The sequence below is a fragment of the Archocentrus centrarchus genome, chromosome 6 (assembly GCF_007364275.1).
Source record: "Archocentrus centrarchus isolate MPI-CPG fArcCen1 chromosome 6, fArcCen1, whole genome shotgun sequence".
NCBI lineage: Eukaryota > Metazoa > Chordata > Actinopteri > Cichliformes > Cichlidae > Archocentrus > Archocentrus centrarchus.
This window is the reverse complement of record NC_044351.1, coordinates 29465413-29587308: the sequence shown is the minus strand read 5'-3', so window position 1 is coordinate 29587308 and position 121896 is coordinate 29465413. Positions and strand designations below refer to the sequence as shown.

General features: G+C 39.4%; 4 protein-coding genes across 7 annotated transcripts; 2 read left to right on the top strand and 2 right to left on the bottom strand.

Moving 5' to 3' along the window:
- Window positions 1-1515: 1515 nt before the first annotated feature.
- mlycd (malonyl-CoA decarboxylase) lies at window positions 1516-17532 on the bottom strand. Its single transcript, XM_030732150.1, has 5 exons — window positions 16937-17532; window positions 10857-10969; window positions 9421-9577; window positions 8849-9001; window positions 1516-2624 (listed from the first exon to the last, which is right to left on the bottom strand). The coding sequence occupies exons 1-5, from the start codon at window positions 17480-17482 to the stop codon at window positions 2079-2081; spliced, it is 1515 nt and encodes a 504-aa protein (XP_030588010.1). The 5' UTR covers window positions 17483-17532; the 3' UTR covers window positions 1516-2078.
- Window positions 17466-52378, top strand: LOC115782122 (DNA topoisomerase I, mitochondrial). 2 transcript variants are annotated; one of them, XM_030732149.1, is made up of 20 exons: window positions 17466-17592; window positions 20548-20676; window positions 21792-21846; window positions 22302-22354; window positions 24978-25097; window positions 25215-25305; window positions 25464-25591; window positions 25729-25844; window positions 31834-31955; window positions 35522-35644; window positions 35753-35940; window positions 36979-37123; window positions 38776-38919; window positions 39620-39805; window positions 45450-45518; window positions 49048-49162; window positions 49865-49992; window positions 50222-50322; window positions 51306-51455; window positions 51640-52378. In XM_030732149.1, exons 2-20 carry the CDS (start codon window positions 20561-20563, stop codon window positions 51740-51742), a joined length of 2253 nt encoding a protein of 750 aa, XP_030588009.1. In that variant the 5' UTR covers window positions 17466-17592; window positions 20548-20560; the 3' UTR covers window positions 51743-52378. The 2 variants fall into 2 exon arrangements, with proteins under 2 accessions (XP_030588009.1, XP_030588007.1); XM_030732147.1 differs by lacking the exon at window positions 17466-17592 and adding an exon at window positions 20198-20308.
- Window positions 52379-54214: 1836 nt separating this feature from the next.
- Window positions 54215-56546, bottom strand: hsbp1b (heat shock factor binding protein 1b). The gene is made up of 4 exons (XM_030732155.1): window positions 56281-56546; window positions 55080-55146; window positions 54813-54939; window positions 54215-54690 (listed from the first exon to the last, which is right to left on the bottom strand). Exons 1-3 carry the CDS (start codon window positions 56323-56325, stop codon window positions 54818-54820), a joined length of 234 nt encoding a protein of 77 aa, XP_030588015.1. The 5' UTR covers window positions 56326-56546; the 3' UTR covers window positions 54215-54690; window positions 54813-54817.
- A 172-nt stretch (window positions 56547-56718) lies between these two features.
- On the top strand, window positions 56719-109056 carry LOC115782125 (solute carrier family 66 member 2). Of its 3 annotated transcripts, none has more exons than XM_030732152.1 (5): window positions 56719-56876; window positions 59480-59743; window positions 60205-60338; window positions 86921-87137; window positions 104712-109056. In XM_030732152.1, the coding sequence occupies exons 2-5, from the start codon at window positions 59535-59537 to the stop codon at window positions 104884-104886; spliced, it is 735 nt and encodes a 244-aa protein (XP_030588012.1). In that variant the 5' UTR covers window positions 56719-56876; window positions 59480-59534; the 3' UTR covers window positions 104887-109056. The 3 variants fall into 3 exon arrangements, with proteins under 3 accessions (XP_030588012.1, XP_030588011.1, XP_030588014.1); XM_030732151.1 differs by having other exon boundaries at window positions 56724-56876; window positions 59462-59743; XM_030732154.1 differs by lacking the exon at window positions 56719-56876 and adding an exon at window positions 57335-57428.
- The last annotated feature ends 12840 nt before the right edge of the window (window positions 109057-121896 follow it).

Below are 121896 nucleotides of genomic sequence, written 5' to 3'. Positions count from 1 at the left end.
TATATATATTTTTTTGGAGTAAGGCTGCTCCTGCTGTGACTCAAGGATTATCCACTAAACAGAAGGTCAGTGGTTTGAGCCTGGAATCCTCCCGGCTTTGAGTGGTTGAAAAGCACTATATAAACACCATAATCAGAATGTAAGCACAAACCCCATTACCTTAAAAAAGTATATCCAGAACCCCTTTGACTCTAATGTCGACAAGCTGGAACAACAATTTTCAGCCTGACTTTATTCAGTGTTCACCCAGAATTTCTGTTCTGGAAAAGCATGCAAATTAGTGCATATTTACAGTTATAATACCTCATATACATAATTAAATATAAACTGACAGAAAACTTAGAATCCAAAAAGAAATCTCCTAACGTAAGAAATAAGCTTCTGGGGTTTTATTGTGATATCTATTAGTTTCTTTTTTTTCTATTTACCTGTATTGTCTCCCCTTCAAACAATTAGAAGCCTTCAGATAGGCTCACAGCATTGATTGACTCGTCCTCTAAATATCCTCCACTGAGGAGGCTTGTATCATTTCATTTAGAGGCACCCAGCGTGTCCACAAATCAGGTTTCAGAGCTGTAGCTGCTCGCCATGTGAGCAATTTGTCTTCTTAGTCCAAGGGGAAATACCTGGCCGACTACTAAAAGTCACTTCTCTAAGATATCAAACAGCTCATAACTAAAAGCTAGTGGACTTGAAACCCAAACTCTTCCATGCACAGGACCGCTGGCCACTCCAGGGCAAAGGTGACTCAAAAAAAGCCTTAGCTTCCAGCATCAAGTATGTAGTATGTAACTCTTGTTTCCATGGCAACCACCACATCCATCTGCTTCTATTGTGAGACAGCGGGATAGTGCTGCTTCCCCACATCTGTGCAGAGACGTATGGGTCTTCTACTGCCACCAATACCTCCAGAGACACAGTCTCTCAAGGGCATCCTTTAAACAACTGTCCTTTTTATGCTTCCTTATCCGCCCACCCCCACCACCCCCCCCCTCAACCGAACACCATCAATCTAGCCATTTACTTTAACTTTATTTCTCACTTCATTAGTTTCTAGGACACAGAGCAGCACAAAGAGAGAAAAGGGGGGAGAGAGGAAGAGAGAGTGTGAAAAAAATGAAAAGAAAGTTTGGCTCCTTGGAGAGATAAAATGTAATTTCACAGTCAACTTGCTGTGATATATTATTTCACAACAATGGGGTGTGGGCTGATATGAGCCCTGCTTGGCACCTGTACAGAGCAGTTAGAACATCAGCGATGGCTCCCTCGAGAGGCTGGTCATATGTAATTGTGCGTGTGTGTGTGTGTGTGTGTGTGTGTCTGTGTGTGTGTGTGTGTGTGTGTGTGTGTGTTAAAAAAGAAAAAAAAAAAAAAAAATCATCTGAATGGAGGTATCAGCAGGGTCCAGCCCACTGGTTAAAGCGACTACAGTCAACTGTAAAATATAAGCAGTTACAACAAATGCACAAAAAAAATTCTATTTTGTTTAGAGTTATTTAATATGAAACAATATTTCCAGTCTGTGATTTCACATCTTTAGAGCTTTAGTGAGAATAAGCAGCAGGTGTAGATAAACCCAACTGCAGAAAGAATAAAAGACCAAATCCATTTCTCCCCCATTCTTTTGACATAGTTGCAACGAGACGGTTCATCCAAATGAAAGAATCCAAACATCATTTATTCTAGTAGCTGCACTCCCTCATTGCTCGTACTTTACACAGAGTGTTATCCAAGAACATGCTATGGCATTGATAGATGCCTCGTGCTTCATTAGCTGCAGTCTGTCCTGGGAATCACTTACACAGTATCAAACAGCTTTGGCCAGAAATCTAATGAGGCAAACAGCAGATGGGGAGAGTTACGTCATGTGAGAAATGTTCTAATTTCAATTCAAAACATAATATCAACTAACATCCACTCGGTGGTGCTTCTGAAGCTGCTGATTTTTGGATATTTAGTAAAGCATGCCAAACATCAAGGACAAATTTTAAAGTAATAGCTCTCAAATATATAATTAATGGCAGGTGCAATCTAACCAGCTGAGCAAAAGAATAAGTGAGTGTATCCCGATCTCTTAATCACAGTTTGCTGGCCTTCTGAAATTGGGACACAAACCCGAGCACCTGCTCGGACGCTGTGATGACCTTATTCTGAAGGTAAATAGCACTGTTTTTTGAGGTCTCGTTCAGGAAGTAACGATAGTTCACCATGATGCCACAGGAGTTTGCCACACCCCTGGGGCTGGTGTCGGCACGCCAGTTGAGCCGCCACATCGTAGCGCCATTCTGCAGGTGGAAGTTAGCCACTGGGTTGAGAGCATAGCCTCGCCGCTTCTCCCCGTACAGGTACCAGGCGCAGAGTCGCATCAGAACAGGTTCCAGGACACCGGACAGTCTCTCTGAACGCATCCACTCATTAGTGCTGATGAGCTTGCGAAGGGAGTCAACGGTTGGGGTCCCGGGGGTTGAATCAGTGGCATGTTCTATCTCCTTCCACTCCTCCTCAGAGAGGAGATCAAAGACCCGGCCCTCCTTCCTGTACTGGCTGAGCAGACCTTGTAGCCAAGCAGAGAAGCCTGGAATGGGTGACAGGCTGGAGAACTGGGCCAAGTGAGGAAACTCACTCTGGAAGACAGGAGAGAAGCACAGAGGTTATACCCAGGACCAATTTACATCCATCCTCCCCCATTTATCCTTTTCATGGGTTGGGGGGGGGGGGGGGGGGGGGGGGGTTGGAGCCTATCCCAGCTGTCATAGGGCAAGAGAGAGCATTACACTGACAAAAAAGATTTTAACAGAATCTGAAAGGAAAAATGACTATTTTATGCCAAGCTATTAGTCATATTTCAGAGGCAGAACTTGTACACATGGTTGGTTGGTTGGTTGGTAGGTCGATCGATCTAAGCATCTATCTATGCTAAGCATTCCTTAATTATACTGCAATAGGCCTAGGCTGCTGGGGGGGGGGGGGGGGGGGGGGGTTCCCATGACGCACTGAGTGTTTCTTTTCATTCAGCTCTTGTTACTCTGTTTATACACCACTCATTTAATCATTAGTTATTATTAATCTTTGGCTCTCTTCCACAGTGTGTCTTTTGTCCTGTCTCTCTCTCCCCTCACGGCAGATGACCCCCCCTCCCTGAGCCTGGTTCTGCTGGAGGTTGCTTCCTGTTAAAAGGGAGTTTTTCCTTCCCGCTGTCACCAAGTGCTTTTTCATAGGGGGTCATTTTGACTGTTGGGTTTTCTCTTTACCTTACACTATAAAGCACCTTGGGGCGACTGTTGTGATTTGGTGCTATATAAATAAAACTGAATTGAATACTGTGCAGAAATAAGAAAAAAAAATCATAATTAACTTGATCAAGATGTGCAGAAATGTATTTCTTAGGAAACCATAAAGACTAAAACCTTTTAGAAGAAATACAGCTCCATCTATGTTGAAACCAAAGTGTTTTCCAAGACCCTTGTTTGTGTGAATGTTTGGAAAAGGTCTGTGCATTTAAGGTTAAAAAAGTTATTTTATATTTCATCATCAATGCAGTGAAAGCTGCAAAACTGCCTCTACCTGTCCTGACCAGCAGGAAGAGCATAAGACACACAGAAAAAAGCCCAAACTAGGAACGCCAAGTATGAGAAAACAGAGTTAAGGTATAAAGAGACCACATGAGAGGCTGATCTTTACTAGAATGTAAAGGTCACCAGTTTGGCAGCAGTGGAAAAAAGGGTGATGAGCACTCACCTCAGCATCAAAACACCTACAAAAAAATTCTTGTTTGTTCCCAGGCTGCTGCCCGGGCCTTTAGTTCCTCAGAGAGGGACAGCACTACAAATCAGCTCCACTGCTTCATGATCCTGCCCTGCTGATGGAGATGGATGACCCTCTCTGTCCTTACCTCCCTCTTATTCTATCCACCTCCTCTGTCCCTTGCACCTTTTCCCTTTTTCTCAACAGCCTCCCCAATGTGTTTCTGTCTCATCTCGTCTGCCCACACACAAACCAGTCATCTTACAAGTTCTCCTCCACCCCTCTACCTCTCTACTTTCACAAAAATACTCCGCCTCCCCTCCCCGGCCCATCTTCGTACTTTGGCGTCTAGGTTGATAAGTGATGGAACAAATGTGGCAGGCAGAGAAGTGAAAGGCTGCCGATGAAAGTGGAAGTGTCAGACAAACCCTGGAGGGACACGTCGCTGTCTGTGTGCCTTGTTCTGCAACACTGCCCCCCCCCCTCATCTCAACCCCCTCAGCCCCTTTTATTTAAAAATCCAAACTTCTCACTTTCAACGTCCTGCTGGCTTTGCCTTTGTGCTTCTTCTCACTCCAGCATGCCATGATCTTGCCTTCCTTATTTCAACCTCTACTTTTAACTACTGTCTGTCAGGAGTGGGCAGTGTTTACAGAAAAAGAAGGTGGTCGAAATCAGGACACAAATGAGGTGGACACTGGGAGGACAGGTTACAGAAGAAAAGATGGAGTGGTGCCAGAACTGTGCTCAAGGGTCCAATCTACAAAGACAAGCAAGGCGTCCTCTTTACCTTAAATCACAACTGTGACCTTTTCTTTTCCCCTCTATCATCTATCCATCATCAAAGTGCTCCCTCTGTGCTGTTCTTCTCTTCACCTTTACAAAAGCTGAGGTCCTGTGAGAAACCTCTGCAAACTACAGTCTGGCTTTGTTTAGCCTCTGAAGGAAAGCACTGCAGTTACTCTGTCGGGGTCATGGGTACAATTCCCACTCGTGAAAAATGTGCATTCATTAGGTGCTTTCAATAAAACTGTCCAGAAAGTCGAACAGAAGAATATTTGATGCCTCCCTAAAAATTTCACTATATGCTAAAGCATAACCAGAATATAATAATTTAGTGAACAGATCTTGTTGGAAAGACTGACTCTGGTTAAATTTTGCAACACTGCTCAAATAAGTTGTCCAGTCCTCCCTACGTTGATAAAGAACCATCTCCAAAATTAAACCAGTGCTTTCACACTCTGCCCCGAACAGTCATTCATGCAATTATTATTTTTGATTTCTCTTTTCTGCTATAAACCAAAAATTCTGAACGCAGCACTAAGGTTTCTTACTAGTTTTAGGAGACAACATTACAAAACCTCACCCTGGCTTCTCTCTAATGGCCACTGTAAGTTGCAGAATTCATTTTGAGATTTTGCTTAGCACTTCTAAAACACATTTAGGTCTGGTCCCAGGCTATGTGGCAGAAATATTAACCCCATAATGGCCAGTGTGCAGCCTTCAGCTCCTCAGGTGGGGCTTTTCTGGCTATTTTAAGACAGAGGCTTAAATCCAGCTGTGCTTTTGCCAACAGGGCTACTGAGCTTTGGGACGATCTGCCTGAGGAGATAAGGATTGCCAAATCCACGCCTTCTTTTAAATCACTTATTAAATACCTTTTCATAGATTTAATTTATAAAGTCTTCAGTATATGAAGCAGTTGAAATTATCATGATTGAGGATAAAATCCCTAAAGCTAAGGCAGCTAAAGCTAAAAGCTTAAATTAGCTTAGGAGGGCAGCGCTGGCGATCCTCTCTGCTTTTGACTCAAGTGGAATTTATGAAAAATTAAGATACTTTGAGATTAAATACTTATCAGGTAATTAAATTAATTACTACTATATAGTTATTATTATAATAATATGGATGAATGGACAATTAGTAAACAGACAAGCTGATTTATGTGTTACACTCACAAATGCTACTACCATTACTATGGTGACAGAGATGAACTGAAAAGAGAAAAGGCAGAAGGGTTGTGCTGGTTACGCACAGTCGTAGAAAGTGGAAGAAATGAAATTTGTGGAAAATATGAAAATGATAGGTGGGCCAGGTGGAATGATTTTGAGTTGGGCTACTGAACCAAGCAGGAATTAAAGCCTCATTTTCTATTTAAATAAACAAATTCTATAATGTCTTGAATTTCTAAACAATTTACAATTTAGCAAAATACACAAATGTCTGATTGTGTAAAAATTGATTTTTGGACTAGTAAATAGAACCAGTACTAAGCTAGCAAGAGACGGAAAGAGGGAGAACCGTTTGTAAGGAGATTGCTCTGTCTTTAATAATCCCTGGTTGACATAAAGCTCAGAATATGTGAGCATGAGCTATAGTAAAGTGAGGTATTGCTCATGGCCTTTACTTCCTGTTAGAGCACTGAAAGAGCACAGGCAGAAAATTTATCTTAAGCCTGTGAAATATTGATGTTGCACAAGAGATAAAGATTCTTCACTGTCATTGGAAAATGTCATCTTATTTGCCAATAGGATGACAGCAATCAGCATGGTTAACGCCTGTGTTTGGCCATTACATCAGTGCATCCACGCATGTAACCATTACTTTAAGGAATAATAATGACTGTTCTTTTAAACGTAGCACATCATGGACAGTTTTCTTGGAGAAAAAAAAAGCCCCAGAAATTTGTGTTACATATGAGATAACTAGGGACGTGTTAGTCCCTATGTTTGTTTACAACAACCCATGTTTGTTTACATGAAATATGAATTTATAATAAAATATTTTGGAACATTAGTGATGCTTTTGAAGTTTTTTAAGCTACTTTTTTTGGTACTGAAATGCCATTTCATTTGGTTAAAATATCTGCATGAACTGAAGGGATTACACATCATGCCCACCTGCTAATATTCAATCCTTCTTTCCCATGGGGGTTCCCATAATGCACTGTTTCTTTTCATTCACCTTATTTACTTTGCTTATACTCCACTCTGCATTTAATCATTAATTGTTATTAATCTCTGGCTCTCTTTCACAGCAAGTCTTTTTTTCTCTCCTCTCAGCCCAACCGGTCACAGCAGATGACTGCCCCTCCCTGAGCCTGGTTCTGCTGGAGGTTTCTTCCTGTTTAAAGGGAGTTTTTCCTTCCCACTGTCGCCAAGTGCTGCTCATAGGGGGTTGTTTTGACTGTTGGGTTTTCTCTGTATTATTGTAGGGTCTTTACCCACAATACAAAGCGCCTTGAGGCGACTGTTTGTTGTGATTTGGCGCTATATAAATAAGATTGACTTGAACTGAATTGAACTAATATTCTTTGATTTCTTACTGTTCTGTATTTTTAAAGGAGAAAAAAGGGCATGAGAAGTAGCTGTTAATTCTGCATTACAAAAATGACAGGCAAAAATGCACATACATCAAACCCCATCTCAAAGCAGCTACAGTGGTGCACATCCATGTAGTCAGACCAGCACTTCCAGGTAGTAATCTATAACTAGCATCAGCAGCGGAAGAGGAGATGAAGGGTACCAAATATGAGACCGGTACGGTTTTGACTTTGAATTTGTTTCTCAATAACAGTTCAAAAATCCAGTGAACCCCAATCCCAAACTAAGGCTCTAAAGTCTACTTTACCTGTATTCATGTCTCGTGACTGTTAAGCTGCTTTCTCTTTGCCGATAAAAAGAAGACAAAGGCTACATTAGGAGGAAGAGCTGTAATGGTGCAAGTCATAGGAGGAGAATGAGAATGAGGTTCATGTCCTGTGTTATACCATTATTTTTTTTTGCTTCATTTTCAGTTGCTGCTTAGAACCTTTTCTTTTGTTCCTTTCCTCTTTTTTTTTAGATTTTATTAAAGTATCATTTTTGGAAAGCTGGAACGCTCTTACACCTCTTGATGAATACAGAATCTCCATCTTTAAGGCCTCTACAAAACAACGCAATATAACGTATTTTCTGACGTGCGACACAAAAAGCCTTATTGCAGAAGCAGAAAACACAAAGCCATATTTGCAGAGTTCACTCAGCCATATGCTTCCATTAATAACAATGACAATAAGTAAACCACTTGCAGACATCAAAACAGTCACGTTATATGAAATGGATAAATAAAATGGAAATACTTCAAACCGGATTTTTTATGAGACACTATCAAAAGCTATTTCCTATCCGTTGATGAGAGTGGCTTTTGATGTTCCATTCAGCGTTCCAATCATTTAACAAGTGCTAGCTAGAGTGTTCCAACATGAAGGACTCTTCTGTGCTTATTGAGAGGGATGGATGAGATTTTAGTACTGCCTGTCTGCTGAGCATTTCTCTGCTGATGTATACATGCATTCATGTGTTTTATAAGAAGACACTATAACAAGTGGGAGATTTATGACTCAGCACTAAGAATAAAAAAAGATGTAAACTTCAGATCACAGCTATATTCCTTACTTTAATAATAATTTGGCAGCCGGACAACACCTGAAGACAAAATCCATTTTTCTTATTTCAACATTGTGAAGAAGGGGAGGAGCTTGGTAGAAGTTAGCGACGGTATTATGTGTGCTGTCATGATAAGGCATTATTATCTAGCTATAATGGGATGGAATGGTTCAGAGGTTTCACTGATATGCCTGGCTACATTCTGGTTATTGTATTTAGAAAGCAGATGTTTACTTAACCTTGCTGCTTCTCTTTCATCAAGACATCGAGAATGCCGTCAGTATTTTACACTGACGCTGGTGTTTTAATTAGAAGAATAAAAAAAATGCCCTACTCTCAATCCCATCAATCGGGACACTGAGGCATTTTAAAATAATTCGATCATATCCTCAAAGACAATCTTAGTCATAGTAGTTGCATTGCTGTAAATACAGTTTTGTCCATGAAAACTAAGCCAAGGCTTTGTAAACACTGTGGTTCTGTAAATGTGCAGATGACAATTTGTTCAGCCTTGCCAGTAAATATAATGAATAAAAATAAATGTAAATGGTCTTTCCAGCTTGTTACCTGTAGCATTAATGGGCTTCCTTTCTGATGAGTTTCACATTCACAGTTCTTAGACCAATTTTTCCTTGACAAGGTTTGTACACTACCACCTGCAGCCCACTTTCACCCACCTGCAATTCTCGCACCACCCTCTTGATGAGGACGTTGCCCAGTTCCACCCCTTGCAGGCCAGCTTGTGTTGAAGAGATTGAGTAGAAGATGGCTGAATTTATCTTATTCACGTCTTCCTCTGAGTCCAGGGTGGCAAACTCACGAACAATACTCTGAAGAAAGAAAAAAGAAAAGAAAAAAACACGTTTTTTTTTGTGTGTGGGGGGGGGGGGGGTGGGGTCTGCACTACTGATCCAGCAGTAAACCCATTTTCAGTGTTCTTAGCTGCAGAGCTGCTGCCAAAGCAAGTTTTTGCTATAACTATTTGAGAGCTGCCGGGGCAGAACTGTGGAAATCATTGCACAATTTTACACTATGAAATATTTTCAGATTTCAGTGTTGTCAAAACCACCTTTACCCCACACAAAAACAAAAAGAAGTGAGCACTGACTGTAAAGGTTGCTCCCATAGGGATGTGCAGTTAAAAGGACTTGGAGGGCCAACACAGTAAATCCCACACAGTCTAACTAACTTCTACAGTGTAATAAAGTGACGCTAACCATTACAGCAGCCTGCACCTACTGCTTCTGACCTGTATGTTATCAGAGATGTCTTCAGTGAGGGCCACGTGAAGTACAACCAGGGGCTCCCCTGGCATGGCAGCATGGGTGAAGGCATAACAGCGTCGGTATGGTCCCACTCTACGCTTCAGGTCAGTCCAGTTCCTTACAGGGTGCACTGCCTCGTACCTGGTAGATGGCAGGTTCACAATTAGTCTGTGAGTTTTCAATTTTGCAAAGCTTCAAAGTCCTTGGTCACCGATATGTTATTAGTTCCACACCTGCAGTTTAAAATAATAATAGTGGCAGATTTGCAGCTCAAAATTCAGTGTCATTTTTGTAACACAGGATCCTTCAGTTCAAACAGAGGTAGACAAAAGCAGCACCTCATTTAGGTGACTCAAAGAACTGTCAGTGGTGGATTTGATTAGGAGCCAGTGTTGAGCCAGTTAGCTTTGAATCACATTTTCCCATTTTTCATTCAAAGACAAAGGTTAGATATATGGTACTGAATTTCAAATAGTGTGTTTTCACTTACAAAGGTTGAAGGGAAGTTTGGCAAAAGAACTTTTTCTGCTATTCTGACATGAAGTAGGTAAAATAATAAGAAGGTAAACACGGGTGTTACCTATGGCATTACTGACTATTTAGTTCCAAAGCGATTATTAACACCTGTGTTACCAAACTTTCATATCAAAACGGCTGCTGTAAAAGAGGTCCATAGCAAGTAACTTCAAAAAACTCATGTATCCCCACTCTCTGGACTTCCAGCTTCATATGGGATGCCCCTGAGACAGTCCCAAAATAAATGGGGCTCCATGGAGCTATGGCCCAGAAATGTAAATTTCAAAGGGAAAAATATTTTTGGTATACAGGGTTGAGCCACCAGATATGGTCTTATTTTATGTTTTATAAGCACAGCAACATTAATTACTTTACAGCATGTGCCATTTTGATTTAATGGGGGAAAAAAAAAAAAAAAAAACAACCAGCTCCTTCATTTGGAATGAAAAGAAATACAGGCTAGATGTGCTACATGCTAATATTGACATAATAACATTTTGCAAAACATGTAGCTGAATTTGTGAGGTAAAGAGAGTGGAGAGGAATGCACAGCTAGTTTGACTGCTTTATTGCCTTCTGTATAATCCCAAGAAGCCTCCATATTCAATACATTAACCAGATGTAACACCTGTCTGTATATTTTGCATTTTGCATGTGTATGTGTGTATCTAACTCCCTTTCCTATACTACACCAGGCCCGTGCACATGTTTAAATGCCCATGAAGTGCATTTAAACACGTGGAGAGGCCTGGTGTCCCTATGGTTACCGGGCTGTACCTGGACAGGAGAGGGGTTAAGTAAACAGCTTTTATTTTTGACAAGTCTTATAAAAAAACAGACTGCAAAGCAATTCTGCAGTTATAGATGAGGAATAACACCGTATGGGTTGTGGTAATGCCCTTACTGGCTGATCTTCTGCAGGATCTCGCAGGGGGACTGCCAGGTGATTCTCTCAAGTCGCAGCAGGCCTACAGAGAACCACTCAGACAGCAAGCTCTTCAGCGTACCATTCAGGTCCTGTGGGAGAAAAAGGTGAGAGTTTAGAAGTAAAATCCACATCCAGCTGATAATTGAAACATTCACCACATTCTCTCTCTTTTGGAGCAGACACTCTGTCAAGTAAATATAGTATAAGAAAAAGAAGGTCACTGTATCAGCAGTGGAAGTGGAAAATAAAATACCGTCTAGAAATTGCAGCTTTTATATTCCTATTAAGAACTGGATAAATGCAGACTTTACAACCTTGTGACCTCCTTTATTAAGAACTCACAAACTGTAACCGTGAAGCTGCTAAAGTTTGTTTGTAGTGATGAACAATTCATGGCCATATCTTAGACACTGCCTGGCCATGTGGTCCCTTGGGTGTCTGTATACAGCTTGAATGTTTTCACATTATGAATAGTGATTTGTTCGAGCTTGCAATGGGCGTGGAAGGGACACTTCAATAAGCAACTTGCCATTTCAAAGCAGGCCTATCCTCCAACAAAGGTCAGACTTCATTTAAAGCAAATCTCTTGCAAACACACAAACAAGCTCTGAAGGTGCACACACTCGAGCACATAAATACAGCTTATATTGGCTGTTTCATAGGATGGCTTCTCTTCAGGCTTACTTTAATGCCAGCTTGTCAATCATAATAAAAGCTAATACAAACAAGCACAACTACAGTCATGGTATAAAAGCCAGTGGCTGAAATTCTCCATGAACAGTAATCGAATCCAAAACTAACAGCATTTGAAATTCATTCCCACATATATGCATTAGGCCCTGCATTATTCAGCTCTATGGTTGAGAGGTTTCATACTAGAAAATTCTGTTGAGCAAAGAGCAAATCAAATGTAACCCTAAAATAAAATACTAAAAAAAAGTTCAGCAAAACTTCAGTCTCTGCTTATGTGACGGTGTATTTGAGTTCCTCAAACTTCACAAGCTGCCAGAAGTGGAATAATCTACGATAGCTGATAAGAACACCATTTCTGAGCAAAATGCAGCACATCAACAACACCGTGAGGGTATAGCAGCTGCTGCCTTGGGTAACCAATTCTCACCCACACAAAAGAGAGGTCAAACGGAAATGTGTATTCCATTGACCCAGCAGAAGATGGAGTCTTTAGAAATGGAAGGGTGTACCATTCAAGGCCTTGGGTTAGGAGAGCGAGAGAGAGATGGAGGAACGAAGGGGAAGGCGCAAAAAAGAAAATCCTGCACCCCATTAAAAAGAAAATGAAGCAACACTTTTTGACACTGGAGCTGTATCAATGCAGCTCGGCACCGATGCTGTGAGGTGATAGTGCCTCTGCTACAAGAACCCTCTCTACATTGAGCTGGAGTTATTTTGTATTTTGTAGTGATTGAGCCTGCAGTGCCTAGAAGGAATGATCTGTCTGCACAAGGCCAGATGACCACTGACTGCCCAAGTGTTTCAAAGGTCAGCGAGAGTCTGCCAGTACCTTTGCTCCAGTAGGGTGCATGCCATTTGTAAGCCTGTCTGTCTAAGGGGAAAAAATAGTCGCACTGATACGTGCAATCACAGGGAGCCAGCTAAAATGACATCCTTGACTTATCTCAACATCTTTCAGTTGCACAGTTTGTGAACAGATGAACACAAATGAAAAAGAGCCAAAAGTAAAAAGGTGAGAGGGAACATCAAAAGTCAATATGCAGAACCAAGAGAGACTAATCTAGCATAGAATTCAAAGTGATATCCTTATAAGAACTGCGGTGATTGCAGCCTTGGGTACATGTATAAAAAGTGTATAATTTTCCTCTCTTTTATGCTGTAGCTCTGCATTCATTATCATATTTTGATTGCAAGGTTTTCCCTCTCTTGGTATGCACACATACCTTCAATACAGGTACTAAAAGCTTCACATTGGCTGTGACCTTTTCTCTTTTTTAGCTCAATCAATGCAGGCAAAAACAACAAGCAAAGATTACTGGGAACCAGCAAGACCAAGGTGGACAGTGCTGAGTAGAAGTCAGTACTCTGTTGGCAGCTAAGACCTTTTTAAGCTACAAAAGCTCTCAGTAGGCCTCGGTTATTGAGATTAAATGCATCTGAACCACCTCACAGCAGGAACAGTGCAGTCAGGGTCTTCGAAAAACATATTAGCCAGTAGCACTTAACACTTGAAAACACATGATTGCAAGGTCAAAGGCTCGCACACTTTCAGTGCGTTTTCAAACCAAAACATAAAAGCTGAACACCAAGATGACTACAGCAAGCTTTCATTAAATAGCTGTTTCATAATGAATGAAATTTTAACTATAATAGCTTTTGATGGCAGTTTTCTAATCTTTATTAATGTATCTCAGCATAAGAATTTTACAGATCAGCAGCTTCCTTTTTATGAGAAAAGTGGGGAAAAAAAACAACTCAAACAGAGGACAGGTTTGCTTTTGATTAGACCACCACATAATAAAGTGCTTTTTTCAATAAATAAGGCTTTTTTTTTTTACTTTGATTCTGGCTGTATCAAATGTTCAGACTGAGTTTTATTTTAAGCATTTGCTCATTTTGAATTTGATGCCAGCAACACAAATTTAAAAGAACCTGTTGGGACAGAGAGAACAAAAGACTGAAAAGATGTTTAATGCTTAAAGAAAAAATAAAGAGAAAGAAAATACTGGCACCCTCGTCAGCACGATGGCTTTTTGCTGAACGGTATCTGTCATTTAGCCCTTTAATAAATATAGTGAAGTATTCTCACAAAGTTCCAGTACTTTCTTTCTCATTTAGATTTATGTAAAATGGCACCTTGTATGCCTTCAAAGATTTAAAGCTGAGCACATGGTTACCCTGTATCTTAAAGGAAAAAAAGCCACTGTTGGACCATTATTGGGTTAAAATAGCATCCAAGGGACCATTTTTCACAAGTAAAAATGGGGAGAATTCTAACACTCTGTGAATGTTCAGACAAACAGTTCAGATGTTTAAGAATAACCTTTCTCTGTGTAAAATTGCAAAGAATTTGTGGATTTCATCATGTATGGTACATAACAGCAGTGAACCTTTGAAAATAAGGGATAAAACCAGGGCCACAAACAACAACAAACTGTCATGATGGCTGACTACAAAAGCAAGTTCAAACTCTACTCGAGTCTGGACCAAAACTAGTTTAAGAGGGACTGAAGCAAAATGGGCATCTGTCCTACGGTCTGACATTTTAAATTCTTTTTGGAAATCATGGACTTTGCATCCTCCGGGCTAAAGACAAGAGTGATCAGCACACAGTTCATAAGCCAGCATGTAATGGAAGGGCACTGGTGCCCATGGTATGGATAATATACACATCTGTAAAGATATCCCATTACTGCTGAAAGATATATGCATGTTTTAGAGCAACAAAGGTGACATCAAGACAATATATTTCTTCAAATCATTTGGATTTCAAAACTACAACAATTAGTCTCCTCAGAAGAGGTGACGCAACACAAAATGAGCATATACGTTTCAAAATCCAGTTAATCCGAATTTGGACTAGGGTTTCAGCAATTTGGACATGATAACATGATTGTACAAACTAGTGCATGCTTATATAACACCAGTGGGTTATTTATAACTCTACTTTCACATCTAATCAGTACGGGTCCAACTTTAAGATACAGCAGGCATGCAGGTCAGAGTGACATGAAACCAAGAGGAAATTCATTCTGAAAATATACCAGTCAAAAGTTTGGACACACCTTCTCACTCAGTATTTTTTTTTTCCCTACATGGTAAATTAATACTGAAGTCATTCAGACTATGAAGGAACACATAAGGAACCATGTAGTAAACTTAAAAGTGTTAAACAAACCATAACATGTCTTAGATTTTAGATTCTTCAAAGTAGGTACTTTTTCTGTGATTACAGCTTTGCACAATCTTGGCTTCTCTTAATCAACTTCATGAGATAATCATATGTAGGAACTTCATGCATCTTACAAAGACATGGCGTTTGGAACCAAAAATCTCAAATTTGGACTCTTCAGACGAAAGGACAGATTTCCTTAGGGTCTAACGTCCATTCCTTGTGTTCCTTGGCACAAGCCATTCTCTTCTTCTTGTTGTTCTTTCTTAGAAGTGGCTTCTTTGCAGCAATTCGTCCATAAAGTCCAGATTCACGCAGTCTTCTCTGAACAGTTGATGTTGAGATGAGTGTGCTACTTGAACTCTGTGACGAATTTAGGTGGGCTCCTATCTGGGGTGCTGTTAACTTCTGAGGCTGGTAACTCTGATGAACTTATCTTGTGCAATAGAGGTAGCTCTTGGTCTTCCTTTCCTGGGGTGATCCTGATGAGAGCCAGTTTCATCATATCGTTTGATGGTCTTTGCGAATGCACTTGAGGATACTTTCAAAGTTCTTGAAATTTTTCAGCTTGACTGACCTTCATTTCTTAAAGTAATGATGGACTGTCGTTTTTCTTTTCTTAGTTGAGTAGTTCTTGCCATAATATGGATTAGAACATTACTCAAATAGGGATATTCACTGTATACCAACTCTACCTCTTCACAAAACACACAATGGTCTCAAACACATTAAGAGAGCAAGAAATTAAGTCATGACAAGGCACAGCTGTTAACTGAAAGCCATTCCAGGTGGCGACCTCATAAAGCTGACTGAGAAACTTCCAAGATGTGCAAAGCTGTCATCTAAGCAAGAGATGTCTACTTTGAAGAATCTAAACATATTCTGGTTTAACACTTTTTTGTTTACTAAATAATTCCATATATATTTCTTCAAAGTCTGGATGACTTTAGTATTAATCTACAATACAGACACTTTTTAAATAATAAAAAAAACACCGAATTAGAAGGTGTGTCCAAACCTTTGACAGGTACTGGATATTGCAGCTGCAAGAACTGCCACATAAACAATGAAATAAATAAATAAATGTAATTAGCAAATTTGGTAATTACCAAAATATTTTTTGTTTCTGTAATGGTTAATAAACTGGTAGGTGTGAGCTCTTTAATCTTTTTAATGCTAAAATAAAATGCTTTAATGCTAAAATATAATTAGTTATAGTTTGAAAGAAAAATTTAATTGTAAATGCCAAACATTCCCTAGTTTCAGCATCTTGGTTAACAAGAAAGAAAGGGGGATTTAGGGCTTTAGATAAAAAAATATCCCTATAGTGTTCATATGTATCTCAAACTAAGTGCATGGACTACACCCTACTGAGAACCTACCTGAATATTCCACTGTTACTCCACAGCGTGCACAAGCACTGCTGCACTCCAGTGTGAACTGAACAGTGTGATTATATTGATGACTGAATAATGAGGTATGAAAGACTTCCTTTACTGTTAGAGACACTGTCAGAAATGTGCCATTACAAGTGGGCAAAAAACACGAGATCCATGTAATGGGAACTTTAAGGGTTTCTTTCCACTGCCTTTTCTTTAAAGTCTATTTTCACTATGTCTTCAAAGGATTTGTTCAAAATATTCATTACATGCCTGATTAATATTCAGTTCTTTCCCTTTGTGGCTGCAGGAGACTAGCTCTTATTCATCTATAGAATTAAACAGTATTAAAGAGATTTTTTTTAACAAGTTTTCCAGCAACAGTGGAAGACAGCTCTGATCAGCACTACAAGCTGAGCTGCCCATGCAGAACACGCAGAAAGTATGAAGAAACCCCTGAAATTGAGCTTGACAGTATTTTGTCCAAAACAGTCTCTATCAAATCAATTTGCTAAACAATCATGCACTAAGAATTACCAATTAACTACATTTGGTTGGTAAGGGAAGTTAACTGGGGCAAAGGTTCATTGCATATAACTCGTGATGAAATGTGAACCGAGCGGCGGCGGGGGAGGGGGGGGGGTGTAGTTTATGTCTCTGTGTGAGGGGGAACTGTGCAAACGGCTATACTCAGCCTACTGATGACGCTCTTAAGTTATATCACATGCAGTATCAAACACACAAATGCGAAAGGCATTTCTTGAGCTTGAGTCACGCGAGCACCCGTAGAAAGTGTAAACAAAGTGTATTACCCTGATGTGCGGGCTCTCGCTAGCTTTGGATGATATTATTTCGAGCACATCCGCTCGGAGATCCACCAGAAACTTCACTCCCGCTTCGACTCTGCTTATATGACTGAACAGCTGTTTATAACGGGGAGTCAAGCTGTACCGGAGTCTGTCTTCAACTAGCAAAATGGTCGCCAAGTCCCGTATTTGAGTGTCCAGCAGCTTCAGTGCGAGCTCCGAAACACTTTTGTGGTCCACCCCGAAGTCTTGCGATAGCTTCGTAAGGAAATTAAGTTTGTCTTCCTTATCAAGACTTTTGTAGAAGTACATGAACTCCAAGCTGTTAATTTCGGGTGGAGGGGGGGATTTGTCTCTCGTTTCGTAGGAAGGTAAAGGTGCAACGACCCTCGCTAGTATCTCCTCCATACCCGAGACCCCGCCGCGAATATGTGTAGAGTACAGGCGCCTGCAGCGGATGTCCGAGGCCTCCAAAGCCACTCTGAGGAGAGCCCGGTGTCGCCAGCACCTTACGCTGCTCCGGAAAGCCAAAATCACGGGATGGGATGTCATTACCAAGGGGGAGGTTAAGCTGTCTGGAACCCGCAACCTGTGAAGACACAAAGGAAATCGTTTCCGGGTCTCTTAAAGAGACAGTACAACATGTAAACGTTACACTCGAGGTTCGTTACATTTATACTGCTACTATGTAAACCAAGTATTTATTTATTTTTTTATTCATAAACATGACAAGGTCTGTTTTCCTGAGAAACTCATCAGTTTTGTAAAAGCTTCCTTCCTACATATGTGACAAAAGTTGAACATTTCAATAAAGGACCACAGTGTGCAGCAGCTTTGACCCCAAAGGTAATTAAAGGGACAGAAAAGAACCCATCCTATATAGCCAAAGTATGATGAAGTATATATGTACATACTAATTACTACTTCATTTCGGACTTGATAATTGAGTTATTTCACGACATATAGAATTTGTTTATACATATGTATATACAGGTATGTGTGCTGATGTATATATTGGTTTGTTGTTTTATATGTCCGAAATAAAAAAGTTATCGTCATCATCAAAGTGAGAAAGTTCATTTTAAAACGATTTTCATCCATGACACATTCCTAAGCAAACAGGAATGTGATCTACACCTATATATTTGTTTTTTAAACTCTTTTTGTAAATGAAGTCATATGTTTTATCTTCTTATCTCTTAAAAAATACATACACACACATTGTTTTAGACATATCTATTCCAACCTGTACCAAAACAGTGTAAGACCATGTAAAACTACTACCTTTGCTAGGAAATCAGCATATTTATTAGTTTGCTTACTTGGTTGATTCATGATATATCAAAGTTGCTGAACTTACTGGGCACTTTTCCACCCGTCATGCAGACCTATTGTCACGTCAAATCATCATTCCCTATTGTCATTTTACAGAGTCAGCGACATCTTGCATCACACTTCACGTTTCATTTTGCCTTGCATTGGCTAAGCAGATCTATAGATTGTAACTTTTTTTTTTTTTTTTCACATGTTTCAGAAATCAGAATCATCCATCCCTGAAATAACTGCAGGGTCTTCAAAAGAATTAATCCACTATATTTTTAAAGGGTTTCATTCAGCTTTTTGTCAATGTAACATTTCACAGTTAAGCTGCATATTTCCATAGCATTCTGAAACCCCTTTATGTACTCATTTTTGACTGCTGTTGGAAGAGAAAGAGTTTATGTATTATTAACAGGAAAATGTTTTTGTTGATGTTGATAGCCATATGCTGAACATCACTTAGCAATTAAATGGATAAAGGGAAAAAGAGAAGGTTCACCTGTGTTAGACAAGCTGCAGTGGGAGGATAAATGTGTAAATTATTGAGCACCGCATTACGGTGATAATTTGCTGGTAGAATAGAGCACAGAGTCTTGCTTAATGAGTTTTTCAGATAGGTTTTTGAACCAGAAGCAGCTATTTATTCATTGCATATTTAATGCCCCCTGCTACATGTTAAGGCATCATTTCACATGAGCTGTGTTGTTCTGCAACTTGAGGTGTTTGTGTTTATGTAGTTCATGGTTCACTCCCATCATCTACAGCTAAGTGGAAATTATTCTGGAGACCATGTAATATTTTGTATTGGCATTTTTTGTGGGTGTATATATGTCTTGCACCTGACCATGAAACTACAGTTGGCCCTGTCAAGAAAGAGCACCGACAACCTTCAGCTGTCTACTTTCATGGATTTCTGTGGGTACATACCATTACTCCTTTTTTCTGAAACACTTCAGTCAAAGCTTCCCACTGTACTGGAATCCTTCATCTCAGTTGAAAACATCAGTGTTTTTTTAATAAATGAATAATTCAAATCTATGACTATCTACAAAAGTTGAGCACAGGCAAATTATATACTGTAGTAGTTTGCTTCTGGGTTAACTTAGTGATAAATTCTTGTGTCAATAAAGGATGGGCTGAGAAAACAAAGAAGACTGATTGGATAGAGTTGAAAAATAGACCCACAGTGGGTACATGATAGTACTCCAATGGAGTGACAAAAGCATGTGTCAAGGGGTCAGTTGGCATCCAAACTGCAGTTATTAATGTCAAGTCCCTTATGGTCCTTGCTCACCTACACCTTCTTAGGTGCAACCTTTACCTTCAATGAGTGTCAGTGAGTATTTCCTAATCATTTATTCAGGTGCAGTTATTATTCATATATGGTAGGCTTAGTGCATCGTGATTGTATTTTATTTACAAACAAATAATGCCCCACAATGCAAAGCAAAAATAATTTCATTACCAACATACCACATGCCAAGTAACATCAGGCTCTGTGTGAAGCTTTTAAAAACGTGACCTACTAATCTGTTTCTGATCTGCACACTTAACAGTTATTTCCATATTTATCACTATAACCCCAAACAGTGATGCTTCATTTCATTCATTCAAGAGTTGTCAGATAAAATGAAAAAGAAAAAAAAAAAACAATCAAGGGAAACTTTTTTTTCAACAACCTTTAAGTAACAAACAAAGGTAACAAAGACACCGGCATCACACATGTTACAGCATCACAGAAACGGTACATTGACTCAAACAGGAAAGGACAAGGGGATAAATGGGAGAGAATGGCGCTAAGTTCGCTCGTTCAAACTCTTGACGACTATTTTAGCTACAGGAAAACGTGCACGTCGTCAGCAGGGTAGCTAGGCTGCAAGGTAAATACGGGTACCAGGTATACCGCCACCCAACTTCATCACCCAATCAGAATTCAGCAGACACTGACGTAACGTACCGCAAAAAAATCGGCAGAGAGTCAAAATCTTCCGTCTGGACCGCGTAAAGAGTTTGTGGTTTACACGCAAAGCAAACCATTATTTGTCAAGACTACAAGTGGTGAGCAAGATGATCGACACTGCAGATTTTACTGGCTTGTCATATCACGTTATTTATTTTTTAAGTCAAGTCAAGTCAAGACGAGTTTACTGCGATTTTGAAGCTTGCTAGTTAAGTGACTAACATGGAAGGCCAAGGCTTTCCAAAACGATTAAAATCGTTATTGTAAACCTTTATTTTATTTTTTAGTTTATTTATTGCAAGTATATACTATTTAATGTATTCTGTGCTTTTTCAAGGAACTTGTGCGAGATGGGGCGAGAGAAGGACGCTAAAGGAGACCATAAGGCCAAGCACAAAGCGACGAAACTAAAAAGATTGAGTGACTGTGAAAGCGCAGGTGCTGTGGGAGATAACATCAAGAGCAGGTGTGTGTGTGTGTGAGAGAAAGATTTTAAAAAAATTATTTGATGACAGGCACAGTTTAGCGAGCACTTTATCATTATTCCATCATGAGAGATTGAGGTGCCATTATCAAATCAGCTCCCTGAGCCACCGTGTCATGATTGCAGTGTTAGAGCAGATCCCAAATGATATATGCATGTGACCTGACTCAGGCACATCCAACATCTGTTCAACGTCGACACAGGGGGCACATCAAAGCTGTTTTTTTGCAGGGATCTTTGCCTTTCATGTTGTATAATGTGGAGACAAATTAATTAGAATAAAAATGTTTATGAATAAGTTGAGCCATATGGCAGTATGGGTGCCACTAAACGAAAAATTCAAAAAAAAAAAAATGTTACTGGAAGACTGCTGTACTGGCTGAGCTGTCTTGCAGGATGATGGTGTTGAGTGCATGCATTAATTTCACTGAGTACAGTGGGTACTCCATCTTCATATGAATAAATTAATTTACTTTGATATTTGATGCGTTTATTACCATGCATATGTGAGCAGACAAATGAATGCGGAACGATCTGTCATTGGCTTGTGTAATTGATGAGAGCAGAGAGATGAATAGACACCTGTAAGCGCCACTGGCAGTAGAGCAGGCGGCTTTCTGTGACAGCTAGCCTCATGTTATTTCATGGCACACTGACTGAATTACTGATAAAGGATCAACTTATCCTTCTCAGCTACAAGACTCATGGAACTAATTTTCCTAAGCAAGTACCTCCTGCTTTAACTGTTGAATTTGTGAATAATAATAAAAAAAAGAGTAATTACATCTCAGTTTCATGTGGCATCCTATTCTGAAGGTTGGAAAGGTCAAAAACTCAAAAGAAACATGCTCGGGGGCTCCTCTGGGACACTGCTTGTCTGATTGGTGGCATTTTGTAGTGTTGTCTGACTGGAGCGATCCTGTCTAGGCAGGGACATGAGTCTAACGTCAGCCTAATATGCCCTCAAGCTTTCACTTGATAACAGTGCAGCTCTGTCTGTTAACCTCTACAGCATTTCTTTAACTTGTGTTACAAAGACTACATCAGTAACAAACTTTGTGTCTCCCTCTTTTCTGTCGTGACCTCCTGATGAACAGCCCAAATCCAACTAAACCCACAATGAAAACCGATAAAGGAAAATCTTCCAAAAAGGTAATTAAACATTTTTTTCTTTACTTTTACTCTGTGGGCTATCAGTGACTGAAATTTGACCACGTGGGAAGGGATGGTGTCCTCCCATAATTCATGTCAAATACCAGCTAAACATTCCAGCCTGCTTTCCCAAGTGACTTAAACTCTGTCATAGATACAGTATGTGTAATAGCTTGTCCCAGTACATGTAACCTTCATGTTATTTAAATCTCACACCACTGGCTAAGTATATATGTATGCATATCAATACCAATGGTGTTTTTATTACAGTGTTTAACTCTATAGCCAAGGGTTATGTTAAGGGCTGTAACTGTTTTTATTGTAGGAGAATCTTGATTATTCTTAGGATTTCTCTCAGCCAAGCTGGTATCCTAGAATTGCAGTTCTTTTACAGTGATGTGTTTTTTGTTTTTTTTAACACTTCTTCTGGTACTTTGCATAACATTGTTTGCCAGCTGACTGTCAAGACACCAAAGATGGAGAACCTTGAATCAGCCAGCAGCATCAGGTAGGGTAAAAGCACTGGTATACTATTGAAAGGCTGAGATAATAAGCTCACTAAGCTTTGGTGCAACTGTGCTACAGTTATTCTTTTTCCCCCTCCCTCCTGAGGTGATGGAAATTTAATTCTTGTGTTTTGATGTTCAGGGGCCCTGGACAGAAGCATTCCCATTTTATACAGTCTGTTATGTTGTCTCTCAGAAAATTAATTTTACTCTACACTGAAGACAAATATCTTTGGCTTGTCTGCAGCGAAATAAATGAGACTGCGTAGTTTGAGTAGTTGGATGCTCAGTGGGGTGTTGCCAGGATGGCAGGCTGTGGCCGAAGGCCTGCTGTGTTGAATCTGTTTCACAGCAGTGTTTCTATAGAGTTGTTAATGGATTATTTCCCAGATGTGGATTTAGCCCAACCCAATGTTCTGAGTGACATTTCAAAAGAGATGGCATATGGAAAAACATTTTGTGAAATTCTGGCTTTTAATGTTTCCCTTTAGGGTTTTTTTTTCCTTCTCTTTCCCTTACCCTCCACAAAGGCTCAGGTGGTAACTGTGCTAGCTGAGTGGGTTTCGTGCAGAGAGCAAAGTTAAGGCCTTGCAGCAGAGTTAGTGAAGAAACATAAGGCTATTAGAACCACAGACCGTAAATGTCAGTGGACACAGTGACCCAACCTCCTTTTTATAGCTTTTTATGGATTTTGCTCAGTGGTGCAGTATACCACAAAAATATGACCATTTCTACCAGTGTTCCTTTTTTTTCTTTCCACATTGAGCGGTTGAACTGAACATCTTGACCTCAGTGCACTCTTAAATTTGCAAAGTTTAGCTAAAAGAGAACAGGAACACAGTTAGACAAAGAATGTCCTTCTTTTTCTCTTTTTCTCTTTTTTTTTCTCCCTCTAAAGTGAGCATATTACACATCACATTAAAAATCCCTTACTTTCTTATGGGAGCTGATCCATAAAGCCTTACACAGAGGGAACCTCAAATAACTACAGTAATTTACTAAGTTGGGCTGTATTTGGTTCATACTCTCCAGCTCATACTGTAAAACAAATAGCTGACAACTACTTCTGTCAAGATCATGTCTTCATTACGAACAATGTTTCTCCTGGGAGAAGTTGGTATGAAAAAAATATGTGACTGGCAAAATGAGTCGCAAGTCGCAAGGGCTAATTCTTAGGCAAACAACATATGAATCAGCGCTGTATTGCAGGTCAATTCCTGGTTCATGGGATGCTCTAATTAGCAACGAGGGAGAGATCGCTTACGTGGTTTGAGCGCTATTATTGGCTACCAGTGATGTCATCATTAAAATTACTTTGCATATGCAAATTTTGCGATTTCCGATTTATTTGTGGTAAAAACGTATGTGGTAAAAATGTTTTGGCATTTGTATTTAGAATAGAGCTGTCCCCAAAATTCTATGTGGATATTGGTTTGTGGGGTTGGTATTCTGTTTTTATTTTTGTGATTTTTTAATATGTATTATTCAAAATGTGGGTAAAGCCAATACATCGTCTTCTCCCTGTGCTATGTGGGTTTTCTCTGGGTACTCTGGCTTCCTCACACAGTCCAAAGACATACATGTTGGGTTAACTGGTGATTCTAAATGTGTTTTATTCTACTGGGGTAGAATATTACTTTTCTAATTGTATTGTAAACCAAAGGTGCATTATTATCTTTGTTTTATGCCTGAACTTGTACATTATTTGCAACAATAAGCAGATGATGTCATAGACCTGAGAACCTGAGGAAAGGCTCATTACCTTCAATCTGAAGCTGTCAGGGTCATGCTGTAGCAGTGCAGGGAAAGAACATTAGCCTCATAAATGCACAGTGGGTAGTTGCTACTATAGCGCCTTGTAATTTGGATCAGTAAGCCAATTTGACAATTATGTGCTACAGTGCTTTACATTTTCTCTGCTTTGTTCTTTTCTCAATTGTTATGGGAGGGAAAGAAGAACACTGCTTTTTATTAGCAGTCGCGACTGTAATTTGTTTTTCTTAATTTGAGGCATTTCTCTACCCATCAAATCTGCACTCTACAGGGAAATCCAAGCTTACAGTAGTGCAATTACTTTTTTTTATTTCTAAATGCTGTAATTATGTCATTATCATTACTGTCGATAATTTTACTCAATTACCACAATTATGCTTGATTTCTTATGGTCAGTGAGTCATCACAGTGTGCTTAAAGAAATTTCTTTCTACTCCACACTGAAAAGCAATTTTATAGAAGTTCTCTGGCCAGCAGTGTGTCAGGCAGCAGTGAAAAAGAAGCCATTAAGCTTTTATTCTGCCACGTTATTAGCTTTTTAAAATAGTTTATACAAAATCATCTGCTCAAGTCAGATTAAAAATTAATAAAACATAGATCACTTAATAAGATTTCCAAAATGTTTGTTCAAGTCTTACAAGACTGAAATAAGGTCAGACTCGGGTCAAAATTAAAATTTGTGAATGAAATTTTGAAGAATTGCTGTTATGTTACACAAGGCTGGAGCTGCATTTTGGAATGGATATTATTTAAATAACTATGGTAACATGTCAGCAGAAATGCATATCTCACTGACACTACAATGTGAATAGATTTGTAGGAAAAAACTGTCCTATTCTTTTTGTGGTTTAGCGAATCTTTGAAACAGGAGCCACAGGCTGATGACTTTAGTGCAAAGAAGAAAGGGGTGAAAAGGAAAAGAAATAAAGACGAGCCCATCGAAGGCACCAGTGATTCCACTAATTCGCCTACGTAAGTCTGACCGGTTCTGGAAAAAACTCATTCAAACTGTTGCAGAAATATTTACCTTTGGTAGGTAATTCACTTTTTTTGGTCTTTAGTATTCTTTCGTTCTCTTGACATCTGCAGCTTAAAGAGAGAAAAAAAGCAACGTCATCTTGAAGAAGGAGGAGGTGATGGAACGGCTCAGAAAAAGACGTCTAAGAAGAGAACACAAAAGGTAAACATCTGTCTACCCGATATAATGTCTCCATCAATAGTAGTCTCAGACATAAAAGAAATTTGATGCTAGAAACACAGTTCAGAGTGATGGTGTCTGAATCCTCATCTTGATTATTTTCTTTTTTTGTTGTTGTTTTTTCTCCCCCTTTTGCACAGACGTTAAAGGCAGAAGAAGAAGAGCATGCCGTGTCAAAAAAAATTAAGAGGACAAAGGAGGAGATTGAAGAAGCAAGACAGCTGAAGATCAAAAAGAAGGAGGAGGAGGAGCAGAATCGCTGGAGATGGTAGGATTTTTTTTTTTTTCTTTCCTTTTTTCTATTTTTGACCTGGACACTCTCCCCACCCACACGTATAAACACAAAATGCAATTTTGACTTTCTCAGGTACATCTTTATTTTTTCATCATCTTGGTTTTTGTCAGGTGGGAGGAAGAGAAGTATGAAGATGGGGTGAAATGGAAGTTCTTGGAACACAAAGGACCCTACTTTCCTCCTGAGTACCAGCCTCTACCTGACAATGTTCACTTTTACTATAACGGTCAGTTGAGCATTGAAGTAGAGTGTATAAGAGAGTGTGATTGAGACAAGGTTGAGGGGTTTTACAGGAGATATATTTTTGTATCTGTCTACTAGATGTTCTAGAGACTGTTTTAAGTAACTTTAGAAATTTGATGCACTTGAGAGAAGCATTTTTACTTTACTTACGTAGACTGTAGTCATCATTATTTCCAGTGCGACTCCAGCCATCGCAGCCTTATCATTATCTCCTTCACTTGCATGATTACTTCATTTACTGATAAGACCACGTCAGTCTAAAGGCCAACACAAAAGTGTTAGAGCCATATGTGACCTCCTTTTGTGCATGAACTGATGTAGGAGTGACTTCTACATCTACCCAGAAAGAATGAAGTAGCCACTTTAATTTAGTGCCTATTATTTTGTTCATAATTAAATCCCTGAATCACAGCTTGAAGAAATAAAAAGTCTGTCATGATTATGTATTTTTTTAATCCAGGATTACAGTTATGTATTAATCAACATAAAAGCATAAACAAAAAATTAAGAAGCAGAATATGACGGGGAATTTCCCCAATTTAAGAACAGAGAAAAATGTTCACGTAAGGATTGCCAAATTCAGGAGGTTGCGATGGATAGCTTGTCTATAATGTTTCTTCAGAAGCCTTTTAAAAGATTTATTAAACTGCATTCAAGATTTAAGACAGTTTATCAAACTACCATGGGTGTCCTTCCAGAGCCAAGGCCAAAATGAAAAGCTCCATCCTCTTTAGTTGATGAAGTGCCACGTCGGTCTGCAAACACATGGCTTAGTTTGGTAGAACAGTCCTTTCTAAGAAGTACCTTTAAAAAATGCACTGAAACCTTTACCAGGCTGGTTTAATGTTCAAGAAAAAGAGTTTTCACAGGAGCCTATGCAGTCCTGTGAAAAACTATCTTTACCTTAAAGCAGTTGTTTTCCTTATGACATTATCAGTCTATCAGATCATTGTGGAGGAATTTTGGCGCTCTTCTTTACAATGTTGCTTCAGTTCATTGAGCTCATGGATGTTAATTTAAGGCCCAGCCACAGCATTTCAGTCAGGTGGAGGACTGTACTTTGGCTGGTCCATTGCAACCTTGGTTCTTTACTTTTTCATCCATTCTGTTGTAGATTTGTTGCTGCGCTTGGGATCGTTGTCTGGTTTCATGACTCAGTTTTGGCCAAGCTTTGTCTGTTGAACAGATGACCTCACATTTGACTCTAGAATACGTTGGAATACAGTTCATGGTTGACTCAGTGGTTACAACATGTCCAAGTTCTGTGGCTGCAAAAGAAGCCAAAACCCCATCTGCCACCATGTTTGGCCATCGGTATCAGGTGTTTGTGCTGATATGCTGTGTTTGGTTTTCTCCAAATGTAGTGCTGTGCATCATGGCCAAACATCTCCACTTTCAGTTTCAATTTCATCTGTCCAAAGGACTTTGTTTCAGAAGTCATGTGGTTTGTTCAGTTGCAACTTTGCGAACCTGAACCCTACTGCCATGTTCTTTTTTTAGAGAGAAGGCAACTCTTCCAAACAAGCCATACTTGTTCACTCTTTTTCTAATTGTAATGTCTTGAACTTTAACATTTAACATGCTAACTGAGGCCTGTCGAGTGTGAGATGCAGCTTTTTGGGGGTTTTTTTGAGTTTCTTTGAGCATTGCACAGTCTGACCTTGGGGTGAATTTGCTAGGACATCCATTCCTGGGAAGATTGCAGCATTGTGTTAACACGCACCCAAATGCTCCAGGCCAGCAAACTGCCAAAACTTTTGCTTGCATAGAGGTGGTCACACATGCTGTTGATTAATTAATCAAGTTGCATTTGATGAGCAGCACCTGTCTGCTGATTATCCTCTTAATTCCTATGGAAGCAGTCAGAGCGTACTTAGTTTTTCAGAGGACTGCTGAGAGCCCTCTGAAAAACTTTTTTTTTTTTCCACATGACCAGATGAGTTTCACTGAACAGTGACACGATCTTAAGAAGGCTAGTGTGCATGCATCCTAATTTTGTTTGCTCACACAAACGAGACAAGCCTGCACACTATTGGGTCTTTAGAATGCAAGACTTGTATTGAGCCGAACACTGATTGATGACTGTAACTGTTTTTGCTTTATTTAGCAGTCTAGCCACAACGGTGTCCAATGGGGACCTGGTTTGATCTGTTAATTTCTGTGTGCACATGTTTGTTTGTTTGTTTGTTTTTTAAGCGTGCACTTAGTAGTGGACTTGAATGTAGATCTGTGTCCTTGTCTTTGAACCTACCTCTGAATATCCATGGATTAGTCTGACAGCCCCCCAGAGGAGCTGAGGTGGGTGGCATTGCGTGGTGGGTTTTGAGAAGATCCTGAGCTTTGTGTGTTCCTGTTGTTGAATAGTACAGCTTTATAAGCATGTAGATATGACAACAAGCAGGGTTCGTACGGGTGCTGGAAATCCTTGAGAATGCTTGAATTTTAATATTGTCATTTCAAGGTTTGAAAAGTGCTTGAATTGTGGATATAGTGCTTGAAAGTGCTTGAAATTGTAACCGCTTTTTTTTTGTAAATACAAATATAACTATCTGGTTGAACAGTTCGCTTATGAAACGGAGAAATAAAATGAGTCGTAAAGTCTAAAATGAAAATTTCTCCGCATGGGTCTGGCCTGCCCGTCTGCATGTGATCTGTCAGTCTGTTTGTGACCACGCCCCTCCCCCGAAGACAGAGTGGCCGTTTTAATGAGTGTTTGCTGGAAAACTGCAAATTCCAATTATGGATCAGACGAATATGGAATACTTTTAAGTCAAAAGTTACGCGCGAGAAAAAAACAAACATAATCCCCGCAAATAATGTCATTCCTCGCGAGTAAATTCAACAGCGTAGAACTCAGCGCATCCACGGAGGCACTCTCGTTCACTTGTACACCACTGCGCCATTGCGTGGTCGGCAGCGATGTGGCCTCCGATCTGGCGGATCAATTCAAAGGCTTCATTGAATTTTCTAAAATAGGCCATCATCGATTCACAGAAAGACTCAATAACGATATTAGACAGGAATAAGCTGTGAGTGCGGCGCAGCAGGTGTGGAAAGCAGCCAAAACTGCCGAAGATAAATTCAACAAGGAAGTGGAAGTATTGTTCCAAAAAGCTGAATCAAAAATGTAAGCCATACGCAGTAAACCGCAGAAAACCATGATAGATTTTATTCAGAAGGTATGTACATTAATTCTATATGTTCCTGGCGTGTTGTCACCTATGCTTATATTTGTGCGCAATCTGGTGATTGGCGGCTGGCACTGCTGCCAAGTTTTGTGTAAGAAAACTCGCTGTCGGCAGTCTTAAAACTCGCCAAAGGACGAATCGAGGACCGGGGGTGGGGTTAGGTGTCCCCCTCGGTGCCGAAGAGAGGTCCGGGCGATGCCACAGTGTAGGAAGGGCCGCAGTATTGCTGTATGTACACAAAAAACGGCGACAACGGAATTTTCATGTTTCCGGTGCTGTGCCAAAAAGGGATTTCCGATTTTATTTTTTATTTTTTTACTGTATTATCTTTGCTTATATCGGTAAATAGACTGTGGTGCACAGGATTTATGAAGGGCTTCTATATAAAATGAAGAAATTACTTGTTTTGCAAATATATTTATGACTGCATTAATGTATCTGCATTATAATCAGTCCAGTCGTTTTTGGCTACCCTTTATAGAACTGTAATGTTTTATTTGTTTCAATTTCTGCAGCCCTCTTGGCAGATCTCTCAGGAAAAAAGACATTTTTAATGTCAATGATAATTTTTACCTTCATTAATAAAGAATATATGAAAGGCACTTTGCCAAGAAGTGATTGCAGCTTCTACCTGTGACAGGCGTGTTGTTTCTCGCTCAGAATGACATAATATCATTCACGAGAGATGTGTTTGACACATGTTTCACAGATTTTAGGCCAAAAATGAATCTACAGCCATTTAAATACAACCAATACTTTTTGGGGGGGGAAATACTGGAAATCATTTTTTTGGAACAACACAGCATATCTCTAAAACTCTTCAAAAGTCCCCGATGACACTGGGAAAAGTCACTAAATTTGATGCTAGTCACTTTTTGGACAAAAAAAAAAAAAGTCACTAGAGGGGGGTCTGAAAAGTCCAAGTGACAAAGTAACTAAGTTGGCAACACTATCTGCTGGTGTTGCCAAAAATTGCAGCTTCTACCATGTGACAGGAATGTTATTTATGACTCAAAATGAGTTGACATCATTCATGAGAGATAATATTCGAGATATGCTTGACAGACCATACGTCAGCAAGTAATTTACAACTATATAAATACCAGCAGTCATTTTTTTTCAAAATACTGGAAATAATTTTTTGGCACAAGACCGGCTATTCAGATGATACAGTGGTATGCAAATGTTTGGCCACCCCTGATAATTGTCATGATTTTCCTTTATAAATCATTGTTTTTTCTGATCATCAGTTTCAGTTAAATCTTTCATACAGCAGATGAACACAGTGATATTTGAGAAGTGAAATAAAGTTTATAGGATTTACAGAAAGTCTGCAATAATTATTTAAACAAAATTAGGCAGGTGCGTAATTTTGGGCACCCCAACATAAAAATTTCATCAATATTTAGTAGATCCTCCTTGTGCAGAAATAACAGCCTCTAAATGCTTCCTGTAGCTTCCAATGAGAGTCTGGATTCTGGTTGAAGGTATTTTGGACCATTCTTCTTTCCAAAACATCTCCAGTTCAGTCAGGTTTGATGGTTTCTGAACATGGACAGTCCGCTTTAAATCCCACCACAGATTTTCAGTAATATTCAGGTCTGGGGACTGAGATGGCCGTTCCAGAACGTTGTACTTGTTCCTCTGCATGAACGCCTCAGTAGATGCTGAGCAGTGTTTGGGGTCGTTGTCTTGTTGAACTATCCAGCCCCGGCACAACTTCAGCTTTGTCACTGATTCTTGAACATTGTTCTCAAGAATCTACTGATATTGACTGGAATCCATGTGACCCTCAACTTTAACAAGATTCCCAGTACCTGCACTGGCCCCACAGCCCCACAGCATGATGGAACCACCACCAAATGTTACTGTGGGTACCAAGTGTTTGTCTTGGAGTGCTGTGTTCTTTTTCCTCCATGCATACCGCCCCTTGTTATGTCCAAATAACTCAGCTTTAGTTTCATCAGTCCACGGCACCTTATTCCAAAATGAAGCTGGCTTGTCCAAATGTGCTTTAGTGACTCTGTTTGTGGCGTGTGCACAGAAAAGACTTCTTCTGCATTAGTCTCCCATACAGCCTCTCCTTGTGCAAAGTGCGGTGAATAGTTGAACGATGCACAGTGACACCATCTGCAGCAAGATGATGTTGTAGGTCTCTGGAGCTGCTCTGTGGGTTGACTATGACTGTTCTCACCATCCTTCACCTCTGCCTATCTGAGATTTTTCTTGGCCTGCCACTTTGGGCCTTAACTAGAACTGTGCCTGTGGTCTTCCATTTCCTCACTATGTTCCTCACAGTGGAAACTGACTGCTGAAATCTCTGAGAGAGCTTTTTGGATCCTTCCCCTAAACCATGTACATTTTGCGTACATGCAGTGCAATACAATGTTTTAATGGATAGGCAAGAGTATATTTAATACCAAGATATCCAGAATTTTTTAACACCGAGATGTGTTTTTAATACTTCCTATTACATTAAAATACCACCAAACCAGGAGAAATTAAATGTCATGAAAAAATATCAACATTTTCTTTGTACACTTTTGGGGAGGGGGGAGGGGGTCTGAAAAAGAGTACTCTTTGTAAACTTTGGAAAATGTTGATAATTGTGAATGACTCCTTAATGTGCTGGAAAATCTTGAAAATGGACCTTGGAAGTGCTTAAAAGGTGCTTGAATTTGATCCTGGAAAAGGTGTACGAACCCTGAACAAGACAATAAAGCACTGGCTTAGTGCTATTAAAAAAATAACACACTGATGTCATGTGCTTCTGTTTGTGTCCAGGTAAGAAGGTGAAGCTGAGCCTGGCAGCAGAGGAGGTGGCCGTGTTCTTTGCCCAGATGTTGGATCATGAGTATACCACCAAAAAGGTGTTCCGGGAGAATTTCTTTAAGGATTGGAGAAAGGTAAATCCAAGTGGATCATGCAGTTTAGGTTAAATTGCCTTTAGGTGGGATTGTGAGTGTGAATGGTTTTGCCTGTGTGTTCTGGTGACCTGTCCGGTGTGTATTCCACCTATTTCCCAGAGCTAGCTGAGATAGGTGTCAGCAACCCAAGAAACTTTGTTTTCATATATCAGTATTGTAAAAGTTGCATACATTACAGCTTTTTGTTAGCGTATGAGTGCATTGTAAATAGACTGTATGTGTGTAAATACAGGATGAGTGCGATTGGTACATGCTCGCTGGTGTCTGTCAGGGTGTCCTCTGTATGAGGAAAACACCGTGCCAAGCCCCAAGGCATATCATGCAGAATTAATTTTGCGCTGCTTAGTGCTCAATGCACTTGAAAATACGATTTATGTGAAGGCATTGATATGCTAATCCAGACAACTAGCTCCCCTGCATATGAACAAATCCAATTAAACTGTTTTATTATAGCCGGAAAAAACTCTCCTCGCTCCACTGCCCTCAGTGCCCGCCCACTGTCGGGTGTCATTCATGCTTAGACACGCAGACTGACTGCCCGTCCACACTGTCAGTGTTTTTTAGATGGGGGTGTGTGTGGTTGTGTGTATTTGTGTGGTCATGTAGAGGGCTGTATTTGCATCTCATCTTCTTTGGCGGTAGATAACAAAACTGGGCTATATCAGTTTGATGGATGAGAGTCATTTCCTTTATTCCTAAAGTTTGTGTCCAAGATGGATGCTCTTTTGTGAAATACTTCATTGTGAATCTACTTCATATTATGGTCTGTATTTTTGTGTACCTATTACTGCACAGTTCACAAAGAGCACTGCTGTACTAATGAGTGTTGGCAACTTATTAAAAGCCTTGTTCATTGATTACTGTAGGCAATATGGCATGAAATACAGACATTTCATATTCTTTCCATACAGCTAGAGACCATATTAAAAGGCAGTGATGATATTTCAGCACCACAGAGTTTGGAGAGACAGCTGAAACTGAGTTGCTCTCGGCTGTTGCCCTGTTAGTCACCTCTGATTTTGGTGACCCTTGTGAAACAACTTTCGGCAATTAGAGTTGAAACTCAGCTGCTCTGCTGCTGCTTTTGTTGTGTGGATGTGTCAAGATTCTTTATTTAGCTTGCTTGGCATTGACCTTACAGCGCTCACGCATACAGCTACTGTCATTTTGGGGGGTGCTGTGCTGTTAACCATGTTAAATACTGGAAGGCTTTACTGGAAAACTGGGAAGTTGTTTTGTTATGTTTTTGTGATGTATTGTGAGCTCAGTGGGCTCAGGACTGTAAAGCTGTCCCTGCTTTTTAAAATGACCACGTGTAAATGGCTTTACACGTGATGTATAGAAAGTTGTATATATGCTGGCCTTTTATGGCAGTACCACTTGTTTTTTCTACTTTGTCTGCTTCACCTCCTTAAAATCGAGAGAGAGGAAAGGTCACTGATCTGTTTTAATCATCCTTGTCTAATTTGTTTTTTTAATGATGTGGTATTGCTTTAATTTGTTATATGAATAGACAAAGGTCCTGCACTCTGTTTTTATGCTGTCATAAAATGTTCTGTGCAGATAAATTTTCTGTTTCTTCCTTTAGTTCAGTTTTTTCTGAGTGTATATTTTTATGTTATCAGTATTAAGATTTTGAGCTCTGTAAGAACTGCAGTGCTGTGAAAAACTATTTGACCTTGATCCCTCTTATTTTTTTTTTTTACTTGCATATTTGTCACACTTGCATGTTTCAGATCATCAAACAAATTTTAATATTAGACAAAGATAACCCGAATAAATATTGTTTAAAAACCGCCTTTTATGGGTTCATTTATTAAGGGAAAACAGCGATCCCATCCTATCTGGCCCTATGTGGAAAAAGTAAGTGCCCCTAAACCTAATAACTGGTTGTGCCACCCTTGGCAGCAATCAACTGCAATCAAGCATTTGTGATAACTGGCAATGAGTCTTTCACATCGCTGTGGGGGAACTTTGGCCCGCTCTCGTGCTGAATTGTTTTAATTCAGCCACGTTACAGGGTTTTTGTGCATGGACAGTCTGTTTGAGGTCAAAGGCCAAAGCATCGCAATCAGATTTAAATCTGGACTTTAACTAGACCACTCCAAAACATTTATATTTTTTTGTTTGTTTTTCTCCTTTGGGTTTTATTTATTTTTAGAGACTTGCTGGTATGACTCAAATGCTTTTGCGCTTCAGGACATTCTTCAGGATTTTCTGGTGGAGAGAATAAATGGTTCCATCAATTACAGCAAAGTCGTCCAGGTCTTGAAGCTGAAAAGCAGCCCCAGCCCATCATACTGCCACCGTCCTGCTTGACTTTTTATGAAGTGCTGCGTTAGTTTTATACCAGATGTAACGGGACATAAACCTTCTGAAACATTCAGCTTTTGTCTCGTCACTCAACAGAATATTTTCCCAGAAGACTTGTTTTTTTTGTTTGTTTGTTTTTGTTTTTTTTGTGAGTTGAGCCTTTTGTGTTCTTTACGGTCAGCACTGGTTCTTTCTTTGGAACTCTTTTATGGATGCCGTTCTTGCCCGGTCTCTCTCTTATTGTTGAATCTTGAACACTGACCTCAACTGAGGCCAGTGAGCCCTGCAGTTCTTTAGACGTCGTCCTTGGTTCTTTTGTGACTTGCTGGATGAGTCGTCGATTCTCTTGGAGTCATTTTAGTAGAGTAGCCACTCCTGGGAAGATTCACTTCTCTTCCAGGTTGTCTCCATTCATGGATAATGGCTATCACTGTGGTTTGCTGGAATTCCAAAGCCTAAGAAATGGCTTTGGAACCCTTTCCAGACTAATAGTTGTCACTTATTTTGTTTCTCATCTGTTCTTGAGTTTCTTTAGATCGTGATGTGACGTGTTGCTTTTTGAGATCTTTAAGCCTCCTTCACTTTTCCAGACAGGTTCTGTTTAAATTATTATAATTTTTTTTTCATTCAACAGGTTTGGCAGCAGTCAGGCCTGGGTGTGGCGTGTGAAATGATGCTCATGATACTTTGAAATGATACTTTCCATAAAATGTGGTTAATTCATAATTTAACAAAGAGTGGCAATTACGTTTTCAGAGTCAGGTAGGTTTTTTTTCCCTTAAAAAAAATGAAATCATCATTTAAAAACTGCATTTTGTATTTACACGGGTTATCTTTGCCTAATATTAAAAATTGTTTGATATGAAATGTAAGTGGCAAATATGCAAAAAATAAGAAATCAGGAATGGGGCAAATACTTTATTACAGCACTGTAACTGAGAAAACTGAAAGCATGTCTTGCCTTCAGCGATGCAAGTAGCAAAGAGTTATTCTGTCATTCTACAATATTGCATCTAAGAATTAATTAGAACAATTTAGATCATATTTTATGGGTTTGTTTCCCCCATCTGTAAATATAAAAATATTGAATAACACTCATACAACTTTCCCACAGACATTTTACATTGTTTTTGATTAATAGCTGGCAGGCTGTCATGTTGCTACTCATTTTTATTTTTATATTATCAGCCTTGAGATGAGGCCATGCCTCAACACACTTTGTGCTTGTGTAGGAAATGACCGACGAGGAAAGGTCACTGATTCAAGATCTTGATAAGTGTGACTTTGGAGAAATCCATTCCATGCATAAAGCCAAGGTAGAGGCCAGGAAAAACATGTCCAAGGAGGAGAAACAGGTAAAGCTCAGGCTCCTTTCTTTGCATCTGTATGCTGTTGTTTCCATAAGTGTAATTATTGGTGGTACAGTCTGAAGGAGCTCAGTTTGTATTTTGTATCTGTTCTAGGCTTTGAAAGAGGCCAACCAGAAGATAGTGGATGAATACGGCTACTGTCTTCTGGACCACCACAAAGAACGCATTGGCAACTTTAAGATTGAGCCTCCAGGGTTATTCCGAGGTAGAGGCGAGCATCCTAAACAAGGCATGCTAAAGAGAAGGATCCAACCAGAGGATGTCATCATTAACTGTAGCAAGTGAGAGTGTGATAGTGAAATTATATTAATGTAAAATTTAGTAAAACTCCCATCCAAAAACACTCCTCTCGATGTGCCCTCCTGGCTGAATGCAGAGCAGTGAATTGCCCGCTTAAGAAAATGGAGCAAGTTCTCAATACACAAAATGTTAAAAGATGTGGCAAATCACTCCACTCTGTACAAAATGTATACTACCTGGTTTCTTAGTATTCAAAAAAGCATGTTCAAATAACATGAATAATAATATTCTTATTGATCGTTCTTTTTTTGTTTTTTAATCTGGCAAAAATGTGAATTATTTAGGTGCCGTTTACACGAAGCCGTTTTCACTGGAAACGGTGTCGTTTTGATGCGTTTCAGCCTTTCGTTTACACGATGGCGTTTCAGAAACGATCCGCGTTTACACGAGGACATGTGAAACGATGAAAACGATGTAGTTCCCATGCCAGGCCACAAGTTGGCGTTGGTTTTCTCTTTGCAGTTTGTTTACGCAAGACGCGCATGCGTGGAGTGACACAGTAGGTAGTGCGGCAAATTGTTCATTACTTACAAAACGGCCAATGTGAGAGGTTTTGTGTGGACAGATGATGAGGTTGGATCGCTGCTGCACACAACGCTGAATTACAAAACGGTAAAAACACAGGAAAAGCATAAGAAGCACTCGTGAATCCGCGAGTGCTGTTTATCAGTTTGCGCGTGCGCGAAAAACTGGCCGTCGCAACCATAGTGCGCATGTGCGAGTCGAGCGTTTTCAAATCACCCCGGTTTCAAGTGTTTACACGAAAACGCAAGCCGGTGCGTTTCTGAAACGCTCCACTCTGGACCCCGTTTCTGAAACACATCGTTTTCACTCTGTTGTCGTGTAAACAGAAGGGCGAAACGCATCAAAACGACACCGTTGTCGTGTAAACGCAAGGCCGAAACGCATCAAAACGACACCGTTTCAAAATGAAAACGGTCTCGTGTAAACGGCACCTTAAGCTGTACTTCAGTGCTGGTCATTTACATACTTTCTTGCACTTTCTCTTTCTCTGGTAGAGAATCCCGCATCCCTGTACCACCTGCTGGCCACCATTGGAAGGAAGTTCGGCATGATAACGCTGTGACGTGGCTGGCCAGCTGGACTGAAAACATCCAGGGCTCAATTAAGTACATCATGCTCAATGCCAACTCAAAACTCAAGGTGATCAAAATGCTACAAAATGGGAAAAATGCACGTACATGTGGGCACAAGAAAAAAGCTGTCAACTGCAGCTTTGAGTAAGTTGTGAAACTTTGGCTTTGGCAGCATTGATCTCAAACAACTGAAGGAGTTTATGGTTTTAGTTTTGATTGTGGCTTATAGAAGCAGAAATCCAGTATCTCAGATTATTAGAATATTTCCTAAGATCTATTAAAAAGGATTTATAATACAGAATTGTCCACCTTCTGAAAAGTATGTTCTTTTATACACTTGCTATGCTCCATCACCCATCTTCTACAGTTATTCAGGTGGCAGGCAGCCACCTAGCCATAGTTTGATCTGTCACAAAACATTATTCAAGTAGTTTTGTGGACTGTTTTGACCTACATTGTGAATGTTTTGAATGATGTATTCATTATAGACAGAAGCAATGCAACGTAGATATTTCCAGAGGTTTTATTTTTTTTCTCTGAGCCTGACATTGGTTTGGACTGCAGTGCTAAATTACTGGAGCTACTCTTAAAGAAATTCAAACCATTTGAATTGATGTTTTTTTTTTTTTTGTTTTTTTTTTTGCCTTTTTTCAATAATCCTCCAGCTGACAAATGATTGCCAGCAAACCTCTTGCATAGTGTTAACAGAACACAATATTACAAAAAAAAAAAAAAACCCACAAGGTTTAAACACTTTGACACAATATGTTGAGATATAATGCATAAAATGTATATTTCTTAAACAAAATTGGGAAATTATTTTTAATTACATTTCAATTTGATATCAAATATCAGTAAACCTTTGCAACACTTTCTTATTCTGTTCTCCATCATTTGCTCACACCTCCTCCGTTCTATCTTTCATGTGTAAAGGTTAAGTTATTCCACAGTTCTCCATGATAGTATGGACGTGGACTGATGGAGGGTTTAATTGTGTGTAGGTGGCAATAAATAACCAGAAGCCAAGCAGACAGAGAATTTTGTCATCTTTGTCTTATATACTATAGGACCCTGTGTTCATGATATACCATCCCTCCATTTTCTTCCGCTTATCTGGGGCCGGGTCATGATCCTTTATTGAATCTTTAGATTCAAGACTTTTCAAGGAAAACTGCTTTTTGTCATCATTTTGTTACGTAATGTCTTTGTTTCATGTTTACTCTCCCCGTGTTTGCGTGGGGTTTCTCCTGGTACTCCGATTTCCTCCCACAGTCCGCAGACATGCACTCAGTGGGGTTAGGTTAATTGGTAATTGTAAATTGCCCGTAGGTGTCAGTGTGAGTGTGAATAGTTGTCTGTCTCTCTGTTAGCCCTGTGACAGGCTGGTGACCTGCACAGAGCGTACCCTGCCTCGCGCCCTATGACAGCTGGGATAGTCTGCAGCCTCCCCGTGACCCTGAAAGTGGAAGAAAATGGATGGATACTATAGGACCCTGTGTTCATGATATTGAATCTTTTGATTCAAGGCTTTTCAAGGAAAATTACTTTTTGTCACGTCTTTGTTTCATATTTACTTTTCATGTTTAGTCTTTATCCCCACTTTAAGATCTACAGAGACCTGGTAATTCTGTGTTCCAGGGGATTTGTGCCACCTAAAGATTCTGCTGCCAGGAGGCTGAGGGGTCGCCCTGGTGGCTGACAGTATTTTTCTTTTTGCAGGGAGAGAAGGATTGGGAGAAATATGAGGTTGCTCGGAAACTGAAGTCATGTGTGGATGGCATCCGAAACCAGTACCTCCAGGATCTTAAATCCAAACAGATGGTCACGCGCCAGAGAGCTGTGGCCCTGTACTTCATAGACAAGGTCTGGTTTGCATGAAAAACTCTGAAGTAAACATGCAGTAATTAGTATGTAGTATATGTTCTCACACCAGAACTAGAAGAAAAACTTGTAAGTTTAACCTCTCCTTGGTGTGCTTTTATGATTTTTTTTTTTTTTTTTTTTTATGCCGTTGTAGTGGATACAAGAATGCACAACACCCAATTGCTCAGTGAACAATTACATGCTATATTATCATATTGCCTCATACTTTGATACTGACATTGTACTAGGGAGCTTGCTTGGGATGTTTGCGTGAATGTCAAGAAAAATGCACGGCTGCAGTGCATGTTTAAATAGGCTAGAGCAACGTGAACGTATTGGAAATCAATTCAGTACGTCTTGATTGCATTTTCTGTTTTTCACATAGATGAAAATCTTTTGCAAAGAAAATGGATTATATGTAGCCATTTTCTTCCAGAGACTTCACGCTAATTATCTCAGTCTGTGTGAAGTGAAATGATGGATGGAGTATGTGATTACTTTTGGCTGATGCCAAAAACTATTTCAGTTTTGATTTTTGTTTTGTTCTGTTTGTCATGAATTTCTTTTTATTAGTACAGGTATATATTTTAATGGTCATCTGACTCAAACATGTTTTCCCTGTGAATTGTGATGGAAAAGCTGGATGTGTATTTATGCATCTGGGATCTGTGGTAATCTTTATATCTTCTGACCCAAAAAGCTGGCCCTGAGAGCTGGTAATGAGAAAGAGGAGGGAGAGACGGCAGACACAGTGGGTTGCTGCTCACTTCGTGTTGAGCACATCACCCTGCACGAGCAACTGGATGGCAACGAATGTGTGGTAGAGTTTGACTTCCTGGGTAAAGACTCCATTCGTTACTACAACAAGGTTCCTGTCATCAAAAAGGTAAAGAGAGAAAATATGTCAACATATTGCCACTTATGCAGATTCTTGTGGTAATAGGCAGTGTTCTCAGGGATCCACCATGGTCTGAGGGATTGCTAAAAGCTTGCAATTTTTGGCTTGGTTTCCATTAAAACATTAAAATAATGCTATTATTATTATTATTATTATTATTAGACTGATATAGTTTTATATGGGCATTTTTGTGTAAAACCCACAATTGTAACACACACACACATGGGCCCACACCAGCTAATGTTGGCAGCTCTGCCCTCTTTGAAATCATGGATGTGTGCCAGGAGCAGCTACGCTAATCTATCATCATCAGAAAGAGGAGAAACATGAGGGTATTTCTGTTGATTAGATTTTAAATTGGAACTTAATGTAACTTAGTTTATCAGCTCTCTATAACTCGTGTGGAGGGCCCTGTGAATGGAGGAGAGATGGATGAGCCGCTTTACATACACAACAACAGACTGAATGAGTTACTGGACTATAGGCCTATCAGGAGGTGCAGTTGTGTTTGTTTCAGTAACACACTTTATTTGTTTCGAAGGCTTTTTCACCACAGTGACAAGTTTACATTATTCAACTATAACTGAGAAAAAGTGCTCAAATGTCACTGAATTTAAGAATGGATAAAGTCGTCCGTCTGACCATCTTACGTGCTGCTTTTCTCCCTGGATGTGTCGTCTTTTCGTTCTTTCCTGTGGGAGAGTTTCCTGCTCTCTTGCTCTCGCTCTCTCTTATTCTGGTGAATTATGAGTTCTGTCGCCTTTCACAGAATTAACGTTAGCCTTATAGATATATGTGACAGCTCAGGTGGAGCCAGGATTCATCCAGAGGAGGGCTACTTTGTGACAGACTATTCTATTGTATAGCTGCTGAACTATAAAGTGCACAGAACACCAAACAGTATTTACTGTCAGATCCTGACCCGTCCATGTATTGAAGTTACACAGTAACTGTGTCATGTAGGTAAATGTGCACATCGTTGTCTTTTCCCGTTTGCCATGTAATGCTAGGTATAAAGTTAGTAATATATACTGTAGGATTCAGACATTAATCTTTGCATTGCTTCCAATCTTTCTAAGTCCCAGTAATTATAGCATTTTGCCAGATATTTCAATATTGTATATAACAGATTTGAGAAAAGAAGAAAAACAAACTACATGAAGGTGATTTGAGGTGTTGCAGAGCTGCTTCTTGGGTTCATTATAGCCCAAATTCTATAATTTGACTAAAAATCAGGAACACTGCAAATCTGTTGGCACAGTTTAAAAAAATATCTTGATTGCCTCCATGCTGTTTGTATTGTGGCTCCCATGTGGGCTCTGAAAGGGAATTTAAACACATAGTTAATGACGTTGCCTGCAGCAATAACTGTGTCCATGGGCCAGATTTACTAACACTGCACCACAGCAAAATCCTCTTTTTGTGTTAAGGTTTCTGCCGGGATTTAATGAAGGTGCACAGCGTCAGTTTTGAGACCAAAAGGTGTGGATGCAGGTGTGTTTGAGGCTGACCTTACTGGATATATATATTTTAGGAGTTTCCCTTTCATAGCACAAAACTTTGGGAGGAGAATATTTAAATGAATCATAAAAACATGATTTTCTGAGGTTTACAGGACACAGTTTACCTAACAACTCTGAAATGAGGGGAAAACTCCAGGTTTTACCAGAAAGAGTTAACTTAAACTGTGAGTCAGTTACTGGGGTAACAGAGTCTGTGACCTTAATCTGTTCACCAGCAGGTTTTCTTCAACAAACTGAGTTTCTCTCTGACTCCTCCCCCTCCTGCTGCATCTGAACCATTAAAATCCTCAATATGTTAGTTCACTATTTTTATTTTTATTTTATATTTAATTTAATTTGATTTATTAATTAATTTTTGTATGCTGTGTGACTGCTTATATAGTCAGTAGTCAATGTATGGATGGAGACAGCAATTATGCTGAGGGTTTATCAGCTCAGAATAAAATTTATGGTCTCCATCTTTCTGTCACTTTGGACAATAATGCAGCTGTCAGACTGTTTCCCTGGAAACTTTTACTGTATGTTACTATAACGATCACTGTTTAAATAAAATATCTGTCTGAAGATATTTTTTTTTTCAGTTAAATATAAAATAGTTATTATGAACTCTTACTACTGGCTACCAGTAACTGAGTAAAAAATCTCTGCTGTGGCTGTAAGAGAGCCATCATCTATCAGTGAAGGCTGATATTAGATCAGATTTTAAGTGGTTACACTCTGAAACATTAAAGTGCAGTTTTTCTCTAAATCTCATTAAGCTTTTTTTTTTTTTTTTTTTTTTAATTCACTAATGGCAGAAATAATGAAATTCTCTATAAAATAACTGGGTTGTTACAGATCTTCAGTACAATAACTGTTAATAAATAATTGAAAAAACTAAATGGTCAGGCTGTTGCAGAAACTGATTTTATTTAATAAAAACTGACTTGAGGACAGATCTTCTATTGCTATCTGGGTAACTAATTACAGGTCCTTCAGTAAACTGTGTATGTTCTCTATCTCCATATTTTTATCTTCAGTTTCTGTCAGGTCACAACTGACTAATTAGATTTAATGTAAAATTAGTATTCTAGCTTCATCTAATGAAAATTCAAGTTGGATAAATGATGACCACAGATGGTATAAAACAATTATATATTTTATATTAAACTTTTATTCTGTCTGTGATGATGACAGAGTAGCCCAAGCTGATTAAAATTACTCTTTTCTTCCTCCCTGCTGCTCTTTATTTACCCGCTGCTATGATGAATCATTGATGATGGCTTTCTTTCTCTACTCACGCACACGCTTAACTCAGTGTGAACATAGTCAGTTGATTGAAGTAACTGATCAGCTGCTCAGGAACCAAAAACTCAGTTACAGATCTCAGAGTTAATCAGCTCAGTTTATTTTTAAGCTCAGTTTGTTGAACACGCTTCTTGGAATTGGGCCCTGAAAACTGTAGCTTGTAAACAGAAACAGTGTTTTGGAAACATTAGAAAATCTTTGCATACATTTATTAATATAGTTGATGCAAGGCATGTCTGTCCATTCTCAGTAAGAGAAGACATCAGCAAAAGTCACTAGCTTATGGGTAGAGTCCACTTTATTTCATTTTAATTTAATCAAGGTTTTGTCCATTGGCTTTTGGCAGAAGTCACCATAGAGAAGGTCAGTTGTTTGCATGTCAGTGTGTTCAGAGCCCCGAGCACAGAGGGAACTGAGATTTGTCCTAGGGATACAGTTGTACATTGGATTGCTGTGGTGGTTTAATTTGTCAGCCTGGAAGAGCAGTTAGTCTCTGCTTTAGCCTGATTCTCTTGGCTTCAGTCTTAATGATGCTTACATAAACTGACCAACCTTTTTTGTTTTTTTGTTTTTTTTCTTTCTTTTATTAACTGACCAAAGGCATACTCTTCAGTCAGTTAAAAAATAAAAGATAAAATAAGTAAATAAATCTTGACACTGCGCTGCTGTGCATGCAGTTCTGGAAAATGGATGGTATTTCATTGATCATTTAGGCTTGTGTTGTCAGGTATTTACAGATAAAGGTGTATTCCAACTATTTATTATTGCAGACATAAAATTTTGGGGAGGAAAAATATATAGAAAATCAAAGAAACAAACGCTGATAACCTGTATTTTTGCTCACTTGAGTTTGCATTTCCTGTACTGCAGCTTAGTAGCATCAGTCAGCACATCCCAACCTCTTCTAAATGCCACCTCGCAGTACTTTTGTTTTTGTTTTTTCTAACTTTCCTCATAAGTTAAGTAGTAACTTTTAAACCCATTGATGTGTTTTCACAGTGCATAGACTGTAATGACAGGAAGCCTGCTCAGCATTTCCCCAGTGCTTCAGGTTTTTCACAGTTCACTGTACAACTTAATAGCTTGAGGTTCATGGCTACTTTCTTTGTGTATATTAAGCCATCTGGCTCCTGGGGTTCATATTTTGAGACACACACACATACACATGTTACTTTATTAAAATATTTGTCACTCATAACATAATGCGTACTATTCCATGATTTAATTTTTTTAAAAACAATTTCTGGCCAAACAGGCACACATCTGCTTCAGTTCAATAAAGTTAGTTCTTTGCACCAAAGTCCAGCAGACAAATATTAAGAAGTCAAAGTAATATTACAGTCATTTGCCAATAAATATGACTAAGTGCCTGCATCAGTAATTGCAGTAACTCTTGTCTCTTCTTTATCTGATACACTAAATGATAATGTACACTTTAATGAGCAGGTTAGTCAATATCACAATAGAAGAAAACAAAATGTGACTGGAGCCTTTAAAAAAAAATCTTTAGTCTGTCAAACAGGTGTCATATTTGTGTGTGTGCGTGCATGTACGCATATGCAAATTTTCAACCCCTCCTCTGGTGTCAGCCGGTGCTATCATCTGTTGCAGAGATGGGAAAAGAAATGTTAGCACCTGACAGCCTGAGTGTTTTGTTTCTTGCAGAACATATAATTATTCAAATGAGTGCATTCAAAAGCATCACATGAGCTAGAATTAATTAGTCCCTGCATATTTTAGCATAATCAATTCCATGGAAAATCAGTGAGATTGCTGCTAAATGTCACTAGGAATAAAATGGAACAAGAATGGAAAAGAGGGATTTCTACTTCTAACCTCTGGAGATATTTGAAATGATTGATTATAATACTATTATCATATATATTTGGCTTACCTGGTACATTCTGCATGTATGATTTTTTTTTTTTTTTTCCCAAAGATTTTTGATTCCCAGAGCAAAGTACATTACTGAAATGAATAACAAACCCATTTTAAAGGAGAGTCCCATATGTTATTTGTCAGAAAGAAAAGGTTCTATCAGTTTTTCCCCCCTCAGGAGGATTTGAGCCATCAGTATGAACAGTATCTTGCATTGGTTAGTAGCAGACTGTCACTGTGTGAGGTTTTAAAAACAAAAGAGACCACTGCACCGAGTTTAGACATAACTTAGAAGAGCGAATGACTTTTTCAAATAACCCCAGAGTGTGAGGGCACATGCAGATGCACAAATACAGATAATAATTTACATTTTGATGCCCAAAGTATTGGCACTTTGTGTTTTATATTTGCAGCTCATTTTTCAAGGGAAACAAAATTGACACACACATCAGCCTTGTGAATATGTCAGTGTATTTTATAAAGCAACACATCTGTGGCTCATAATTGGTGTCTTGCATATTTTAGTAGTTTATTTGGGGAAGGGATGCATCTGTGGAGCCCACAGAGTCTCTGGAAATGTCAGATGTAATTGTGCCAGTTTTAATCCTCTGGCATTGCTCTGAGATGGGCGAATAAAGCCAGGCTCCAAACACATGCCCCGCAATTGCATGTCTTAAGTGCGCTCTAATGTGTACGTGTACCTGCACTGTAGTTTTATGGTATTTTTGATCTCTCCTTGAATTTCTGTCAGTTCTTGCTTTTCTATCTAATGTACTTGAATGTTAAATTTCACCCGTTTTTCAGCCAAATCCACCGATGCAACATAATCTTAAGAAAAATTAGTGCAGCACCTGCATAAATGCATTAAATGTTATTTTTTGAATTTTTCTTATATAGAATATAATATAAAAATCTTGATCTCCTTTATCTGCATATCTTTTCAGGTTTTTAAGAATCTTAATCTCTTCCTGGAGAACAAGCAGCCCGGAGATGAACTCTTTGACCGCCTTAATGTGAGTCTGTCTCAGCGTGCGTCTCCTCAAACATGTTGGATGTTTTGTGATTCTGATCTGTTATCAGATTACCATTAATATGTCTGGGACCTTTTAAAGTTTATTTTATTTTTATTATTTACCAGCTGCTGCATACATTTTGGTTTCAAAAGCAAGCAATTGGTTATAAATGATTTAGTTTAGGTGAAAGTGTTTTGGAAAGGGTGAGAAACACCCCTGAAGTGTATAATATTTGAAGAAAATGAAGAAAAAAATGGTGAAAGCAAAATAGAATTACAGTTTTTATATTTTCTAGGGACAGACAACTGCAGTGTGGGGAAAAGTAGGGACTAAATTGTAAGGTGTAAGAGATGAGATTCAATGAGGATGAGCCATTGGTGTGGAGAGATGAAAGGGGTAAAGTAAGGAAACGGGAGGTGCAGAAAAGGGATAGAATACTGGAAGCGGGGTGACTGAAAGCAGAAAAGGAGTTTCAAAAGAGAGAGGGGATGGACCCTGGCAGATAAAAATGAAACTGTGCTAGTGAAAATTGAGAGTGAACATGTTGGGCAGATGAATTTCCACACATCAAAATCTGGCGTCCTCTCAACCTCTTCCTCTAGCTGCAGACAGACAGCAAGGCCACAGAAAATGCAGTAGTTGTACACCTGGTTAGTTCAGTGCAGGGCAATATTGGGCTACTTAGGGTGACTTCAGTCTTTCTAAAACCACATCACTTTTCTGTTAAAACAGTGACCCATGCTGTCCTTGCTGAGAACACAAGTTTGGAATTACTCATTATCCAGTTTCTTTTAGTAGGAAGTGCAGCATCAACTACTACAGTCTCGTAACCTTTGGTTAAATTCTGAGAAATACCTGGCTTTGTAATGTATTGGGAGTAAGGGGGGTGTTGTGATTTGGTGCTATATAAACAAACTTGAATTGAGTATGAGTGGTGAATGTGGTAGAATAGGTCCTGTGAATTGGTGAGAGAAGTGAATGCAGATAAGCATGTAGAATATTAGAGCCAGTTACACATTTAGTCTATTAAGACTGGTCGGTAGGAGACAGAAGATGCAATGCAGGACAGGAATGTGAGGGAGAGATGAAAAATGGAGCAATTGAAGGAGGGAGTATGGGGCCTCTGCTCTCTGCCCTCCAGTGTGTCAGGAAATGTCAGTGTCTGTTGGAGGTGGAATGGTAATGGCTGCAGAGGGCAGGCCTGATTGACACCTGGAAAGGCCAGGATACTGAGAGAGCAGAGGCAGGAGAGGTGTGTAGAAATAGATGAAGCAGTAGGAAAGTGCCAAATGGTCCAGATGAGGGGTGGTTTAGCAGAGAAGGTAGATGATGGATAGAAAAAAAAAAAGAGGTGGGAGAGAGGGAGGAAAGATGGTGGGAGGGCAATTGGGAGAGGTGGCAGGCAGGCATCTGAAAAAAGGCAGAGAAGAGGGGGAGTGTGGGGAGAAGAGTAGAAATGTAGCATCTGGTGGCTTCAGGTAGAAAGATGGTGAACAATGCTGGGGTGAGACATTAATGGAGACCTGAAGCTGAATCTGAAATGAGAAAGATGTGAAGAACGGAGGGACTTGAAGAGTTCTAGTGACTGCCTCTGACATGTACTCAAACCAGCTCTGCTCTTAAGTTTGGTGTTCATTCTAGCAATACTGATATTTTGCCGTGACTATGAAGCAACAGACTGAGTCTTACTGTGTGCATGTGACACACTACCTAAACAATAGGCCAGAATAAGAACATTTGTCAATCAAATTATGTATTCTCAAAAAGCCCTGCAGACTCAGGAGTGTTGAATTGTCAGCTTCCTCAAAACAAGTTAGTTAATGATATGTAGTTCAGTCACGTGGTGCGTTAAAGTCTTTTGTTGTTCTGAAGGGCCACAATAGAAGGCTGGGTGAAAAGATTCCCATCATAGATGGTGTACAGACTGTGATAACAGCATGTACTTTGTGTGTTTGGAGAGTGCTTTGATTGAAGCCTGCTGACACCATTTATTCTTGTTGTATCTACTTTTTCAATTTTAGAAAAGCAGAAAAAGTTTTTTTTTTTTCTACATCTGAAATGTCACAAATGAAATAGAATAGGTAGGATAGATTTGTGAGGAATTTAAATAAAATGCTTATTATTTCAGTATGTTGTTTACATTTCAGTTGTATGAATCATTGATGCTTTTTGGTGCTCATCAGTATGATTTCAGAATGGCTTGTGCTTTTTCTGAACCTGCGCACACACACAAACATATACATAGACACATATATGTTGAGGTCTGGGTGTCTGATCTATGTTGAAATTGCAGGTGTTTGTTAGGCTTATCTGGAAGCCTCTTTACTGAACTCCACATCATTCAGGTTAGCTGTAATAACTACATCTTAGAAAATGAATTCAATTACGACCAGCAGTGTATTATAGTCCTTACGAGCTTCCTTATTCTGTACATTTTCCCTCCACTCTTTTGTATCATTTACCCCCATCTACAAGAACTTTTTTTTTTTTGTATACGGGGGACTGATGCACACAAATTGGACCCAGTGAGAAATGAAAAGCACCTCATCATAGCTAGTGTGGAAAGGCAATAGTCAATATTTCCCTGGCATTAGTAGCCATCACAACAAATTGGATAGCAGTATGTTAATGAGAAAGTCCAGTATGTTGCATTCTGTATTATACATAGGAAATTAGAACTGCAGTAATGATTCATTTTAATAATGCCTTAGGAGAAAACATGGATGACATACACAAACGCACAGACTTGTGCACACACAACACACCATGCCAAGGGAGTTGGGGGTGTGAGAGCTATCATACTTGCCCCACAGACTTGCAACCTCCTTCATTAGCATTGCAGGGGCAGAGTTTGGTAGCTCATTAGCAAGGCAGCAGCAGCAGATGCGTATACCTGTGTACTCTCAGCACATGCATGCACACGTACATTATGTACACATGAAAAGCTCCCACTCATCCTGCAGTGAGACACAATGATACAGGTCTGTGGCCCCCAGTAGGTCCTGACCCTGCTGATTAAAACCAGCATCATTACTGTAGTCTTCATCAGAATTACGCCTGCGTCACATCCGAATGCTTTCATCCAAATTCAAAATGCGTGTGTTGCCTTCCACTCCTAGTCCATGTTTGCACCTGAAAGCGGCATGTGTGCAATGTGCATATGTTTATTTTTGCTTCAACGCCAGTGAGTGTTTTCTCACGCTGTTAACTCTGTTTCATCTCTTTGTTCTGTAAAGACTGCTGTCATTTGTCAGCAGGTAACAGCTGTGTAAACACCAGAGATATACAACTTGTTATAACACCTACAGAAATGTCAGAGGGGAAGTATTATTATGACCTATATTAATCTCCCTGCTTTAATAGATGATAATAATGAAGTCAGAGATCCTATTTTATGGTTTATTTGAAATGTTAGGTTCTTTGACACCGCAGTGGCATGATGTCACAGTGCCACCTAGTGGTTGGGAGCATGTCTTGCTTTAGTTGGACTAATGGTTTTGTGATCGCTGCTTCCTATTTCTCATTGCAGACGACCCTTCTGAACAAACATCTGAGTTCTCTAATGCCCGGTCTGACTGCAAAGGTCTTCAGGACATATAACGCCTCTATCACTCTGCAGCAGCAGCTTAAAGAACTAACAAACAGTCAGTCTCACACACACACTCACTACACTGTAACAGTTTGAATTTACATAAAATACTGTACACTACATACAGGCATTTTAAAGTGCTAGCTCATTAAAGCTGCTGGTTCCAGCAGCTTTAATATTGTAACTATCTGTTCAGCTCTTGTCATTGTCTCACTGTGTCACAGAGTCCAGTGAAAACACTGCCACTCTTCAGACCCCTTTTTTAATATTTACCTGGCTTGGCTCAAGGTATCCTCATGTCAGTCAGGTTTTTCAGTTATGACAGGAGTACATTATCACTATACCCAGAACTGTGCATCTTGGCCTCTCTCTTATCAGGGTCCCATTGGCTGCCTCGGCCGCCTTTTTTCTTTCAGAGATAGAAGTGTCACATTTTTCTCATTTCTGGATTGCCACTGAGAGCCAATATGCAGGCTGACATGTGGTTGCTGTGAGTGTTGTGTGAACCACAGGAGGAATAGATGAAGTTAATAGGAATGTGTATAAATGAAATGAAATAGGAAAATGTAATTGTGAGTGTGTCTTGAAGCTTGATACTTTGTCGCTCAGGTGATGTGTGAGGTAATAACATCAGGGTTGTCAGCATGGTTTTTCTCTTTTATGGCTTCTGTGCATAATTCTGGTTTGATATCTGTTCTCAGTTGGATTTTTTTTTTTCTGGTTTAAATACAAATTAATCTTCTCTCATTCCCCAAAGAGTCTGACAATGTGGCAGAGAAACTGCTGTCCTACAATAGGGCTAACAGAGCAGTTGCTATTCTCTGTAACCACCAGCGGGCACCGCCAAAGACCTTTGAACAGTCCATGGCTAACCTTCAGGCCAAGGTAAGGGGAGATTTATTTACAGTTAATTTACAGTTTATATTTAAGTGGAGAAATTCACATTTCATGAGAAGAGATAATGTCATACTTTTTGCATTCTTGTCATAGTTAAGTGACTCAAGACCGGAAGAGAATCCAAGAACAGTGAATTCTTAGTCTTCATAGGCTCTTCTGTGATATTCTAACTTTAACTGTGGTGCCTGTGTGAGAACTCCACATGTTCTTCACCCAGATTGATGCTAGAAAGGAGCAGCTGGCCCTAGCCAAGACGGAGCTGAAGCAGGCCAAGAAGGAGGCCAAGACCAAAGGGAATTCAGACCCAAAGCTGCAGGCGTAAGTGTCAATAGTAGGGGGGAGGGGCACATCTTTGGCAAAATTTGGTCCTGACACACACATTGGAGTAGAGATGACCACAAAGACAGTTTTGAATATTTTGGCAGATATTTTATATCTTTTTGCCTTAAAACAAATTTTCTCAACACAACTGTGCCAAATACAAGCATGAAACTTTACAGGTGTGTGGTTGAGTTCAGAATAAAGGTTAAATTTCAAGATGGTTGAGGTGTCAGTGTTTTTCCTTTCTCATGTATGTTCCTTTTCTCTCCTATTCTCTCTGTAAATACTGGGGAAGTATCAGCATAATCATCTGATTACATTTCCTGCTCTCCACATATGCCAGCCGTGGCTCATCTTCGTCCCTTTTCCTGTTTCTTGTAATTGGTCCTAAGAGCCAAGTATTTCACATATTTTCACACTATAAACAAACCAAAATGAAATCAGAGAAAGACCGCCTGTGTTTGCATTACAAAGGTTCTGGATGTTGTATCGAGGAGCAGTGTCACAGCAGTAGTTTTGATACTGGTCAGAGTACTAAGAAGGTAAGAGGGGCCGAGATCTGGTGACGATTTTCATGCTCGTGAAACCTTTTTAGTGACCCCTTGGCAATGAATGGTTTCATGATTTGGACATGGTTATCCTGGACGAAACCATTCCCATCAGGATAGAAATATTTTCATTGTGAGGTAAATTGGATAAATCTGAACAACTTTGTATTGATTCGCAATGACACCATCACTCTAAGGGGGACAAGTGAACCTAGAAAAATGCATCTCAGTATAATGTAGCAACATGAGAGATTTTATTTCCTGTAAAAATTGTTTTTTCCAGGTTGGACTTTTTTTTTTTTTTTCCCCTACTGCTTTTTACATATTTACAGTGTGAGAGAAAGGGAGAGAAGTGAAGGTGATTAGTTAGAGGAAAAAAGTTCCTCCAACTAAACATATCTGTACCAGAGATGATGAGCTCTTTTCTGTCAGGTTGGTGGAGCGGAAAAAGGCAGCAGTGAAGCGTTGTGAAGAGCAGCTGCTGAAGATGGAGGTCCAGGCAACTGACAAAGAAGAGAACAAACAGATTGCTCTGGGTACCTCGAAGCTCAACTACCTGGACCCACGCATAACCGTGGCTTGGTGAGTGAATACTAATAGTTGTTAATGTATAACACAAGAGGTATATTGATATTTCCCCACAGACAGAAATTAAGATAGTTGATTTGTTTAATGTGTCCGTAGTCTCATTTGTGTACTGCTGTTTGTTTCTAAGAGAAAAGATTCTTCTCTTTGGTTAATTTAAATATTTTTCTTATGTATTCAGGTGTAAGAACATGGAGGTACCTATAGAAAAAATCTACAATAAAACCCAACGGGAGAAGTTTGCCTGGGCCATCGACATGACAGAGGCAGACTTTGAGTTCTGATTTAAATTTTAACTCTAGTCTTTAGTCTCATAAGGTTCTGCAAGATGCAATTAAGAAACCATTCACTTCATGTTCCATATAGTACTTTAATAATGCATTTATTGTATTTTTCAAAGTCTACTCATGTTGTACTTAATGATTGTGTGGCTCTGCTCTAATGTGGTTTTGCTTAGTACTGTTCATTTTTGTTAGGCACTTATTTGGAATATTTGATGTGTTTGTATTTTTTGTTTGCATTCATTTGAATAAAGGTTCCCATTAGGCAGTAACGGGGAAAAGATGCTGTCAGTTTCTTAAAACGCTACTCTTAAGGAAGTACTGTTGCAAATGCATAATTCCACGTTAGATGTTAGGATACACAAAGACAGTTATAGAAGGTAAAGGCCCATCTGCCCACTTAATTAAAATATACAGCAGTTTAGAATGTAAATAAAAACTTCTATTAAACCCCATGTTTAATCAAAATGGTACAAAGACAACATACCAGGTTTTGCTTTTTGAAGAAAAAAAATGCTCATTTTTATTTGATGTCAACAATACATTAAAGCAAAAACGTTGACAGTTTGAGAGTTCTCTTTTGTTGTATTTCCTATTTTATAATATGCTGTTTTCAGTGGTTAACTGCATCAACAAACAGTGTTTAATGACAATAGTTTTCAGAAGTGCTCCTGAGCCCAGTGACTTCCACTAAACATTCCTGCTTTAAATGCAGTACTGCCTGAGGCCCCATGCCAATTCAATATATTTTCAATATATTCTCTGAATCTGAATATTAAAAACCTAATCAAAACCTTAAGTGTTTGCCCACGTCATTCTTCAAAGTGGTAAACCCTTCATCCCCTAAAACACACAGCATCTTTTAATACCAAATCGTGGTATTGAACTGATACCTATCAATGTAATTGTGTGCAGTGTTCCAAGTTTTAGCAGTACACAGCTTTGCCAGTATTTTGCTGCATCTCACCCAGCTTTTTGACCCCCCCCCCCCCCGATATTACTAAATTTCAACATTACACTTTGTAATGTAGGGTTTAAATGATTCACAAATCATTGTGTTCTAATTTTATTTACATTTTGCAGTATCCCAACTTTTTGGGAAACGGGATTGTAATTTCCATACATTATAAACAATGTAGATTTAAAAACCATGCAACACTGAGACATTCCATAATTAATTTACTAGTAATAATAATTTGCATCAGAAAATACTATTCTGGTTTAAAAAAACAAAACAAAAGCCTACAGAAAAATGCAGAGCACCTCAAAATTGGATGTGTTGTTAAAAATTCACTCACCACCTGAGGGGTATGCTACGAAGGAAGTTCAACTCAGCCAGGCTTTATTTGGCTTTGCTGGGTCAAGAAAACCTAAAACTCCAGGTGGAGATGACTGCTGTTGTGATGCCCGTTATCAAATTTCTCTGTGAAGCCGGCCGTTCTTTCAGCTCTGTGCACGCTTGCACAAAAAAAGTGCGTTTCAGGTGTCATGACTCTCATTCCTCACAAAAATCATCCCTATGAGTGCAGCCTACTCCAATCAGATGTTATCAAAGTATGATAAAATGGTGTAAAAATGATAAAGAACTTTTAAAAAAGTAAAATGAAACTTTGTCGCAAAGATAAGAAAGTTACTGCAGATAATTGTTAATGTTGTAATTTAGAGCCGTCAAGTTAATTCTTTTATTGCTGAGTATTGTTTTGGTGCTGCTGTTTAATTCTAAGGTTATGACTGTACATTAGACTTCTGAACTGGATACATTTAAATATTGTTACTGTCCCATTAAAGTGAAAATCACTTTAGTTTGTCAGCAGATTAGTGTGAAATTAATTTGACTGAATAGGTACTCTGTATGTGTTCTGGTCAGTATCTGCAGTTCTAGCACTGTGAAGGAAACGTGGCAGCAGATTAAAATCAAACAGAACAGATTTTTTTTTGCTTCACCGAAATAAACATGCACATACATAATACATGCAATCCCCTGACGATGTCACGCAGTTTATGCTTCATTTTGTGGTTTTGGTAAGATACAGCCTAACAACTTGGGACATATAAAACTTCTATATTGCACTTAAAACATGCTGTAAATAAAAATCAGTGAAAATGTGGCACTTTGATGATTTTAAACTGAAACTGAACATAACCTGCTGCTATCTGGTTATGTGTTCAGCTTATGTTACCTGACTTAGCCAGGTAAAAAGAGATCCACTTTTGCGACACCGGAAACTGACTTGAACTCCTTCGGTCACCGCATACACAATTGTGCACACTTTCTACAGTCGGAAAATGAATATTACAGTACAATATATAGCATCTCCTACCTAAAAAGGTAATGTAGGCAGATGAATTTTTTTCCACCAAAATTCCTGTATCATGACCAAAAGGGGTTAAGCTCAATATAGCTTGCTAACCCACTAATCTTGCTTCGTAGTACACCCCTCTTTTCAAATATTTACCATACACAACAAAAAGCAGTGTATTAAATAGCTTTAATAGAAGACTATCAGGATTGGAATGCATCCCACACAATGGTTGCAACAGTGCTCAATGTGAAACACTGCAAGCATTAGATTCACTGTCCCCATGCTGGTGTGGGCAGTGGACTGGAGGTTCTATTGGCTTATTGGCCTGCAGGTTGAACTTCTCAGAGGCTAGGGCAAAACCATCACCATCAGCCATCATACTAAGGAATGAAATTACTGCTATACATGTGTATGAAAATAACCTCCAAGCGTTCCTGCACATCAACACTTTAGGTTCTGAAGGGCATGTCACACTATTCTAGCTTACAAGTAACGTTCAACTTTTCAAGTCATTACATAACCGTTTCACAATATATAAAAAAAGCATTTCACACAACAACACACCAAATCAATAGAAGTCATTTTCCGAATGAAAAAGTCTGCTGCTCCTGAATATAGGACCGACTTCACGCTTTATGATTTAGGAACCTGTGAAGACAAATGAAAAAAAAAGTGCACTGTATTAGAGACTACATTCAAAATATATTTACAGGAAAATTGACAAAGCCATAGTTGTGCGATCTGGATGGGAAGCTACACTTTCTTGTTACCTTCATTATGATCCTTGACCCTCTTTAGCCTTTTCCGGTGTTGCCTCAATTTCTTCAACACCAGCCTGGGTCATCAGGTCAGCAATATTTTTTTCCAAGTCATCGATACGTGTGCTCATCTCATCGAGTGGAGAATTGGTTAAGGCAGGTAATTACAATCAGAGATCACAAAGTCAGAGAATGTGAAAGATAACATGGAAGCCTAACTTAGATGCATATAATCAATATACAGCTGATATTTAGCATTTTAGATGATTTTTAGGATATTCCTTCCAATGATCTGGTCTGACATGGTCTGGAACTTGTCCTGCATCTGTTGCAGCAGTGTCTGAACCTGTGGAAGGAAAAATAAGTAAAGCCAAAAGAAAAATGAATGCAGTGGAAACAGGAACAATTTACCAGTTGAATTTCTGGAGTTGTAAATTAAAGTCACAACACTGTCAAGCACAAGCAGCAAGACAAAAAAAAAAAAAAAGTCATTACTCTAGCTTTTAATGGTCTATGAATCATTAAAGTGTGATTTTGTTTCCTCACCAACAACTGAAAAACTTGATAATCACTCTTTGAGTCACTGTAACAAGTACACCTGCACAACAATGAAAGCAAAAAAATTTCCCTCAATTCTGCATCTCCTTTACATAACAGTGGAGCTCTACACTGTTCGAAAGCTTAATTTCACCTAATGCACCCTGAGTAGCTGATTTTACCCAGCTTGGACCTCAGACGGAGATACTAGTCAGGTAGCATAACAATAAGTGTAACATACAGATGGAACGCATAAAGCTATGCTCTTGTTATGAAGACTTTAAGCCTTAATCCACAACTTCTCTAAACGTGTGTGAATAAGAGTGTAGAAAACTACAGAATACGTAACAAAAATGACTCAAACTAGCGGAGGTGGTTGTTAAATGTTTGCCAGGGTGACTGAAGCTAAATGTCTCTCATTGACCCCATCTCTATGGCAACACTGCGAAGCATTGCCCACGCTATCTTTGTCGTACAGTCGGAGACATTAAAAGGATCAGAAAAAATAGCAGTTGAAGGAGTGAAACTGCACGTTATTCAATAGGTGGACAAGGGAAATATATTTCACAGGTTCCTGAAAATGTGAAAAAAAAAAATATATATATATACTTTAGATTAACTTTTATATAATTCTGTGCAGTTTTACTCGGTTGTAATTTGGTGATGTCATTTACATGACCGGCTGACCATTACATAACGTGCTGAAATTACAGTCTGGGCTTACGGTTTAAATAAAACAAGCTAAACACACACAGCCTTTGAATCTGTGTGTTTTTGTGTGTCTGTTGTGTTTTTACACAAGAAACAAGCGGCATGAAACCCCTCATAAGCACTAAATTTTGCTAGCTCAGATAGCTTGCCATCGCCAGCGTTCTTATTGGCTCTGCTAGCTAACGCTAAGCTACTTTGGCTAAAGCTAGCTTGCCTCACGATCACGACTCACCACATTAGTAAGATCCTGCACCGATTTGGGATCCGTCTCGGCCATGTTGTGATGTAAATGTTTATCGGCGCCTAAACAGCACGAAAATTCTAAACGCTATCTAGCGACTGTTTTGCTATCTTCGCGAAGTAAGCAATCTCGCACAACACCCACAGCACAGTCAGCTGTTCCACAACACGCAGAATCTCGCGAGAGTTGGGCCAGTATAGTGTAGGTTTTGAATGGAGAGTATCGTGCTGGAGCTTTTATTTACTGAAGAAAGGAAACGCCTGTCACTCAGATATTTGCTCACTACAATAGGCTGCTTCCCCATTAGCTGCTAAGACCATAGCGACATGCACGTAAAGCTTTTGTAACTCTGTAATAATAACTGAAAAAAAACAAAAACAAACGGTCTATGTATCTATGCGCGTGCACGTGCTCTTGCCTGCGCGCGCACATTTCTCCTCCTCTGGCCGAGTTGAGATTTCAAAGTTGGAGCTGCCAGGGGAGCCCGGTGTGTTTGACGCCGAAGAGTTCGTGTGCGGGTTGTGTGTATGTGTTTTTTATTTGTTTGTTTTTTTTACAAACGGGAAGAAAGTGGCTGAAAACCATTGGTAAGTTAATCTGGAAATTTACAAAAATATATTTATACAATGTTGTGCCACTTAAACTGGTATAAAATCCTTATAAGGAGCGATACCGCCTCAGTCCCAGTGCGCACTGTGCGTGTAGTGAGTGTGCTATTGTAGAAAAATCCTGTTGTAGAAAAATGTAGACTTTCTCAAGTGATTTAAGACTTTACCTTAGAAGTTCTTATTTAAATAGGCATACGCGAAACGCGCTGTGTTTCCTTTTATAACAATGTAACCTCACGCTGTTATTGCTGTTTCTTTGCGCGTTGTTACTGTAAGTCTGGCATAGTAGCTTAAAATTGATGTCTGGAAGTTCAGGCATGTTAACCCAACCCAAAGGAGGTATGCTTTGCTTACGTAACAGAGTTTGTTCAGTTATCAGATGTGGTCCATCGCATTTAGACTATTGTGTGATGGTTAACTTCAGCACCAGGCAGAGGGAAATAGCCGGAGACGCCCTGGATTGTTAAATATCCTGAATAATATTTAACTTTGGAAATCATGTATAAACTTTTTTTATGGAATGTGTTAAAGGTCTGCTGCAGGTTTGCATTCACTTTGCATTGTTATTCACTGAACCTTTTAAAGTGCTTGAACATTGATACCTTTACAGCCCTTATGTCCTTATTACAAATAAGTTGCATGCATTAACAGACATTTGATTAGTAATCAGGGTGTATTCAGGCTGTTCTACTCAGTGCACCTGCTATTGTGTGAAAGAAAAAAAAAAAAACAACTTAATATCAGCAGTCATACTGTCAGAGAACCCGTTGGTGAAGTTTTCACTTTGTCATGACAAAAATGTGTTGACCCAGTGTTAACTGGATCTCCAAACTTGAATCAACTGTCAGCTGAGGCTCTAGAGTGCATGTTCATTCTGGTTCTTTTTAAGATCTGATATTGAAAATAATTACACAATGACTACTTAACAAGAAATAAAAAAGAATCCAACAGTGCCCACAAGATTCACGCCTTAATAGCTTCCTGAACTTGTCACTGTTTGCTCAGAATGTGCAGGTCACGGCTTTGTGTACACACCATACTGGTTTATACTGAGGAACAACATACAGATTTCCAAAGAACTGTAGGAAATTATATTAACTGAAATGTATTGTAAAACTGTTCGTTAGATCGCTGGGGAAAATGGAATTTACTACTTTGCATGAAGCATCATACCAAGTAGCCATAGTAATTCATAGTAATCATTAGTTTGATGATAACTTAAGAATGAATTTTGAATTATGTCCTAGCTGATATGAAGACAGGACAGTTTGGCAATAGTATGTGTTCAACTGAGCATTCAGAGAAAAAAGAAAAAAGACTGTAGTGGATGCAGTTTGACAGAAGTCAGTTAGCAGGAGGAGCTGCAGATATGTACTTTGACTTGTTATCTAAACGCTGTGGCAGCTAATACTGACACATCCCACTCTGGCCCCAGTACCAGCCTCTCATGTCTGTTGTCTAACCTTTTCTGGCAGGCCATGTCCTGTCTTGTTGTACATTCCCAGATCTTTGTCTTCAATTCCCCCACTTATCATCCCTGTTCTGATATGTGGCAGCTAATTCATCAAACAAATCTGTGAGACTGCATGTTTAAATATTAATAATAATAATAATAATAATAATAATTTGCTTGTTATTCCCTTTTTTAATTAAAAATGTTACTTGTCTGCCCTCTAAATATTTATGCAGTGAATTAACTTTTTAATTAAAGTACAAATTACTGTTTTGGTCCATTTATTCTGCAACTGTGAGGAAACCTGGATAAGAATCAGTGTTTTCTTAACCACAACTTTGTTTTCAATCATGAGTACATCTGAGTATTTATGTACAGTACTGCATGTGTTATTGAATGCTTTTGATTGATATAAATAGATATGAACAAGAAAATTGTCAACATTTTTAAATTGTATTTGGAAGACATTGTGCCTTTTACACAATGAAAAATAAACAAACAGATAAACAGTTAACACCTGCTTTGACAGACGAACAAGCAAGCGTGCGGAATTTTGCCAACAATATGCAGTAGCTACAGAGAAATGTCTGGTCTCGTAGATTAATCGTCTTAAATATGCAGAGCAGATTAGAGTACCACATGGTCAAGGACTGAATGGATCCAGTGTATTGCTGATGTACTGTATATTAAAAATGGCTAAAAAGAAATGTATACATTTTAAATTTCTAATTGACTTTTTAATGTTAAAGAATTAATTCAAAAGTACATTTTGTCACGTGAAGAAACATGGCAGGCATTTTGACTTGTCACAGAGTGCAGGTGCAGGTCAAAAATCATAATTTAAATGTAAAAATAAAGACACTGTGTTTGAGTTATATTGAATGGACAGAATTATAGGATCATTGTGTATTAACTTCACAGCAATATGTCCTAGAATGAGACACGCATTGTGAGAGACATGACTGAGGCATTTAAACGTAATCAGCTTAATATGTTTTAGTTCTGTTTGGCACTCAGGCAATGTTAATCTCTGGTTAGTGACTCTGGGTGCCTCATAACGCCCATTAGGGATAACTCTGCTGAACTCCCATTGCTCTGATTACTCTGACAGTGGCCTGCTGTCTGACAGATTCCCAAGTGCTACAGCTAGATCTCCTGAGGACCCCTGAGATTCCCTTGCTGTGATGGATGCAGAGGTGGATCTCCAAGAGGAGGACATGGAGGGCTCATGGACGCTGCTGTCCTGGCTGGCATCCTTTGTAATGGTGTTTGGGGGAGCCCTGCCTTATGTGCCACAGTACCAGGAGATCCAGAAAAGTGGCAACACTGAGGGATTCTCCACCAGAGTGTGTCTCGTGCTGCTCATCGCTAACATCTTGCGTATATTCTTCTGGTAAGAAAGTATTTGTTCTGTCCTCATCCTTTTTGTCTTTTTGTTTTCCTCTTTTAATCCTTTTAAAGTGAATGAGTGAAATCAGAATAATTAGATACTGATTACATAACTAGTAAAACATCCTGGTAACTTTCTTGTATTTTTTTTTTTGTAACAGGACAAGTCGTTGTTCATTAGAGGAACAGGAGAGAAATATTTATCTATTTTTTGTGCTGTCTACTTATATATCCTGTGATAAAAACCCATTTAGCTAAATAGAATAGCCTTCTGTGTTCACATGTATAAACCTCTTTCAGAGCAGTCACTTAATATGTTAATATAATAATATGAAATAGTAGGTAAACATATAGGTGTCACTAATCTCATTAATTAAGCCTCTGTAGCTAAATACAGTTGAACCATAATTAATGCATTAGTAACCTGTGTTTACCTATGTGGTTGTTTTGGTCTTGTTTTTGCAGGATAGGGAAGCAGTTTGAGCTGACCCTGCTGCTGCAGAGTGTGGTCATGATCCTAACCATGTTTGCTATGCTCCAGCTTTGTTGCACTGTGCGAAACACCAACAGAGTAAGCACCAAGCAGCATCGCCTTTCAGGTAACCACGACTTTGGGTCATACAATCACTGTCACGTGTATATGTTATATATAGTTATAGGGCAGAAAATGAGACATCCAGCATAGTGCCTCTCTGTGACGGCAGTTAAGGTAACAACCGTTTCAACTCATGCTTCTTTCCAAAAGAGGGAGCCAGTGGAAAAGCTAACAGTGCAAGGTTGCTATTGTCACCTTACCTAGGATGGTTACTTTTTCTTATTCTGATTTCTCTTCTTTATATTGAATAATTCTTTCAGTTTCGCATGTATAGAATACACAAACACATGGTGGTCTGTACTTTTTACAGTAAAGCTTGAAACATCATGAAAATGATATCATGTTAAGATATGCATAAGAAGTGCAAGGCAAAGAAGAATTATCCTCTGGTTATATTAATTCCTGTATTGGCACATGTGTTTGTTCCGAGTCTGTTTGTGTGTGTAGTCATGATGTATAGAAATAATCCTGCTTACATTGTGGGCATCTGCCTCCTTTTAGGTGAGAAAAAATATTTCTCCATAACATGAATTATAAAGTACAGCAGTGTAAAGATTTGATTTAAGGTGCACTGGCAACAGAGGTCTGCAGAATGTTGGTCCAATCCACACTGTAAATTATAGTATATTTCTTCTTGGCGTATGTGTACATGTCATATAAAAATGTCCTCTAAAATGATGGAAAGACAAGCAAGTGAATGTGTTTCTTAGGAAGCAGTTGATGAAGCATGGGTATGACGTATGAGAGTGAGAGCAGATTAAGCAGACCAGTATCAATATCTCCTCTGCACTGTGTGTTTGTGTGTGTGTGTGTGTGTGTGTCATATGCCAAGAAAGGGAACCCATCCAAGATTATTTACAGGGTCACTCTTTATAGGGTGCTGTCTTTTATAGGTAATTGTGTTCTTTTTACAGATGCTCAAGTTGATTGCCTTTGCAAATAGGCTGACAAAAATTCAATCTAAGTACAGTTTTTTTTTTATTACATAACAGGACACGGAGTAAAATTGAATGATGAAATCTTGTAATATTCTGATCATGCACTGCACAATGTGTTATTAAAGACATAAATCATAATAACTGATTTTAGGTTGATGGATATGAAATAGAGAGAATATTTCTTTGCAAAGCCAAGCAGAAAGAATGTGTGTTTGTTTGGCTGTCAGTGGCAAATCTCTTTAAATGCATTTTGATTGAAGAACTAGAAACTGTGTGTGTTTGGACAGGAGAGTAATGATCATCTTTATCTTAGACATCTGTGCTTCTCTTGCCTTTGCAAAGAACTGATGTATTACTCACCACCACCCCCCCACCCCCTCTCTTTTTTTTAAATATTATTTGAGCCTACGCTAAACAGTTTTTGTAGTGAATAAAATATTTTATGGTAAGTGGAGGTGGATTGTCTGTGTTCTGTGAGGGTGGGTTTCCATAGGTTGTTTGTGAGCACGTAGCAAGTCTGCCCACAAGCCACTCAAGCGTAAGCTCTATGTTAATCAGAGAAAACAGAGGGATTGATTTAAAGTGATCAAATCTTCATACACTAGTTCTTTATCACGCTGCCTGCTAAAATACACGACCACACTCTCAAACTAAGCCCCTCGCTCTGAAGGGTAGGTCTGAGGTCCGGTTTCGATGGGGGATGGTGGGGTCGGGACAAGAATAGATCAGAACAGCCCTTTTCCGCAACTGCCTGCTCCTCCCTACAGCTCTCCTCTGCTAAGTCTTTCCAACAGATCAGGGTCATTGCTATGTAAATTATTTGCTTCTCCCCAAGATGCATGTTGGCATGGTTTCCAAATATGTAGCTATTTTTGTGGCTCCTTCATTTCCTATCACTTCTTAGCTACTCACCCAGAACTTCTGACTGCTCTTTATTTTTCCTCTTCTTTCTCCTCATTTTTTTCACACCTTCCTCCACTGTTCTTCTACTGTCCCCTCTCCTCCTTCTGTTGGTCCTTCTGTTGCAGTTTCAAGTGCTCCCACTTCTTCTCCTGTTCTTTTCTGTAACTTCTATTTCTATGAACAGATATGTGAGACTGCTAAAGTCCATACTGGGGTCATCTCCACTCCAGCTGCTTTAATGCCATCTTCTGTCATCTGCTTACTAACCTCATTTTCCACTTCCCCTAGCCACACTCAAGCAAAATATAACCTGACTGAGGCAAAATGGAGAACTGTATGTCTCTTGTCAGTTCCACTTTTCCACAACAAAAAAATCGAAGTGTTGAAATTTCAAGATTAAAAAGTTTCAGTGCTCAAGGTTTTCTGTTTTCTTTTCTGCTGGCTATGCCAGCAAATTGTTGTAGTGTAAATGTTTAATTACAGTTAAATAAAACAATTTATGTGTCATTATGCTAAATACACTATTGCACAGTTGAGTACATTACTTTGGAGGTGCTTGGGGAGATTTAATGTTGCATTAATAGCAGCAGTAGACAGTTTCAGTTTTTCTCCTGGTTTGACGCAGTTTGTGTCTCACATCCTCGTCCTATCTCCACCCCTCGAAACTTGCAGACTGCTGTGCCATTTAATTCCTGTCTCCAACATAACTTGAGGTCAGGGAACTGTTTGTGTGAGTGCATGATTGATTTATTATTTTGAAGATAACTGAAGAAATTATATGAATTAAATAAGATAACTGATTGGTAACTGGCATGTGACTACTGAATTTAGGAAAGTAACACTGCTTATGAGAATCATATTTAGGCCTACTTTAAATGGGTTTGATGTGAGTGACCGAGTTCCTTTGGTGTTTTCCTCACTATTGTGTAGTTAATGATATAGTTGTTTAATTTTTTTCTTTGTAAAGGATAGGAGTAAGCAGTTGTTGCCAGGAAACAGTGCCGCCTCCTTCTGTATTGTATATGGGAAAACAGGTAATCGAGTAAAGTTGTTGCCAGATGGCATGACTAAAAGAAATGTCAGTCAAACGAGTAAGCAATGAGCTCACCTCTTTCCTCTTTCAAATTTGAGCTTGTGCTATTTTATGCCCACATTTTGATATTTTGTTTTCTTATAAACAACCTTAGAATGCCAGTAAACACATCATGGCATGTGATAAAGGAAGAGCTATGTTTTGGCTTTGCACACAAACTGTACCACAGTCTAGAACTTTTTTCAAACCATCTTAGCAGGAGGGCTCAAACTTTGTCTTATTATTTAAAGGGAGCCTGAGAGAGAATCAGAATTGCTACACAGCTTTGGATTTTCTAGTTAGGTCACCTTCATTTTTATTAGTTATTTGCTCTGTGTGTGTGTGTGTGTGTGTGTGTGTGTGTGTGTGTGTGTGTGTGTGTGTGTGTGTGTGTGTGTGTGTGTGTGTGTGTGTGTGTGTGTGTGTGTGTGTGTGTGTGTACGCAAGTGCGCGTGCCCGTGCACGCATCAGCGTCCTGTACAATAGCTCTTCCTGTCTCCTTAATCCACTGATGATGCAGTGATATCAGAATGAAAAGTCAGCAAAAGAACAGAAGCTGTTTTTGGTCTGCGTCATCATTTTTACAGCACCCATTATGATGTTCTCTTCACATAAGCATTCATAGAGGTAAAACTCCAGATATCTTTGGTCAAAATGTATTCTAAATATATTTAATAATAATAAAGAACTGTAGGTATTTTTATGATCTGTAAACTTTTGGATCGTGCACCTAATTGAAGTACAAGTTCGGTCATGCACAAACTACAACTTGAGCCTGTGTCTGATGGCTGAGTCTTTATAAGCTCACTCAGAGTTATGACTTTGTAAAGTCTTCCAGTGGCTGCCCCAGGGTGCCACATTAACAGTCCTGGCCTTATGATACAGGGATTGGAAGCCAGATAGAGGGATCGGGGGAGAGAATATATTTAAAGACAGATGTGACCTCAGGCAAAGTATCAGACTTGGTGCAGTGAATGTAGGCAGTGTCTTTGAATATGTGAAAGCAGAGAATTCTAGGGCTGGAAAAACGTATTAAAGCAAGTCAAGAAATTCTAATTGAGTATAACTACTGAACTGCTCTGAGTTCATTGAAAGCTGAAACAACATAAAACTGGAACAACATCCTCCTCTGTTGGTTGAAGTGGGTAAAGCACACCTGCATTATGCAGGTTGTGACTTCACACTTCCCTCACTTTCTGAGAAGAAACTACTTGACATTCTGTTTGTGGAAGCCAATGAGACCTTACCTCACCATTAATAGAAGGAGAGGTGAGACTCTTGATAACCGGTGTTGACCCTGTGGTCATCGCCAAAACTGTTATCACTCAAGTGATAAGCGCAGCTTCAATTTGTAGTTGGTAACCTCTTTCTGGAGAGGTTAGACAGACCAGACAGTGGACAATTGTTTAAGTAATGTGTGCTCACACATCATTGTCTGTAATGTGATAAAATGAACTGCCACTCTGTTCTTTATCTGCACAGGCGAGAACACATCTAAGCCCATCTGGTCTTTTCTGTTGCCTCATAAATTCAATCTGATTAGCTACCAGTTACAGCTTTAGTTCTTTAAAACAAGATAACGGATTTGATTTTGGAATATAACCATTTAAATGAGTTAATAGGTAATCAGCATTCACAAAACACGTCCGCAGGTTCAGTTCACCAAGTTGCTTGAAAGTGAATGAAGCTGAATATTCTTGATTTCCAAATTACTAGGATATCCAAACTGTGCACGTGCTTAAAAATTGGCTTGCTCTTGAGGCTGCTTCATGGGAACACTTGGACAGCGATAAAGAGCCGTGACCCTGAGTCAGAGCTCTGTAAAAAACGGTAAAAGATGTTTGCATTCACTTGGTGTGTGTGTGTGTGTGACTTTTCTTTAAGAGTAAATTTCCTGCATTTGATTGTTGCTGTTTGATTGTTGCTGATTCTTTAACACTTGTATATGCTCTTAATTTGTTTATTTCCACCACGGTTGTATCAGTGCCAGATTTGATGAAATTGGTTGTGCAACATGCTAATGTTAGTTCAAACACTCTTTGCTCTCTTTTTCCCACTTTAATACAATCTAACAGCTCAGTTTTTGCTGACAAAGACACAAAGGTGTTAACTGAGTTATCCAGAGTTAATGAGACTGTCTTATGGCACTGATATCTCTCTGATAAACAAAGGATGTGTGTGTGTGTTTCTCTGTTTTGTTTACTAACTGTTCATCTGATCTACTTTAGAGCTGGGGCATATATTTCTGAGCACCGCAGGAAAAGCACTGTTGAGTTTGAAGTTGTTTGGATGAGTAGTCCATGTATTTTAGCCTCCTGTTGAGGCACAACAAACAGTGTATGGTTTGCAGTCTGTTAGAGGGAATGTTGTGTAGCTTCAGTTTGTTCAGTGAGGTGCAGGCTGTCTGTATGTGTGTATCCAAAGCCTTTCTAATCTTTCCTCATCTTATGTCTCTGCTTTATATGCAGCTCATTCATTGCAAACATGTCACTCGATGTGATGTTATTGTGGACACTATCTTTAGTTACTATCAGCTGTCCAGCAGTTTATGTGGCGGTTATGTCAAAATAAGCAACTAATCAAAAGTTGAGGTTCTGTTTGGTAACAATAGTGAGCTTTAATAACTTTAGCTCAATAAAGTGACATCAGACATAGGGCTGTCAAAAATATCAGATTTGCAATAGAATCAATACCAACAGTGCTGTCTTTGCCTCCTCCAGTTAACACACAACTTGACACAGCAAAGCCTCTCTCCTCACTAGTAATTATGACTAATTAAGAAAATTCATTTAAAATTAACTTTTTCAAGAATTAACTTCATTGCCATCACTGCTGTGGTTCAAGGACGGGGTCAAAATATTCCCCATGGTATCAAAGATGGTATTGAATATCGACAACACTAATCACACATTTTTTTTTGTTTTAGTACATCCTCTTTCAGTTCTAACGTTTTATATATCAGGACATATAGGGCAATAAGGAACTTCATGTTCTGTTCAGTATTAAAAGGGCTGCATATGATGGGCAGGACAAATAAGCTGCAGTCAATATAGCACAACGGTAACATATTCACTGAGCAGCGCAATAAACGAAAACGCTGCTGCTCACGCATATCTGCAACGCTGAGAGAGGACTGCGGCGGGACAAATCAGGTGTAACAAACAGTCACTGAGATTACGTGCAACCCAAATTGAATTTACATATCCTGCAACACACAAAAAGTGTTTTGCTTACGTTCAATGTGAAGGATTTTTAATTAAAGCCCTGATAACAGCAAAGTTTGATTAGCAAGTCAAATGAAGTCAAGCAGGTGAGAGGTGCTTTATTAGCAGTCTGGTATATTAGTTTACTTCGACAGAATATTTTTAAAAAAATGAAAATAAAATGGCATAACTAAAGGGGGCTATTTACAGAGATAATTTTTGTCTCCTAAATTTTACTGCAGCTCAAAGGAGAGTGGCACTCAGAGTGGACTCTTCCTTTGGTCTGATGACTAATACAACTATTCAGCCCCTCTGGGGCAGATTGTTGTTCCCAGGTGAGCAGCTAGTATTATTCAGAGTGTAGGCGTTTGTTAGAGCTATAGCATATAATACATGAACCTTGCAGGCCAAGTATTTGATGCAGCATGTTTTTCATGGGTCATATGCACATAAGAAACTCACTGATGAACAACTGATAAATTCTGTTTAGTTCAGATTCAGTTTAGTTTAGATCAGGGCTCCAATATGGAGTGCGGTGGCACTGTCAAGACTAATTGTGCATTCATGTGGTCTTGGATGATTCCGTTTTAAAATTGGCAAGTTGTCTGTGACATTAATAACTCATTATGTATTGAACTCAAATTTTCTCAGACACTGAGTGGTTTTTTTTCCCACTTAAGGGTTCATTCATCAATCAGAACCTAATTTTTCTGTGATGGCACGGTGTGGTGTTTGGTGTAAGGTTTGTAGACTGACATTTTAGCTTTGTGGTTTTGACAGTTTTACCAGCATTATTTTTATAGCTCTTATACTCTAGTTGTACACTCATATTAGCCTGTTATCTGACAAAATTGGCAACTTGTCTGACAGCGCATCCATTCTGAATTTCTTCAGAAGAGAGGATTTGATTTGATTTCTCTTAACCAATCACTTGTTGACCAACATGTCTGCCCAAATCCAACATTATTTTTGACACTGATGCCAGCAGACCCATTTCGCTGGGGTTTTAAGTGTGAAGTGAAGCAAAGTTAAAAAAAAAGTTAATAAAAATAAAAATGCATGTTCCTCATTTGTTGTTCCATAGCTGTGCCTCAGTGCAATGGTTGACAGCAGCTTGTCAGCTGCATTAACTCTGCCTGTGCTGCTGAATGCCTAATTGTTAGTGCTCCATCAGTGTTCTTTGAGAGAGGCTCTCTGAAACGTATGCAGTAAATTTGAGTCAGAATACGCTCCTGATTGAACTACCTGATCCCCTACAGGTCATAGCTAACAGGAAAAGAAACTCCGTGTCCCTCTGAGGGTCTGCCCTAATACCTTGTGGTTATTTATGGATGCGGTTTAGTAATTCATGAACTTGCCTCTGACCCAGTTGACCTGGTTGTGTCAGTCTGGACAGTGTGTCGCCTCATTAGAACAGCACTACGGAGAAGACCTGACAAACAGATACCATCCATCACCGACCATCTCCACTACATAACCTGACAGGTGTGTGTGTCTAAAGAGAGGTTGTGATGAGTACCCATCTGTTACGTGTTTATTCTGTGTGCGTGTGTGCGTGCGTGCGCATGAGAGAGAGTCTCAGGGCATGTTGCACATCTGTGAGGGTGTTTGGATACCAGATTGCATGTTTGTATGTGTCTGTGTGTCTCTGTGTGTGTGTTATGTCAATAAAGACCTTCATATATCAGGCCAGGAAGATGCCTGCTAACTGAACATGAACATGAAGTCAATATCGTCGGAGTAGTTAAGTCAATGAAAGACTGGCCTCACCTCCTCTATGACATATCAAAGAATTATATATATTATGATGAATTTACCACTTGTATAGATGTTTGACCTGATTTATAATCAGTAATTATTTTTCTGGAAATCCCTTTACTTTGTGATATTTGGCCTTCTTGGTTTGTCTTCATAGTTGCTCATCTTGTCTTCTGCTACACTTTGTACCCTGATCAGTTACACCCCAAAGCTGATCATTAACTTAGTTTCCCTGTTAGTGTCCATCAATTTTCCTCTTTCATCTGTCTTTCTGGCATATCTGAAAAAAGTTTGTTTTAGTGGTTTGCAGCTTGTCTGACAGATAAGCTGTTCACACAAATGTAATCAAGCCACACTGACAAATACAGTGCCGTCAAAAACTATTTGGCCCCTTCCTGATTTCTTAGTTTTTTGCACATTTGTCACATTTCCACATTTCAGATCATCAAACGAATTTTAATATGAGTGAAAGACAACCAGAGTAAATACAACATGCAGTTTTTAAATGATGATTTCATTTATTAAGTGGAAAAAGCTATCCCAACCCACCTGGCCCTGTGTGAAAAATGAATTGCCTCCTAAACCTAATAACTGGTTGTGTCACCCTTGGCAGCAGGAACTGCAATCAAGCATTTGCAGTAACTGGCAATGAGTCTTTCACATCGCTGTGGAGGAATTTTCGCCCACTCTTCTTTGTTGTTTAAATTCTGCAAATTTGGTTTTTGAGCATGAATGCCATACATGCCATGCCATGCATGCCAAAGCATCTCAGTCAGATTTAATTCTGACGCAGCAAAGCAGCCCCAGGCCATAACGCTACCACAACCATGCTAGACTGTTGGTATGTTGTTCTTTGTAGCTCGGCTGTTTCAAAGAAAGAGTCGAGTTATTGTCATAGCCTTGATGTCGGCGGCATCTGTTCCACAAAAAACTTTAATGTTATAACTGAAGAATGATGTGAGCTAGAATGTTCAAATTCACACCATAGATGCATCTACTGGAAATCTCGGTGCCAGTTTAAGTCTCAGCCATCTTGACTTAAAGGTAAAGGTCAGGGGTCAAGTTTTCTGAAAATCTTTTGAACCCAATAACTCTAGAACGATGTCAGAATCACACCATAGATACATACTGTTCAAGCTATACCCATCAAACTTCACATGCTTGTTCACTGACTTTAATATAACAGCACATTGACCCCCCCCCCCCATCATCAAAATATTTTGTGAGCAATGTGAGATGAGCCTTTGTGTTTATTTTGGTCAGCAGCAGTTTTTGCCTTGGAACTCTCCCGCGGATGCCATTTTTACCTTTTTCTTATTGCTAAATTATGAATGCTGACCTTCACTGAAACAAGTGAGGCCTACAGTTCTTTCGATGTTGCTCTGGGTTTGTGAACTCCTGGATGAGTCATCGATCCATTCTTGGGGTAATTTTGGTAGGCCGGCCGCTCCTGGAAAGGTTCACCACTGTTCCAAGTTTTCCCCTTTTGTGGATAATGGCTCTCATGAATTTAACAAGGGGGACAATAATTTTTTTTCACATAGGGCCAGGTATGTTTGGATAGCTTTTTTCCCTTTTAAAATCTGCATTTTGTATTTTCTTGGGTTATGTTTGTCTAATATTAAAATCATGAAGGGGAAAATGCTTTTTCACACCACTGTACATTAAAAATGCTGATCATGGACAGCTTGGTACCACTAAGAAATTACTATAGAATCTCCCCTATGCTACTGCAGTAATAACTCACACAATTCTTTGTGGGTTCATGGATATTAGTCATTGACTTCATAATGTTAATGATGTGGCATAATAAACACTGACTGCTGTGAGGTATAAACTTATTATTTCCTCTTTGAGTTGCACTGAAGTGAGCTTGGCCTCAGCTGTTCCTCCTTCATGCTCTCACTGCTCAGTTTTTGTGCTCTGATCAGGCATGATCAGAGGGAATATGATAGAGCCAAATTTTAAAAGCCCCGAGGCGCTCTCATTAAGAGAAAACTTTCTGTCTTGTACTAATACCTAACCTGCTTTGACACATGCTCTGTAGCCCTGAACTTTTTTTGACATCCCACTGTGGAGCTATATCTGAGAATGCAAATGTCTGACTCAGCTGGGCTGGACATCGAACAGTCTTTAACAAAGTCTGTGTAATGTCTTGTGGCCCCCCGTGTGAGGAGGAGGTTTTTGTCCTGTGAATTCACAGCCACAGCATGGATATTATGTGCCCAGACTCCTATGCGCTCTACCCATGCACCAACCTCACCTAAACCAGAGTACTTCCAGTAATAAGAAGTTGTGTGCTACCCATCAGAAGGGGCACCTCTACTTTATCAGAATTTTGAAGTGTTAAAAACTATTCCTGGGTATGTAATCCATATTTTAGAGGATAACTAGTAAGATATATAATTTGTAGCCTGTTATGGAAGTTTGTGACATGATTAAATGTGTCATCCAATTGTCCTGCTGTCAGCTCCATGAGTCACTTAACAGTTTGAGTTCCACCTCAAACTTGCCATGAAGTAAAAGCTGTCAAAGTTTTCAGATTCTTAACTCTACAACAATTCAGGGATGATCCATTTTGTATAAGAACAGGAACTTCCAGTGGTGTGTACAGTAGATGATGCAGCAGGGAGCCTGCTTTCCTGCTGTCCTAATTGGAGAGGTGATGCTGTGCCCTGGGCACTCTGCCATCTATGAGATGCTAGGCTTGTACAGAGTTCTCTGACTCGTCTCCAGCATGTCACACGGTGCTTCCTGAGAACATTGGTGCCTGCAGGACTACCCTGACACCCCCCCCCCCACACACACACACACACACACACACATTTAATATCATAAGTCCATGATGAGAACTGGCCAGACAAACTGCAATATCATTGTGAAAGAAAGATATCAGAGAAAAAACAAAACAGACAACCAGGTGATTTGAGTTTCTTTATTGTTTGTTTGTAGGGTATTCGGGTGAGTAATTTTGGAATCTTTTGCTGCTTCCACAGTTTAACGGGCTAAAATAGTTTCCTGAAAGCAAGGCAATCCACAAACAGCTCAGGTTTATTGGAACAACAGTCAGAGCCAGAAATAGAGATGGCAGCTCTTTTCAAACGCTATCAGTTCACACAAAGTGGTGTCCACAAAAACTTTCTTTTAATTTCATTGTCCTGTGTGTATGGAGGTTGTGACCAAGACGTTCATACTTAATAAGGCAATGATTGGCAATGTTTAATTATTATTTGAATTTACACCATGCTGTTATTGTGTAATCTGTTCAACTTTTAGATGTTTGATTTTTCTGCACATAGACTTATTTATTTAGATTTGGGAGAAAATTAAGTTTTTAAACTGCAAACCAGCAGGCTGTTTGAAAATGTCAGAGTAGATGTTTAACTTGGCTCTGCAGGTAACTTCAGAGTTGCTGTAAAAACCTGTCACACAGTCACACGCTGCCGCAGTCGACACGTTGAATCATAAGCTAAGCTGAGATTCCTCTAATGGTAAAAGTTATCTCTATAGTAAGTCATCTGTCTGTCTCTTCCAGCCTCCTTTTGTCTGTTTTGCATTAAATGTTGTCATTGGCTCACATTACTGTTTTTTCCCCCAACATTATTAATGTTTCTCTGTTCATCTGCTATCTAAATTTTTGAAACAACACTGATGCAATCACGGGGCAACTGACTGTTGCACTTACTCAGACTTTCCGTCTGTACCATGTTGTGACAAAAAGCACTGATGCCCATTGCTTGTTATTTAGATCTGTTTTTGAGTGGACAATTTTTTTTTAAATAATTTTTTGCAGATAGTTTCAGTCTTTTTGCTGCCAGCTGTTGTCCATTAGGCTTTTGTGAAGTGGATCAGCTGTTTGTTGACTGGCATATTTGAAATGAGTTTTTGTTTGATTTTGTAATAAATGTACAAATACAGTTCTTATTTACCTGTCTTTTATCAAGCAGTATGTCTGCACCACTCCATTGTTAGAATTCGGCTCATTAGCATAATTCTTTGGCAGTCAGTACCTGGCAGTGTATTTTGCCTAGAGATGTTAAAAAATGCCAACTGAAACAGAGAAATTGATGGTACCTTCTCATCCCTCTGATTGACACCATCAGGGCTGCAAACATATGCTGTAGAGAACATAATACATTTTTATGCTTATAACTGTGTACTTTTTATTTACTTGGCTTATCTGCTGTTGTTTGCTACAGATAGTAAAGCATCTGTTCTGTAGACACCTGGTATCAAGAGCCACAGATAAACACTTTCATTAAATTGCAATCGGCACTATCTTTGAACAGTGTTTCCAAGCTAAATGACAGCTTAAAGCTGCTGCTGTGCCTGTAATTGTGGACTCTGTCTGAGTAATGTGATAATTGTACCTTGTGGTGTTTTGTGTCCAGATTTCTTCCATATCTTGCTAACTCTGCCAACACATATAACATTTCCACTTGTCGCTTATCATTTTTATTGTCTAAATCTAAGATACAGAAAAATTTGTTTCCTAAAATTGCCTTGCTTTTTAACATAAAGTAATATCTGGCAGAAGATCACACTGTCAGTTATTGATTCTTGTTATTCCTTTAGATCTTTGAACATCCTGTTTGAGTATTTGGATTCCTTAATTAAACAAAGGATAAAACTTGCTTTATTGTATACTCCATTTGATAACATGCACATATTAAATTCTTCTTCTGACACAAGTCCAACAGTACAAACGAAATGCTGTTTTTGTCAGTCTACTGTAAAATATCCCTTAATATATTTTCATGCTTTAATCTGTTCTCCTGCATTTTATGCAGTGGTTGGGTGTTAGGCATTGACGTAGATAGAGCTCTTCCTGCTGCTGCTCACGTTACGTGATCCATGCAGACTTCATTCGTAGCTCTGTGACAGCGCAGGAAAAATGCAGGGCTGTTCAAAAATTTATAGCATTAACCACGCTGTATCAGCTTTCTGAATTTGCAAGCATGTGAACCACAATATGTTTATTCATGTGTAATTGGTCCAAATTTGCATTTGGTCAAATAAAATGTTTTAGCCTAGCGACAGACTGGCTACCTGTCCAGGATGCAGCCTGCCTCTCGTCCTATGACAGCTTTATTCCCCTCAGAGCATCTACATACATACATATTCCCAGCATTAAGAAACCAGAAGTGATGTGACAGAACTCTTCTTTCAACATAAACCTTAGCCTCATATACAGACATGCCATGACACACAGCTTTGCTATGAAGGTCATTGTTTGGTCATGAGAGTTTTTGTCATACTCAATGGTCTGAGATGAAGAATAGTTCTGTTGCTCCGCCTGAATTTGGTTCCTCACTTTATCTTTGATTAACACCTGCTTATCTGAATCGAAATAATGCCTCCCATTGATAATGCATCTGCCCTAGTAAACCCTTAATAAATAGTGTGTACTTTTCTGGTAACCTATGTTGCTGTTTCCTTATCTGGACCTCCCAATTCTTCCATCTGGTCCACAGCTGATTATCAGACCAGATCACCTTCACACACAGGGAAGCTTAGCTTTGAATGCATTAGAGGTGCTCTGTGTGTGAATCTGTGGGGAAGTGGGGAGACAAAAGGAGAAACACTTTATGTACTCATGCATATAATAAGGTGTTGCACTATGTATGTGCATCCACATCACTGTCAGGTGTTTGTGTGTCCATGAGATACTGTATGAGGGAGGCAGAAAGAGTCAAGATAGGACAAGATAACAAGAGAGCCAAAGTGTAGTTAATTTGATCTCATGCTTCTCTTTCTCTGTCATGCTCTCACAGCATGTGTTAGGGTGGGTAGAGTGCTCCAGTGACACTACACCTCTTCAGTTCTATTCACTCCACTCCTTCATCCTCACCACCAAGGTCACAGCAGCTCAGTGCTTCAGCATCACCACTGTGTCCAGTTATCATCCATCAGACACACTCCATGGTCCACAACAGGAGTACTCAACTACTCAGTCTTTCATAGCTCTTTTGCATCTGTGTCCATACAGCAGACTTAATGAAAGGAGCTTGAGTGATCCGAGACATTTTGTTGCGTTCTTTTGTGGATTTATTTATTTATGTGCACAGGATATGTAGAGGTTATCTGTTTTCCACTTAAAAATTGATCAAATAATGTTTCCTTAATCTGAAGATTCTTTTAAAGTTTTTTTTAATAATCTGTAATGAAATAAATTGGTAAAAAGGAAGAACATTACAAAACAAAACAGGTGAATTTTTGATTCCTGAAAGGATGATTTTAACTGATAATGGTTATATAAAAGTAATAACTCTGTAATACCGCATGCCATGAAATAGCACTGAAACAGCAATGATAAAGTCACAATTAGTCTTTCATTTCTCATGTAATGTGCTGGAGTGCAGCGAGAACAATAGGAAACATTGTCATTGTTCTTATACTTAGTCAGCAGGTGCATGCATGGGAATTAGTGCAGTCAACCTTCCTGGACTTTCTAGCTCACTGTCAGCTCGGTGTTAGCTTTGTGCTCTGATGTTCTGCTATCAAACAAGTATTCACAGCTCGGGCTCATGGTAGTCTGACAGCATGAGCTGCCAGCGTTGGTTGAAAGTGCTAGTCTGCAAAGAGGAAAAAATAAAAGTGAGGGCACAGATGTTTTCTTCATCTGAATCTCCTGATGTTGCTTCGGCTCCTGTTGAAAACACAGAATCAGATCAGTCTGTTATTGTCTTTAAAGGTTCTGAGAACAAAATAATTAAAAAATGACTAATTTTGAGAAACTGAGGACCTTTTGTCTTTTATGTTAGTAATGTTAGAAATGGTCCTAGTTTTTTTTTTAGGATTAGATGACAGCCTATCAGCTAGCATCGTCAACAACAAAGCATTCCTGCTCACCCATGAGCCTGTAGAACCTTTGAAAAATGTGTGAAACAGATGAACAACAGCACTTTATTTGAACCTATGTCAAACTTTTATTTTGCTGCAGACAGCAAAGTCTAAACAAGCAATGAACTTAAAAGAGAACATGCTGAAGTGTCTCGAGGCCAGACTACCTGCAGACACACCCAAATTTGTGAATCTCAGAAAGATTTGAAGCATTTACAGATTGAACAGGCATGCAAGGTATAGAGGCTTATACAGCTGATATCAGGGCAAATGAAGGACAGTGCCAACATGGGGCTCTTAATCTTTGATTTTCTCTGCCAAATGGATTTTACAGTATAGGAGAGATACAGAAAGAGTCTGAGGGAGAATAAGAAAGGCAGATATAATGGAGAACCTGGTGCAAAAAGTGGTCACAAGTGGTCCTTCTGACTAAGAACCAACCGTGGACCTCAGCTGAGGTTAGTTTTACATTTATTGCAGCCTGGTTCTACCAGCTCTATCTTACAATATGTCTGATATCTGAGTTTACCCAATCAGACTCTATATAAGCTTGTAAAATATACCTTTGAGGTAAGGTAATAGGTTTCAATTATGAAGTGCAGCGAATAAAAACAACATGATTGACACTCAGGTTTTAGGTTACGTCTCTAAGCTGGTCGTCAGTCGGCAATACATCATACTGATATCAGTGTTTCTGTTACCTCTTTAGGTGCGCATTTTAAATTGGCTCAAGTAATCAGCCTGTGGTATATTTATCACCATTTCTTGCATCAAATTTAATTTAATTTGAAATGCACTGTTATTTATTGCACTAATTATAAGTGACTTGAACACAATGAAAATAGTCATACAACCCCAATGAAATTGTACTAATTATGAATTATACCTCAGTCTTGCAAGAGCCTGTGAAAGAAAGCTGGCCTGTGTAGATGGGGGTTGTCTTTTGTGGCTGTGGCATGTACAGCTGACTGACTCACTCCTGTTTATCTCAGAGCTGCAGGCGTGAGCACTGACTTTCAGGGAGGAAAGCTGACAAAGGCACTAGCATAAGAATGAATATTAAAAGTAGATTGGATTGTGGAGAGGGTGTGGGAGTTTGAATGTATGCTAGAACTGTGAATGGACCTGAAGCTGAAATGTAAGTTGCACATAGAAGTGGCTCCTTTCATATGTATAGTGTGAAGCTTGCCCCATTAGTGAAGGAGCACATGTTTTGATATGAAGCTCTTAAATGTCCTAAAATTATTCTTTATTTTGCTATGAGTTATTAATGCTAATAGAGCTAATTAGTTAGGCCCCATCTCAATCAAAAGGTTAGAGAGAGCACAACGCATACACCGAGTGAGGAAAGTCACTAGTGGAAAAACACAGTCATGGATCATGGGAAGGTCAAAGCTGCCCACTTTCAGAAGTGCTCCTCAGATTTAGAGGTGCTAATTCTCATGCCAGCCGCTTCACACTCGGGTGCAAACTGTTCCACTGTGAGCTGGAGGCCACCACCCGATGAAGCCAACAGGACCACATCATCTGCAAAAAGCAGAGATGAAATTCTGAGGCCACCAAGGCAGAAGCCTTCCTCCACTTTGCTATGCCTAGAAATTAAAATTATGAATAGAATCAGAAAACACATGTAGACTGGATGGGCAAACTTCCACACACACTCAAATGTCTTTAAGAGGATAAAGAGCTGGTCCAGCATTCCACGGCCATGACGGAAACTGCGTTGTTCCTCTTGAATCCGAGGTTCGACTAACTCTCCTTTCCAGCACCCTGGCATAGACCTTACCAGGGAGGCTGAGTATTGTGATCCGCCAATAGACACCCTCCGGTCCCCCTTCTTAAAGATGGGGACCACCACCCCAGTCTGCCAATCCAGTGGCATCGCCCCAGATCACCACGCGATGTTGCAGAGGCATGTCAATCAAGACAACCCTCTGACATTCAGAGCCTCAGGAACTCTGGGCGAATGTCGTCTATCCCAGGGGTATGCCACCAAGGAGTTGTTTAACTGCTTCACCCAAGTTTTTGGGTCACCACCTGAGCCACGTTCCGCTTGGCCTGCTGGTACCCGTCAGCTGCCTCCGGAGTCCCACAGACCAACCAAGCCTGATAGGGATCCTTCTTCAGCTTGATGGCTCCCTTCACCTCCAGTGACCACCATCTGGTTCGGGGATTACCACCACAACGGGCACCAACCACCTTGCAACCGGAGCTCTGAGCAACAGCCTCCATAATGGAGGTGAGGAACATGGTCCATTTAGACTCAATGTCCTCAGCCTCCCTCGAAATGCTGTCAAAGTTCTGTCAGAGGTGAGAGATGAAGATCTCGCGGACTGGGGCCAGGTCTGTCCAGCATCCTCCCCCGCCACCTAATTCAACTCACCATCAGATGGTGATCAGTTGACAGCTCATCTCCTCTCTTCATCTGAGTGTCCAGAACATACGGCCGCAGATCTGATGATACAATTACAAACTCGATCATTGACTTGCGACCAAGGGTGTCCTGGTGCCATGTGTACTTGTGGATATCCTTATGTTCGAACATGGTGTTCGTTATGGACAAACTGTGGTTTGCGCAGAAGTCCAATAACAAAACACCATCGGGGTTCAGATCAGGCAGGCTGTTCCTCCCGATCACACCCCTCCAGCTCTCACTGTTATTGCCCACGTAAGTGTTGAAGTCTCCCAGTAGGACAACTGAATCACTGGATGGAGCACGTTTGAGCACCCCACCCAGTGACTCCAAACAGGGTGGGTACTCTGAACTGTCATTTGGTGCATAAGCGCAAACAACAGTCTGGACATTCCCCAGCCCAAAGACGCAGGGAAGCCCCCCGTTTAGTCCACTGGTGAAAACTCCAACATACAGGCAGCAAACCGAGGGGATACAAGAATACCCACCCCAGCTATAGCCACCTCTCACCGAGGACAACTCCAGATTGGAACAGAGTCCAGCCCCTCTCCAAGAGACTGGTTCCAGAGCCCAGGCCATGCATTGAGGTGAGCCCGACTATATCTAGCCGGTAGCTCTTGACCTCACACACTAACGCAGGCTCCTTCTTCACCAGAGAGGTGAAATTCCATGTCCCAGTAGCCAGTCTCGATAGCCAGGGATCGGTCTGCCAGGGCCTCTGCCCTTGGCCACTATCTGACACACATTGCACCTGACCCCTACAACACCTCCTGTGGGTGGTGGGCCTACAGGAGGGCAGGCCCATGTCTCCTCTGTAGGCTGCACCTAGTCGGGCACCACGGGATATTGCCCAGCCATCAAATGCTCTCACTGAAGCTCCCTCCCCAAGCCTGGCTCCACGGTGGGGCTCTGATAACCCTATCCTGGGCAGGGTGAACAGTTCCCTTGATATGTCTTCCATAGGGGTTGTTGGAATTGCTCTTCGTCTGGCCCCTCACCCAAGACCAATTTGCCATGGGAGACTCCCATGTTGTTTCTGCCCCATCCTGATTTCCCAGACTCTTGTGGGGGTGGACATATGTGAAAACAGCTACAAAAGTAGATCCAAACCCATGTAGGAGAGACATGGACTCTTAATTTTATAGTTATGCAGTGACATATGGTAAGTCAACTGTTCTTTTTATGCTGCCTAAGTTCATAAAGAACTGTCAGTTTGTTCCACTCTTTTTACATCTTCCACTATAACTGATTTCCATGAAGAAGGGGATTCAGTTTTCCTTACCCAGTTGCTTAAGACCGGTGTATATGCAGCACACCTTTACAACACTTGAAAACAGCTATGCAACAACTTGACAGCAATGATTTTCCCACTATCATTAGCCATCTCATGGCTTTCATTATATTGATTGCTTTTCCAGTCAAGTAATTGCTGTTTCAAGTCACAGTGCAAAATTAATCTCTAAACCCAGTGAAACAGAGGTTCAGAAATCTGGACCCAAATGAGTATTTTACCTTTCAGCCTTTCAGGTTATGACACATGCTTTGTATTTGCCTTCAGGAAACCTCTGTTAAAGGGCTCACAATGCCCTCACCCTTAGGCATTCAGGCAGGCCATTGTAAACTATCAACTTTTGAATGCATTACTTGGATGGTTTTTCATGAATGAGTTTGCTAATACACAGAATATTATGCAAATTAATATGCTTGGTGTCCCTGTGAATAGATGGTGTATAAAGAGATGCACACAGGGCTTTTTGCTTTGGCAGATGTGATCAGGCAAGGATGAGAGACTCTACTGCTGTGCTCTGTGGGATTATAGGACAAATTATTTTATTAATGTGCTGCATATAAAAGATTAACATAGAGGACATACTTACAACAAATTGGGCACTGAAGCAATGAATTGAAAACTGTATTAGAAATGTAAACCAAAAAGATGCTGCAACAGAAACAAATCAAAACCAAAAAACACAATTACAATATGCTCCATGACCCTTGGTTAAACATGCACATATGCTATTGGAAATGAAAAAGAATACATTCATTGCACTGCACTTTGATAATTCCCTATGTGGTATAGGCATGATGTTGAGATATAACCTCTTTGCAAAGTCCCTAAAAGGATCAGCCTGATGCAGTCCCTTAATTAATCCTGCTTTCGCCTAATGAAAATGACCTTAATGGCATTTTCACAACTTACACCGATTCATTGTTTTTCTTAGTTTCATTTCATTTTGTATTTATTTATTTTTGTTAACGTTTATGGAAAATGGGCCAATTTACTTTAAGGCCTTTGTTGGGTTTTTTTTTTGTTGTTTTTTTTTTAAATGTGACTCACATTCTCAAAACAAGAATGTGTTTACTTGGAGCTTTCTTGTCAAGTGGAGGCACCAATTAAAACTCCATCTTTATGGGTCAACTGCTTTCTGAGCACAGATAGTAAAGTTCTCAAGAAACTCACTTAATAGGTCACAGAAATAGCTCATTTTATTACCACCAACTCTTGCTAGTTCAGAGAGCCCATTCTCCAAACAGTGCTGGGGTACGCCCACTCTTGTGTACTGTGTGCATCTAAAAATTTGTCTTTACTGAGAAGAGTCTCAAGTGTATTAAAAAGGAAACTGATGACGTGGATAAGGGTAGATATGAAAAATTATAGGTAATTTCTAGAATTATTACAAAATTTTGTAATCAGTGCTTCTGTTTATATTTCACTTTTTTTTACTTGTCCTTTTTGTGGATTGTTCTGTGCCCTACTAAAAATGAATTTTAAGTAAATTTTATAATCCATGATCTTCAGCTCAGTTAAAATTACTCTTATTTGACTCAATAGATATACTAAAAGTCTGACCAAGGGCCATTGTATAATAAAGTTCATCCATCCCACGTAAAATTTGAACTAGTTTAAGAGAGCAAATCCACTGGGAAGGTAGTTTATTTATTGATTTATTTGTGTGTGTGTGTGTGTGTGTGTGTGTGTGTGTGTGTGTGTGTGTGTGTGTGTGTGTGTGTGTGTGTGTGTGTGTGTGTGTGTGTGTGTGTGTGTGTGAATGTGAGAGAGAGAGAGAGAGAGACCCAGTGTGTTTTACATTCTAACTGTATCTTAATGAGTGAGCATTATTTTAGGGGCATTTGCATTATTCAGAGATTCAGGGAGCTGGCAGAGAAAGAGGGAGTAGCAGTGGACCTTTTACTGTCTGCCTTCACTCAGACCTGTTTAGCTAGTGAACCAAGCCATGTTTTCGCTGGAAAAACAAGACCCCCACCCCCAAACCAGTCTGTTGGCGAGAGAGTTCCAACGGTTCAGTGATTTTTCTGCCCATCCAAATGATTGCAAAGCTTCTGTAGTGTTGCTATTAAAACCTGTCCAAGAGTTTTGGGGGTGTTTTGGTGTGCCTGTGCTGTTTTTATGGACTGAAAAAGCAAAACTGGTCTGCAGGCTCAGTTCATGGATTATGTGACATGGCCATTGACTACAGCCTCTGGATCAGATTAGGATATGGTCAGGAAGTTAGTTGCTTGTAGTGTCTTAAGTTGAAAAGCAATAACAGTTTTTACCCATTTGGCATGTCCCACAAGAAGTCACATCTATCCACAGATTAGGCCAGTGAGCCGAGCAGCGAACAAGACAGCCTACAAGAGATGTCAAACAGCAACTTTCACACATCTTAAAATACACAGAGCAGACTCCATAGAGCTAAGTCGTTCCACACACAGACTGACTGCTGAGTCAGCATATCTCAAAGCTCTCTAGCTGTCAGTGTCAATTCTCGTCTCTGTCTCTACTTGCAGTTCAACGCTGCACTCTCTCCCTCCTAAGCCTGATGGGAAATTAGTTTAGCCTCTGTACTATATATCTCATTGACTGACTCAGGACTGTTCTTCCTTTTAACTCAGTCACCCTCTCCAATTCTCTAGACTTCCATCTCTAATCATCTTTCCCAACCTGTGTGCAGCTTGCGTCAAACTGCCATTGAGATGTCTAGAGTTCTACCTCCTAGCTCATCCTGCTGAGGCTTTCCTTACTCCGCACATCTTCCCAGAGCAATGTCACATACAGGTATTGACACATTTGGGGCTGCTTTCTTGGTCCTTTCAGTAATTGAATTATCTTTATCTCCAATGACCTTTGTGTAAACAAAGACTCTATGTCAAGGAAGAGAGCTCTCCGCCTTCTGGCACTTGGGAGTCTCAGGGGTCTTTGAAGTGTGTCTCTGGACTTGACACACACCAGAAAAGGAGGAAGCTCTTTGAGAAAGGCATTGTCACATGTTTTGTCCTATTTACCCAGGTCAGCTGCCATGGGAATGTGGATGAAGTCAGTGAGGTTTGTTAATAAATAAATAAACAAATAAATAAATAAAGGATTGAAACATTGTGAGGGAAAAGGTGAACTGGTCAGAGAAAGATACTGGAGGATAATAGAGATGACTCCGTACGTGACTTTTTGTTCCCCCTTGGTTTTACTCTTTGATTATTAAAACATAGAAGGCTTTAGAAGTACGAGAGAGGGAGCAGGGATAAAGATGGGGAAGTTGGTGTGTTGCTTTATGGATGAAATTAGATTGCATTTTTCAGTAAGAGAACAAGAGAAGAACATTTTTGGCATCTTGGTGTGCATGCTGCAGATAAGCAGAAGAGAGTGTTGAGGTTAAGCTGAGCTGAAAATTGAAAATTGAATATGTGAGAGGCTTAGAAAGAAGTACAATACACAGAGAAGTTGACAGTGATTTTGACTACTCTCATTGTTGCTGATGTCAGCATCTTGATACTTCAGCACCTTGGCCTCATTCCCAAGGAAATGAAGCATCTTTTAAATTCCTGATAAAGGGCACCTCTCCTGGCACGTCTGCCTCCCTCTGTTAAGCACCAGTGGCTGCAATAGCTCGAATCAGGTCCATTTATTCATGTAGTGCACTGAAACACAATAAACAATGAACAAAGTGCTGCACAAAATCAGACAATAGTACAAACAAATGTAACTATTTTAGACATTTACAATACCGTGCACAAAAGATAAAATTGGGCCTAATCTGAAAATGTCATTGTAGAAAGATATGTTTAGTCATGATTTGAATACTCTTACTCAGGTAGAAGACCTAATCTGAAGAGGAAAGCTGTTCCACGCTTCAGTCAAGACTCCAAATGGGGTATTAGTGACTTGCTCATTGCAGCCCATACCACATTGCAATAGTTCAGTCTGGACCTAAAGAAAACACCAGTTAGCTTAACCTGGAGTCCCTGACAACAGATTTGACCTGCATGTCTAATTTAAAATAGCAACACCAAGATTCTTTACATGTGGTTTACAGCATGGTGCCAAAGAACTGAGCTAAAAATGAAAATTTTAGCAAGTTGTGCTTCCTGATCATGAGAGGAATTAATTAACAAAATGTCAAATTTATTTTTGTTGAGGTTGAGAAAGTTTTGTGAGAGCCAAACAGCTTGAGGATATTAAATAATATTCAGTGCCAGCTTTCATCTTTAAGTATGTTTGAGTGATTCATTATAAAAATGCTAGGCAATAGTATTTTTAATATTACTTATTTTAATTATTTATGCAAGAGGTGGCATGTGCTGTAAAAAGAGATCCTTTGAATTACACCACAGGTCAAAAGGGCTGCTTGAGAGGGCTAATCACCAGCGCTGATGGAAAAGGATTCAGCAGCCCGATAAAAGACTTCAACCAATTTAGAGCAGTCCCTCAGATGAGAGATCAAAATTGCAGAGTCCACTATATAGGATGAAACCCCGAGTTCAAGCAATACAATGAAAGTAGAGTGACCAAAATTACTTAAGAGTTAGGGAGCAATAAAAACTTCTGAAAGTCAATACTGTGACTGACCGACTGACTGAAGCCAGACTGATGAACATCACAAATGCTATTATGTTTTAAAATGACTGGAAGGCTGCTGGAAAAAAACTTTAATTATTTATTATGGGTCCTAAAATTCAAAGACTGTTTAAATCAAGTTGGGACCCAACAAGTATTTATTCCATGGTCCAATTACAGAAGTAAGGATATGTAAGGGGTTCAGCTTAATTAAAGCTAACAGGAAGATGGATCCAAACTGATCCAACACAAGCAAGAATGCGACTGAAATAAGTAAATCATTATTATATAGTGCAATATTAGATCCTAGATTGGTAATCTTATTCATTAAAAATTCAGAAGTGTTTTCTGTCTCAAGCTCTTGGCTTCTGTTCATGTCATAGTTTGTGATGAAAGACATAAGTCTGTCCAGAGAGGCGATATTTGTCCTGTCATATGTGTGTAAGAGAGCTGAGAAGTGTGTGCGGGTGTGTTGTGTGTGTCAGCTGTGGGTGATGTGTCTATTGCGGCTCGTTATAATAAAGTCATTAATCACATTTGCTGTTTGCCACAAACAGGCCGTGCTGCACTTGTTGCAAGATGTTTCACTCTGTCTGTCCCAAGATGCAACAGCAGATGCGGCTCATTGGAATGGAATCAAAAATGTCCCAGTCAGGTGTTTGATGTATGTGCATGCTTATTGTGTGTGACCGCATGTATCATGTGTAATGTTAGAATAGGAAAAGTCACTGTTCAGATAGAGAAGCACTTAAAACTAAAAATGTTTCTCTTTGAGTGAAACAGAGAAATTTGCTGCGATTGTAACTGCGATGCATTTCACTGCTACCAAGAAAAGCAACAGTGATGCATCTCATCAAATTGTGATCACAAAATTCTGCAATTCCACCCATAAAAATCCACTTTTTTTTGGGGGGGGGGGGGGGGGGGGGGGGGGGGGGGGGGGGGTGTTATATACCAAATATGACAGGTGTACCAAATCTAAAGCAGCCATACTGAAGCATTCCTGAGGTGTGCAAAGAGATGACCTTGATATTGACATTATAGCCTAAAAAATTATATCACATTGTTTCAAGAAAATTTGCGATAACAATATTTCTGAGGGTACTGAAAAGAATATACACTCAAGAACATTTTATTGATGCTTTCAGAAGAGCATTTTCCATCCTTCTTTTCCAATGAGCTACTGTAAATGATGACACAGTTCCTAATTTTAAGTGTGACTCTACTGAGACAAGGTCCCAGTTGCTGCACTGTAGTGCAATAGTAGTGACAGAATAAGTCAACTGTAAGCACAAAAGTAGCCAGGCAGTTTTTTTTTTTTTTCTCCCCTGGACATTTTAAGTGTGCTGCTTAACACTTTAACAATAACTGAAGTAACCTTATAACTCTTCAGCAGCCTACACAATATTGTCACATAATAAAGGTGAAAAATATATTTTACCTGGGATGTTGCATCTTGGGTCAAGATTTTTTTTTCCCATTACGTAACTGCATCAATAATTTCCATCCACTATTTGCTCTTCCTGTCATATGAAGTGTAAATAGTGAGTGTTCCAGGTGGAGGCATTTGTTTACATTTGGGTGTCAGGAAGATATGATAACTTATGATACCTGCATATACATTTGTCTGTTACTGACAGTAGTTATAACTCAATTTGTTGTCCCTAATTAGGCACACAGTAAGAGTACAAAGTTTATTGTGGTAACAAAACCATGGCTTTGTTTTTGGACTGATACCTGAAGTTTGTCAGTTTCTCTGTTGCTCTTCCTTAAGTTTCTTTCAGTGTTTTTCCTTATTTGATTGAATAGTCTAGGGGTGGAGGGTGTATACTATGACGATGATGAAATTAAATGGACTTGATTCATTTTAAGTTTAGCTAACTAATCTTTACACAAAGTAAATATTTTAGCGGAGCGCAGCATACTAAATTATTAATTCCACCCGAAGTACAAGTCCTGATTAATTAGTTCTTAAAAGATTAATTAAATTGAGAATATATTTGACAAAAAAAAAAATCCTACTTTTCTTTCTTTTATGTCAGTTTAAATGGATTTTCTGTGTTTTTAGCATCTTGCTTGAACAAAAATACATTTTGAAGACCTTGGCCTACCTTACCTTGCCTCTGTGTAGTTGTGTGAGAGGGATTTTCATATTTTGGCTTCTTTTTAACTAATCATTGTTTTCAGTTCATCCAGTAGTTCACAGTAGAGACAAGGACAGAATACATGATTCAAACAGTTCAAGGAAAAAAAAAATCAACCTCTTCAATCGACTTTTTTTTTTTTTTTTAAAGTGTCCTTGGGTTTTTTGAAAAGCTAAGTTATTATTATTATTATTATCATTTGACACAGACAACTGACAGCATTTAGTCAGACATTTTGTGGCTGATTAAATGCTGCAGTCGAAAAATAGATTATTTATTTATTTATTTATCAACAATAAGAAAAATGCTTCAGCCCGAAGTGACCTACATCTCACCTGCTGCTAATATTTGAGGTCTTTTGACTGCAGATTTCAGAATTTCAAAAATGCAGCCTGTGTAGTTGGAAGAGTGAAAAGTATCTGCCTCACATGGAGAAGTCCGGTGCTTCTCAGCATGCATCATGCTTCACTCACCACACTAACTAATGCGCTCTTATTTAGCAATCAATCCCCTTTAGCTGATGTCAGCCAGTTTTCCATAGCTCAATGGTCATACATAAGCAATGAGAGATTGTCCATCATCTCATGTAATGGTCCATTGATAAGATGGCCTCTGGTTGATGGGAATTCAGATGTAGTGGGCCTAATGTTCCGGCTCATAAGATTTCTTTCTGAAACATGCGGGGGACTCACTGTTACTGAAGATGACAGGACAGAAATTGATAGGTAGACATGTTTGTTCAATTCTGTTTCTCTGTCACACTGACTTTCTTTTTTCTTCAGATGGTTTTGTGAACTAACAAAAGCTGTGGTCTTCTGATTTTTCTCTAAATTGTAAAGCACAAATGATAAACAGGGTTATGTCAGTGAAAAGGTTTAAGTAATAATTTTAAATGTATAGTCTGGCCTTACCAAAGGCCAGCTTATTCCAAAGTAATAGAAACATTAAAGCTTTTGAGTATCTCATTTTTCTTTGTTCCATTCACTTATACATGCGCTCAGTATTGATTTAAGACTGCCGTCTTTGCACAATTTCTATGCATCCGTTAATGAAATGTTCTCATCCCTGCACTTTCCTTCTGCCTTCTTTTTTGCTCTATATTGCCCTCAGTGCTTTCAGTCCTCACCGGTCTCAGTCACTCTTCTGTTCCCATGCTCACATAATGTAAGCATATTGTTACCCTTCAGCAACACACACACACACACACACACACACACACACACACACACACATACACAGACTTTCTCCTGCTTGCTTTGAGTCTCTGTTTCATCATCTCACCTGGCTCTTTGGTCTGCTTTCTGCTCTTTAAATTTTCCTAGACTCTTTTTCAATAATCTTTGCCTTCTTTTCCCTTTTCCCTGTCCTCCTCCTGTCATCAATTTATAGAATTTTTGACTGAAAACCCTGCTTGTCAAAAACTAGTGATTACCTGTAAAAAAATTAATTTTGTCTGCATTTGTATCCTTCCAATTCTAGACCTGAACTTTCACTACTTCTGGAAATGGACCGCATTCGAGGACTACCTCCTCTTCTGCTTCAGCTTCACTGTCTTGTGTGCAGTCATCACCCTCCTGCTGCTGGACTCCGCAGTGTTTGTGGAGACGCTGGGCTCGCTGGCTGTGATGTTCGAGGCTATGCTGGGCATTCCGCAGCTACTGCAAAACTTCCACAATCGCTCCACAAAAGGCATGAGGTACAGCACGCTCCAAGGTCAAACAGAGCTCTGCAGAAAGCTCACTGTACTCACACTGGCATACAGAGGCACACTGCAATACTGCCTCAGGCAGTTCAAGTAATTTATATCCTCATGAACAAGTTATACTAATAAGGTCATTTATAGCTATTGGAGTCTATATGAAAAAGAAAACTGCAAGTCAAAGACATCTTAATTTCATCAATGAAAACTGTTTTTTTTTTTCAATTTTGAATTATTTTATGACAACAGATACAACAAAATCACTTTTATTTTTCTTTAACAAATAAAAGACGAATTTTCAAAACCAATAAATGGGAAAAAAAAAAAAAATCAAACCAATCATTTTTTTTTTCTTACTAGTCTTTTGACTACTAACTACTAACAGGCACAAAGAAGGCACCAAAGCCTCTGCAGTGTCACTTTTGTGACACTGCAGAGGCTTTGGTGTGGACACACCTTTTTTTTGTGCAGCTAGCCTTCTAGGAGTTTTTCTGTCAGAGAAAATTATCCAAACACAGTTTACTAAAATCTGCACACAGTTTTCTTCAAATTGTCCCGACTTTAAAGCTAAAACAACAGCATGCCTTATTTTGTGTCCCACTTGGCTGTGAAAGTTGCTGGTACAAGTGTTCATTTATTTGGAATAAGAGGAAGAGAGGTTGTCAGAACAAGTGTGTAATCAGCACAGGTGGAGGTTGGTGCTTAAGCTTTGGCTGTGTCCTGTAGCTCTTCATGAGTCCTCACCCTGCACGTCTGATGAGGACTCAGTGAAGAGTCTGACATATTTCCGGTCTTCAAGGATACTGGTATTTAGATGAAACAGAGCAGAACTTAACAGAACTGAGTATCTGAGCTGAGGCAGGAGGAGAATCCTAATGCAAGACGCATAGCAGAATGTGTCTCGTTTTACAGACAGCCAAGATACTTTTTAAAGTAAGATGAATGATGCTGAGATCTGTTGTCTCAACCTGCCAGACCTCACACAGTCTGCATTAGTTTCTAATAGAAGATTATCAAAAACATGTTGTCTTTCATCTGCCTCCCATTGAGCTGAACTGCCAAGCTGTTTCCAGACAGATACTCATGCATAAAACCAGCACTTACACTGTATTAGTTTGGTTAGCAGCCTATTTGCACCCTCTTCAGTTTTGATGGTTTTTGACTTGCTAATTTGCACTAATTTTGTAATGGTAGAACACTGTTCATAATTAAAATGAATTAAATGAAATGTAATGTTGCTCTGATAAGGCTATATACAGTGTAATGCAGGTAAGGTGGATGTATTAGCATGTATTAGTATTAGATTTAGTCAGATATCTAAAACGTCACTGATGAAGCTAGACTTAACGTTTTTAGTTTTGTTGACTAAAACTAACAAAATCAAATGACTGAAATGTAACAAAAGCAAACACACATTTTCTCCAAGAGATTCAAACTAAATCAGTGCTGTGACAAAATGATCTCCGTCTGGTTAAGGGCTCGACAGACAGAAATTATGAGTGACAGTTATCAGTGTGTTTCACTGACACTATTAAAATTAGCACTACTGCCAGTAATACTGTTGAGTAAAGGATTCAAGAGATCCCTTACAAGTTATGTTATAGTATTATTATTAAATGCTAGATTTGAAGGTTATTCCTTAGGTTTAGGTTGCACTCACTTAGAATTCATAGATTCAAGGTCACCTTGAATGAAGAGAAAGTGGAAGGTGAAGGCGGAAGGGAGGCAAACAAAACCTGCAGCTTTCATTATCCAGTTAAGATTGTGTCAGAGTGAGTAAAGGTCAATGAGCATGCTTATTAGCCTCTCAGGTAGATGACTGTGAGATCAATTACACCCCCGATGACACAGAAACTCATGCTAATTATGATCATTATTTCCTCATTATGTCTATTGTTAGTGCAACAACTGTGTCTGTGTGTGTGTGTGTGTGTGTGCGTGTGTGTGTGTGTGTGTGTGTGTGTGTGTGTGTGTGTGTGTGTGTGCGCGCGCGCGCGCGCACGTGCGCATGTGTGTGTGTGTGCGTGTGCATTTATTAATATGCATTTTCATGCTTTGCTGGTCAGTCTCTTCTGAAAATAACTTTTATTTTCTTTTTTTACTTTTAATCTGTAGGAGACAACTACCATCTTTTTATTAGGTTTTCAGGAAGTATTGAAGTCAGTTAACATTCATAGCAGGGGAATGTGATGGAAAAAGAAGGGATAAAATTGGAAACTTACAGTGACATCAGTTGGAAGTAGCAACTCACAAATGCATAATGGATATATAATATGTCTGTGTGTGGATGGGTGGGTAGGTCTGTTTGACCTGCTCTTTTGTTGTATGCATTTTTTTTATTTAATGGGCCAATACTGATTATTAGTAATCAAGTAGACTGATAAAGGATATTTTGACCTCATACAGATTTCCCTTAAATATTTTCAAAATTTAGAATAGCCCAAACCGACTGATTTTGCAGCATAAATATCTGCATTATAGTTTGCAGTATATTACTCCAGCATCATGCATTATTTAGCTATCTTTTAGTGTGTTTAGAGGTGAAAGGGGGCATGTTTCATGCTGGTGCTATGAATGATTTCCTATAAGAGACGCCACTTTCACTGCATTGAGTGACACAGTAACAGAGGTGTCATTTGCTGTATATTGTACATCTTCACATACCACTTCCACTTCAAGTTGCCATTCATATTTTCCATAACTGCCTACACAAACTATATTATACCTGCCAACAGTAAATGACAATAAAGTCTGATTGCATTTTCAAGCTGTAGTGGATTTATGATTAACCGTTCTTTCCCAGTGGTTTACCGCATTTGGCATGATCTCAGCGTGCACTGGGCTTGAACCTGAACATCACACCAAAGGTTTGGTGGACATCCAAAAAGTTGGGAACATCAATTCCCTAAACAAAAAAAACAACAAATAAATAAATAAAAATGCTGTCACTTTTATACATTAATTATAGAATAATACTGCACAATATTGCATGGATCATTCCAGAAAATTATGAATTTTCAACAGGAATATTTTATAGTATAGATATTGGTGGCCTAATTGTACAAATGTTGGTGATGGCTGGAAACAGCACAGATGGCACTTGTTTTAGAAAATTCATCCCTCAAGATGCATACTTGAAGATTTTCCAATTTCTTAAACACACTTAAAAACACTGTTTTCCACATGACAGTGTGGCACGTAATCAGCACTTCCTCTCATGTTATCCCATGTGTAACAGTTGCTTGTTTTTGTGCAGTCAGATTCCCATGAGCCCTATTACTGAGGTGTATGGATCTGTTTCATAAAGGACTGCTCACCTTTTCCAGATCACCCAAATGAGCACCTTCAAACAGATGCATGGAAAAGCGGAGCAGAGAATAAAAGACGTAGTTTTCTAGTGTATATGATAAAACTTTAATTATGCTGCCAGGCCACTTTCAGCATTTTTCTCCATTTGTGCATTCCCACTCATTCTGTTACTTTAGGGAAATGAGAATGGGGCAAATTAGTGATGGAAAAATACAATAAAAAAGCAGAAAACTGGATGAGGTGTAGAAAAACCTGACTGTTTGGCAAGAAAAATTAAGTGTAGGTTTGAAAAAGCATGAATCCGCAGCGTTAATGGCATTAGCAAAAATCTAATTAGTGTCAGGTGTCAAGAGACAAGCTGGAAGCTCCAAATCGGTGAAAATGGTTTGAAAGCAAGTTTAAAATTGAGGGGAATTGCTGATTAGAAAAAAGAACACTGTAGGATGGTACTATAGTTAGATGAAAGGTCACCATGACTGGAAGTTCATGTTGTACTTAATGTTGTCCCCCCCAAAAAATCTCTGTGCTACTTGAATTTAATATCTTAACTGGTGTTTGTTTATGCAGTCAAAAAAACTTAATTAAACCTGTGAGATCTCTTCTTTTCTTTTTCTTCTTCTGCTCAACCTCCTCCTCCTTCTTTGGGCTGATCTCTCCTGGGTTTACCACAGAAGATCATCTGCCTGCCTAGCATCTTCTTCTGTCACATCAACCCTCTGCATGTCCTCTTTCACTACATCCATGAATCTTCTCTGTGGTCTTCCTCTTTTCCTCCTGCGTGGCAGCTCCATCTTCAACATCCTTTGCCCAATATAAATGCCATTCCTCCTCTGCACATCCAGACCATCTCAACCTCACCTCTCAAACTTTGTCTCTAAACTGAGCTGTCCATCTGATGTGCTCGTTTCTAATCCTGTCCATCCTGGTGACTCCTAATGAAAATCTGAACATCCTCAGCCCTGCCATTTCCAGCTTGGCCTCCTGTCTCCAAACTATACATCACAGCAGGTCTCACTACCGTCTTGTAAACCTTCCCTTTCATTCCTTCTTGCTATTATTTTTCCGTCACAGATCACCCCGACACTCTCCACCCACTCCACCCTCCCTACACTCACTTCTTCACCTCTCTTCTGCACTGCCCATTGCTTTGGATGGTTGACCCCAGGTATTTAAACTCACCTTCACTGTTTCTACTCCTTGCATCGGCACCTTTCCACCTGTCTCCCTCTCACTGACACACGCGTATTCTGTCTTGGTTCTGCTGACTTTCATTCCTCTTTTCTCCAGAGCATGCCTTCACCTCTCCAGGCTCTCTGCTCCCTGCTCTCACTACAGATCACAATGCTGTCTGCAAACATCATAATCCATGGAGCGTCCTGCCGACTTGCCCATCACAATTTGTAAATCCATGACATCTATGATACGTATTTTGGGTTGAATTCAAAAGCCAAAAGTTCAGCATTCAGGCAGCTCCTAAGCTCTCAGTTTCAGACAGCTTTTCCATTTTTGGATCTGTATAATGTCAGAGAAAGAGTACAGCAGCCCTAGCCTTCAGCTACTCAGACCTTCTGTTTGTGGGGGCAGCCAGTCAGAAGAAAGTTGGCTTAAAGGGAGGAGAAGGGAGCTTAATTTTTTTCTTTTATTTGTGTCAGACAAGGCCAAATACGAGATAAAGACCATTTTCAACTGTAAGTTATGAAAAGCTACAGTATTGGAATCCAAGAATAAAAAAATTGGAGGAGGAAATGTGCACACCATGCTAGAATAATACTAGATACTGAATAGATACTTAGTACTAGAAAAATACTAGATATTTATCATTGAGTCAGTGCATTCATGATTACACCTCATGGTTTGCTTTTAATGAGTCAACTATCTTAAAAATATGGAAATAGCTACTGTGACAGATAATGAGGCCAGTGCACAGATGCCTCAAACCTGCATTCTTTCAGCCAACAGGCAAGCAGGTGGTACCCTACTTGTCACTTCAGTTATGACCTCAGTAAACCTTTTCTGGTTTATGTTCTTAAATGCTAACTTTCCAAACTTCTTCATCCAATAATGGTAATCGTTTCGTATTATTATCCCATAACACAAAATAGCCTGGAGTATATAGCAGGTTACGGTTCAGTGCTTGGCTACTTTGTGACTGACAAGTTACTAACGTGTGTGTGCATAGAGTCATCAGATTATCAGTGAGAGCCACTTTTCATGTGTACAGTTTCAAAAAAACAGAAAACAGCACAGCAACAGCCAAGTGCCAAACCAGAACAGTAGCCCACAAACTACTGGGTGGCCACAGCCATGGTTTATATACAGGTGTGAAAGCAGCCTTAGATATTTTGCATCAGACTGGGTTATTTGTATGACTCAAACAAGTGGAACTCGTGTAATTGTCAATATTATGTGCTTTTGTAGTCTAAGAACAAATCAGTTTATTGTTGTTCATTAAACACTAACTGTATAAAGTTCTCAGGTTTACATCTGATAGTGTTTGGTTGTTGAATTAAGCTGTCGCCCGCTCTGCTTTTTAAAACCCTTCATTACTCAGGTGGATGCTGCAACTGAATGGAAGAGTTGCTATTTGTTTTCATATAAACAATGTTTGTGTGTGTGAATGATTGCTCAGTGCTCTGTGCTCAGCTGCCTGGGGACTGTGCCTGTTTTTTCTTTCGTCTCATTAAAGTTTATCTATTTTGCTTCCTGTCCCATTCTCCTTTCCTAGCTCTGCACCAAAGCTTTCAACCTTCACAATGTCACTCAGTGACAGTAAAGGGAACACTGAGGTAGCTGGTCTCAGTGACAGTAAAGTATGCAGACAAATGCAGTGCTGGTCTTTCCTCTACCCATTTTCTATTTTTTCTATAAATTAAATTTACCATTCTTTATTGTCATGAATGTGACAACAGGAGCGAAACTACCTTAATTCAATAGAGTTCAAAAGACTAAGTTAAAGACCTGTCCCATTTGTGATGCATCTTCAGCATCTAGTCCCCATCTTCATCACACTTTCTCTTACACATTCACATCTAACACCTTGTTTCTGGCTTTCAGTTCAGGGTAACACCGTTCAAGTATTAATGCCAGTCCTACTGGGGATGGTAATAGGACCGCAGCCATTACCTCGAAGCCATTTCAACCAGTACCTTTACCTTTACAGTCTGGCCCCTGGGGACATGATGCAGACAGTGCTATGACCGCTAAGCAATTTGTGACCTGTGTATTAGACTTTTATATCCCAGAGGAACCAACAAGTGTGATGTTGGCACTCTATGTTGTGTTTATATGCTGTTGCCACCTAGTGATAGAAGATTTGATAAAGCCATTGATCGATTGTGAGCTCGTCTGACTCACAATCGATCACAATTCACAGGTTATTGCCGCTAAAACAAATGAGACCTTTACCTTGACCTTGAGCACAATTTGAAAATCATTTACCAGTCATGTACATTGATGATGTTATCACCTATGTACATGTACTGGTACATGTACATGTACCAGTACATGTACATAGGTGATAACATCATCAAAGCCAAACGATAAGATGAGACAATAATTCTGGCTCTTACAGTTCTTTTTACCTGAGAACATTTTCTATTTGTTATTTGCATTTAGAGAAGAAGGATTTGGTCTTTTTTTTTCTTTTCTTTTTTTAGTATGTATCATTCCAATGTTCAAAAGGTACGTTGTGTTAAAACTCTTTTCCATTTATTTAGCATAGCTGAAAACTGTTGTGCTGATTTAAAGAAACAATAGCAAAAGTGGAGCATCTGGAGATTGATTATTGTATCAAAATAACCAAAAAACTTAATTTCCCCCAGTGTTTTTGGTTTTTTGTCCATCGTTTAGCTTTTATTGGTCAGCCTAAAATATGTTCCCTTCCAACTCTTCACTGCTGATCTAGAAACTGGTGTTTTGCAGGTACCAGTTAAAATAGTTGCCGGTCGAGAACCTGTGAGGCGTCCGTTTCTCAATCTAGAGACTGGTGTACTTTTTCTTTTGCTTCGTTGTTCACTGAGGCTCTTACCTCTCTATCTTCTAATCTGGTTAGAGACAGTTTTGCTTTTCTTGTGAATGGGGTAGTACAGACACTTGTTTGAAATCTGTTTTTTTTTTTTTTTTTTAACAATAAGCACTTAATTTCTTAAAAACACTCAACTAGCCAAATATGTTGCTTTTTAACCAGCATAACAGTGTGTTATGAGATTCTGCTATCTTTGGGTTCATAACTTGCAGTCAGCGATGCTCATCTACATCTGGATATACTTGGAGCGTAGTATTTTTTTCCAAGGATGTTGCCACAATTCTGTTATTAATTTCTTTATGAATTAATTGCAGTATTTTACAGTTAATTACAGAGTGATGATATTGATAAGGGTTTTCTTGGGATTTACCATCTCTTGCAGAAGTTCTTGTTCTTCTTGTCACAGAAGTTGGTGCCAACATAATGTCACAATAAAAACCTCTGGTTTTAAAATAAGTGTGTGGAACAGTTAAAAGACCCTGATCAGATGATCAGCGAGGCTCACCGCTGGAATAAGGTCTCATTAGGTCTGCTATATATGAAGGAGCTTGGCCATAAAGGCCTTTATATGTTACATTTTTAAAATGAAGGAGGATATGAGATGCACATAAAAAATGAGTTACAATAATTAAAATGGGAGAAAATTAAAAAGTGTACTAAAAGTTCCAGTTATTGGGTGCCAGGAGAGATTTGAGCCTTGAGATGTGAGATTCAAAATTCAAATACGTGTTAAAAACAATTCCAAGGTTTGGAGGAGAGGATTTGATACATGGCCATCGAATTCCCCAGATCTCAATCCTCAAAGCTTGTACAGGATGTACCGTAAAACATCCCACCTTTCAGCCTTGCAGCTTATAGAACTGAAAGGTTCTTCTGCTGAAATCTTGGTGTCTCAAACCGCTCTATACCCTCAGAGGTCTTGCTGAGTCATGTTGAGTCCACATCAACAGATCAAAGCTGTTTTAGCAACATGAGGGAGATCTATAGGTGGTTTAATGTTCTGGCACTCTTGTGTTTCATCACGTTTTTTTCCCTTTTTTGAAAATGATTTAATTTTCTCAAGTACTCAAGCCTGTTTTTGACTATTTTTGTTTTTAATGAATGAGAGCTTAGTCTTAATGTCTTTTATGTGCCAAAGCAGGTTTTTGTTTTTAATCCGAATCAACTCAACAAAGGCCATCAATCACTATCTACACTTTTAATACCAGTGAGTTCACTACATTTCCTGATAACCGTGCATGGAATACCTCAATAGCTTTGGATAGATCTGTTATTTGAAAAGCAAAGCTAGATTGTCTTTTTAGATTACACGAGATTACAGATGTAATAAATATATTGAAATACCCAGCACTAAAAGGCCACCTCATTTATTCTGTTCTGTTGACATACTCCAATGAGGAATATAAAATATCCTTAGGCAAACTCTGTGTAACACCCCTTCTCCTCTTTTCCTTCATTCGGCTTCATTTTGTTTAGTAGAATCCATCTTTTTCTGGCAGGTTGGGAACTTTTCGGTGTTTGCCTGTGTGCGATCGATCAACATGCATAATTCATAGTTAGTGGGTTAAGATCAGCCAGGCTCCTCTCTTACTGGGTCCTTTGATTTTTGTCTCTCTATCTACCCCCCTCAGGGAGAGCTGCAGCCCTGCTGCTAAATCACCACATGCACATATGCATGCACACACACACACACACACACAAACACACACACACACACACACACACACACACACACACACACACACACACACACACACACACACACACACACACACACACACACACAAAACAGCATGTGTGGACACACGTTTTAACCCAATGCACACATGCATGTTTGCTCTAAAAGAGAGATGGAAGAGGGTACCGAAGCTCTTCAAAGCTTTTAAACATCAGGCCCTGCTTCTCAAGTGTGCCTTTTTTCATAGAGCTTTGTATCAGTATTATCAAGCAGTTACAGCGACCTTCTAACCCCCTCCCATTGAGACTTTTTTAGGTCTCACATAAAATGTGTCATTCCCATTTCAAAGCTTAATGCTTGTTGTAGGTTGAGTTTCTCATTATCTGCCTATTTATCTCCCCAGCAGCAACAGCGTGTGCTGTTTTTCCACTGAGATACTGAGGGCAACATTTGGCTTTTGGTCATGGAAAAATCTTCAGGAAATGGTGACAAATCTGCCTAAATCAAGCACATTCGTTAAAACAGCCATGGTTGCATAGGTAAATGGAAAAGTACCATTACTACATTACTGTTTTGCATTGAGGGAAGAATTTATTTGTTATAGAAGTGGAGTCTGTTGGCTACTTGCTTCTACACCAAAAATGGTATCCTGGTTTAGACTGATGTTTTATTACACAGTATTTCAATCAAATACATCTTATTTAGGTCAATAATTTCAGAGAAGGCCAAACAGTATTTCAGGCACTTTCCATAGCGTGCAAACTGTTTTCATGTGCAAAATTAATAATGAATGTACTCACTTACAGTTTGATGAATAACGTGTTTGGTGGTGTTATGGTGACGGGAGCTAGAAAGCGAGTCCTCAACTAAATGGACTGAAAGAACTTGGAATTCACCTTACCACATATTTTCTTCAGGAGTTTGACACCTACATGAACCGAAATAGCTGTGCACTTGAAGAGTCCCACACAGTCCACACAGCCTAGACCCTGTGCAGTGCTCTTTAGGTTAATATAGGGCCTGGAGTCTGCAACACTTTTTCACTGTGATTTTTTTTTTCTGCAAACTTAATTCCATCACAATAATTTATTAACACTACAGTCACATAAAAGTCTGCACACAGAAATGTTAATGTTTGTTTAGGCCTCATATTCTTTCTCAGGCATAGTTGAGCCTTTGACAGGCTCTTTGGCATTACAGGTTTTCTCTGCCTTAAGCATAGTTTCAGAGTCAAAGGTTTTATTGTCTTTTCACAATATGTGCAGGACATACAAGAGAATCGAAATATTGTTTTTCTTACCTATGTTGTCATTGAGTTGTTGCAGATAACATTGTCTGGCATTAGCTTTGGCACAGTGCTACAGTACTTTAACACGCAGAGTGTAATTGATTTTAGCAGCTGTAAAGGAATTCAAAAATTAATTGCTATGAGCTACTGTTTCACAAAAATGACATTTAAAGATGCACCAGACATCTTTGCAAATATTTAGGACGTGAAATCAAAAAAATTGCACAAACCACATTTATGTCCTTTTCATTCTCTCTCCTTTCATCTCCCCTCTCTCTGTCTCTCTTTCTAAATGTCACTCAGCCCCGTTTCATGTAGTAGTGTTCTACTTGTCCACTCTAGCCACTTAGAGGAGTTAATAGGTGGCCTGACAGCTCTCGTTCAATACACAGTACAATTACTGTGAGGCTCACATACCACACAGCCATCACACAGCGCAATCAGACCTCCTCTCTCTTTCTCCACCGCTCTCCCCGCTCTTGTCACTCTCCAACCATCGCGGTGGCTTCGTTTCTCACACCTCTCTAGATTTATCAACCCCCTGCCTGGTTATATTGTCATCCATCTCTTGGCATTTTTTTCCATTTTACCTCCCCCATCCTCCCGTGTATTTGCTTCTGTATTTTCCTGTCCATACCTGAAATACACAGTTCAAGATTTCACCTTTTCCTTTCTCATCTTTTGCCTCTTAGCTCAAGTGAAGGTGTCAGGTCAGTGGTAATCAATAAAACTGAACTGAGCTGAATGTGTGTGCACGTGTGTCTTTGTCTATGTTTTGGTGAGAATGTGAAGAAAATTTTCTGTTTCTCTTTTAGTACAATTTAACACTAAGTGGATTGTAAGCTTGTAAGGCCATGACAAAAAGGGTGGACGCACCATTTGCCAGTTTAAAATTATTTATTAAACAAACTTAAACAAGCGAAATAGAGACGGATGAGGTGTGGAAATCAGTAGGCTCAGTGATGTAGGGTGTGCATGTGTGTGGAGATGTTTGTAAGTGTTGCAGTAAGTAACAAAACTTAAAGGAAAACAAATGTGACACAGGGCATGTTGGCAAACTGGCTGGTGCACATCACCCAAAAGGAAGTGCCTGCCTCAGATTTATAGTCTGGGAACACAGGACCCAGGTGTTCCCAGCTGGCACCGACAAATCCTGCCCTGCCCACCAAAGACCTGAAACACCCGAAGATTGAAAACATGGGGGCAGGGGTCATCGCTGTGTGTGTGTGCGTGTGTGTGAGTGAGTGAGACAGAGCTAGTCACTCACTTAGTATTCTCAATCAATAGCATAGTCACGCCATTTCCCTGTGGGCACTCAAAGCCTTAATCAGGACGAAGTTCAGTTGTTTGTTCTGTATGTCTTTCATCAACTGTCAGCTGAAACACAAGCCCCACAAACAGTATCTCTGCCAGATGGACCAACATGGGACCAGCATGACAAACAGTAAGATGTGGGAAGCACATTTGTGAGTTGGTGCCTGTGTGCCTGCAAGACATGAACGACCTCAAATTGCTGTTTTGTCTTCATTTTCCCCGCTCTCTTGTACAGATGACCCACTCTCCTTAATTACATTGTTAATGACTCATCCTCATTAATGATGTTTGCTGTCTCCTGAGCAAAGAAATTAGTCAAAGCTGGGCTTGGAGTGTTGGGTAGCATGAGGTTAGGAGAAGGAAGGGAGGGAAGGTTGAGGAGTGGCAGAGAGGGTAGCAGGAAAAACCAAGACAGTGATTAGGGTAAAGAATAAAAAAAGCTTATAGGCCACAAAGGACAAAAAAAGACATTCATTAAAATAAACAAGGAATAATGTGTCTTTAGAGGGGCAGCAGGTGAAGTTTTTATACGATATTATTTTGACCTGTAAGGGATCTCGTCATTGTAGTTTTAACTTTTTAGTGTTCTTTTTCCTCTTCTTCACCATCAGCTGCTTAATTCTCTTGGTCTGTGCCAAAATTTGGAAGCAAATTCCCATTAAGCACCATCTTGCATGGTTATACACTCTTACTGCCACTTCATTAGTTACAGCTTACTAGTACATAACTCTTCATGGCAAAGATTCAACAAGGTGCTGGAAACATTCCTCAGAGATTTGGTCATGACAGCATCACACAGTTGCTGCAGATTTGACAGGTCCACATCCATCATGCAGATCTCCCATTCCACCACATCCCAAAGGTGCTCTATTGGATTGAGATCTGCGGCGGCCATTTGGGTGCAGTGAACTCATTTTCTTGCTCAAGAAAGCAGTTTGAGAAGATTTGAGATTTGTGACATGGCATGTTATCATTCTGGAAGCAGAAGATGGGTACACTGTACTCATAACATGGTCAGCAACAATTCTCAGGCAGGCTGTGGCATTTAAATGATGCTGCTTTGCTACTAAGGGGCCCAAAATGTGCCAAGAAAAGTTCCTCCACACCATTACGCCACCGGCAACAACCTGAACTCTTGATACATGGCAGGATAGAGTCATTCTTTTGTGTTGGTTATGCCAAATTTTGATCCTACCATCCAAACATTGTTGCAGAAATCGACCAAGCAATGCTTTTCCAATCTTCTGTTGTCCAATTTTGGTGTGAGTTGTAGCCTCATTTTCCTGTTCTTAGCAGCCACAAAGGGGATCCACTGTGGTTTTCTGCTGCTGGGACCCATCTGCTTCAAGGGTCGACGTATTGTGTGTGGAAGATACTCTTCCTCATTCTGATCCTGGGTTTAAATTTCAGCAATTCATGTGCTTCATTATCATTACATTTTGTTGCAATTAATATAATGTATTAAATGGTGCCACTTTTTTTTTGTTTCATTTTTCCCATTGAAGACAGTTGGTCTACTTTCTTTTATAGCAGAAATCACTTCCCTCTTTAAGTTTAACTACATTAACCCTTGACCTCAAATATTCTGTCCTTCACAAGGCACATCCAGTCTTGGCAAGAGATAGGAAACATGGTACTTTATGCCTAAATTCACAGTTAAATAGCTGAAAGTCATAGAAACAAATTTTTATATTGAGTACTTTTATTTATTTATTTATTTTTACTTTTAATATTGCCAGTACATATTTATGGTGTATATTGGTATTTTGGAGGAATGATTTATTATTACCTTTATTTAAGTATAGGATGTGCATGTATTCTAGCTTCCTCATTTGGTGTCCTATTAATCCAGCTGGCACAACTTACTGTGCCATAAAACACATTATTTGGCTTTCATCATGGTTCACAGTAGCGGCTAAATAAAAATAATGAGATAAAACTTCATTCCATTTTATACTATAGAGGGGAGCAGAGTAAAGGGAATGACAGAGTCTGTAAAAACAAAGATGACAGCTGTGCAGGACAATGGAGAAAAGGAAAAAAGTGGCCCAGAGAAAGGAAAAAATTAAGAAGAGAGATAAAACGAAAGAAAAAAAAATCTGAACTTCAGTGAAGAGTGTTCTTTGAAGAAAAAGAACTTCAGTTGAACAAAAACCAAGTATTTTCCCTGAGGAATACTGACATCTCTGAGAGAGAAAGTGTGAAGTAAAAGCACAACGATTTGAAATTCTTTAGCACGCTTATTTTTGGAGCAGTTCAATCAAACCTTATGTTTGTTTACCTCGAAAGCTTAAATTGTTAGGGGAGCATAACATACCACTGAGACTCAAATGTGCTCTAAACAAGCACTCCCTGATCAGCCTTTGGGAGAAGTGGAAATAGCCTCATTCTTATAAGAGCCCGTGGTTGTTAAATTGGAGGAAGCCAGTTGGGCAATATTGGCAAGAACCAGAGCTGTGTTTTGTGCTTTGTATTGTTGACTTTTTTTTAATATCTTGTATTGGAACCAGTTTGAGCTTTGGATGCAAAAAGTGCCTAAATTTGTTTAATTAGAAAAACCTATTTTATGGTGTGGTAAGTATAAGATATGGGTAGATAAGATTATTAGCATGGTTTGAGCGATTGACTTATATGAAGCACCAGATAAATTAAGTTTTGCCTGCTGAATTACAGTCTACTTAAAATTATTTAATTTGCTTAAGATTGTTAGCATTTCCAAAGCCTTAAATTTTCAGAATTAAGTTGGTAATACAAGAGAGAATGTAACTGAGAATTTTGGCTCTCTAAGAAAACTCAATAGAAATTTAGACATTTACACATAAATGTTGTGTAATTTTGCACAAGCATAATAGAAGTGTAACCTCTTAAAGGTTATTGTGGGCAAAGATGCCAAACTTAAAGCATTTTTTTTTTCTTTAATCAGTACCTGTAGATGCAGTTTTTAAGTCCTGCTGATGGTTGAAATTACAATTATGACTCTTTCTGCATTCATATCAATTAGAGGTTTCAAAATAAGTGCCCAGAGGGGTTATTAATTTGGCTGCCCAGTGAAAAGACTTTCTCGAGGGACCAAGGTTATATCTTAACATTAAATGGAAAAAGTGAGTCTCATATTTCTGCAGACATAAAAGCCTCTGAAGGAATAGAGTGGTTGATATATTATCACAAATCCAATATAAATAAATCATTTAAGCTCACTGTAAAAGTAAACCTTCATATATTTGTTAGTGTCCTGTGCAATCTTATGAGCATGTATAGGAACATGTAATCTCCGGCTGATCTGGAATGAATTACAAATCAAAGTTTTAACATTCATGTGTAAATGGTAGGGTGGTGAGGTGATGGTGTCATTTGTGTACAGAGAAAATAGAGAGTGTAGATTCATGAATTCTTGGGGACTCATTCCAGTGCTTACTGCAGTGAGTTAACTTTCCCTTGATCTGATACTGGCCCATTTGTCCAAATAATAACACTTGGTTAAAAGGATGTCACCTTCAAACGAACCTGTTATTTTAAGTAAGAAATTTGTCTAAATGGTGTTAAAATTGCATCATTTGTGGTTTTGTAAGCCTATAATGTAAAATCAGAAATATCAGTCTCATAGAGTCACAAAGACACATCACCTGCATTGTCTACATTTAGTATAGTCATTGCCCTAATTTTGCTGCCATTTCCATGGCAGGGCAAGCTGGTTTGCCACTAATGTTTTGGTTTCTCATGAGAGCCTGAAGGCAGCCCAGGGGAGAGTTTGATGCCACTCTGCAAGGGTAGCTGAAGGATAGTGCAGGACTGCTGTCCCCATAGTCATTAGGCTGCATCTACCCCATACATACTCATCATCCATAGCTATCTCAGAGAGGTCTTCCCATTCACAGAGGTCCCTCACTTTCTCTCTGGTGGTTGGGTTGTCTTAGCCCTGTCTCTTTCTTACTGCATGCTAGATGAATTCTGTTCTCTACGGTCTCTCTGTCTCTCTCCACTCCCTCACCCCCTCCTGTGAGACCCTTACTGTATGTCTCACTGATGACTGATTGTCCTGGCCAGGCCGAGTCAGCTTTAATAAAAAGAATAAACTCATATTACATTCATGCCTATGGGACTTTACTGTCCAGGAAGCAAGAATAAAAAAATAGAGGAGAGAGCAGAGAGTAGGTGGAGTGGGAGTGAGGTAAGAGCATAGAGCATGAAGGGTAAGAGTTAAAGGAACTTGATGGTAAATGAGTCAAGACTGCATCAAAAAGGAAAAAAAGAGGAGGAAGGAGAAAGCTTGAGAGAGCTGTGTGGAAAAAAACTGGTGAAGGATGAATAAATGATGGAATAGTACCATAAGCAGTGATAAGAGGATGATTTCTATACTCTGATGCTTTTTGCAAATCTTCAGATGACTCCTTCAAGGTCCTGTGTTAGGTACAGGCTGCCAGTTTGGCAGATGATGAGTGTCTTTCTTCTCCACCCCTGTGTCTCAGACAGTCTTTGTTCGTGTCTTCGCCTTTCCCTTGCTTTCTCTAACTTGGTCTGATCAATCAGAAGTTTAGACTAAACTTCAGTCTGCCTAATGTTTGTTTCACTGCCTTTCCTGCTGCTTCTTAGTCAGCAGGAATTTAATCAAGAACAAACCAAAAAAAAAATAAAAAAAATCAGTTTTCAAATAAAAAAGACCAGACTTTTGGCTGATAGTGCCATTATTTTTCTGTTGAATTTATTTTATTTTAGTTTGGGTTCTTTGGGGAGGGCTCATCAACAGGAAAATTGTGCACCATATAAATCAAGTAGCAAGTGTGACTACCTCTATGAAGCACAGGTTTTGGCAGTTTGCTGGTCTGGAACATTCAGGTGTGTGTTGACACTATGCCACAATCTTCCCAGCAAATTCATCCTCAGGTTAGACTGTGCAGTACTCAGAGAAAACTGCAAAAAACCCAAGAGCTGCATCACAGACTACAGGGCTCAGTTAGCATGTTAAATGTTAAAGCTCATGACAGTACAAGTAGAAAAAAAAGTATGGCTTGTTTGGAAGGGTTGCCAGGAGAAAACCTCTTTTCTATAAAAAGAATATGGCAGCACAGAAAGTTGCATATGAACAAACTACAAGATTTCTAGAACAATCTCCTTTGGACAGACAAAAACAAAGTGGAGATGTTTGGCCATAAAGCACCATATTACATTTGGCAAAAACCAAATGGAGCATATTAGCACAAACATCTCAAGCACAGTGGAGGAGAGATGATTTGGGCGCTTTTTACAGCCACAGGACTTGGACACCTTGTACTCACTGAACTGATCATGAACTCCTCTGTATACTAAAGTATTCTAGAGTTAAATGCGAGGCCATCTGTCCAACAGCTAAAGCTTGGCCCAAATTAGGCCATTTGGTGGAATAATGATCCCAATAACACCAGCAAGTCTACAATAGAATGGCTGAAAAAAGAAGAGAATCAAGGTATTGCAGTATCCTAAAGTCCAGACCTCAATTTAGTACCTTGTGTTTCACAGGACTGCAGAGAGTCCTGTAAAAACTTTCTTTTTCACAGGGCTGTTTGTGCTGGTTTACCTCTTGGCTACGACTATGAGCATCCAGGAATATTCTTTGGTTGCCAGTAAATACATTTTCTCACTCACAGCCCTTCCTAATGGCAATTCCTGACATGGAATTGCATGGAATTGTTTTCAGTACAAACTAAACAAATAATCTATACCATATTCATTAATGATTAGTTAATGAGTTAATAAGCTGGTAGGTACGCTCAAATACAGCCTGGCAAACAGGTTCATATTGTTTAGCTTTATGCTGAGTTATGCTAACTGGCTCCAGCTATGTTGGCATGCTAACATGAGTATGTTATCTATCATCTTATAAAACCCAGAGTAAGAAAGGTGCTGAGGCCAGTTACCAAAATGTAAATTCTTTGAAGCAAGCTCATACTTTGCCTGTGTCTTTTTGTGTCTCCATTGCTCCAGTGTGAAAATGGTGCTACTGTGGACGGCTGGTGATGTCTTCAAGACCACCTACTTTGTGATGAATGAAAGTCCAACTCAGTTCTGGGTGTGTGGTTCAGTCCAGATCCTGATTGATGTTGCCATCCTCCTCCAGGTCCTGTTTTACAGCCAAGACACACGGGACAAGCTGGGCTGAGCACGGCTGTTACAATAAGTAACATCAGAGCCGGGTTGTTTGAGTAAGTTTCGAGGACTCTGATGACGACATGCTCTTTAATAAAAAATGCTGCAATGCTGATGAAGTTGAATGTTTAGTACCAGACTAAGGACAAAGCCAAGGTCAAATAGATTTTATGCTTTTTTTTGTTTGTTTTTTGGTGGTTGGGGGTTGTTCACAGCTGACTCATATTATTCTTCAAAGTATCAAACAGATCCAACCAAGTTACCTCCAAGTGCCATTTACCCACAATTTATCCTTGAACAAACCCATTAGCATCTTTAATAATGCCCTAACCCCAGAATGCATTTGCCTGTATATTTGTACTTATTTTTCTACTATTTTCTTTCCTATGGACCCCTGAGGTGTAGTGGGCATAGGAACTCTAAGGAGAATGCATTACTCATATTGGCAGCTCACTAACGGCAAGTACGTGTTGCTGTAATGGCAACTATAACAACCACTCCTGCACTGGTAGCCCTGCACTGGAATCTGCTGTCTGACTGATGGCTCTCCCACTTCACACTGCTCACTTCACTGGACTGTTCTCATGATACATAGCATGTGTGCTTGTATGTGTGTTTCATGTGTGCGAGGTTGTCATTCTGGTTGATGTGTTACTGTAGCTGAAATAGATTTTTGTCATTGGCCTTCAGCATACACTGAGTAATCTACACAGGCCATCTATCTATATGTTATGTTTCATGTTTTGTGGTTTGATTGACATGCAGTACAGGTCTCCACAAAGTATAAATGGAAATGTGAAAAATGTTGGCCTGCTGTAATGGTTTGCATTATTCTTCAGGCACAAAATATTTTGTGGGCACCAAAAGCACACCAGGTTTCAGGGCAACTAACCTTCTTGACTGCAGTATTACTGGATCTTTGTGGCATTGCTTTTTCTGTTGTGCTATCTGGTGATTATTTGTTGCTTTACTGTTCCATTACCTGCTGTTTTGTTTTTGTTTGTTTGCTTTTTTCCTCATTCAAAAGGAGGAAAGATGGTCCTCATTTTTTACCTTTATCTGTTATTGAAGAAATGGCCTTCACACCCAGTAAATATTAAGTATTTTATGTTACAAAATGGCCCATTTTTCATGTCCTAACCAAGTGAGATTTGATTTGATTTCTTTTTATGGACAATATAGAAATTTCTTTTTAAAAAATTGCACTTTAATTTGTTTTTCTTTGGGCCTTCATATTGGCTTTAGAAGAACAGAGCTTAATGTTCTACCCGCATCATCTCCGAATAATAACTATACAGTATTGAACTGGTACAATCTTTAAAGAATGCAGCATAATTCAAACTTCAGTGTTTTTTATAATCAATTTAAAGAAATAAAAATATTAAACTGTAATTATGGCACATGCAAAAGTTTGGACACCCTGCCATAGTGCAGATGAGTGATGGAGCAGGTGGAGCCAGGTCACTGCTATTATACAAAGTTATGGTTTCACTATCTTTATTTTCTTCTCTTTTTTTAACTTCATCATTAAGTCAAAGCCATTAGGCGATTTTATTTAAGCAGGAACAGGAAATAACAGTTCTTTTAATAACCATTTTCTTTTCTGATTGACTCATTAATACACTCTTCTGCTGTGATTTTAATAGCACACTCAGTCAAACTAAACTAGGCTGGTGCAGGCGGCTGGGTTAGGTGATGCAAAAATTATTGTTTTTCTGGTCACATTGCTCCAGACCCACAGACCAATTATGTGTATTTCCAAATGTGTTCCCTCATTTTAAAACATAATCAGGCGTATGTGCACTAATTTCCTTGTAAAACACTTAGAAAATAGCTTAAAGCTCTCAAGCTGAAAAAATCTCTTACTCTGACCTGGCTTGTGGTAACACAAGTATCTGTGGTAACACTCAGCAACCACGGGCATCTGTAAGATACTAACTGAGGGTCTAAAATTGAAGTTAACTGATGCCTGCAAAACAGGAGGATGCTATAAAAAGATTTCAAAATGCTTCCAGCTCATCATTTCCACAGTCTGAAATGTCATCAAGAAATGTCATTCAAGGGAAACCATAGAAATCATAACCATGACTAACTAACTGACTAACAATGACTTTCAGACAAATCTTAATATTTCATTTTATGAATGAAATGGCCACTTTTTAAAATATTCTAAAAATACATTTTAACAATATTTAAGATACATATTTTCCAGAGTTAGGAAACCAAATTTAAGTCAAGCCTGATGTTGTTTAACACACAAAAGAATGATTCCCAGTCTTTGCATCCTATAAAGCTTCATTTAACACTGGTTTTCAGGCAGGGCCCATATGCCCAGAGCTATATGTAATGGAATTGGGCCAGTGGTTCAGAAATTCACTGTCTGAATAAAGGTAAGAATGGATTCTACTAAAGATCAGAATGAGGATATCTTCTAGTGAAATTCCACATTAATCTCACAGAGCATAAGTTGAAACTTTTGGATCAGCCCCTCAGTCTCTTAACCTGAACAAAATGAACTGATCTGCAAGGAAGAAAAAAATGACCATTCACTTTTGAAGAATGACTTTTAGCTGACGACATCTCTCAGGGGTGTCCGAACTTTTGTATAAAACTGTGCGTCAAATAATAGCTACAAAAAAAAGAAAGAAAATCAATAAAAATGACTCCACATGCTCTCTCAGAAAGTCCGACCAATTTGTCTGACTCCATTCACATAGGAAGGCTCTGTTAGATGGAGGAAATTTATGTAATGCACGCAACCTTTTGTTTATCTCAGTTCCTTCATGCTTGCATGTAAAAGCACTGATGAGCTGTGACTTAGAGGCAGTAGTGGCTGGAAAAAGGAATTTTATAAACTGTGACGACTGTGACCATCTTTTACTTTACCTCTCATTTCATTCTGTTATCGCCCATGTTTTCCACAAGCTTCGTGTTTTCAGTTGAATCCTGTCTCTGTCTAATAGGTTTTGGGGAAACCTCACAGTCATAACAGAAACAGTTCAACTTTGCATGCTCTGCAGCTTATCAATATGCAAAGTAGTTCACATGTATTTTAGTCAGAGACTCTGTCTATAATTGAAACAGCAATTAAACCATATAGCCTTAAGGTGAGTTGTGGTTCTATCACCTGTTCCCTGATAGTTTCCTCCTACAAAACCACTGAAGGGTAAAATAAATCAGTCCCAGCAGCTGATCAGTAGTCATAACAGGTTTCTTTTTACTTTTCCACTTGCATGATTTAATTGTGTAATAAAGTTTCAAGCTGATTGAACCTTTCAGCCTTTTACCTCACCAGTTTCGATCAGTTGATCTATACCTGTTTATCTCAGTGAGCATCATATTTAAATTACCCGCTGTTGGAGTTAGGTTAATTTTCATTGCAGAGGCTGCCTGCAGCTGTCAGTATGTCATTACCATTAGCTTAATAATAATTTTGAGAAAATGATTACTAACAAAAATCTGCATTTAGACTCCTGCAGACTTAGCATTATTAACAGACTTTCTGAGTCCACATGGATTCTTCAAATCCACATATCTTGGATCTATTTGCTGCATGTGGCTTATCCCCTCTATCCTGCATACCACAGTTGTATTTCTGTTGCAGTTGTTCTGTATTATGTATGCTGTTATCACCAGATGTGTATCTTTATATTGTGTTTCCTCCACAGAGGCTCAGAATAGCACCCGCATTGACTTTAGTTTAGCATTTGGGTGCCCTGTAGCCTTTTCCTCTCAAGGACGGTGGGGCAGATGAACACACATATGGCTTGGTTCACATTGTGGTAAATCTGCTTGTTGTCTTTCCACTGCAATGCTCATAAGGAAAAAAAAGCCATTTGGAATGTCATTCTACATGCATGGGCAAGATATGCTGTGTAATTCTTTTGTATTTTATATATCATTTTAGTTGCAGCAATAGCAAGCTTTAAGATCCTTTTGGTTAAACCAAAAGCACAAACAAAAGTAAGAGTGGCTTTTAAAGTGTACCAAAACAATTACAAACTGTTCTTTAAAATATTATGTAACTCTGATGGTTATGTAAAATGTAAAGGTCTGTGATATTCTATACAAGTGACATCAGAGATGCAAAAATACTGCAAAAATGTTACTAAGTCATTTTACTGTCTGATGGCAGCTGTATGTATGTGAAATATTTGTCATTTTGTCAAATATAAACTATTTATACTCCAACATGTAGAACTGTGTGGATTTTGGCGCTGTGAACTGAGTGAATGTCTTAGAGCATGTGAAGAAAAAAGAAGTTTGAAAGACAAAATAGAAGCCTACTGGTCCGAGTTTAGTAGTTAGAGGAAAATTTAGAAATGGCTTCTACCTTAAATATAACATTTCAGACAGCTTAACTAGGAACATCAGACATGAATCATGTGTTTTTATATTCCATACAGTATATAAATTCTTTCTAGAGAGCAGTTCCCAGTAGAGCTATCCTGCAGGGCTGTGAGATGAAGTGCTGTGCCATGGGAAAACCTTGAATTCCTTTATTTAAAAGGATTGAGCACCAAATAAATAATGAAAAAGTCTGAGGTAGAGTTCAGACTGTTCTGTTGCTGAATGCATGATATTGGAGATTGGTGGGTTAATTAAGACTTGTATCCCTCCAAGGCTTTAATCCTTCTACTTAATTCAACATCACACACACAGATGGTTACAACATCACTTGGTTTAAGATAACTGACAGCAATACAGAGGAGCACTGCAGTGTGGATAGTAAAATATTAAACAGAATCTAGTGGATATTAGGAAGCTCTCTATAGTTTGAGTGTTGGACAAGGACAGCATGTGTGCTGCACCTGTTGGCACCTTTATTTTGACCTGGCTTGTACATTCGTTAATAATAAATAGACTGGAATGCTGGCTTGAACTTGAACACTGTACATTGGATCCTGATGCCTGTAAAGTGTGTTTCACTAGTCTCACATAATGTGATAGCAGTCATGGCTTTGTCTGTGGGTTTAAGATGTTTCATCATAAATCTTACTCATAATGGACCTATCTGACTACCTGCCATCATCTACCTCTTTCCATCCACCCATCCATCAGCTGATAATTCCAACATGTCTGTCTTTGCAGTGGCTTGTTTTAATGATAGATGGGGTGGGCTGAAATAGTTCACCTGTGCACCATGTCTGTGATATCTGTGCTTCTCTGCCCTGTTCTGCTCCGTTTATTAATGATGGTGTGTCTTCATGCAGCAAAAGGAAGTGCACTTTTCATCCCCATCGAGTGTTCTGGAATTCACCTACTAAGCATAGTAGTTAATGATAGCCTAGGTGAAGGATACTGTTACACTGCCTTCCTTAAAACACTGATTCTTGTTTTTATGTGATGTAGCTATATCCATCCATCCATCCGTCCATCATGGGGCCAGAAGCACGGCACACCCTGAACAGGTTGCCAGACTATCACAGGGCTAACACAGAGAGACAAACAACCATTCACACCCATGGCCAATTTAGAATAACCAATTCACCTAACATACATGTCTTTGGACTGTGAGAGACCCCAGAGGGAATACATGCAGGAACATGCGAACTCTGCACAGAAATGCCCCAGCCAGTCACTGGATTTGAATCCGGGACCTTCCAGGACAGTGCTTTAGTTACTATGGAAATGGTCCTGTAGCTGTCTCTTATGCCCATATTCATTGAACAGTGTAATGAATAGTACTACCTCTATAGTACTCCTTCCAAAATTAAAAAAAAAAAAAATGACAGTTTAAATCTCTGTTTCTTGTCACATTTTGATGTATAATGTAACCTATTGATTTGGCTCAAAATAACTTACAGGTTCGACTGTTCATCACAACACTTAAATGCTTCCTCGACTGTTGCCAACGGGTTGATGTAATACATGATTTGCTTCCAAACTATCACGAAGGGCTGCAGTGACTGTCTCCTTTCCAAAGTTATCCCTTATTTGGATAACGTTGTGCACTTTAATCAACAGCAGCCAGATGTGTTTGTTTTGAAAAGCCTGTCTTACATCAGTTCAGCATAATCCCTAAAAGGGCATGTTGGAAAATGGACAACATCCATTTCTTATTGCATGAAGGTTTCCACTCTTGGCTACAGAGGATTTGTAGGAACATCACTTCATCTTTTCCTTTTTTCCCACTGCAAAAAGTAGGCCAGAAAAATCATTGATGAAAGCTTTAAGCAGAGCAGGGGAAAGAATGGGATAAAACTCATCTCTAAAAATTCAAGTTCAAAGCAGGCAGATTGTCTTATAATAAAAGGCACAGGTATGTGAACATTGGAGCTTTGAGAGCTCTTCCACTGGAGAATGAGAGAAAAATTGGCTCCTTATCTCATCATCAAGACTAATAAAAGCATTTTACTGCTCATTTCATGTACAAACCATTTCTGCAAATGACTCTAGACACCTTTTTTGGTAGAAACATGGATGATTGTCATCAAAGACTCTTCTCTTGGTGCACAGACAGAAAAATACCACTGTAGTTTGGGAATTTGATAAGCAGATGGTCATCCAGTCTGGGATGTTCTATAGCCTGGAGATTGAGCAATAAATGGAAGAAGAAACAGCAGTAAAATGGAAACAAGCCACAGAACAATTCACTACAGAGAAACTGCTGCCCTGTCATCAGCTACAAAGCTGATAGCAGGGTTAACACTGAACACACAAGAGTAAAGTACAGAATTTATAAGGCACCAGAGGAAAAGACAAAGTACAAGTCAAACTGTATGCTTTTGGGAAATGTAGCATAGCCAGATGGCTCAGGTTTAGAGCAGCCTCATGTTCCTGCAGTCCAGGACAGTCAACCCCCTAGGCATGTAATGACAGGCCGGGCACAGCAGGACAGGATCAAACTCTCAAGATGGATGAGGTTGTTCCTAGGTCACAGACTGCGGAGAACAGTGGAAGTGCTGGGAGAAAGAGAAGGACAAAGTACCCAAAAGAGACAAAGTGTAAAGAACACTCAGGTATCTTTAAAAATTCAGGTGTTAAGAGAATTTAATGGAAAAAAAATGGCGCTGACCTCCGTATACCCTTCTTTTTAAAAGAATGTACCAAATATATCCTCTGATACGGCTACTTCAGGTTTCAATTTATACTACATAACAAAGGGGATATCACAATATTAATATTACATTTATGTTTGTCAGTGTAGACCTGCATCCTTCATGTATCAGCAGCAGAGAATAAATACTAAATAATAAAAATAATAAAACAAATCAAAGAAATTAGGAGTGCCTTAAAACTTTTGCACATTGCTAATATATGTATATATATAATTTCATTATATAGTATTAGCTCATGTTTAGGTTACCAAAAACTTCCTTTGCTTTTTTCAGATGGGTTGAAACAGCAGGCAGTGGTGCATTGCAGTGGCACTGACATGGAGGCAGAAATGTGAAATTTGCAGCTTAAGTAGAACACTGAACTGGAAGGGTGTGCCTGGTGTATGATGAGAGAAACCTGAGGCATGCTGTATGTGTATGACGCAGTGCAGAACAAGTGAGCTAGCTCACTAGCTTTGCTCCATTAATGTAAGATTTACTAAAGAGAAACTGAACTTTTTTCTTATTACTTCAATTTGAAAAGAAAGAAAACAAGTGTATATTTAATGAGCTAATACCTCATTTGCAAATTTAAATATTTTACAAAACTCTAATATGAAAAATAACTGTCTTAATGTAATGTGAGCAATCAACTGGATAAGTTTCATTGGAATATTACTGTCCCATCCATCCATCCATCCATCCATCCATCCATCCATCCACTGCCCCTTCACACTTGCCTGCAAACTGCTTCATTGAGATCTTGAGACCACCACCTGAAGAAGTCAACAGGACCATATCATCTGCAAAAAGCACAAAACTCAAAAAGCAGATGATGTGCCTTGAAATTCTTTACATAAAAATTATAAACAGAATCAGTGACAAAGAGCAGACCTGGCAGAGGCCAACACCCACCGGAAATGAGTTTGACTTATTACCAGAAATGTGGACCAGGCTCTCACTGCCGTTGTACAGGGACTGAATGGCTCACAACAATGGGACAGACACCTCCCCCGCAGAGCTAGTTCAGCATTCCATGACCAGGTTGAAAACCACATTGTTCCTCTTGAATCTGAGGTTCGACTAACGGACAAACTCTACTTTCCAGCACCCTTGTATAGATTTCCTGGGGACGCTGAGGAGTGTGATTCCCCAATAGTTGGAGCACACCCTCCAATCCCCCTTCAATCTGCCAGTCTTAGAGACACCATCCCAGATTTCCACGTGATGTTGCAGAGGTGTGTCTACCAAGTCCTGAAGTGACTCCTTCAGTTTGATGGCTCCCTTCACCTCTGGTGTCCACCATCTGGTTCGGGGATTACTACCTCAACAGACATCAACCATTTTACAGCCGTAGCTCTGTGCAGCAACCTCAGCAATGGAGTTAAGGAACATAGTCCATTCTGACTCAATGTCCTCAGCCTCCCTTGGAATGTTGTTGAAGTTATGCCTGAGGTGGAAGTTGAAGATCTCACTGACTGGGGCCTCTGACAGGTGTTAACGGTCTATCTGTTTGTCCAGCATCCTCCTCCACCACCTGATCCAATTCATACCAGGTGGTGATCAGTTGACAGCTCAGCTCCTCTCTTCATTGGATATTCTTTGAAATATCTATTATTCTACATTTCATTTATCCAATTTTTACACTGGATGCCATTTCTGACACACCTCCCAATGGATGTCAGGGAAATGTATAAATATATATACATTATACATAAATATATATACACTTTGGAGCCATTTTATTGTTTACATATGCTACTCTGTTTAATCTTAGCAGTGCTTGGTCAGCATAGGATAGGTAAACCATGAAAGCCTAAAGTGGGCAGATGGTGTAGAGAGCAAGTGCAGCTCAGCATGACATGAACAGGAAGGAATGACCCTAAAGACTGAAGATCAAACTCCTCTGATGGATCTCATGGTGTCATCTGGAACATTACACCAGCCAGGAGATCAAAACCAAACAGATCAGAGAGCAGGTCACACAGTAGATCTTAAAAATACTCTGAATGATGCCTTATGCACTGACCTCTATACGAGATGGGATGCTGCTGCCTGTTTTGTAATAAAAAGGCTTATTTTTATCTAAGTCTCCTTTGGGATAAACATTGCCCTTGCTTCACCAACTGTTCCCCTGTGGAGTTCATGTTTTTCTTTGCTTTCACTGACATTTCTCCATCTGAAGATCGAGTCCACAGATGGCCAAATAGCTCTTTTTGCATCATCTCCTTCTCACTCAGATTTATTTTGGAATCATGAGCCCAGTGAAGGGGACAGGTTCTTGTGTTTCTGACGTTCTAGACACTTTTTTTTCTTCTTCATATGGTGTTTGGAGTGTGTGTGCCTGCAGGCTACGCATCATGTGTGTGCACTCATGTGGGTGTATGCTGTCTATCATGATGGAGAATGCAGTATAGCAAGTGTCATGTTAGGTAGAATGAGGACATTAGTTGTTACAGTGGAGCCAGTCTGCCAGTAAACAGATAAGCCACAGCTGGCTTCAGAAAGGGGAAGACAACAGAAGAAATTTAAGTGTTTGGCAAACACAAAATTTATCAGTTTGGTTCAATGCATAAGAGCAATGTCAAGTGGAAGACAAAAGTGTTTGACATTGGCTTTAAAATGTGTGACTTGAAATGTTTGTTTTGGTTTTATTTCACACATCCCAAAAGACATGAATTCAGGCAACCAAACAGCTTTACACAGAATTAAAAAAACAAACTTAGAACTCACAGTCAAAAGTAAAGAAAAAAATGTTCATGTGACACTGATGAAAATATATAGTACTGACTTTTATTGAAGGTCTATATAAAATGTGAGTTAATGTGGTACAGTCTTTTGAAAATAAATGTAACTTTTAGTCAGCTGCAGTCAGGAATGCATGTTGTATTTCATATTATATTTCAGAAAGCCATTGTAACTGCCTCCCTGCCTCTACTACCAGCACCAGCACCCCAAACCACTCTTCCTTTGGAGCTACATTAAATGACTCCATAAGTTAGTTTAATAGAGAGGAGTGCAAGCCCACAGTGAAATATCCACCTTGTCAGTGTGCCACAGCTGGCCCTCAATTTGGGACTGAATAGGTAGCATTTTGTGTTGTTTGCCCATATGTTCTCTGGCTCAGAGAAGTGTGTGCGTGTGTGTGCGTGCTTGTGATTGTATGGGTGTATTTGCAGTCCACAGTCTCTTTTGCCTCATGATTGCTTCGGCAGCACTCCACTGCTTTCTTTCCTCTATTTGCTATTGGTATGGAAGGTCACGCATGCAGCACACTCATAACCATATCTACTCATCCACCCACCCCCCCACACATACACATATACATAGATACACACATGCCAGCTGTTTTCTCCTCACTAAGACAAACTGCCACAGAAAAAGCAGCAGATGGGGGAGATTTCCTGAAACCTTCAACTGCGTTTTTTTTTTTTAACGTAAATTCCTAAGTCCTCACAGACTCGTTGGCCGGTTAGGGTCAGATGAAGACAGCAGGGCTTTTTCCACAACCCTTTTCACATTCACACTCAATTCCTCCATTCCCAAAGCAATTAGCTCAGGATTAGATTGAGGTCAATACCCTCACCTTCATTGCATTCCCTTTTTGTGAAACATTTTAATCAATTGCAGCCCCCCTACATCAGGTTTCTTTTTCACCTTCCTCCCTCTGTTTTTATGCTTCAATTGAGATTCAAATTAAACCTCATCTAATCTGGCAGTTAAGCAGAACATTATTTTCTGCTCTCAGGTGAGGTCATTACATTGCCTTTTTTATGCTTAAAGAAATTTATGAAACAAAGGCGCTGCGTGTACTGTACCACCAACATCATTACCAGCCCCCAAACTCTCTTTTGAACAGGTGATTTAAGCCAGAATGATGATGATGATGATGCAGACTATGCAAGACATGACAGTGATGAAGATGATGATGATGATGATATGGGTCACAACCCTCATGGCCATCAGCAACAAACCTATTTCCTCCCACCACTGCTTGAGAAAAAGGCAGAGTGGCTGTCTGCAATATTTTACAGTCGGTAGGTTTTACACACCATTACTGACTATCACTGATGAACTCATTTGCATGTTATGATACTGCATTAGCTTGATGATCTCAGGCTTTCTAGCACATTGCAGAGCATGTGGCTGATGGGGATTTATCCAAAGGTTATCTGTGTGATGTGCATACCAAGATAACATCAACTTCTGCAGAGCCTCTTGACATTAAGTCACTGATAATCATTAGTTGCATGCTGGAAGTCAGTGCAGATACACAAGTTCATTAAACTAATCTTTTCAAAAAAAAAAAAAAAAACATTATACAGTCCTCTCTGGATAATGAAGAGAGATGCTTAATGTCACAACTGGAAAATGTTACAGCAAAACTAAAAGCGCTGAACACAAAACATCAAATTTTCAGAAAATAAATTATGATAATTATGTGATGCCAATTTGCATTGTTATAAATGTTTTAATTCTGGGGATGATTGACAAATATAGTCTATAGACCCATCAATAATGAAATATATGGAATCACATAAACTAACCATGTAAAAGAAGCCATGCCTAACCTAGCATTAGCTACATGCTAATGCTGATTAATGCTACTTTAATACCTGAGTACTGCATCTTAATGCTAGAAAAAATATGTAAAATAATAATAAGTAAACAGCATAAATCGTCAAGTTTATTATCCAAATGTCTATATTTCCGTATCAGTATGTTACCACAATAATTGTCAAAGATTGACCCTGTGGTTCAGTTATAGCACAGCACTGCGAGGTAGAGACTTCCTATTAGGATATGATGGCATTAGAGAGTCTCCAGACTAAACTTTCCTTCAGTAACCGGTTGAAGCAGGTTATGATAAATGTGTCCTGCTGCTCCTCACTGCCTGTAATGCCATGGCATTGTTTTGACAGAGTAAAGTGAGGTAAAATAAAGAAGCTGTATAGGCATTCCTACACAGTTGTCTTCTGCTCTCTAAGCCAGCTGTGTGCTGCCAGTTCCTTTCAGTTTAAAAAGTGACATAACCTTCGATCTGTATTATATCATACAACTGTATTGCAACTTAATTTTGCAATAATGTTTATTAAAGCTGGGGGTTCTGTCATGTTTTTGGCATCACTGGTTAAAAGATGTGTATCTTTCAGCATATTGTAACTTAAGTGGTCTGAAAGTGGCCTCATCTGTGCTCTGCATTCAGGCTTCAGAAAATCTGGCCAGTGATGGGAGACTTTGTCCAATCAAAAGATGAGGTGAGTGGTGGGAAGAGTGAAAAAGTCCATGTAAGAAGAAAGATGCACAGGGTAAACTGGGGTTTGAATCCCATGTAAAGCCAGTTTTTAAATGCAATTCATCTATTTTCTTCCACTTATCCAGGGCCAGGTTGCAGGGACAGTAGCCTAAGCAGAGAAGCCCAGACCTCCCTCTCCTCAGCCATCTCTACCAGCTCACTGTTTTTTATTGATTTAATGTCAAAAAAATAAAAATATATTTCTGTTCAGGTGTGAATGCCAAGTCACTGTCATGGGCTACTTGGACATTTAAATGAAAGAAGTCAACTGACGAAACTCCATCTGTGCTTGTTGTGCTTTAACAGTGTTTGCACTGAAAGAGGTCTGTACTTAATTTCTGAAAACGTTGGAGGCTGCAAGTGGCCTTAGAGAAATCTAGGAAATCAGACTTCTAAAAGTAGCAAACAGGAGATTATTGCAACATTTTAATGGCTTAAATATTATAGAATTACTATACTCACTGTTGATGCATTGTCATTCATAAACGCATCACCTTTGCTTCTTAGTAACTTTGCAATGTTTTCTTATGTAGCATAAAATGAATAATTTTGAAAAACTGTCAATTTACATCAAGCCATCAGGCAGGCAGTAAGGTGGGTAATATGGCCATGGAAGCTGGGGTGTATATTAAAGGGAGACAAACTACAAGTGTAGTACTAGCTGTCAAATTTGCTAAATGTAATGTTCTGTGAGGCAAACCAACACAGAAAAGGGTTGAGAGCTTGTAGTTTATTATTCCTTACCAAGCCATTAAGCTTTGGATTAAGGCCATTTTAAGGATAAGTCTGAGAGAATTTGTTATCTTAAATAGAAAAGAGCCCACTTAAAAAATAGAATAAACTGCAAAACTGTTCTGAAAGTGGTTGGCATGGATATGTAATGTTTCACAGTGTAGTGAGTTTACAGCGCGTCACCTTCTGCAGGGGGAAAGCAAAAAAATCTACACAAATTTCGGCAGTCCTCCGGAGATCCGAGGGCAAAGGTGTGCTCCCCTGCTTCACCCTGGGGGAGATAACTGACAGCTGGAGGATGAGAGGACAGGGCAGAAGATGAGAAGAAGGAGGAGGGAGAGTAAAGGGTATCATGGAGCAGTAAGGGTGAATGTGACTGTGCAGAAAACGGACTGGAAAAAGGAGCAACAAGACAGGGATAGAGAAACGAAAAAGAAAAGAAAGATGTAAATCAAAAAGAGTTAAAAGGAGGTGTGGATATTTAGTATGCATGGTTCAGCTCCACGCAGATTTCTGCCTCTTCAATATTCCTCAGTGTGAACTGAAATGTAAAAGAAGGTGATGAAAATCTGTTGGCCTCTCCATCGGAGTCAACGTTTATTCTGACAGTATGAGAATAGAATGACAAAATGCCTTTTTTTTATTCCCGACCACACCTTTCTTTCAAACAGTAGCCTCCAAAGAAGTATGCACAGCTTGTCGTATTTTATGTTTACAAGGTCGTGCTGTCAGGACATTGATTTTGCATCAGCATGTGCCACAGTCTGTAATGATTTAGAGTAATGTAAATCTAATGCATGCAGGTATAAAATTATTTCTGCAGTATTTCTATGCATTTCTACTGAGTATAGTGCATGTATCTCCAGAGCTCTCCGGAAGTGGTTTACTAAACTCCACAGGTAGTCCAGAACTGGAACTGATGGCGCTTGGAAAAAGAGTTAAAAGGACGGGGGGGAAAGAAGGAAGATGAGAAACGTAGAGGAATCAGAGGAGTCTGCTCTAATCATTATTTTTACATTTCCAGTGGATTAAATGAAACTGTGAAATGTAAAGGAGACCAAAAATACACCTAAATGAGGGTTAATACTAGACTTAAACTCACCAGATGGACAGAGACAAGACTACCTGAGCCCTCTGCCTGAACAAAAAACAGACCTACTTCACTGTTATTTGAGAAGCGCTGTATAAAATGTATTATTTCACAAAACCCATATTTACTTTCCCATTGCATTTTTTATTATCCATGTGATAAGACAAAGAATGAGAAGGTAAGTTGGTAATGCTTCTATTTGTATCATGAATATGAGAGCTGGAAGTGAGACAACCAATCTGAAGGAGAAACCTGAAAAAAGAGGAGTAGAGAGGAAACCATGGGTCAAGGTATACAAAATAGGAAAGGAAGAAAAAAGAGCAACTAGGAGAAAAGATAAGAAAAAATGTAAATACTCAGAGAAATACATAAAAGACACAAGGACAAATTTGTTAAATTACAATTTCTATAGTACATGATGAACAAACAGTAAAATACAGCCAAGGTGAAATCTAATGTTTACTGAATGTTTCACATTTTAAAGTCAATTTCATAATTTCACAACATTTTAAAGATACCAGCATGAAACTTTCCTAGGATTATTTTTTTTTATATAAGAAGTTATAATTAATGTTCAAAACAGTGGATAAGTCTAGGTTTTCAATTCTTGTTTGTTTTTGGTGACATAATAAAGTCAAAGGATTTTACAGAGAGGATTTTGAATATCTCTTAATACTCCTTGAATCAGAAAGTGCTGTCATCAGGCAGAACAAACAAGTCTATTTTGCCATGTTAGTAGGAATAACATTTTCTGTGCATCAGGCTTTGACAGAAATCCCTCTGTAATAAGGATTGCAGATTTACACAAGTTGAGAAGGTCTCTTGGATCCATTTCTAAACAAGTACAGATTCCCAGATCATCAGTTCAAACAACTTTATGTAAATAAAAGCTATTCAGATGTGTCACCACTTTGCCAAGGTCTGAAAGGAGAAGACCCAAACTGTCACCCTCAGATGAGTGGAACGTGGTTAGGATGTTCAGGAATAATCCAGGAACCACCGAGACTCAAGCCTGCCGTGAACTCAAAACTGCTGGAACACCAGCATCACTGTCCGCAGTGAAGCAAGTTTTACATCTCCACAGATTGAGAGGGTACAGAGTAAGGAAGAAGCCCCTGCATCTGCTATCTGTTCTCCTGGCTCTGGGCAGGGTGGGGGTGGGGATGGCGCTGGATGTTGGGGGCGATGTGACTGGAAGATGGGTAGGGGCTGATGGGTCCTGCCAGCTTGGCTTTGTGGCTCTCCATTTCCCCTTCTCATTCACTTGATTCTGGTGCAGACCTTCCTGCATGTTTCTGGCTCAGCACTCAGGTGTCCGCTGCTCTTTGGCCTTTGCTGTTGGTTGCAGCCACTTGGGGTTTCCATGCTCATGCTCATCGCTGCTCTGTGTTATGATGTTTGGTCTCTGGTGATTCTGGGGACTTTGATGAGAGTGTCCTCACAACATAAATCACCACGCTGCCTGGTTTTGTTCCCGCCTGTTTCTCTGTTCTTGTTGAAGTGCTTGTTGCTGGATTTCACTGAGATGCATTTCGCTGCATTTGAAGGGATTTGGATGTTGGGGAAGATCGCATGCATGTCTTCACAAATGTGCACGCACACGCGCGCACACACACACACACACACACACACACACACACACACACACACACACACACACACACACACACACACACACACACACACACACGTCTAATGATGCATCAGAAGAATATCAGGTGACAGATGTCTCAACCTGTAGCTGGTATTACATATGACATCTCAGCTGTCATATGTAATACTGTACCATCTCACCTGTTTCATCTACAGGAGCAGGACACCTGGCCCCACTTTCCTGAGTTTTCCTATTTTGGAAAATCAAAATTCAAATGATAAAAAAGATAAAAATAATAAACATGTTTGGAGCTGTAGCTTCCAACCTTGACTCACTCAATATGATCAAAGTCAAAAGCTGTTAGCAAGGTCTTATTCCCCACTGACCAAACTATTACCTCGATTTACAAAGTCAGAACAACAAAGTCTGCTTTTTTTATGAGTTAACTATACTTTATGTCCATGTGCACCCTTGAATATAGGGTGTGCTTTCTGTGGTATAAAGGAAGTTTACACTAAACAAGGTTGTGATGAACACAGCTAAGCAAATCTTCAGAGTTAGAGAAACAAAAAATTCATGGAAATGTGCACTGCAAATAAGCTGCTTATTGCAGACCACACAGTGTAATTTTGCACATGCTGCACACATACCTCTACTTGTACTATATTATTCATACATGGACACACAAAGGCACATTTGTTCACCAAGTACAAAGCCTACACACTCACATGTTCACACACACACACACAAACACACACAGGGGAATGCCTCCTGTGTCTCTGCTGCTGGTAAACAACTCCTCAACCTTTTTTCCAGTCTCAAATCCTCTGTGTGATGTACCTGCCCACATGGACGGCTTGCATGGCAGCATCATGAGGGCAGACACACACAATTGCGCACTTACTGTCTTTCTTTTCTCTCACTCACCACTGATCTCAGATACATGGCACAGAGAAAGAAAAAGAGGGTGAGTGAATCGGACAGAGTAGACTTCTCCTCCCACACACCTAGCTTTCTATAACAGGCGCCTCTCCTCTTCTCTGCTGTATCATTGCACGCCTTTGTGGACCTCTTGTTCCCAGTGTGAATCATTAACTGGCTCTACAAGCCCAGACAGGAGAGTGAGAGGAGAAGAGAGCATTTCTAAAACACTCAGCTTACAAGAAGAGAACTTCTCCTTTGTTTTTGTTTTTTTGCAGCACTTTTCTCTCTCACAGTCCAACAAGTCATGCAAACACAAGGAAATCTGCAGGGTGTATCAGTGAAGTGGG

Excerpts from the sequence above, each read along its gene's own strand:
- mlycd (XM_030732150.1), bottom strand. The coding sequence starts at position 17,482 with ATGACATCCCATCCCGTGATTTTGGCTTTCCGGAGCAGCGTAAGGTGC. Across the intron at positions 10,970-16,936 it reads GCGAGAGCCCGCACATCAGG|GACCTGAATGGTACGCTGAA; the intron begins GTAATACACTTT and ends TTTCTCCCACAG. Across the intron at positions 9,002-9,420 it reads ACATCTCTGATAACATACAG|AGTATTGTTCGTGAGTTTGC; the intron begins GTCAGAAGCAGT and ends TTCTTTCTTCAG.
- LOC115782122 (XM_030732149.1), top strand. The coding sequence starts at position 20,561 with ATGGGGCGAGAGAAGGACGCTAAAGGAGACCATAAGGCCAAGCACAAA. Across the intron at positions 35,645-35,752 it reads TGTCCAAGGAGGAGAAACAG|GCTTTGAAAGAGGCCAACCA; the intron begins GTAAAGCTCAGG and ends TATCTGTTCTAG. Across the intron at positions 45,519-49,047 it reads AACTCTTTGACCGCCTTAAT|ACGACCCTTCTGAACAAACA; the intron begins GTGAGTCTGTCT and ends TTCTCATTGCAG.
- LOC115782125 (XM_030732152.1), top strand. The coding sequence starts at position 59,535 with ATGGATGCAGAGGTGGATCTCCAAGAGGAGGACATGGAGGGCTCATGG. Across the intron at positions 59,744-60,204 it reads ATCTTGCGTATATTCTTCTG|GATAGGGAAGCAGTTTGAGC; the intron begins GTAAGAAAGTAT and ends TTGTTTTTGCAG. Across the intron at positions 60,339-86,920 it reads CAAGCAGCATCGCCTTTCAG|ACCTGAACTTTCACTACTTC; the intron begins GTAACCACGACT and ends TTCCAATTCTAG.
- hsbp1b (XM_030732155.1), bottom strand. The coding sequence starts at position 56,325 with ATGGCCGAGACGGATCCCAAATCGGTGCAGGATCTTACTAATGTG. Across the intron at positions 55,147-56,280 it reads TGCAGGATCTTACTAATGTG|GTTCAGACACTGCTGCAACA; the intron begins GTGAGTCGTGAT and ends TTCCTTCCACAG. Across the intron at positions 54,940-55,079 it reads AGACCAGATCATTGGAAGGA|TCGATGAGATGAGCACACGT; the intron begins ATATCCTAAAAA and ends CCAATTCTCCAC.